Source organism: Bemisia tabaci, chromosome 4, assembly GCF_918797505.1.
Source record: "Bemisia tabaci chromosome 4, PGI_BMITA_v3".
NCBI lineage: Eukaryota > Metazoa > Arthropoda > Insecta > Hemiptera > Aleyrodidae > Bemisia > Bemisia tabaci.
The window spans coordinates 61415744-61559922 of NC_092796.1; the positions used below are offsets into that span (position 1 = coordinate 61415744).

The 144179-nt window shown below is 39.9% G+C and overlaps 2 protein-coding genes across 7 annotated transcripts; one reads left to right on the forward strand and one right to left on the reverse strand.

The window, feature by feature from the left end:
* Positions 1 to 4237: 4237 nt before the first annotated feature.
* On the forward strand, positions 4238 to 120214 carry LOC109031788 (carbonic anhydrase-related protein 10). Its single transcript, XM_019043540.2, has 11 exons — positions 4238 to 4407; positions 10990 to 11833; positions 34622 to 34681; positions 70667 to 70803; positions 71162 to 71353; positions 85837 to 85932; positions 89866 to 89932; positions 90624 to 90778; positions 110292 to 110423; positions 118402 to 118456; positions 118947 to 120214. Exons 2-11 carry the CDS (start codon positions 11770 to 11772, stop codon positions 119006 to 119008), a joined length of 1020 nt encoding a protein of 339 aa, XP_018899085.1. The 5' UTR covers positions 4238 to 4407; positions 10990 to 11769; the 3' UTR covers positions 119009 to 120214.
* Positions 120215 to 132505: 12291 nt separating this feature from the next.
* Positions 132506 to 143279, reverse strand: LOC109031764 (uncharacterized). Of its 6 annotated transcripts, none has more exons than XM_072300215.1 (3): positions 142981 to 143159; positions 139836 to 140757; positions 132506 to 132969 (listed from the first exon to the last, which is right to left on the reverse strand). In XM_072300215.1, exons 2-3 carry the CDS (start codon positions 140688 to 140690, stop codon positions 132919 to 132921), a joined length of 906 nt encoding a protein of 301 aa, XP_072156316.1. In that variant the 5' UTR covers positions 140691 to 140757; positions 142981 to 143159; the 3' UTR covers positions 132506 to 132918. The 6 variants fall into 6 exon arrangements, with proteins under 6 accessions (XP_072156316.1, XP_072156317.1, XP_072156319.1 ...); XM_072300216.1 differs by having other exon boundaries at positions 139836 to 140781; XM_072300218.1 differs by having other exon boundaries at positions 143018 to 143157.
* Between the last annotated feature and the right edge of the window lie 900 nt (positions 143280 to 144179).

Consider the following 144179-nt stretch of genomic DNA (forward strand, 5'->3'; position numbering starts at 1 on the left):
CCTATAAAGTTGGCTTGTTTTTCTTCGAAAAAATAAATTGGAGCGGAAATTGATACTCCACCAGGGAAATACATGGTTTCACACTTGAGTCAAAGATATATCGATTTTTGATTTCTTGTCGTGTCGAAATGTTTCAACAACCGAGCCACCGCTGGAGAACAAAAAATAAGCCAAGAGAAAGTTGATAAACCAGTGAAAATTTGCAACGCCTAAGTTTTGGTCATAGTTAAGTTAGAAGTCTAGCCATAGTCGAGAGATGAGGGGATCGATGGGTCAAGGCGTAGGAAGAAGCGGGGAAGAGGGAGAAAGGACGAGTTGCTGGATAAATTGTGAAAGTTATCGGGGGCAGGAGAGCAGAGGTGGGTGAAATTAAAATCGGCTGACCCGTTCTATTTACAGCTAACGCCGAGTATCGGAGGGGGAAAAAAGAAAACATATTTTCGATATTTTCATCGGTGCTCACTGCTCCCCCATTTCCCCATTTCCCGAAGGACATCAAACTCCCGGTTCCCGGGAACGTCTCTTCAAAAAGCTTCTCACTCACCGCGCAGCACTTAACGAGTTTGACTTTTGCTCATCACCAGCACCTGTTGCCAAACGCAAACAGGAACATGGATCTGTGTCCAAAGCGTGGACCCTCTGAAATTACAGAGAAAAGAAAAGTCGTGCTTTCGTGTGTTGACCTGGTTTATAAAATGGACCGCGTTTAGCAAAAAATGACCAAGCCACATCAGCTGTTGCAAAATTTAACTGGGCTATTCTATTTTTTACAAGAGAGCGTTTGCGCGGATTCCTTTGAAAATTTTAAGGAATTTGCATTGTTCTTTGCAGAAAATTCACCGAAATTTGCACACAAATCCGCACAACCGTTTTCCTGCAAAAATTTAATTGCCCAATTACATTTGGCAAGAGCGAATATGGCTTGGTTCCTTTCCACTTAACGCGGTCCAAGTAATCACTCCTGCCTCATTACTTGTAACTTTAAGTTAAGTGTTCGCTTTTGCATTTCATGAGAGACTTAGTTCATCCTTTACCATAGACTAATTTAGTGACTGCGTCATTCGATATAATATCGAACTCATGGTTCAAATCGAAACAAACTAACATAACCCTTTGTGCAAATTCTTCATGAGTTAATTGTGGTAATTCATTAAAATTTAATTATTGAACGGTCATAAATCAATTAAAGACTCATTAATTACAGAAATTTTCGATTGTAAGAAACTTTTGGACGCATTTTACCACCATGGTGCAAAGGGCGCGAATGGCACGAATCAGAAACAATGTTCTGTGTTTGTTTACTTTTGAACCAAGGGTTCGATATTATATCGAATGACGTAGCCATTAAATCAGTCTATTCGTCGCCCCCGCCCCTGTGGCGTAAGAACGTAGGTATCTCAATTTCCACCCGAACCCTGTTTCATTGTATTTCACCCTTAAATTCGTGCTCTCTGGGACTCAAGCGGAAATCGAAAAACGTCGTCTCGTTAAAGGAGCGACGAATTGTATGATTATCTTAAAAGTTCAACCTAGTGACACCTCCGATACGATTCACATCGAAGGGCTAGAAAACCAACCTTTTTCAGGAATCGTACGAATACATGTTGAAAAAGTTATGAAAGAAAAGTATGTCAGCATACAAATATTTTCACTAAATAATAAGATGATTAACCAAAAGTAGAACAAAGTTTCTTAATCACAATATTAATCAATTTTTATTATTGTTCCGAATTGCCTCATTTTGATTTCGGTAGGTGTCGCACTCAAATAAAAGTAAATTCTCACTCAAAATTGTTATATGAATTACTTGGGTTTAACTTCAAAGATTTTGAGAGTACCAAGAGCGGACCATATCGCAACGGTGTTCCATTTCGCTGTACACCTGATGCCGCTAACTTCAATACTTGATACGGACTGCAAAATCACTACATATCAGTTCAAAGTGGTGAATTATTAATTCACGGTTCTGCAGTACGAATCGATGTTACTTTTGATCCTCAGAGAATTACTATGAACATTGCAGGATGTCTACAGGTCCTGAAAGTCCCGAAAAAGTTTGTAATTTTTATGACCGGTCCCGAAGTCACTAATAAGTTCGCAAATTTCACTCGAAATCCCAAATAATTGAACTATTTTCGGTTTTTGAGAGTCATTTTTAACTGATGAAACCACCGCATCTAGTTAGGGTGCGACGTTTTTGTAAAACTCGAACTTTAAACAGTATGATTTTCCTTCATTTTCAAGTGATACCACATACCTACTCGGAGTTCGAATAGTTGCGCACTTGATTTCCACATTTAACGATATGGCATATTCCTTGCATTCATGAACTTCCGTAATTTGAGAAACGGAAGAAGGTAAGATTTGCCACAAATTTACATTACCACCGCGGCTAAAATACGAGACCGAGCCTGCATTTTTGCGACTGTGTGTGCGTGCCAGGTGTTCCTTTGACGAACCGAAGAATGCTAACGCCACAACCGTTTGCAAGATTGTTTGTTTACTTAGGTGAGGTCACTCTTCGGGCAAACCTGACTGCCAGCCACCAAGAAAAACTGCCCGCATACGCGGTAAATTTGAAAAAGCGTGATCCAAACTACGCAGATTGCGCGCCAAGAAGTGGAATTGCAGACTTTTTTGATGTGCCCAGCGTGATTTCGAGCGAATATTCTCTTGAAAAGTGTATTCAGTTGGTTGTGTCAGTTGCTTACAACATACCCATTTGTTTAATCGTTAATTTCGTTCAATTATTATCTTAATCCCGATTAATTACTCGATATCTACTTTATATCCCCGCGCAAACCTCTCGCCGTAACGTGAGTGCCCCGTCCCACGGAGACGGTATCTGCGAAATATCCCCGAACTTTCATTCCCGCGATTCGAGCCTCGGTCAAATCTTACGAAAACGTCCCGTGGCCGGCCAGGTTGGCCTAGGGAACGCAGCGCGGCTGACTCTAGGTCAATAGGTTTCGGGTTCGAATCCCGGTAGTGGCGTCAAATTTTCACCGTACTGACGAGTAGATCTGCGGAAACAGATTCTACTCGGCCCTAATACCCTGAAAATTTGAAAAGTCTGGACCATGGATGTTCCGAAATCCCTCGATGTCTACGGACAATAGATCGTATTCGATACATCAAACAGGTGAGATTGTATCGATATCGATTGGTTCAACATGTAAACATAGCCTCAAAAGTCAATTTAGAAAGCTGAAACGGGTCTTTTGTGATTGAATTTTTATTCTTTCGAGTACCAAATGGCCATGAAAAGTGAAATTGGTAAGAATTTTCTCATTTCTAGCTTTTCCGACTTGAATCCTAAAATTTTTGTTGGAGGTTCAGCCGGCCAGGTTGGCCTAGCGGTCAGCGCGTCTGACGTTAGACCAATGGGCCCCGGGTTCGAATTCCAGTGGTGGCGACTAATTTTCACGGAACTGACGAGTGGGCCTGCAGAAACAGAATCTACCCGGCCTTAATCCCTGAAAATTTGAAAGCCCAAGCGCGTGGATGTGCCAAATTCCCTCTAAAGTCTACTGACATTAAAAAATAATCTCTACGTTAAACTCTTGTCTGTAGATGGCTGTAGATTCCTAAACTGGAATACAAGCCAAATAACCTGCAAAAATAAAGAAAAAAATAAAAATTGTTTGAGGTAAAGTTTGATTGTTTTGAGCCAAACGATACATCGAACCACTGTCAAAGACGATCTATGAACACACTCTAAAAGTTTGCTGAAGGTGCTGGACACAAAGCCATAAAACCAGCAGGAAAAAAAAATTATCCGTGGAGATAAGACGAAAGCGTGAGGATAAAGACCTGGTTAAATGGAAAACACGGTAATGGACTACAAGGCGCGAAATGATTTTGTGGAGGCCTCGAGAGAAGGCGAATTCCTTCGCGAGCGTAAGAGGTCGCGGGCCGAGCAAGGCGTGAACAAATTAAATTGTTTACATGCTAATCGTGAGACCCGTCTGAGGAGATGTCTTGAAGAGATATAATTAACCCGGATCCCTTTTCTCTCCCCCTCTCCTGCGGTTTCTCCCTCTCAATCTCACCGGAGAGAGCGGGAAAAGCGCGGACGTGCTCGATATAAGCGTTGGGGGTTAAGCGGTTCTTGTTCGACGGGGGAGAGAGGTCGGGATTTGGGGGTGGACGCAGGCGTGCGTCCCCCGGAGGGCGGTCTCAAGATTGCGCGCGCAAACCCGGCAAAAATCCTACACCCGCGTGGCCGCGTGGCTCCGTTTACGCGAGCCAGCTTTCATTCAGCCAGCAAACGCCGGCTGCGCCCGACTTGGAGGCCCGTGTCGTGTCACGATTCGGATACAGTTCGCGATCTTTTCTCGACCGCGGCTCCGAAATCCCATCGCAACAAAATTTCAACCCTACTCCACCGTTAATAATTAATTTTAGGTAATTTTCTTTCCTCATTTGGTTTGCCCAGTTTTTATTTTGGGCGCTGTTTTGTCATTTCCGGAGTCTCCTTCGATGTACGTGTTTTTGCGGCACAGGAAAATTGATAGGGAAGTCGATTAGGTCTTCAAGAGAATTTGACGATTAGGCACATAACTCGAGTTGTTACAATGGTCCCTTAACATTTCGAGATTTTTTTTTTTTATTTACTTTTTTTTTAGACAGTATGTTGGAATTTTTTAGCCATAACGTGCGCTAAAAATTCAGCGTTCTGAATGGTCGTCATTAGTGTTACACCAAACAGCGTATTTCTTTGAGGGAAAATTTTGCTTGTGTGTGAGCTTTTCCCCTCTGTATTGAGATATCAGCTTTATGCTGAATTTTTAACGCTCGTCGACTAAAAAATTCCAACATACTGTCTTACAACCCGTGCGTCCTTCGCAATCAGTTTGTGTACTTTTTTTTGGTCCTTAAAAACTGTGTAAATTTGGGAGAATTCCATTCCATGCCTGAGATACCGCTGCTTTGTTTTTGCAAATGTCCGTGCTAATTTTTTTTTGTAGCTCCCTCCCTGACAAAAATTTAGTGCGCTCACTCTGTTGCTCCTTACTAACAATCTTTGTTCAGGAAAAATATGCAATCGCGAACATTTACTATATTCAAAATTCACGTCCTACCCTCATAATCTCCGCATAAGAACAATAATTTTTAACCTCGTTTTCTCCTTGAATATTAGGAACTTCAATTAAGTAAATATTTCTCGGTACATACATTATTTGAATTGTTCGATTTATTATTTCTTTCTTTTTCTTTTTTCTTTTTTAAAAATCTTACGCAAGAACCGATGTTCCTGTGTTCCGAAGAAGAATCATTTTAAACAAGTTAAAGGGAAAGTGAGCTCTCAAATCTGAATCCTCGAATGATTTCTGAAGTAATTTATTTTTTTTTATTTATTTATTCGTGGTTTATTGTTTATTCAAGTATCAGTTTTTTTTAAAACTCATTCCATCAAACTTTGAAACCCCTAAAAAATTGAAAAATACTCACCTTTAGCAAAACAACTCAGGAAATGTGACATTCAATAATTTTTCTAGTTCCACTGAGCCAAGTATTTCACGTTTCTTCAAAATTTTTCTTGTGAAGTTTTGTCGTTAGGCATAAAGTTTCTACGAGTCTGGGCTCCTTGGAAATTTTAAAACCACTCAGTATGACACCAAAAAACAAAAACAAAAAAAACAACAAACAAAAAAACAAACAAACAAACAAACAAAACAATTACCGCAGTACTAATTGTCTCTGTTGGATAAATACCGCATATTTCACACGGTGTGAAATAAAAATCAATGATCAAGAGCATAGAATACTAACAAATTTTTAGGATTAATTTTTTTACCAACGCCAATTCCTTCAATGCAAACTCTTACCTAAGTATCTTCCCATTTCGCTTCCTACCAATTGGAAAACTGAACTTCTTGAAAATGAATCATTGTATAGATTCAGACTCATAGGATGAACTTTGACTCCATTTTAAAAACAACACCAACGATGCGGCATCGAAAAAAAAGCACCCGTAATAGATAAAGGACGGAGACAGTGCCGGCACTGTTGAGAGAAGCGGAGGTAAGCAAATTAATTAGTCAAGGCGTTGATGAGGGTGTGTCGCAGGGAAAAAGAAACAGGGTGAGCATCAAGGGGAGGAAATTAAGCACTCTGTAACAAGCATGAATTAAGAAGTGGTTGCTTAATGAAACAGAGTAATTGGTCTGTAAAAGCACCGGGATCAGGGCAGCAAAAAACGCCACAGCAAGAGACTCATAATGAGCTAGGCTCAGAGGAAACTTTCACTCGGTGCTTATTCATAAGTCACACTTAAAAAAATAGAGCATGGATGAATAAAGGGATAAATAAATCAAAGAGGAAGATTTCTGCCCAGTTTGCGTGTACCTATATCTTTTTAGTGATCCCCGTCGGACTCATTTTATGAATAGTATATTTCCAATCAAGATCCTCCTCATTTGGAAGAAAAACCCCTGGAGAAAACTCAAAGCTGTAAATCTGTCGTTCGTGTGCTCACGCGGTAAATAGCAAATCCGTTTAAAATATCGGAAATAATATTTTTTCCAAGAAATGCAGGCAAGTGTGTAAAAAATCTGAAATTTCAATCGTTCCAATTTGGAACTTTAGAACTCCCCGCTCATCCCCCTAATAAAAACAAATGCACTTGATTTATTGTACTCATGCAACTTTAATTCCAAGAATTTCCCTCATTTACGGCTTTAAAATATTATCAATTCCACTATTAGCACAGTTTGGTCCTCAAAACCACATCTTTCTATCGATGAATAGCGTCACAATTTTCAGCCGAAAATATAATAATGGCGTAAAGGACCCATTTACTGCAAACGAGATGCAAAATTTCAGTGTCAAAGTGCCTTAACGTTTGTGTAAAAGTCAAAATTTCTTGTCTATTTTTGGACTTCCAGTTGCACCGCTTCTCATCAGAGTGTTTTGGGATTGCCAGTCACTGGACTCGTTCCAGATGGATAAATATCGATTTTTTACTTGTGTATTTTCATTTATACGGGTTTAAAACTTCGAATGAAAAAAATGATGCAATTTTAAAACTAAGAATGATACAATTTTAAAGTTAAAAATAACAAATTTCAAAATTAAAAATGATACAGTTTCAAAGTTAAAAATGATACAATTTCAAATAATATAATAGAACAAATTAAAATTACCAGCAATTTTTCGCTTCTCGATGTACGTTATTTTCCCTCGATAAATGTAGATGAAAAAGTTCAAGTTATGAATGAGTTGATAAACTTGCATTTGAGCTTTATTTTGTGTATCATTTCATCCTCGCAATTAACCTTTAAAATTACTCAAGTTCCTCGTACTTTAATTTCATGTGGCTACATAATCACATTTATGGATTTGCTCCAATCCGACACCCAGAGATACGCAAAATACCCACACCATTTAAAAAAAAAAACTACTCACGGGAAGTAGTTTAGTTCGTAGAAGAGGATCATTAGATTAAACTAATTGAATGAAATAAAATAAATAAATCTCAAAATTGAAATGAATCAAATAAACGATAGGTCGTCGAATTAATGATAATAATTATTGTCTGCGTTAGACGCACGGGTCGTAAGACAGTAAGCTGGAATTTTTTAGCAACCATGCGTTGAAAATCAGCATCATAATCATTTTTTTCAATCAATGGGCGCCATCTTTCCTTTCTATCAATAAGCTGTTGGTATCTCAATGTCTCAACGGCCCAATATTAATGCAAAAACTTCCCTCGTTGAGAATTATGATTTTTAAGTGGATGTCATGCAATCGTGCTGTTTTTTGACGCACAATCACGGATAGCGACTCATTGTACACTTCATCGATTAAATCTCTGAGATAAACGGTTTGTAAAATTACAGTGCAGAAGCTCAGATACGTAATTAGCTGATTGGTGCAATTGTTGGCCGCGTTGGGTTTATCGTTTTTACGTTGTTTGCAACTTGACTAGCATTTTTGTTCTATTGTAGAGGCGGATGAAATGATCTTGCGGACAATTTTATGCAAAATGTTGAATTTTTTTGTAGGAATGAATGTTAAAGTTCTTTTATCACTCGCAAAATATCTCTACAGAAAATCCGTTTGAAACAGCGTAACGGGAAGCAAATATCCCTGCTTTACAATGTGCTTTAACGAAGTTTCCCCGATAAAATGTTTTTGTAGTCTGTTATTCTTACGCGTGTAATTTTGACCGTTAGAAAATATGACCTATGGATCTATGTTTTATATCTTCAGCTTTGAAATCAGTAATTGTTCACAACACCTTGGCATTATATTTTTACAATCAAATCCCTTCAATAATTTTTCAGCGGATATATAACCCGTAATATAACGTAATTTATAATAACCCGTAATATTTAACCCGTGTGGCAAACAAACTCTATCAAAAATTCAAAACCATAATGAAATTATAGTAGTTTAGTTCGTAGATTTCATGAATCTACATGATGTCATGATGTGACGGTTAGTGATGAGATAAAGTGAATGTTCTCATATGTATATGGGATTAAACAACGGCGAATTTTCCTAGACTTCGTTATCTTCAATTCTAAATAGTGCGATCGAAGATATGTGCAAAATTGTATGTTTGGTAGAAAATGCTTTTTTCATAAATCCACAATTTGAAATATTCTTTAATAAAATTGTTTTCGTTGCTTTGAAGTCGGAAAAGTTTTGTGCAGCACTACTACCATAAGATTGATGGGCTGATTACTTATTTTAAATTTCTCTTCCTTAACTGCAAAAGTAACAAAAGAGTATTGAACAAAAAATTGAAATGTGCATGAATGAGTATGTGTATCAACTTGTATTCAAAGGTTAGAAAAACTTCAATTCATCTCAAATAATTTGGAAACTGCTTGTCTTTTTAATTTACTATGGTGCCTAGACTACCAAACGACCAACATACAACCGACGCACAAAGTGAGTATCCTAGCAAAAGGTTTGAAGCACAAATAAGGATCCTTATGTGTCTGTTAGCGCTGTCTATAAAAATCGCAGGACAGTTTTTTTCCACAAACATCCATCATCAGCAAAATGAAAGAAAAAAAAACAATTGTCAATTTGAGTGAAAAATTACAAATTTTGTTGAATAGGTATGTATAGTGTTCAAATTTTGGAAAACGGGGTTTCATCAAAAACCCTTTAAATTTTGGAAAATGTATTTTCACCAAAAATCAGGCGGATCATTGTTTTTCATAAATTCCTGTTTAGTTCGTGCTAAAGAAATGCGTCGTGACCATATACTATGTACGCCTTTCTCAAAATAGCTATCCGTTGCTAAAGGAAATAAATGAAAAATTAATAATACCAATTAGTGAAAGGCTAATACCAGTGATTATTTTTTATACTTATTACTGTCAAAAATAAACTTGATGCAAAATCCATCGAGTCTTCCAGTACTTTTGCAAAATTAAAATGCCGATTCATTACACGCGAAACAACATTATCCACTGAAATTAAAGCACTCTGCAGAATGTGCCGCAAGTTCATGAGTGCTAAAAACAAGTAAGGATTCTTAGAATCAGCGCTGAGAATAAGCAGCAATTACAATTTTAGTATATACATTGAACGTTAAATTAATACATTTAACGTCGAATTGAGCTAAACTTACACAATTGAAATGTTCCGTTTTCATGGCTACTTTGAGACATGTTTTCCGGTCAGACCAACGACGAGGACTTGGTTGATCTACCAAATTTTTGGTTAAATCGATCGAGACCATAGGTTACTCTCAATCATCTGGGGATGAATGAAGTAATAAAGTATGTCCCGCTGAACGAATGTATACTCTTGTTTCTCTCAATGACCCTCAGCGGTTGCGACCTAAGATTGGCTATAGCACATTGGACCATCACCAATGCAATCCAGGTCCTGTTATGGTGACTCACGCTTCATTTTCAACAATGCTGCACATTTTCAACCAAAAGATTTGACCAATGTAACTCAAAGAATAACGGACTAAAAACATTGACCGCGCGTCGAGGGTACTTTGTGTCCTTATCCCCTCACTAACACAAATGGACTGTGTTAGGCAGAAGGAACCGAGCCACATCAGTTATTGCCAAATGTAATTGGGCAATTTAATTTTTACATGCAAACGGTTGTGTGGATTCTCGTGCGAAAATACGTAAATTATGACAGATTTTGAAGCATGTTGTTTCTATGTTTTTGAACGTAAGAAATGTTTTTTACGTCTTCCCTATCTTTGGCTGTGTTGCTCACGTAACACTTGAAACACCACCACAAATAAGACGAATAGAGCCAACACAATATGGAAATAGAATAAGGAACAAGATGCGCGTCGATGACGGCGCAGAGATACAACTATTCGTACTCGATGGATGTCCGCGTTGCGTCTGCAGAATTGAAGGCGAGATGGCGCGAGGCGTGAACTTGCAATGCGTCGCTCTGCCGCCAATGAGTTGTCGCCTGGATTTGCTTTTCTTAACTTTAGCCAAAGTTTACTATAGATCTATTTGACCCCGTGAAGTAGAAGGTTACTAAGCCACATAAGCTATTGCCAATATTTGGACAATTTAATGTTTCACATGAAATCGGTCGTATGGATTTTTATGCAAATTTCAGTGAATTTTCTGCTTAGTACGAAACAAATTCCCCGACATTTTCAAAAGAATCCGCACAAACTTTCCCTTGTAAAAAACGGAATTGCCCCGTTAAATTTTGCAATTGCTGATATGGCTTGGTTCTTTTCTGCTAAACGCAGTCCAAATGGATTACATTTTGCAATAAGGAACTACAATCTCTGACTCTTCCATAAAAGCACCTCCAGCATAGGGAAACCAATGATTAACATGTTGTTCCTAAAATGAGCCAGAAATAGCAGTCCCTAATTGCAAAATGTGGTCCGAATGTTGGTTACTTTCTCCTACTTTGTACTAAATGTCTCAAGGATCAGGGAATATAGTTGCGGTGGTGAGTAAGATTTTGTTATACAACCAATATTTATTTCCTTTTCTTTTTCTAACGCTCGATGTTCGTTTGCAGGAGCGGGTGGAGCTAGATCAGAGGATCGGGCCGGTTTCAAAGTCAAGGAGCCGGTGAAATCAAAAGGACGGAAAAGCGAGAGGTCTGCCAATGGAACATTTGCCGGTCTCCAACGGGAAGAAATCATATTTTATTCCTGGGCCGGGACTCCTGCCTCTCGTCAACTCGTCAATGCGAAGAATGGACCGGGCGGGTGCCACGCTCCCAGACGGGGACACATCAATAGTTAATGAAATGAAATTTTGAGTTTCCGCTTTCGGGCGAGGCTCCGCGGGGGAGCACGTAAAAAGTTTTCGGTGGCTTTCCTTTTTTGTGCGTGATTGCGGGAACCGCGGCCAGATTGCAAGTGACTATCGGAGACTCGGACGGATCAAATATTAAACTCGACGAAAAATTCAAATGAAGCGGATCGCCGCCGGCAAGTTTCCAACCGCGCTCGACTTGCCCGTTTCTGCGTCTTCTCCACGGTTCCGTTTCTGCCCTGAAATCGCTACCCGATTTTCCGATGGATTCCCACACCAGATTTTGTGAACAATATTCCGCTTACCCGCATTCCAGGAAATGTGACTGTAAAGTACGACTCTTTTGCCGATTAAGAATTTTTTGTGACTGATCCGTGGAGAATAAATTAGATTTTCCTACGTAATCGGGATTCATCATGGTGCTCATTCAACTTTCCACGTATCTCTCAGTGTAAAGTACGACTATTTTCCCGAATAAGAGTTTTCGTGACTGATCAGCGTAGATAACTTAGATTTTCCTTCATACTCGGGATTCATCATGGTGCTCATTCAACTCTCCACATATCTCTTAGTTTTTCTCCTCACTTTGCTCCACTCTTCAGGTAACGAAACATTTATCATCTTTTTTCAAAACATTCAGTTACCTAATCTAATGGAACGATACCCGAAACGTTTTGGTGGTATTACGTGAAAATTAGCCTTGTTACCCGTTGTTTAATTTGTTATTATTGTGTATATTGTCACGGACTGCGGATTATCAAACATATCTCATAAATGGATATAGTGGCCCGATCGCTCTGTAAGGAGGCAGGGATAGTTTTGAGCTGAACTGCCGTGCTGACAATGAGGAAGAACGCCGTATGAACACTTGGAAATTCGTAATAGCGCCTACAAGACTGCCTGGATACTTCATGCATTGCGCGTACAGCGTACACTGACTGCGGTGATACTACCCGCATTGCGCGTACCACACCCTCACGGCACGGTGCGTACGCGCAATGCGTGAAGTATCCATGCAGTCTTGTAGGCGCTAATCAGCGTGTCGCTCAGGCCGCACTGAGATAGGCGCTGATATTCTTACTTGCGGAGTCAGCGTTCGCACTCATGGTAACGAAATGTTTGCACCCTTGATTGTCATTTAAAATAATAGAAAAATCATGTTTTAAAGGAAAATGTAATGTGTGTTTTGCAAATACATATGAAGGTGGCTCCTTGCCAAAAATGGTTGTCAAAAAACTAATACCTTTTTAAATTCAGTATTTCAATCAGTATCCAGACAGTCTTGTAGGCGCGATTACGAACTTCCAAGTGTTCATACGGCGTTCTTCCTCAGCACGGCATTTTAGCTCAGAACTACCCCTACTTTCTTACAGAGCGATCGGGCCACTATATCCGTTCATGAGATATGTTTGATGATCCGATAATTATCTTTGCTAAAGCACAGCCTCGCTTCACAGGAGAAAATAACGTTACTTTGTAACAATATTGTGAGTTCCACCCAACAATTTAATTTTATGTAAAAATATGAGAGTGCAATTCCTCACCAATATTTTGTTGATTTTTGCGCGTAATAAGTAAACGAATCAATAAAATTCGCAGCCATGAAAGCGCGACATTAGTAAAAATGGAATTTTCAAGTGGAAATTTAACATAGATCTTGTACATTTTCAATCAGTCCCGTTCTTTCATCTATGAAATGAGGAAAATTAATTCATGGACCTTCAAAATTAGGATTATTAATTGATTTGACCTTCAACTATATTGCACCAAGATCAGGTAGGATAAGAAAATAACCACTATAATACACGTGTTCTCGTCAGAATTCAATATGTAACACGATGGAAAAATTGATGAATATTGCCAAGTTCAACTTATTATACGAAGAACAAATTTTATGCGTTCCTTTCATTCAAACTTTCCGGTCTTAAAAAAAAGTACTCCCTTGAGTCGAATCGGGTGTCAAATTAAAATTAGCACAGTTTTTTTTCTTTGACAAGTTCGTGCATTCCGTGTATTGCATGCAGTGGGTTTTTTTTTTTTTTTTTTTTTTTTTTTTTTTTTTTTTGTGCTATGATAAGCACCGTAAAGTTGATAATGTCATAGATTCTTTTTCAATTTCCGATCCACCCTACCTTGATTTTTGTATTTCTCGGGAGCGAAAAATTTAAATCTACCAAATCTAATATAAACCACAAAAAATAATTTTGTTCTTGCATGAGCTGATTTTCAAAGTTCTTAATTTGTTCGCGTAAAATCGTGATAAAGAAACATGGCTTAGAGTACTTCAATTTCTCCCTTGTCTTAAGGTTTATTTTGATCAGTGATCCGGCAGAATACCGCCCTTAGTCCACAGAAGTACAAATTTTAGTAGAGTAATATTTGTCTAGTGGCCTCTAGAAAAATCGGATTTTGGATTTCAAAGAGAAGCTCCCTCTTGCATTCTGAGTAAAACGTCATGGGCAATTTCCTTCATTTTTGTGCCAAGACAGTGAATAAAGGCTCATTATAACCAGACAATTTTGTATATTGGACACGTCAGACATGCTTGACCTCTTAATCGATCTGCACTGAAGGAAAAAAACCACGCCCATTGGGTTTCATTTTTTTGCAATAAAATAATTTATGTATCTAGGCGAAATAAATCAAAATTAAGGCTTGAACACACCAAAATTGTCCATTCTTTTAATCGGCTCCATCAAAGCACGCACATTTTTTGAAGAGATAACTATTCGTGCTCTGCTGTAGGTATGTTGCCTAGCCGGCCAAATTGGAGGCGAATTGAAGAAGGGTGATATCCGCGAATAGGTTAAAACATCGCGGGGGTACGCTCCCGGACCACTTCGCGGTCCAACTCCCCGAAGCGCTTCGCGCCTCAGGTGGTATGCTTTAGGCGTTACTCTTATGATTTCTTGTACTGTAGACGGATGGTTTTCAAGAAAATACTTAATAAATATTCATAATCCCTGGTTTGCTTTTAGCCTATTTGGTGAAATAAAAGGCAACCTTGAAATGGCTGGTATTTAAGACAAGATTTACTAATCATCGATTGGATCAATCGAAGTATGGGACAAATAAACACACGTTTTTTAACAGATAGACCGTTTCTCTCAATTGGTGGAATAATTGTTGTTTACCCAGCAATACTGAATACCACTTTATTAGTGGACAGAATCTCGCAATAAGACCCAGACGGTATTAGCTTTGTCACTTAAGCATGAAGCGGCATGATACCTACTTAAATTCAGCATGATAACCTAACTTTTACTTTGGTAACTAATCATGCTCCTCGGTTCGATTTTTGCCTATGCAGGAGCATTGAATGGGCCTGTTGCAAACTTTTGCTAGAGCAAAAATAAGAGTTGTTTCTTATAGATAATGCCTCAAAAATCACGATGAGCGCATCGGCAAAGTCTGAAATGCACTCATAACTTCACAATCTGCGTAAGAAATTTGCGTTTTTTTAAGCTTCCCCGCTTCAAAAACGATACTACGGCACAAGTGAACATTTTGTCAGAGGAGTCGCTCCATCGTCGGCGATATTCATCATGGCCGACGGTTGCGCGCAGTTCCGCGCGTAATTCGAGGAGAGTTCAAAGTCAATCAATTCGGGCGTGGAAAACATGAACGTTAAAACACGCCGATTGTTATCTGGTCTAATCCAGTTCAGGTATTATCTCGTCCCATCACACGTGTTTTGGCGGATTGGCGTCGGCCATGATGAGTATTGCCGACGATGGAACGACTCCTCTTACAAAATGTTCACCTGTGCCGTAGTATCGCTTTTGAAGCGGGAAGCTCAAAAAACCGCAAATTTCTTACGCAGACTGTGAAGTTATGAGTGCATTTCAGACTTTGCCATCGTGATTTTTGAGGCATTATCTAGAAGAAACAAGTCTTATTTTTGCTCTAGCAAAAGTTTGCAACAGGCCCATTCAAAGTTCTTACTGCTAAAAATCATGAATTACACTTTCTCCACAGCACGAGAGCTGGAACAAATTTTCTCCGGTTGGGGCTCACCTTAAAATGTTTGCACTTTACCTGCAGTTTTTGAAGAATAAATAACGAGTCTACGCATCATCATTTGACATCCCCCTAGATCCACTGTATTTCACTTTAATTTCATCCGCGATGTTCGTGAAACGACCACAGCAAAAATTGCCTCGATAATCGAATGATAATATCGAGTTGAAAAATCGGTCATTCTTGGCCCTCCTGTTCTTACTCCCCTATTTTTCCAATGTAATAAATTATCGATACTATACCTTTTCACGGGTATCGCTCATCTTAAATTCGCCTTTAATTTTGCCAGCTAGGCAATATACCTACAGCAGAGTACGAATAGTTATCTCTTTTTTACGTTTATGCTTCATGTTTTGATTGAGCCAATTAAAAGAATGGACAATTTTGGTGTGTTCAAGCCTTAATTTTGAGAGCAAACTTAATTTTTGTGGTTGCATATAGAGTAAGATATTGTCGTGCCTGATCACCTACTCTATGTAGATCTCGATTAAATACAAAAAAATACTCAAGTAACGATAATTTTAAGGCTGTCAGAATGACTAAAATCCCAAGGTGTATTCTATCGAAATATTTGACAACCCTGCCTCCGCGGTCCCTTGAAGGGAGGAGATTTTTGTAATTATGCAAAACAAATGAATATTGATTCGTAAGGAAGATCGCCGAAGAATGGAGATACCGATTTAATCCCAGATTGGCGCCTCCCGGACCCTCGGCGTCGGTTGAAGGTGTCTCAAATGAGTCGTGAATGTTCTAGTCATTAGGGATCGTGAATCGGTCAAGGGTCGGTCTTCATTGTTTTCATCTTGTGTTTTTGACCCTCTCCTCGAGAGCATCCCATGTTTTTGCCCCTAACTCAACTTCCAGCAGGGTGGTTGTCTACTTGTACATCAAGCCCCGAAAATTCAACCGAATAATCGCACAAACAGTTCCGCCTCGGTTGTAAGATGGCAACGCGGTGTCTCATTTTCAATTAAGGTCCCTCGACCACCAATTTGGAGCTCGTAAAAACAATTGTCAATGAAATTACGCTAACTCCCCTCTCCTCTGAGTGACGATAGTTCGCTCTGGGAAGGGTTGTAGCCTGCACTCAGTTTGAAGCCGTAAATCTTTAAACCGTCGATTTTCGCGATTCACAAGTACGGTCACTGAATTTCCGAAGTTGTTGAGGTATAAAATTTTGGCTGTAGGACTTCGTAAATTCTTAGTTTTCTGGTAGCCAGTGTTATGAAAGTAATTAAGTCAGAATTTACGTGGAAAATAGTTTATTCTTCACACAGTAGAAGCTTCATCGACTATTACCATCGTCAGGAATTTATCAGAAAAAATAATACACAAATAGCATTTTATAGGGACTACAGAGGTACAGGGAAATAGATTTATTGTAAATAATCAACTTTCGTACGCAAGTTTCGACGTAATTATTTTCATGGCTGCCCTTAAAACCGCAAGAGTCTCTGAAGCTGATTTGGGAACCTTAGCCTCCCTTTTTACATTAAGGTGTCTCAGGATTAAATGATCAGACTGCTGTAGCATGTTCTGAGTCGATATAAGATTTTGTTTTCTTTAAATTTTTTTTTCCAAGCATGTCTTAAATCAAAGCTCCCGTCAATCAAATTTTTAGGAAATGCATAATTTTTCTCAACACGGAAAAACCGAGTTTAGGGCTGGTACCTGCGCGGAAGGTCCCAGCCCTTTAACCGGGTAGGTAAAATTGCTTTACCTCATACCCCATACGGGCAGGTCCGGCGCGGGTAGAGCCCAAAACTACCTACTTCAGGCTAAGGTCAGCCCTACTTGGTAAGGGCTGGACCCTGTCCAGGTAGGGCTGGGCACTACTCGCGCAGGGCCTGTACTGCCCCTGTGGGGTATAAGGTGAAGCAATTTTAGAGCCCAGCCCTAATCTCATTTTTTCCGTGAATGTTGGTTATAGACGGCTTTGGACTGAGCCTCATGAAAAATAGCATCTTCTTGTAATTTTTAGAGCTGAATTTATCCATGATCCCGTACGAATTTAGAACCCCCCCCCCCCCCCCCCCAGTGAAACCTGCGGTTTTTACTGACTCCAATGAAGGACTGCGGCCTTTCTCGTGTACTCATCGCCCGGCTGACAAGAGGGCGTAACTACACATTGAGATGAGCTCGGAAAAGCATAGAATTTTACGGACAACAGGGTTCATTGCAGAGTGTAGATACGCCTGTATATGAGGGAGGCGACGTATTAATGACTCCGATAGCTCGTCGTATTTCCGGTTGAGAATTAAAAATTTAACTCCCTCGATAGATATTCCGTTAGGTATCTCTTGCAAAGGTGTCAGCTATATTCTGTAGCTGGAAGACTCGTAAAAAGTCGGGCAAGGAAGTTTGGAGGGTGGCGTGAGAGAGAAATAGAGAGGACGAGAAGAGTAGGGAAAAGAAGGGACACCGGACTCGGATGGAGAAGGAAGGAGTGTGCGCTGAATCTATTTGTATACCCCAACCTGACTTTTGTGGTAGTTGCCTCTTTTTCAGAATGAGGTGTAGCCACATTCTTCAGATTTATTTCATGCCTTTTTTTACACACCAATACATGCATCATAGGACGTTTTCTTCTCCGAAAAATGTTTTAAAATGGACCCAATTGGATAGTCTTAATCTTGAACTTTTTATTAGGAAATCGGTGTTCAAAGTGAAAAAATTCAAATCGATGGCCAAAGTGCGAAACCACGTATCTCTGTTTGCGACGTTGTAGACTTCTTGTCACACTTTATTTTTTTTTGTGGGGGGGGGGGGAACCACTCGATGTAATTTCTTGAAGACTTCCTCAATCTTCCTTCTCTGTCGGCGAAATATTCTGTATACATCACAAGCTGTAAAGTTGGCTTGTTTCTTCTCGAGAAAATAAAATAGTAGCGGAAATTTTGAGACACCGCAATGGAAATGAAAGGTTTCGCATTTTGGTCATCGATATACCTCCATGCCTTCGTTCCGAAAACTCCCATACGAAGAAACATTTTCTGGAGAACCTATAGGAACGTCCTGTTCATAATTTCATCTGCAGACTTCTATGTTAGACAACCGGAATTCCTGTTGTCCCGATGGAATTCCGATTGTTGTAACCAGAATCCCTTCGGGACAACGGAAATATCAGATGTCTCAAATAGAGTCTGATGGTGATCACCATATCACTGCCCATATCATTGTCACTGGCACCGTACCATTATCACTGTCTCTCAAACCATACTTTTTTTGCTCAGTGAAGACACGAAACCAAGCATTGGTATCTTCCTTAGCTGTGAAATTGTTTCAGCAATTGTGATATCTCCCGGTCGGGAATGAGCCCCAGCGTGACAAAATATTCCGAGATTCGGAGGCGATAAATTCGACGGAGGCCAAGTTTGCATGCGGCAACGCGGATTCTATGTAAACTTTCCTCTCGTTCGTCTCGGTCTTTGATAGAAAGGGCGGGTGATGCATTGCTCTGATCGTTTTCACGGGTCCCCGAAGACCAGTAACTTGCCGCCATGTTTTATTCTCGCCTTTCCGCCTGAGATCCGCGCGGGGTTACGACATCCCATCCCTTGGGTTACGACACCCCCCCCACCCCCCCCGCACCGTGGTTCCTTCCGAGGACCCGGACCCGACCAAACCTGGAACGAACATTTTTATCAACTGGCCTAATAGAGACAAAGTGAAAGTCCCGACCTCTGTCGACTTCCTGGAGGACAGCTCGGAAGATGAATCATCGTGTGTAGTCGGAGGAACTACCGTGGATTTATCTGCGAGATTCGCACACGGATTATTGAAAAGCTACCGCTGGGTTCTTGCATCTCCCTTTTTTTTCTGGAACTTTTGTTTCACAACTTTGCTTGATTGGAAGTGCTGAAAGGTTTGAAACGCGACGACCAGTGTACTGCCGCGCTAAGGAAGAACGTCGTATGAAAATTCAAATGTTGCCTAATTTCTCTCGATAAAAAATTTATTTTGGAAGAAAAATGTGCATATTTTGTCCTTGAAATTTTCTAAAAATTGCGAACATGGGTGTCTTAAAAACTGGAATTAACATATTCGCAAATTTCTCAGAAAATTCGTGTTTCATCCCAGGCGGATTGGCCACGTCTGAAGGTTCATGCGGCGTTCTTCTTTGGCAGTGCAGGAACCCTTTCACGTCAACACAGTTTGAAATGTTAGTGTTTGCGGTTAATTTCCAAACTGATTTGGCTGCTCAACACAATTTTTGGTTAAATCAATCGAAACCCTAGGTTACTCTGAAACATCCGGTGAAAAAAGCGTTTTGCTAATTTTAAGTTTCTCAGGAGTTGTGTTTAGGTCTTTCCAGAAGAGATCGGGTCCGCAATGAAAGAGTGTGTCAGATCATGGAAAACAAAAGTGATATCGTTTCCGACAAACAGCTCGTCTGGTATGGTCATGTTAACGGGATGACCGGAGAAAGGCTGTCGAAGAAGATGCTTGATTGGGTTCCTCCTGGGAGGAGACGTAGGGGTCGCCTAGTGAAAGGTTGGCGATCAGGAGAGGGGGGTGTTTAGAGGAAACGAGGGAGTGCCAACTCCCTGAAGGACTTTGAGAGGTTAGGGGAATTTGGCGGATAGGTGTCGCAAAGCGCCAGAGAGCGCTACAAAATCAGCTTTTAGGTGTGTATGATTGGGACGGAATGTGTTTTCCTGACTCTAATTCTTGCACAAGATGAGTTTTTTCATCCATTATCTTAAGAATCAATGATTTGCTACACTGCACAGAAAAAACTTTTTAGCGCTCATGCCCATAGAGGTAGGTTCAATGGCCTCATCTGGATTATAAATAAGAACCAGTTCTGGAATCGCAGGACCCAGGCATTAATCCAAGTATAACTGCCGGTACCTGGCTAGCTGGTGTTGCAATGATACTACATCAAGTTTATAGTAAAATTCAAGCAACTCTGTCGTGACCACCTAAAGTATGAAGCGAACCCCATGGACTCGTTGTTTTAAAATGGACCCTCGGCCGTCATTTAGTTTTGCCTCTTGACAGTGGGCGATACATGAATTCGATTTCAGAGGAAAATAAGGTTAAGGTGATTCCCACACAGACGGAGGAAAAATACGCGCGCAGTTCAGATAACTAAAAAAACATACAGCCGAACAGCTAAGCTGACGAAACGATACCAGTCGCACATACTGCAGAACATCGCAAGATTTCAATTTTTATTGAATAACCGGATTTGATCTTTTCGTTTCTGAGCGGAAGATGTTGATTACATCGACAAAATATGAAAAAATACAGCCGCGGGCAACGCATCCGAGACGGGGAATAGGAATTTTTTTCGCAAGGTTGCCAGATCTTTCAAAAAATCCACGTAACTCAGCCAAACCGCAGACTACAAACACCGTAGCTCTGTTTGGCAGCACCCCTTTGATAACGCAAGAGCGGGAAACAAAATGGTTTAGTTTCTATACGTGAGCGGTAACATTTCAACCGCTCGGTTGTCAAGTTTGCCGTGCCGAATCGGGGTCCTATGGAAATTTAGGGAAAATATAGCGTCCATACAGGGTGTTAGAAAAGTCCCCCCCCCCTCATCTAACTTTTTACCATAAAACCGAAATCGTCAAAATGGCGGCTGGTTGAAGTTCACAATGGCCGAACATTGGCATCTCGACTATTTGCCTATGGATTTGCCTGAAACTTGGAACCTAGGGGTATTTTGGCATGAGATTAACAAATTTGAAATTAGATTTCTAAAGAAAGAAAGAAAAAAAAATCGGCCATTTTGAACTTCAATTAGCCGTCATTTTGACAATATGTTTTTTTTTTTTTTTTTTTTTTTTTTTTTTAAATCTATATCAAATTCGTTTTTCTTGTGTTGAAATACATGCCGTACCGAGTTTCAGACAAATCCATCGACAAAAAACCTAGGTGTTAATTTTCGGCCATCTTGAACTTTAACCGGCCGCCATTTTGAAAAGATTTGAGATATTAACTTCAGGTTTGCGCGAAAAGTTTTCTTTTTTATGTTCTTTCGAATGAGGTATCAGAAGAGGGGTCTCTCCATTTGAAAATAAAAAGTTGGGGTCCGTTACCCTCCCAAGGGGGCCCCACTGAAAATTTTAGGGGAGTCAAAAACCTAGCCCTTTGACCTAGAAACGTCCTCCAAGTTTCAAATCTCTACCTCAATTAGGTAAAAAGTAAGTTGGGGGGGATTTTCCAACACCCTGTATAATGTAATGACATTTCTTTTCGTTCGACGATAAGCCAAACAATAAGAGAAAGACTTCGGAGGCAACCTTGGAGCCCGCGTGCAATCTGTTCGTGTGTCTTGTGTGGAATCTATCATCTCTCCGCAGTCGCGGGGCTCATAAACGTTTACCTGTGGTGTTGTAGACTTATTGCTTTTCTCTTGATTTCTTTCGGGATCCTCTCCTATTTTTTAACCACTCCTCTGCACCATTTTCTCCGTGACCTCCTACATGATCTTCTCACAATTCCTATCCAATGTTTTTCTCTGTGAAGATGTATCATTCCCTCGTCGTCACTTATCGTAACTCCGTTTTTGAGTCATAAGTCACATATCTGAAAGTGAATGTATGTCTGTAAATCTACTTGTAAGTAGGAAACTAGCTCAAAGGGGAGATGGACCGACGTTGTCTAGACCGGAACATTTTGCACAATATAGTCATCAAAGTAGTTTTTTTTTTTTTTTTTTTTTTTTTTTTTTTAAAAAAGGGAAAAATTAGTTTATCATCAATGATCTACAGATTATTTGGAATTGACTGCATTAAATTACAAAATTCAGAACATGGTGTACTTACAAAACCATCGCTTTTACGACGGCGCAGAGATACAACTATTCGTGCTTGATGGATGTCCGTGTTGCGTCTCAGCAAAATTGAAGGCGCGACGGCGCGAGGCGTGAACTCGCAATGCTCCACCTCGTGCTGCCAATGAGGTGTCGCTCAGATTTGGCAGACAGGTTGAGCAACGAGTCCAAATTACTTCTTTTAACCTATCTTCGGCTGTGTTGCATATGTAGCCCTTGAAGCACAATTACAAATAAGACACATGAAACTAACATAACATGAAAATAGAGCAAAGGACATGACGCATGTTGATAACGGCGCAGAGATACCACTATTTTTGCTTAATGAATGTCCGCGTTCCATATCTGCAAAATCGAAGGCGTGATGGCGCTAAGCGTGAACTCGCTATGTTCCGTTCTATGCTGACAATGAGGTGTCGCTCGGATTGGGCAGAAAAGTTAAAATATGAAGTCTGATTACGTCTTTTATTTCCTATCTTCGGCTGTGTTGACACTCGATTTTTTTCTTCCTCTTTTTCAATTCAATGTCAGATTCACTATTTAGAATGTATTTGAAAACCTATATCTGAAACTCGTATGTACCGGCCCCATGCAACCCGCGGTGCACGTGTTTTTAGCATGTCTCAGGTCAATTTGACCCGGCCTGGGCATTTAAGGGTTATGCAGAAATTTGATGATCAGACTAGTTTTATTATTCTTCTATTTTAAACTGTGGAATTAAGACTGATGAATGTACGGTTACGGGGCCAATTCGGCAACAGTCGTCGCGGGAGTCCTAATCCGGCATGCCATTTGTCCGAACGCGTCGTGTCGGCCAATTGGAGGGGAGCATTAGGTCCCGAAACGACACCGGGAAACGTTGTTTTTATTAATACCGGCACTGTGTCAAATTGATCTGGGAACGTTTACAAGATGACGGTGGCTTATAATTTAAAAGAGGGGTCGTTGCTGAATGATGGCACCTCGCCGAAAACACTCGCCGAACCATTACCGCTCTCGCGCCGGAAAAACACCCGGTCGGCCCACCCGCGCCCGTGGAAATTGTTTCCAACGCACCTCATTGAACCCTCAACAACGTTCAAACACCACCAGTTAGAACGGAACATGGAAGAAGGGGTTGAGTAAACTTCCTGAAATTGTTTCCAACATGTTGTAATGTCTCCGTACTCAAGGAGGAGACCGAAAGAATGAATCATGTAAATTATGCGATCTCACACTTGAATTTTTCTCGCTAACTACTAAGCAATGCGTTGGGTGCAGGAAGGCCATTTCTTGGTTGCGGTGTTTCAGAATTTCCACTGTTAATTTACATTTTAGAGAGAAAACTATTCGGTGAATTTTTCTGAAATTATCCTATTCAGCATTGTAAAATTATGAAGAAAATTCAATAAAAGTTTCAACGAATTCCACACAGCTTTCGTTATAATGGATGAAACGTTAGCAAAGATTCTGAGACACCTCAACCAAGAAATGCCCTTTTTGCACCCAGCGCTTCAATTTCCATCAAATACTAAACCAAAGGAGCTAAGCAGAGAGCGGGAGCCCTCAACTCACGTTTTGGAAAAACTCAAGTTGAGCGTATTTTTAGTTGTAGGTTCAACTGGTCTCTTGTTTTGTTTTTAATAACGTAAACAATTCAAAATCGAGAAAGAACGTTAAGTTCGTGGGAAAAGGGTCAAAATAAATTTTATTTTAAACCTGATGGAGGGATGAAACTTCAAACGATGGGGCTTGGAGGATAGGGTGCATAAGTGCAGGTTTTGAAAAAATTGAGATATTAATGATTTCAAGTAAAACTAGTCGTAATGCATTTTGTGAGAAAAATTCGCTCCCAAATTCCAGTTTTCAAGCATTAAAAAAGTCAGTTTGGACTTTCTTTCCACCGTAAGGATCCTTGTAATTTCGGAAATTCAAACATGTATTTCTCGAAATAGCCAAAATCGGCGCTCATGCGCCATGTCCTCCAAGCCCCTTAATTCTCTCTTATACCATTTCAATTTGATAAGAGTTAACCTCTCTCCGATGAGCCTGGTTTAAGAGGGGAAAGGAAACAATAAAGAATTAGCTAAGAATTATAGGTACCTATTCTTCGAAAAAACAAAGCTCATTCTAAGAGCCAGTAATCGTCACCTTCCTGCGAATCTCAGGAGTTGGAGCCCGTAAGATTTTTTATTTTTTCCCCTTCCAAATATCCCAAGAGGGTAAAGAGATCTTTCCTTGTCTTGTAAGTTCCTGTGTATTGTAAGTTTTTTGACTTATCAGTTCAAGCTTGATCCTGTTTCAAAATTCAAAAGACTCTATACTAACGAAGTCAGTTCCAACCATTCATTTCAAATGCAGGTTTTTTTGTGTGAAGTGAAATTATTAAAGCTTTTTTATTGTAGCTAGACGGCTGTTACGGCCAATTTAAAATTGAGCTGCTTATTAATAAGTTAAAGGAAAATGCTGGGAGCAATAATTTTAGGTAGATTAATTTCACAGCCCTTACTGTAACTACCCTCATTCACCACTTCCCCCGATTCCTCACTCCGTAAGAGCCTCGGCAAAATTTACCGTTGTAATCGGAGTCACTACGTGAAAAAAGAAACGTGCATTTAATTCATCCCCCAAAGTGCCTAAACCGTACGTGGTAACAATCCGTCGTCGTTTCCATCACGAAAGGACGTAAATCCATTGCAGTGTTGCCAAATCTCCTCTCGCAAATTGCACATGAACTAACAGAGTCTTAGGTACTTCTAACTGGATAATCTGATTTTTCCTCAGCTTTCATGCAAGAATGAGAACAGTTTTGGATAAAAAAAAAAGCGCAGGTATATTGTTGTATAATACACTAATTATTTGAGTCAATTTGGCAACCTTGTAATGGAGTTATGTTCTTTCGCCCAGGAGACGACGAATCTCCTTAAAAAGCCGGACAAGCTCTTTTTTTATCAGATAAATGACGCTTGCATCGTGGCTATATCGTATTATGTCCGCGCTATTCACCGCCTATCTACCGTCTATTACTTTGTCCATCAATTTCAAAATTCAGCCCGCAGCATGCGGAACGGTTGTTTGATCAGGTTGGAATTCATCATATTGATTGATACAATTGAAAAACTTCAAAAAAACGGTTTGAAACTAATAATTGCCTGCCGGCTGATTATTATATAGATAGACTGGAATATACAACAAAGGCGACCGAAAAATGGAGCGGTCCTTTTGGTTGTTGATATAGACTGAGGGGGGTAATGATGGACTAACTGCAGGGTCTCTCGAGGGTTGCCGTTAGTTAGTCCATGACTTACCTCCTTCCTCGATTGGAACCACCGTTTTTCAACAATAGGATTGCTGCATTTTCCCTTTGTCTTTTTTGTCCATCGCTTTGTCTATCAATTTCAACGATCAGGTCCCTGACTGATATTATCAAGTACGGTTCCTCCGGACGGTTTGATTAGGAATGCGGACGACGGAGTGAAGCTAGTTGAGACGCCACGGAGAAAGTGATGAAAGTCTATTAGACCCTCGAGAGATCGCTATTTAATTAGCACTTAGTTTCCTTTAGATTAAGTCGGAGGAGCGTCCGAGAATTTACTCGGGCGAAATTCAGGTCCGCCATAAATCAGGGTGCGTGAGAACGTGAACGGACTTAGGACGCCCCGAGCGGAAACCGAACCGACCGAGCGAAAGACCGGCGAAAGCGCGAGGGCGTCGGCTCTGGGGCGCCCAGCCAGGATGAGCCGCCAGATGTTTTTCTCACTCTGTTGTCGAGCTTAAAGGAGTAGGTAGTTTTCTTTCCATGTTTCAACCCTAGTCTGACAGACTGGACTATGACAGACAGCACGGACACCTTGAAATATGGCGCTCCTAGGGCCCGAAAGGGCAGCCAACCTTCTAACACGAAAAACATAAGAGAAATGCAGCGTCCGATCTTCAGATTCCAATGTCAAACCAAGATGCCAAGAATGTTCATGAATGTGTGTCTTTCCGCAAAAATGAGTAAATTTAGACAAAAACTGAGTCAATTGCTTGCTTTAAAAACAACGGGTCATAAAAATTGTAATAATAAATTATTATGGACAATTTAATTGCATAGGTTGGGTGCCCATTTGGGGTCTAAAAGCTCTATGGCCCAGCCTTCAACATTACCGACGTGTCCTTACCTTCCCCATATAGGTACTAGACATAGACAGACTATATCAGATGAGGACGCTTTGTAATGGAAGAGAACGGAGCATAAAGCCGGGAGAAAAGAGGAAAAAAGGAAGAGGGAAGAGGGAGGATAGGAAGAAGGAGAAGAACACGATTACTATGGGTTACTGTAAGTTATTTTTTTTTTTTGCGGACAAATCAACCAAAAAGACTCGATTCTTCGACAAATTTTTTCTTAAATTGTCAATAGGTTTCTCTGTGACATTTGGGGATGGTGTAAGTGTCCCACCGAAATAATGTACTCTTGTTCCTCGTGATGTCATACTCAAAGGTTGCGACTTGAGTTTTGTGTATCAATAGGGGGCAACACTCCCCGCTTCGCGTTTTAGGTGTTAGACGCATTACTTTTATGATTTTATATCATAGGGTATGATGAGATTGTCATTTCAATAGTATTCCTCAAATTAGCGTTCGATGATAATTTTTTCGACAGAATATACTTGACAAAAATTTTGAAATATTCTGAAAAAACCGGTTGTATACTCCTTTTTTAAATGGGGGGGGGGGGGAGGGCTTAGAAGGAAGCTCCCTTCAATTACTCTGCCACGCGGCAACGCCAAGGGAGGGACGGCGCGGCGCGGACGGGGCTTGGTTTTATGAAGTGAAGTCACGCGCTTCGTTTACCGAAAAATGATCACTCCGTGGTCGGGAGGCGGGCAGGGAAGCAGGGATGGCCAGGGAAGCAGGGATGGCCAGGGAAGCAGGGATGGCAAGCGGCAGGCGCATAGGGCTCGCGGGAATTTAAGAATTAAAACTAGCTTCTAATTTATGGAGCGCCTCCGCCACGGAGCTACCCTCAGCCTTAATTTTATTATACTTCCCGGGCATCGCTCAGGCCGCAGAAAAGTTTTCTTGGTCAACCGCGGATTCAAGATATCCTCGACGTCCTTTTAAAGGCAAAGGAAATCACACACCACATCCACGTGGATCTCATCACTCGCACCCCTCAAGTTTCAATTTTTAGCATAGTTGGATTGCATTTTGCAAAAAGGAACCACTAGCATTGCAATGTTGCTAAGATTGTGCAACTTCTTTTGTCTTGGAGGAAAAACCCGATTATCCATTAATAGTTTCTATTTTACTCGCTAAAAACTGTAAATTTAAGACAAAAATTACCATCTAAATTTCATAGTTTTTCACGATTCCGCAATTTTATTGCAAAAGATGAAGTTGCACAATCTTAGCATCATTGCAATGCTAGTGGTTCCTTTTTGCAAAATGCAATCCAGTTATATCGTCACCTTCCGTCTTAGGTATCACAAGCACCATGCGACGTTTAAATATTTCCGTCGCTATTTTACTTTTTTACAGAGAGATCGTTGGTTGAATCTGTTAAAAAATTTCACTGAATTTTATTGGCAGTGCAAAGAAAATTCAGTGAAAGTTTTGGACAGCCTCATTGAACGATTGCTTTGTAAACTAAAAAAAATGGCGGAAATTTTAAACGTCGCATGGCGCTTGTCATCCTTTGGCCGGAAGGTGACGATATGGAGGAGTGGAAATTTTTCTAGTAGTTGACTTACAGATTTTTCGTCATACGTGATTTGTTTTCCTCGTGGAAGTTGGAAGGAGAACCATGTGGCGTTGTGTTTTAATTCATACCTACTTTGTCTAGAAGCCCATTTTTCAGTCGCAATTTTCTGCAGCGCGCCAGGTTTTCGCAAAGAGGTCAACATAACGAGCTAACCAAATTTTTTTTAAACTTTTGGATATTTTTTGAATAAGTGCTAACGTCGCATTATTGCATGCACAAGAGTTGATAATCTGAAAACCTAAAAAAACAAAAAAAAAAAAACAAGAAATATCTGTCAGCTTCCAAAATTTTTAGGGCACCTCCACAATAGGAATTGGTTCTGTATTTAACATGCTTACAAATAGGGTCGACTAGAACTCTTTTTCTAGCAATACATTGTCGGTTAATCAAACCTTCAATTCATATATCTCTGCAAGTTCTATTACTTCTTTGATGAAGAAGAAGAAGAAGAAGAAAAAAAGAAGTTTATTTTGCCACCAGATGAATCTGCTTGTTAGACGAGAAGAGAGCATTTTTGCAGTCGCGAGCCGGGCGCGGGCTCGGGTTAAACTTAATTAAAAGAGCGAGAGAATGAGGAACTTGCATTCTTGGTTATACCACTTTCCGGAGGAGTTAAAAAATGAGGAGAGGAAGGAGGCAGGAATATAAGTGAGAGTGAGGTGAGAGGAGGGGGGTGGTAATATGTTAGTTATAAGATTGGGGGAAAGCAAGAATGAACTTTACATAAACCGTGGCCCTTGAAGCGGACGAGGGGGAGGGGAGGGGCTTCAAGGTGGAGCATTTTTCAGCGGATCGGCTACGATAAATGATGCATTCCAATTTGGCCGCGAGACACTCCAACATCCGAGGTTGCCAGTTTCACCACCTCATATATAATTATCTTAGATCCATACGTGTCATAAAATAAGCCAGTCATATGAATCAAGGTCTTACAAAGACGCTCAATGACGGAAAAACAATTACACAACTTTTGGTTTTATGCCTATTTTTCCGTATAGAAGTGAATCAAGCCTTATGATTTGGTATTTAATTCATCAGATGCCATAGATTCTCATCAGGAAAGAATTTGAAGTTTGTATTGACGACACTAAAAACAACACTAACACCAAGACAAAATCGAGTACACGAAGTTTATTCGAATGACGTAGGCCTCCTATATTTTGCGAGAACTGGCAACGGTTTAACTAACAGGAGGACAGAAAGCGTTTGTATGTAAAATTGCATTTTCCCCCATCCCACTTTTCTTTTCTCTAGTCTACCTTGAAAAAATAAGGAAATCTTTTTCCCCCTTCCTTCCACCTCTATCATTTCTTATTTCTTAGCTGTATCCATTATTTACAGGCAACCATGCATATCCTACACACTCTTGATTTTTCGTAAGAGCATTTTTTAATGTCACCCACCCTCGACTCGACGCCCTTCCTTCTCAACGCACTTTTGCTTTTCAAAAAGCAAATAAATCTAAAAAAAGAAATCAAACATCTCATTAATGTAGTATGGTGACTTATTAAGCCACAAGTCTGTCCATTATTTGATTTTTGTTCTCATTTTGAAAAATGCAGCATTCTAGAGTTTAGAAGAAGAAGAGAAGACGTAAGCTGTTAAAATTGCAAAATGGGAATGAATATGCATAAATTTGTATCATTGATAAAAAAATCAAGTCTTCGACCAGATTCCTGGCCCAGTTGCAACCTCAAATGGACCACATTGTGCGATAAGGAACTGCCCTTTCGAGCTCATTTATTGAAACACCTGTATTGACGGTGAAGCTCCCAAACCACGTATTTCGTTTGCTGTATCCTTTAAAGGAGGAAAAATACAAGCTATTCCTTAAAGTTTTGACCGAATTTTCCTCACACAACCAAGAGGAATTACGGCAGTTTTCAAGAATAGTCGTGGCTCGTGGAGTGGTTTTCCGTCTGAAAAGTAAAGTATTACAGTCAGTCTGCAACGTCGCAAATTGAGATATGTGCTTTGGGAGATTTGGTATATGTGTCTACATAATGAAACTAATGGTACACATTTTGTTTTTGAAATAGGCCTGAAATGGAAGTTCCTTTTTGCAAAATGTAGTCTTCTTCTTCTTAGTCAATCTTACTTTCTACGTTTGAAAGTCAATGATGAAAGTCTGGTCCTTGGACGCAGTATCCCTCATCTTACTAAAATTAAATATACGTGGCTTCTTTTCTAATTATCTAAAATTGAGACAGTTTGAATTTAGCTCGATGCGGATGTTTTTTCTTCTTTTTGTCTCGCTAGAACGGCATGAAATTGATGCACATATTCCACGATGTATATTTCTTCAATACTTTAGTGCGATAGCCTCATTTCGGTCCATCAACAAGAATGGTCAAATTCCTCCTTCTATTCTCAGGTGGACCGAGAAAACTTTGGGACAATGAAAACCACATTCCTTGAGATCAGATTCTGCCTCCTCCTATACTCAACAGTCGCCGCATTCAAATTTAATCTGAGAAAAAAGATTGACGTGGGTAGTCAATGGATCACCCCGTGTGTACACACGGAGGAAAGACGGATTTATTGATCTACCTTCAGAAGTATTTTTTTGGCATAGAACCGAAACGCCCGACGGATGAAACTTCAAATGAAAGGAAATAGAGCTACTGAATAACTAATCAAAATTCGGTCTGACACGAATTTTCCATTTAATATCATATTTTTTTCATCATTCTTGGCTCCCCACGTTCCATTTCCTCTCTCTGTCCGACTTTACTTCTCTTGTCTCAGTTTTACTTCCTCATTGATTTTTCATACAGGAGATTGTCCGGTTCTTTTCTTGACCACGCAAGTAATCGTCCCACTAATATCAGAAAAAAGCTCACAAACCTCGAATTTTGGGTTGTACATTAAAAACAGACAAAACGCTTGCTTTCATAATGAAACATTCCTCACCATGAATCATCTGCAGAAGTTTACATCTGTTAAAGATTTAATAACTGCCTTCAATCTCAAATATTTGTGTTTTTACGTCATACCTCTTATGCTACTTTTATGTATCTCTGTTATAATAAAAAATTACTGGAGATTTCCATGCACGTATATAAAAACTACATAAAACGGAGCTCTCTTTTCAATGAAAGCAATTGTTTTAAAAATAATTACTAAAAATGTTTAATAATTCGATGAGGAAAAATAATCGAAAAATACTTAAATTCGACCCCTAATTGAATGGGCTAAATGTATTTCCCTCAATCTGGAAAAATTTTGATTATATTTGATGCAAAGTCATTTTGCCAAAACGAGTATAAAAATTTCGAATTTCGTGTTATAAGTGTACAAACACTTTCCGAATGCATAAATTCATACTTTTGGCCCTCCATGGTCTAAGAAACAGCGATGATCCTTCCTGTTCTAATGTGCGTGGGATAGAAAGTCCCGCCCTTAATCAACTTAAATTGCTCATTCGTCAACGGGCACGACCACTAGTTAGCTTAATTTATTTAATGCCAGGAGTTTTTATTAAATTCTACAAAAAAGACCACTGAACCTGTGCACGTATTTTGCGTTGATCATTCATTTTCTTTAATCACTAAATGATGAAAAGAAATGGTCAACCTCCATACATAAGTCCCAAATCCTTGATTAATGTTCTTGCATTTTTCCAGAAGAAAAAAAAATCAACCGAGTGAAATCGTCATTCGAGCGTTTATTTAGGTTTTTTTAGGCTTCATGCGTCAAAATGGCGAAACAAATAAATTTCGCCCTCTCAAAAACTGAATCTCCTATAATTTTTTCTTTTTTTCTTTCTTTTATTTCTTGGCGGAATATAATGTGATCCTTGAAATGTAAGCTTTTCTAGCTCTCACGAGAAATATTGTCAAAAGTAATTATGATCTAAGGCTGGACTGACCGCTAAATCCAGGTGGACCTAGCAAATCGTAGCAGGGCACATTTGTATCAATGACGGTGAAGAACAGTTAGTGGTTGGACGAATCTCATGGACGAGGGAACTTTAATCTTACTTATATGAGATTTTATCTTTTCTCTCATCATAATTCGTCGATACTATATAAGCTCCCTCTGTTTGGATGAACTTCATGTATCTTCAAAAAGTCCTCTATCTGCGCTTTCCATCTTCATCTACCACGGTCACTTCCTTTTACTAACTCGTCGACAAACTGGAGCCTATCAACAAGAAAGAACAACAAAAGCATTTTCAGTCAGTATTTTGGTCAAAGTGTGCCAGAATGCTCCGTTTAGAAGTTAAGACGTAATGCAACTATTCGTACTCAAGGGATGTCTGTGTCGCATACGCAAATAATTGAAGGCGCTTTACAGTTTGAGCTCACGGTTCTGTCGTGACGGACATGCGGGCACCGTTTCAGGTTTCACATTTCCAACACTCTTCAGCACTCTTTCTCCCTTGCTTGCTCTGAACTTAAGAGGAAACTAGTGCTCTTTCACTTTTTATATTCATTGCTTGTGTCCTGTCAGTTTCAAACTGTTTTGAAAAATCTAGATTCTTGAAGTTTGTCTTTATGTTTGAAAGGCGTGTACATTCTACGTTTGAATCTATGATCGCTATATTTCGTAGTTGCAGACACGGATTTTGAAATATGCGAGTGGTAATTACCGCTTTCCTCAATATTGCATTGCAAATTAAATTTCCATCCGAATGAAAATCTCTTACATTCACTCGAGCGAAAGGGGGAAAAAGTACGGATAGATGTTGTTTTGAACTGGTGAGTGAACTAAAAAGCGGCAGATCAGACATTTAAATAGCACTGTTGGACTCGATTGCCCATTTGTATGAGCTTGCAAACAAAAACTAAACTGCTCAATACTCTCTAGAGACCGCTTGGCCATCGTCTAAAAGTTATCGGTCCTTCCTGGTCGAAACGGCCGGCCGGCTAGTGAGAAATAATTCAAACGAAAGTAAATGTCGTTGATGTCGGACGGTAATTTTTTTTTTTTGGAAACAATCGGAATCATTAATATCAACAACAAACCTTTACGTACGTATTTTAAGTCACCGTTTCAAATAAGCGTATTTAGTTAACTGGACGGATTTCGGCCACGAAGTTTCCAGAACCTTGCTTTGGTACCAAATAATTTTCAGTCAGGTCCCTAAGCTGTTTCGAACAAGGAATCGCTGAGTTTGAATTGCATAATACAGCTATGCCTGTTCAGGTAGTAGTCTCAGGTGCATCAATTTTTTGTCATTATACAAGTATAATTACCTTGCGAATATGCGTGAAGTATCCTCAATTTTTGAAGGCACGTGAAAATCCCCGGTGCTCCGAAGAGGTAGGTCCCGCTGTAAAATATACTCTTCAAATGAGTCTGAGTATTACGGGTAAGTATGAACCAAAACTTTAGGCCCAGAGTGTTTTTGGTCATCTTATTATATTTCTCGTTCAAACTCGTGTCTCATCTCACAAACACGGTTCTAGAATTTTTTTTTTAGAATTTCTGTCCACCTTTCCTCCAAAATTAAACATATCTGGTTGTATGGCCAATTTTCCCCTATTTTTCGTATTTTCCCATGCCTCAAAGTAATGCTACTCTTCTTCAACATCGATTAGTGCTAGCGGGCTGAAAAATCACGACGATTTGCCCACAACTTTTCTTCGTTTTCTGTAACTATCGAGCTTGAGGTGTTGCTTCACGAATTTGCATTTTTATCAAAACTATTCTCCACGTAACCAAGAACTGAGTATATATCGGTTGAGTAGAAGCAAGGCGCAGCCGAAATGAAGAAATTGAGCCTTAACCTTTCCCTTACATGAGCGCTAAAAAAACCTCTCCGCGTCCAGTCCTGAAGAATAATATCAGCGTCCCGTTTCTCTGTTGTGGAAATCGTTGGCGTCGGGTCCATTGTTGAAAAGCGACTTGCACAGCGCGGCGCGGCGCAAATTGTCGTCCAATTGTGGAACAGATGTACTTTTGGCCACGGATCCGGAGCGCCTTACGTTCCTAAATCAATTCCATACATCTTGAAGTAATAAGAAAATCAAATTGGAAAAAAGTTAATAAAAAGGAGAAGAAAAAAGTTTCCCTCCCCGTTAGCGAAAAAAAAGGACGGGGCGTCTATAGATATAGAAAGTAAAGAGTTAACCACTTTGGAAACTTTTTGTCGGTTGGCTTGATTGTAAAACGTGCGACCGAGAAGGGTCTCCGAGGGGGTGATCAAGCGAGGAGGGGGAAGGGGGGGCAGCGAAGGTGAGGAGTGTTGCGGGGGCGAGTGGAGTTAGCAACTCCCAAAAGGACACGACTTCCGCCGTCATGCTGCCACAAACAAACTCTTCTCATTTCACGGCTGTCGCTTTTTATGTGAACCTTGACACCCCACCTTCAACCCTCAACGACAACCCCCAGTCCCCCAACCAAGCTCAATCTGGCCCCCGGTTCCCCCCCCCCTCCTCGACTCCCTATAATCCGTCTAAAACTACTCTTGATTTTTTTACCATAAATTGATTGCAGCCGGTGAAATATATCGATTTCCATCATCTCCGTCGGGTCGTCTCTTCATCCTCCACTCTTCACTTATCAATGAGGTGTTTTGCATTTCAAACTAATTCTCCGATTGGGTCCCTTCAACTTCGCTCTTACTCGAAATGCTTTGCAGCGATACTGAAAGTACAGCCAAGGCAATAGGAGTTGAGGAGAAGTATTTTTTTATTTTTTTTTTTTTTTTTTTTTTTTTTTTGAAATTGCCAAACGCCGTCTGAACTAAGGAACTTAATTTACTCACCATAGTGGAAAAAAAGCTAGACGAGGATTAAATAAAATTGAGAGAAAATACATTTTTATTACATGTAGTGTTTTCACCTTTCTTTTTTTCATGCAGAATTTCCTCCGATTAATCAGTAATAGTTTGTTCTCTGTTTTTTTCAGTGCTGTACGGTCAACCTAAAAAAAGTTGGGACGGCTGGTGGAATTATCAAGGAATTTCAGGTTGGTTCAATTTCAACTATTACATCTCACTAATAAACGAGCTAATCTGAATAAATTGGCGGAATTTATGATGATTCGTGTTTGTGTGTAAGAACGCGGAAGATTACAACTGTTCAATCATAGTCACGAAGTGACAAAATCATTTCATGTCTCTCTTTGGTGACGGTTCCTATCTTCCTAGGCTATCTTTTCATTATATTTAAGAAAAATGTTTAAAACGCGTTAAAATCCTCACGCATCTCAAACATTTTACCACATACGGATGGAAGCCTATTTTAGATTTTCTCGAAGGCGTCTAACCCCATCTCACAGGAAAAAAGATTTAAATGTAGCCACGGAAGGGAAGGGGCGTGAAAAAATACCGGAGCGAAGATTATGGGCATTTTTTGAGAGACACCATGAAAACAAGAAGAATGCAGACTACTTTATAGTGCGAGGGGAAGATGTTATTTTTAGTGCGGTGCTAAGAACTCGCAACTCGGCTCGTATAATAAGAATTTACCGGCTGAATAAATGAAGGACATTGAATTACGGGATTCGGCCGCTCGGAGGGCGGGGGCGGCACTAGTCCGGTGAGGGATGGGGTGGCGCGCGGAGAATTATCACTCCTTTTCACTGGGAACTGGGAAGCCGCCGCCCCGTAAAAATATTTCTTATGGAAGCACCAAAAACGTGCCCCGCGCCGAGCCAAGCCGCGTTAAGGATCCAGAGAAGAGCTCCCGTCCTAAGGAAAAACGCCGTATGAGCCTTCAGGCGTTGCCAAATTTCCTTAATAAATCACGAATTTTCGGGAAAATTTGTGAAAATTTTCCTCCAATTTTTCCGTTAATTTTGTCCGTAATTTCACCGAAATTGCCTGAAAACTCATAGGAAAAATATCCATAACTTTCTTCAAAAATAAACATTTTATCGAAGGGAATTTGGCAACTCTTGAATGTTCATACGGCGTTCTGCCTTAGCACGGCAGAGAGCAAGTCCCATCTCCAGCGCCGAGCTTATATTTACGTGAGAGAGCCGAGGCTTTGCATGCTGAAAACAAGGGTGGTTATAGCCTCAAAGAGAACGGAATTAGATTTATTTGTGTGTTGCATTTTTATAGGTTGAGATCATGCATCGCAGCTTTTATAACCTCATCACTTTCAACGTAGGCATCCTCGCAATACACATACATGTTACTCTCCCGCCTCTTACTCTCGAGCCGCACAATTACAAAGGTCCACATGAGCCCTGCTTTACATACGAATCCATGCTTTCTTGGGCTTATGCGGAAATCGAGATACGCCCTTACGTCAGAGGAGCAACGAATTACAAAGTTCCTCTTGTCTCTGCCGAGGGCGGGGGACATCTTAGGAAAACTCTGCCGTGCTAAGGAAAAACGTCGTATGAGCCCTAAGCGTTGCAAAACTGCATTTTATAAAACACGGATTTTCAGGGTTAATTGTTAATATTTGTCCTCTAATTTTTCTGAGGATTTTATTCGCAATTTAATCTGAAGTATCTGAAAATTTCAAGGAGAGATACTTGTAAATTTCCTCGAAAATAAATATTTTATCACGAGAAATCTGGCATCCGTTGAATGTGTGTAAGGCGTTTTTCCTCAGCACGGCAGGAAAGGGTTGCTTGCGTCATCGAGACCTGCATCGAATATAAATGTGACGAATTTCCCATCGGCTTCCACCTGATTTGAATTTTTTTTACAAATTTATCGGGCGAATCAGCCGCGCTCAGCTTTCTGATATCGTCAACAGTAATGAGTGTCGCTGCAATAAAAGCTCATGGTTTCGCGAAACACGCCGAACGCGAAAGAGCCTCAACTTTTATGGGGCGAAAAGATCAAACCGAACCGTGACTCGGGATAAAACTGTGCACATTATGTCTTTTCTTTTCAGACACTTCATGCTGAAAATCCTAGACTGGTTTATTTCTCACCCGCGGGTTAACAGTTTTCACCCTGTTCTTGTATTTCTACGCCTCCCTAAATCTGCTTTGTTGAGATTCTACAGCTACTGCTGAGTACTAGCTTCCAATCTACGGAGTACTTTTAAATGGACGTGCTTGTAGGCGGTAATATGTGTTTTAAGCCGACCGAGCCGACCGTACTGCATTTGGAGCAATGCGTGAAGTATTCACACGATCTTGTAGGCGCTAATATGTGTATGCATTCCACTCCGACCGAGCCGAACGTACTGTGCTTCGCGCAATTCGTGAAGTATTCACACGATCTTGTAGGCGCTAATACGCGTGCCATGCCGACCGCACTGTGTATTGAGTAGTTCTCATCTTGCTTGGTCATTTGTGCCGATGCACGAAGGCCAAAGCCCCATCCCAAGGCAAAAAATAAAAAGAACATCTTACGAAGATGGAGTTTTTACGCATTTGAATAGATTATTGCCATTTAAAACGTGCTACATAAAATTCAACTAATTTTCTTCCCTTGATTCACATGTGTATCGATAGTCTTAAGTAGAGAGCATTAAAAGTGCATTGCCTCACTGGCACAGAAATTTCGAGGAAAGTCCGGCGCTAAGGCCGATATATGTCGCTACAGAACTACTAATTTCAGCCCATATTAGAAGTAACGTTTGCTCTATTAGTTTCCGTGTGTACATATTTGCTTTTATTGATGAGCCAGAAATAGTGGTCCCTTATTGCAAAAAGTAATCCAATTCGTCTGCAATTAATATTTGCTATTTTCATTATCCCTACTTATCCACAAAATACCAGAAACGATTTTCACACCGGTCGAGGGACAGAGCATCGAAATTATCGATCATAATAATTGCTCCGCTCACGGAATTATTCCAGACTCCCTCCATTTTAACCCCTGTGACACACGAGTACTTGTCGTTGCCGAACTATTTTCGTCCGCTCCAAATTTTGCACAAATAGTGACGGAAGAACGCCGCAGGAGTCTTCAGACGCTGCCAAATTTCCTCTAACAAAACCCAGATTCCTCAGGAAACTTATCGATATTTTTCTGCAAACTTCTCAAAAAATTGTGTTCGCAACATGATCTTAAAGATCTGAAAATTGTCAAGACAACTACTCGTTACTGTCCTCAATAATTAATGTTTTATCCGCGGAAATTTGAAAACCATCGAATGTTCATGCGGGGTTTCCCTTAGCATGGCAGAATACCATGTGAACGCATTTCAAGCAAAAGGAACCATATTATGAGCCCTGTTATGCATGTATTCGTACGGGTCTCAGGACTTCCATCAGAATGGATAAATCTCCTTTCGATATGAATACGTCTATGTAATGACCGATCGGCGCAGCAACCTCGCCACCGACATTCGCCCCCGAAAGCTCGACGACTTTTACGGACACGGCATAAAACAAGCCCCTCGAACCAGGGTTGCCAAACTTAGGGATCATCACCCGATCCCAATTAATCCGAGCGGGAAAGACACGCGGTTTCCAGTGGCGTGGCGTGCTTTGCGATATATCGATTGATCTGCCGGTTAAACGTATGAAAAAAGATCGATGTACAGGGTGTTCACAACGGACACCTTAATAATCGATTCTTTACCATAGCTTCAGGCGGGGTGTTATCGATAATCGATCATTCACGCCTCGCGACTGGAGGTCTCGACAACCGGGCGCGAATTCCGCATGACTAATAGCGGCGTATCTGCGGCTGTCATTCATTGTTTCCCGAACACTAGACCACGACGAGTCGTCGCGGCGCACCATGAGAAGGGGATGGGGGTGGGGGGGGGGGGGGGGCAATGAGGGCCTCTCGAGGAAGGGATCCGCCGCTTGAGCTCTCGGATGCTGAGGGATAACTTATTGCGAATGCAGACGGGCGACCCGAAGCGAAGCGGGGACCCGGACATAAAGCAAAGGGCCCGAGCCTGCCGCTGCCTATCTCTTTCTTTCATAAGTCGGCTCACCATCAATTATCCGAGGCATCCGAAATCCGAACCGCGGCCCTGGACCCAGTCTCCTGACACCCAATCTTTGATTAAATCCCGCTGTACACGACTTCAGGGTCGCGGTCTTGAGATTTGCCTGTTTTGGGGGGTAGAAGGGAGAGGAAGGGGGAGTTTTGTGAGGAGGACCCAAGTGCATTCCAGTTTCCCCTGAAAATTTGAAAAGCCTGGAGCATGGATGTGCCAATCCCTCGATGTCTACGGACAATAAAATGTAGTCTAAAATTGGCTGAAGGTGCTAGACACGAAGCCATTAAACCAGCAGAGAGAAGCAAGAAAAAAGAGAAAAAAAGAGCATTCTAGTGTGCGAAGAGTCCAGCGTAGTGTAATAAAGAAACTACCAGAGGATTTACTTGCCCTTCTTTTGGAAGAGCTCGATGAGGTGAATGTATCGGTGGACACATATCGATTAACGCTTTCTGATAGCTTAGCCAAAACACGTAGAAATCGATTCGTGCGACGATAATTACTGAATTCAACTCCTAACTGGACGTATATTTATACCAAAAGGAACTATGTCACACGTGATCCCTATGCACATAGGTCATTTTAGCATAAATACGTTCAACTGAGATATTAATAATGCATTCTCATACGAGTTGCTTAGCCGAAATTTCACGTAGAAATCGATTCGTGGGACGATAATTACTGAATTCAACTCCTAACTAGAGGTATATTTATACCAAAAGGAACTATGTCACACGCAATACCTATGCGCATAGATCCTTGTAGCATAAATTCGTTCAACTAAGATACTAACGCATTTAGTTTATGTTGGTGACGGGAATTTTGAATTCCTCGCTCAGGATAAAAACAATACTCTACGTGAGACGATCCTCGTGGATATGTTTAAATTATCGAAAAAGATTCACGGAAATCTTCAAAAAAGAAGGTTGGTTGGTTTTCTTTTATAAGAAAAAAAGCCTTTGTTGGATTTACGCAATTTATTACTTCAGTCTTTCATATAGAATACTATACACTACTTTCCTCGTTGGCGATGACCCAAAGCAAACGTCAACGTACGATTCACACAGGCCCATCGAGAAGCGAGTGTGAAATGTGTTGAATCCATCTCACCCGAAATACTCCCGTCTTGTTTGTTTGTTATTCATTTAGATCTTGACGCGATGCGTGTGAGTATAAATTAATTACCGGGATAAATAAGCCAAGGGATGATGCCCCTCCCTCCGCGACCGCACCCCCAGTGAACATCAACGGCAAATATGAAAGTTGTCGGGCAAAACACGCGTACCCAAGGCAAGCCACAAGAGCAATGTTTGTCTTTATGAGTTATCTTGTTGTGTAAATAGCTTGTTCACTCCGGTGACATCCTCGAATTCTTTCCTGTCACTTCAACATCCCTCACCACCCTCACCGTCCTCATCCTCACACCAGGGCTCCTCTTCTTTTGCCAAATCTACTTCCTGTCTTTGGCCAAATAGTCCGCCCCCCCCCCTTCGAAAATCTTCTACCGATTGAAAAATGTTAAAACTATGAAAAAGGAGTAATTTTTTAAATACTTTTTCAAGTAATTTTCACCAAGAGTTAACCCTCTGTAGCATGCTACAGAGGGTTAACTCTACTCTCTCTCTCTCTCTACTCTAACTCTACTCATAACTTCTCTAAGAGCGTGTAGCAGAGCGTTACGAATTCGTAACAACGTATTTTAGGGGTTTTTGAAAATCTAATCTTGCCCCTCGATCATGATTTTACAGAATAGTTTTTTCCTTTTTTTTTTTGAAAATCGATTCCCTTTAAATTTAACATTTTGAAAACAAATTTGGTTCTCTATTTTTTTTATGCAAGCTACAAAAAAGATTAGGGCCCCTAATTTCTGAGATCCAAAATTAATTCAAGCCAAAAAGGGTTAAATTTTACTTTACAAAAAGTCAAAACGGGTTCCCTAGAACGTATATTCTTACAGTTTATTTAGGAGTAATTGAAATATATTTATTAAAATTCATTGCTACCAAGGATGCATCAAGAAATGAAAAGAGATCGAGAATATCTCCCTTAAAATTCTCAGTTAATAGCATTATAAAACATTTTTCTCACACAAGAACGTCTGCTTATGCGCAGTCGCTGTTCAACTTAGGTCCAAAAAGTGTAAATGTCGCCCAAGCAGAATTTCTTAATGGAACTGTTTCCTTGGTCACAAGCGCAAACGGTGCTTACCACAAAGTGGGGTTATTAAGAATCGTGAGACTAAACTCGAGTTGATGGAAAGAACTCCATTTAAAATCTGAATACGAGACGAGGCCAAAATAAGTGCGAGAACTGTGGTTTTATTGGAGAGGGCCAAAACGTTAGTGCGACTGCCATGTTAAGGGAAAACGCCGTAAGAACATCCCAGAGTTGCCGAATTTCCTCCTAGGAAATAATCACTATTGAAGAAAGTTATTAATATGACATGCCCTCCTCAGATCAAATGATGAACAAAATCCTGTGGAAAATGGAGGAAAAATACTGTCAAATTTCCCGAAAATTCGTGATCTATCTAAGGAAATTTGGCAAGGCCTGAAGTTTCATACGACTTTTTTACTTAGGAGGGTAGCATGCAAGACGGGAGGGGCCGACCCAGGGCAAAGGGCGGAGGGTGATTGGGTGGGTGGCGGGGGGGGGCGGGGGGCACCTGGCCTCGACGCCCCTCGTGCATTATACGGCCCGAACCAAACTCGAGCGCGATTTCTGATCCGTGTCGCGAATATGTAAGTAGAATCCGGAGCCAACACATGATTGATGTTAACAAAGTGAAGGATTTGCTCCGCGATGGGAATCCGTTTTATTGGTGCCGTCCCGAGCTCCTGCATTGACAAAGAACGAAAAACTTACGCAGGTTTTACGGCGGAGCTCCGAGTCTCGTTGCGTCGCCGTCAACACGTCGAGTGACGTCGAGTGAGCCGTTACTCCCGTCAAACCTCGCGTCTCATCGCCCGCAACGGCCCACCTTGACTTTCGCACGCAGATTTCGACCGCGTTAAGCAAAAAGGAACCAAGCCACATCGGCCATTGCCAAATTCAACTGGGCAAGTTAATTTTTTACAAGAGGACCATTATGCGCATTCCTTTGACAATTTTAAGGAATTTGCTTCTTACTACGCAGAAAATTCTCTGAAATTTCCACAAAATTCCGCACAACTGTTTTCATGTAAAAAAAAATTAAACTGCCCAATAGAATTTGGCAACAGCTGATGTGGCTTGGTTCCTTTCTGCTTAACGCGGTCCATTTCTAAAGTTCCTTGTTGAACCATGCCATGGGCGTATTTCGGCTAGACGGAACTAAGCGGCATAGGGGAAGAAGGAAAGAGGGGTGGTTGGATCGGCGCACAGTGGATCGAATCAATGGATAAGGTCGGACAAAATTTGGAAACTTTAAAAGCTCATAACTCCGTTGAATCAAAAAGGACTACGTGCAAAACGGGCCATTTGGGGCTCGGGGCGGATACCTTTGAGACTTGTCCTATTCATTCACCTAACAATGCCCCATCTTTTCCCAAAGTTTCAAGCCCCTCAAAAATTTTGAGGAGACGCGGCGGGGGGTCAAAGTTAAAAACCGGCAAAATTTTCGCGAATTTTTTACTCGAAAACCAAGAAGTTTTGGAAAACGCGGTTTAAACGAGCGTATTCAGCGTGACGAGAGCTTTCAGAAAATGTATAACATCACAGGGTTTTGTCAACTTCAGCTCGAGTTATCGCCTCCGAAGCGCCGGAACGCTCAAAAAAGACCCCTTATTTTTTCACGTTTGGGCCGATTTAAAAAAAAGCCATTTTTTTATCTTGATGAAAAACTGATATGTTGTTCCTGACTCTCTGTAGCCCCTCTAGCTCTTTACCGCATGCTGGGGAAATGTTTTGGTCGCGAGTTATAAGAGCGGAAAGGAGCGAAGGTCGGGAAAATCGGCTATTTTAAACTGCGCGCGCGGCGTTGATCGGAGGGAAAACGTCCCCTCCCACTTCAGGTCGGCGAATCACACTCCTCTGCCGACCTCGCATTGTTGCCACATGTCTCCTGATCCGTCGCCGCGCGCAGTTTAAAATAGCCGATTTTCCCGACCTTCGCTCCTTTCCGCTCTTATAACTCGCGACCAAAACATTTCCCCAGCATGCGGTAAAGATCCAGAGGGGCTACAGAGAGTCAGGAACAACATATCAGTTTTTCATCAAAATAAAAAAATGGCTTTTTTTAAATCGGCCCAAACGTGAAAAAATAAGGGGTCTTTTTTTAGCGTTCCGGCGCTTCGGAGGCGATAACTCAAGCTGAAGTTGACAAAACCCTGTGATGTTATACATTTTCTGAAAGCTCTCGTCACGCTGAATACGCTCGTTTAAACCGCGTTTTCCAAAACTTCTTGGTTTTCGAGTAAAAAATTCGCGAAAATTTTGCCGGTTTTTAACTTTGACCCCCCGCCGCGTCTCCCCAAAATTTTTGAGGGGCTTGAAACTTTGGGAAAAGATGGGGCATTGTTAGGTGAATGAATAGGACAAGTCTCAAAGGTATCCGCCCCGAGCCCCAAATGGCCCGTTTTGCACGTAGTCCTTTGAGATTTTAAAAATGGTTCCATTGGTTCCCACGTGAAATTTGCTACTTAAATCACCCCAAAAATTTTAAAATGTGACGAATGAAACATCAAAATTTGCAGTTTCGGTCAAAAATTTGAATGTTCAACCTCTCCGATTGACTCGATCCACTGTGCGGCGGTTGCTGCCGGGCGAAGACTTCCGGCTATGCCGTGCTTCCGTCATATCCTCAAAATTCTTTTCCATTGCGCTTAGTTCTGTTTGACCGAAAGCGCTGTATCCGGCATTCCAAAATCCGCCAAAGGAACTCAAGTTGGCGCTAAGCTCCGTTCAGCAGAGATACGTCCAAATGAAGGACGATTCGGGAAAAAGCGGGTTCATCTGCAAGTGTTGCTAGTTGATGACTGAATTGAAAAATGCGTATTTCCTTTCTGCCCCGCTAAGGAAGAACGCCGTATGAATTTTCAGACGATGCCATATTTCTTAAAATCAGTCGGTGGAACACACGCTCAAAGCACTAGATTTGAAGAGACATCGACCTTTCTATTGATCATAGAGATTGCACAGCATTAGAGAAAATGACCCGTTAATTGAAAAAAAAAAATGACTAGTGGTTCACCAAATCAATCACCTTTTCTCCCTTCGGGTACAGAGATGAAATGACGTCCACACTGTGACTTGAAACCTCGCACAAGAGCATTCCAATGTCGCTAACCTTGCAAACATAAACGATCATCTAAACTAGTTTCACCTCTACTCCCAATAAACTATGAATTCAAGACGAAAATTACCGTCGCAAAGTTTACTTTTTGCAAAGAATGTACCTAAGTTGCACAATCCTAGCAACATTGAAATGCTCTTAGTTTCTTTTTGCAAAATGCGATCCAATTGGTTGTTGCTGCAAAAAATAGTTTCCCACAACCTGCTATACAATGCTCCAGTGACCATGTAAGTTGGCCCGAGCACTAACTTTTCGGGAAGAAAGCCTTTCCCCTACCTGGTTTCTCACTTAATATCCGCCCGAGTTTCGCATATCTTCCGTTTCTCCTCATCGCAGCTTCCATCAAACCGCAATTGCCCGGAAACTAGGACCGCACATCTTATCTGATAAAATCGTTCGCCCTTTAGACCGATTCTTGGGGGTTAGGCTAGACTAGTCGATGAGTCAACTGTTGATCTAATTTCATTACGTGAACGTAGAAGAAAAACGGGGTAAAAAATCACTAATGTGTGATCAATTTTCAAGGACAATTCTGTAATTTCTCCTACGATTTTAAATAGATTAAAACGCGTAATATCAAAAATCTAAGCTCAGATTCGGATTCCTCGTGAAAAATTGATGAGATTTCATGTATCATATGTTAGAATAGCGTGAAGGAAAGATGTTTAATGACGTAAAAAAACACTAATGAGTGATCAATTTTCAAGGACAATTCTGTAAATTCTCTTACGATTGTAATTAAATTAAAACGCGTAATATCGAAAATCTAAGCTCAGATTCGGATTCCTCGTGAAAAATTGATGAGATTTCATGTATCATATTTTAGAATATCGTGAAAGAAAGATGTTTAATAACGTAAAAAAACACTAATGAGTGATCAATTTTCAAGGACAATTCTGTAAATTCTCTCACGATTTTAATTAGATTAAAACGCGTAGTATCCAAAATTTAAGCTCAGATTCGGATTTCTCGTGAAAAATTGATGAGATTTCATGTATGATATGTTAAAATAGCGTGAAGGAAAAAGGTTTAACGACGCGTATAGATTCTGTCGTACTACCCGTTTGAACTACGCCGCCGCGACCGGTCGCCCGAGATGCGACCGAACGGTGAGGCGCCGCCGGCTTAGCGCCAGTGTTCGGTTTCGTCCCGAGGAATTTCTCACGATAAATTCTTATTCTTCCTCCTCCGCTGACCCACTGAGCACTACCCATGTTGCCACGTTGGATTCATATGCGCGAATCAGTACGTCTACGTTACGTCTGTGAGGAGATGCGAAAGTTTCCATAGTCAGGATCGGTCATGATCGGAAATGACCGGTCAAGTTCGCTGGATGACGATTGCAGCGTCGAATCAGAGCGGCCAGGGAGTGCGCACGCGCAGAGGAGAGGAAAGCGCGAGAGAGCTTCAGAGCAGAGCGCGAGGAGTCCCGGAGATCAGTATTGTTACGGATGCCACTTGGTGCGTGGACCTTGGTGCCACGCTCAAACCCAAGTACCTAGAGTCGTCAATACCTATTCAATGATTTTTTCTTACCGTCAGATGCTGTTGGTCAATAATTGTTCAACGTGCTGATCTTATGCGGAATATCACGTCTAGTTAAAAACGAGTAATCTCTTTCTTTGCCCCCTCGTTTTATCCCTTTTTTCTTCTTCCATCTGGATCTCGCAAGGAGGTTTGATCCGAGGGATATATCCCTCGCTATCGCCACCTTTTCCGAGGTCCTCCCCCCTTTGCTCTCGCGTCGGAGGTTTGATCCGAGGGATATATCCCTCGCCATCGCCTCCTTCCTCGAGGGCCTTCCCCCTTCTCCTTTACAGGATATCTTCGGAGCTGCCGCATCATTACATGGTGGAGGCTTAGGTCGTCACGGTACCTGAACGAGAATTTTGAGCATCTTTTAAAGTTGGGAATCAATGTCATACAACGATGATCATAGTTAAGGTTTTCGCTAGTGACACGTTGTTAGATCGGCACTGTTGAGCCGGCACGTGTAGTGCCTTGATAGTCGGTGCGAAGTTCTATCGCATCGATCGAGGATTACGCAACAAGGAAAAATCCATCTTTCCAGTTTATCGCCGCGATAGATTTCGGTGACCAATATCTCGTGGGAGAGATTTATATCTCGTCGCCACGATAGATTTGCAATCACTGATATTTCGTGGGAATAAATTCCTCTTTACTAGGTTGCCGTCACTTATTTAGAAATATGGAAAAAAAGAATGTATGCTTTTCCTTTTCTAAAGGAAGCCGTGTTGAAATTGATGCAACACATTTTTTTCCGTTGTTAAAGCAAGAATTTCCGGCTTTCGCATTTTTGGCGAAAGACATGCATGATATGATCCCAAAGATCCACGAAGTAAGTACGACGAAAATTATAGATTTTGTGCAGGAACAATTAGGTTTAGATGTACCCTCAGGTGAAAAGGTCTCAATCGAGATAATTGAAGCAAATTCACCCCGATTAGAAGACTTCTGGGAAGACGAATTTAACGAAATTAATGCAGAAATTGTGCCTGCTGTTTCTAAAGAAAAGCACATAAGCAAACTTACCAAGTCCGAACTAGAGGTAGAATTTAAGAAGCTAGGACTCCCGTATGTGTATAGCTCGACAAAAGATGCGGCAAGAGCCCTTATTGGAATTAAAGAAGGGAAAATTCCCATACCATCTGAGGGATCATCGGTTCAACGCCGAGAATCGAGATATGAAGTACGGAATGATCGGAATAGCGAGAAGCCATGTCAAACATTACACTCAGGAAAATTAGACAGCTTTGAAACTCCTTTAGAATTTGAACAGCGCATGGCAACTTTAGGTTTAATGATGAGCGAAACTCGGCAGGAGATAAATGAAACCCGCCAAAATATAGACATTATACGCGACTCATTAAACCAATTTGAAAACCCAAGTCAATTTTCTACACGGGAGGAACGTAAAGAAAATCTTGATCGTAGAAAGAGCGTTCAAGGGACCAACGATTGCGGAAGTTTTCACCAAGTTTCCAGTCAACCGCAAGGGAACCAATCGAGCCAATCACAAGGAAACCAATCGAGTCAACTGCAATGGAACCAACCGAGTCAACCGCAAGGGAACCAATTGAGTCTACCGCGAGGGAACCAACCGAGTCAACCGCAAGGGAACCAATCGAGTCAACCGCAATGGAACCAATCGAGTCAACTGCAATGGAACCAATCTAATCAACCGACAATGTACAACCAATCAACCAATGAACCAATCACCACAATGGAACACAATACCAAGTCAATCAACCGCAATGGAACCAATCAAGTCAAGCCCCATGGAACCATTTTCAGTGGAACCAACAAAATCAACCGCAATGGTGCCAACCATGGACCCAACCGCCATGGAACCAACCGCCATGGAACCAACCTCCATGGAACCAACCGCCATGGAATCAACCTCAATGGAGTCAACCATGGACTCAAGCCCCACGGAATCAACTTCAGTGGAATCAACCGCAACAGAATCAACCCCAGCTTGATCAACGGTACGAGCAACCTCAAGAAGTTAGGATTTCAACGTCAAACCAGAATTCAAATCAAGGCAATCAAGCACAAGAACATAATCGTCAGGGTTGGAACAGTAACATGCAAGGCGACGATAGAAATGTCACAGACATGTTGCGCCCACCTAAACTTGCGTTACCAAAATTCGAGAAAGAAAAAGCTATGGACTGGTTGGACAGTTTTGAAATCCTAATGGCTCAATACTCCGATAATGTGAAAATAAGTCATTTGATAGCATGCATGGCAAAGGATGACAGCAAATGGCTTCAAAACCACGCAGAAGACATCAGGTCAGGAAATTGGGAAAATGTCCGAAAAATATTTACTTTTTATGAAGACAATCGGAAAGATCATTTTGAGGAGCAAAGAAAATTTGACACAACAACTCAAGACAAGTCAGAAACAGGATTAGACTATGTCGAAAAGAAAATAAGGATGGCAAAGAAACTCCAACACCCACCCCCAAATGAAGAAATAATAAAAAGCGTGATAAAAGGCCTCGAATCAACACTGAAAATTCCTGTGTATAATCAACACCCAAAAACGTTCACGGAGCTGCGACTAGCAGTGAAAAGGGCTCAGGACGATTCTCATATCATTAAGTCATCGGATAGCCTAATGCAACACCTCAGTAATGGCCCTGACAAAGAAACACTAAGTGCAGAGATAGATGAATTACTGGCAGAAAAGCTGAAAAAACTAGGTGTGGATGGGAGCAAACAAATCAATCAAGTTACGTTTGCTGAAAATGAACGCTCCAGACACCGTTATTCGAGGAGGGACGCCTATGAAAGGGCCAAGGAAACACGGAATTTAAGTCGAGATCGGTCAGCGCCAAGACCGCCTTACAGGGATTATAGCAGAGACAAATACTATAATAACTACAGAAATAGACGCCACAGCCGAGACCGGGATAGGTCCTACGATGCTGGACGGTTCTATAGGACGGACAGAAGTTACAGCCGAGAAAGGAGCCTGGAGAGACCACATTACAGCCGAGAAAGGAGCCTGGAGAGGCCACGTTACAGCCGAGAAAGGAGCCTGGAGAGACGACACTACAGCCGCGACAGGGGTTCACGTAGGGATGATGGAAGACGGAATTCGTACAGCGAAAGTGGCAGGAATAGGAGCCACAGTAGAGAACGGAGCATGGACAAATACAAATCTGATGAAAAGTATCAAAAATATCGCCCAAATTTTTCAGATCATAGAAGACGGCGCAGTTCTGAGGAAAGGAAGGAGTCAAAAAACTAGAAAATTCTCGCTTGATAGTGGGTCAACAAGTGAGAACGAATGAAGTTCAGACCCAAAATTTGAACAAACTAAGGGTTCAGAAGAACAAAAAGAAATTTTCCGGCATAAGCTCAGGTCTAACTTTTACGGGCAGAGTTAACAAAAAGTACATCGACATATTGAACGACACAGGCTCTAGCATTACACTGATAGATAAGAGCTTGGCACAAGACATAAAACCTCTTAGAAATAAAATCACGGTACAAGGAGCAACGGAGAAGAAAATCAAAATTCTAGGCAAGACTAGAATCAACGTGTGGATAGGAAAAGGCGTCGTGATAGCAATCATAGGACTAGTAGTCGAAAACCTGCATCATCCGATTCTATTGGGAAATGATTTCAACGTGAGATACGCGACGAAACTCAACATTCAAGAAAACTCCATGGAACTGTGGGTCAGAGGCAGGAACGTCAAAATTCAAACAAAATTGAAAGAAAAAAAGAACATCGAGTCGGTTACAGCGAAAAATCTGACAACTACTGCTCCATTAATGGGTCATGCAGTAGTTAATAACATCAAGACTAAGATTTGTTATGACACTGGCAGCTGCGCGCTCTTGGTCAGCAAGGATTATGTAGACCCCGAAAAAATAAAACCCATTGAACAAATAGAGCTAAAAACGGCAGATGCTTCACAATTAAAATTATTGGGTCAGACAGAGTTGGAGCTCATAATCGAAAACCAAAAACTCGTCACCACAGCCCTGGTCTCTGAGAACATGGTAAATTCAGTGCTTACAGGCAACTCATTCCACAAACAGTTCGTAAAATCAATCGATTTTGGGCGCCAATCCATCGATTTAAAAATTCCTAACTCCCGAAAGACCATTACAACGAACGTTTCAGCATTTGTGCAATATGCTGATACGCAAAACCATCATCGATCATCAAACAAAGTCGAAATTTCGAAGGACTGCAAAAATGAAGTCATCAATAGTACTCAGAAAAACGATGCTGAACCGCCGAAAATTTGTAGAAGTACAAACTTTAAAGGCGAATCAAATAAGGATCCTCAACCATCGAAAAGTGAAGGAGCAAAAACAACAACATCAGACGAGTGGCTGAGAAAAAACGCAGAAGCGCTGGAAATATTAAACATATCGACTGATATCTACTCCGACGAATTGCCAAGCCTGGAGGTTGAAGTACTCTCAAACCAAATAATTCCACCACTTTCCTTCAAGGCGATAAAATGTCAAATTAAAAATTATCAAGATTTTGAATTTGGAATTTTAAACTTGAAGGAAGGAGCAATCAAGTCAAAAAATCTATTCAGCCCCGAAATAGTGGTCGATATTCAAAAATTTGTGAGGATCAAAGTGAGAAACAACAAAAAAGTTCCAGTAAAACTCTTCAAAAAATACATAATTGCGGAGATAAATCCAATCGAATTTCAATACGAAGCCTCAGGAAGTGAAGAAAACGAAGAAACCGCAGCTATGACGAATACGGTAGAAGAAGGACCCACGAGAGCCAAAAACTCAGATGAAGCTAATTCAAAATCAAGCTCAGAAAAATCTCGCCTCTCTGAAATCGAATGTAATAAGGAACTAAGTAAGATACAAAAAGACCAACTGGAAAACCTCATTCTGAAATATCAAGATGTTTTTGCCTGGTCCGATACACAATTTATCGGAGGACAAGCAAACTTTGAACCTCAAAAATTAATTTTGAAAGATTCGACGCCGGTCCACAAACCTCCTTTTAGAACCGGGAAACAACAACGCGTTTTGATTAAGGAATACATAGACGAAATGCTACGTGCGCAAATCATCCGCCCGTCAACCTCAGCATATGCTTCACCGCTTATGCTGGTTTCAAAAAGAGAGGTCGGGAAATATAGACCGGTGGTTGATTTGCGTAAACTGAACGAGAAAATTCACGCGGAAACTTTCCCTCTGGTACGGGTAGATGATGTATTAAGCTGCCTAAATGGGGCACAATACATCAGCTGCTTCGATCTGGAGCAAGGATACTCCCAAATTAAACTCGATAAGGAGTCATCATCTTATTGCGCGTTCAGCACCTTTGACAATCACTATGAATTTTGCGTCCTACCACAGGGTCTATCCATCTCTCCGCTTCGATTCAGCCAGCTAATGGCGAAAGCCTTCAGTCCGATGTTATACAGGGGTGTTTTGAATTACATGGACGACTTTTACGTCTACAACACCGAAGGAGGCTTTGCAGGGCACCTTCAAAAATTGGAGGAATTTTTCAAACTTTGTAGACAAGCCAAACTCTTACTAAAACCAAAAAAGAGTCGCCTGGCCATGACAGAATGTGACGCACTCGGATTCCACATTAGTCAAAACGGAATATCTGTTTCAAAGGAGAAGACCCTGGCAATAGCAAATGCTCCACCTCCGAAAGACGTGAAAGGAGTTCGATCATTTCTGGCCGCCGCAAGCTATTATCGAACTCATATTCCTAAAATGGCTTTTTATGCAGAACCTTTAGTACAACTAACGCGGAAAAATGCTAAGTTTCATTGGGACGCCGAAAAACAAACAGCCTTTGACAATATAAAACAAGCTTTAATTTCATCTGAAGTGTTGGCTTTTTACGACCCAGAAAATACGACCCTGGAGCTCCACGCGGACGCATCACAAGTAGCAATAGGAAGTTGCCTAAATCAACGTTACGCAGATGGATCGGTGCGACCTTTAGGATATTTCTCGCGAGTGCTATCAAACAACGAATCACACTGGGGAAGCCACGAGAGAGAAATTCTGGCAATCACTTTCGGGATTGAGAAAAATAAACATTATCTGTGGAATACGCCGTTCAAAATAGTCACGGACAATCAAGCTCTGGTATACGTCAAAAATATGGAAACTCCATCGGCACGCATGCTAAAACTAATTCTCAAACTATCAGAATACAATTACACCATTAAATGGAAGAAAGGCTCGAAAAACGTAATGCCAGACTATCTGTCTCGCTACCCTCCCAATACCGAAACCATTGCTCAAGTACATGCTGTAACACGGTCAAAAGCTCAAGAAGAGACTGGAAAAATGGAACCAAAACGACTAAAAGCAGAACAGAAAAAGGATTATAAACTAAACACCCTGTATGAAGCTATCAAAAAGCCCAAAAATACAGATGCAAAAACAAAAAAGGAAGCGGAAGCATTTTACATCGAAGAAGGCATTCTGTGGAAAAAATGCTACATCAATAGTAAAGTGGCTGTGATTCCATCACACATGAAAAAAGAAGTGCTCCAAAGTATTCACGACGATCCTTTCTCAGGCCACTCCGGCATATTTAAGACCATTGAACGCGCCAGGAAAAGATTCTATTGGAAAGGAATGCATGCCGATATTAGAAAGTATGTACTATCTTGCAAAAAATGCCAGTTCGCGAAAAAACTTCAGAACCACGAAAAATATGGGAAAATCAAATCACACAAGATTCCAAATAGTGTGATGACAAAACTTGGCATCGATGCATGGGGTCCGGTCACGAAGGGATTTGACGCAGAAGGCAACGAGAAAAGATATATAATCGGCATCTGTGACTATTTTTCCAAATTTCTATGGCTGAAAAGTGTCAAAAACATAACAGCAAAATCGCTGGAAGCAGTTTTGACCGAATTTTTTGGACTTTTTGGCATACCAGTAGAGCTGGTGATGGATAATGGTAAAAATTTTGCATCGGACCTAAATAATGAATTCCTTGACCAATATGGAGTAAAAAAATCATTTACACTACCCTATTCTCCAAGAGCCAACGGATTAATAGAAAACACTTGGAAAAGTGTTGGAAATTACTTGAGAAGTTTCACACAGGAAAATCAGCAAAGTTGGCCAGAATATTTACCTGCCATCGCCGCTGCGCACAACTCGAGCACACACAAAACAACTGGTCAGAGCCCTTTTTTCCTTCTCACGGGCCAAGAATTCCAGTTACCCATCGACGCAAAAATACGCCCACACTGCGAAAATACTGAATTATTAAAGCGCCTAAGAAAACTGGATGAAATACGAGATGAAACTCTCAAAAAACTCCCAGACATCCTACAAAATCAACGTGATCAATCAAACAAAAACAGATTGGAGCCACCATTTGGAGTCGGAGACCTAGTTCTAGTTTACATGCCAGCACGGACAAAGGAATTATCGGAAAAACTGCGTATTAAATATGATGGTCCGTATGAAGTTGTTGAAAAAATATCGCGCAGCAGCTATAAATTAGACACCAAAAAGAGAGGTAAAAACAGATATTTAATTATCCAAGCGGATCGACTTAAAAAGTTCACACCGCGGTGAGTTTAGCAGCATCTCCATTTTTTTTTAAATTTTTCATCTTTGGTCCGTTTTTCTTTTTTTTTCTTCTCCTCTTGCCTCTAATCGTATCGGATTTCTTCTTAAAAAGTCTGACAACATCTCAACTGATTCTAATTAGCAATTCCTTTTTCCTGTTTATTCATCAATTGTCGATAGTGATAAGATTAGTTAGATAAAAATCAAGTTTTTTATCTATTAGGATGGGCACAGGACCGGTTAAGGCGTCACGTCGAAATGGCACGCAAAACCGGGAAAAGGACACCAACAGCGGAAGAGAGCGAGGCAACAACAGAAGAAAGACGAGGATAGAATGAAACAGAACGGAGAGTGGCTGTAAGGTTGAGATTCGGAGAACGTTTGTTAATATTTTTTAAGTAACTATTGTTACAGCTAACGGGAAAAAAAAATCATAGTTAATTTTTTTTTCAAATTTAATCTCCTTCAAAAATTGTTTTTTGGCCCCTCTCGCTCTGGTCCATTTTTAATCTCATTTTTTTTTTTTTTTGTTTTTTTTTTCTTCTCTCTTTTTCCTTTCTTTCTAAACTTCTAATTATTAACTTAGAGATGAATGCTCTCATTCGATTCTTTGCGAAATTTTTCAACTTCAATTTATTTTTTCTCTCCCTACTTCCTTTTAATCTTATTTTTTTTTCCTTCTCTCTCTCATTTTTTTTTAATTCCGATTTTATTTTCTTCTACTTTCTTGATTTTTTATCGATCTATTTTTTTTTCTTTTTCTCTTTTGTTCTTTTTTCTACTTAATCTAGGTTTTCTCGTGTTTTCCTCTATATTTCATTGATTGTTAACCGGCTGCGCGCGCGCGCGTCCTGTCTAATTTTGTTGTTGTTTAGACGCCTGTGGTTGTTTCCAGCGGAACTGTCCCTGATCGTGGAGGCATGTTAGCTTTCTTTTCGCCTTCTCGCTTCGGATTAAAATACAATCTTGTTCAAGATTGTATTTTTCCCCGGAGAGAGGAATGTGAGGAGATGCGAAAGTTTCCATAGTCAGGATCGGTCATGATCGGAAATGACCGGTCAAGTTCGCTGGATGACGATTGCAGCGTCGAATCAGAGCGGCCGGGGAGTGCGCACGCGCAGAGGAGAGGAAAGCGCGAGAGAGCTTCAGAGCAGAGCGCGAGGAGGCCCGGAGATCAGTATTGTTACGGATGCCACTTGGTGCGTGGACCTTGGTGCCACGCTCAAACCCAAGTACCTAGAGTCGTCAATACCTATTCAATGATTTTTTTCTTACCGTCAGATGCTGTTGGTCAATAATTGTTCAATGTGCTGATCTTATGCGGAATATCACGTCTAGTTAAAAACGAGTAATCTCTTTCTTTGCCCCCTCGTTTTATCCCTTTTTTTCTTCTTCCATCTGGATCTCGCAAGGAGGTTTGATCCGAGGGATATATCCCTCGCTATCGCCACCTTTTCCGAGGTCCTCCCCCCTTTGCTCTCGCGTCGGAGGTTTGATCCGAGGGATATATCCCTCGCCATCGCCTCCTTCCTCGAGGGCCTTCCCCCTTCTCCTTTACAGGATATCTTCGGAGCTGCCGCATCATTACACGTCTCTTTCCTTCACGCTATGCTCGGGTATGATACATGAAATTGTATCAATTTTTAACGAGGAATCCGAATCTGAACTTCGATTTTGGCTATCACGCGTTTTAAGTCAAATTTTCCAAATTCGAAAATCTGAAATGACTGACGTGGCTTAAAATGCCATCTCGGCTCCTGTTCGATGGATTTTCCTGAAATTCGGTGTCAGGGTATGATACATGAAATCGCATCGATTTTTTACGAGGAATCCGAATCTGAACTTCGATTTTGGGTATCACGCGTTTTAAGTAAAATTTTTCAACTTCAAAAATCCGAAATGACTGAAGTGGCTTAAAATGCCATCTCGGCTCCTGTTTGATGGATTCTCCTGAAATTCGGTGTCAGGGTATGATACATGAAATCGCATCGATTTTTTACGAGGAATCCGAATCTGAGCTTCGATTTTGGGGATCACGCGTTTTAAATCAAAATCTGTCAAAATTCAAAAAATTCAAAATTCGAAAATCCGAAATGGCTTAAAATGCTATCTCGGCCCCTGTTCGATGGATTTTTCTGAAATTCGGTGTCAGGAGGTATTTTTCGACAGGAAACTCGAATTTTTAGTCCATTTTTTAAAATTCTCAAATTCAAGATGGCGGACGTGGGCTAAAATGCTATCTTGGTTTCTGTTTGTTCGAGTCTTGTGAAACGCGGTATCACACGGTAATCTTCAACGGAAAACTCGAATTTTTAGTCAACTTTTTAAAATTCTCAACTCCAAAATGTTGGATGTGGCCTAAAATGAGCCCCGGTTCTAGCCTCAGTTTCTGTTCGTTAAAGCTTTGTGAACCGCGACATCAGGGGTACTTTTCGACGGGAAACTCGAATTTTTAGTCGATTTTTGAAAATTCTCAAATCCAAGATGGCGGACGTGGCCTAAAATGCTATGTCGGCTCCTGTTCGATGGATCTTTTTGAAACTCGGTGTCTGAGGGTATTTTTCGACCGGAAACTCGAATTTTTACTATGTTTAAAAATTCTCAAATCCAAGATGGCGGACGTGGCCTAAAATGCTATGTCGGCTCCTGTTCGATGGATTTATGGCGCCCCCTTACTACATGCCTACTCTTGTATTTCTGTACAGCCGCAAATTTAGGGTCAAGGGGCGCCTGACCGTCTATGGACCAGGTGGAGTTTTTGTCCTGAAAATTTACCTTTAGACGGCAATTCTCTTTATATTTTGTCTATGGTTTTTATGCCCACCCCCTTTCTCGCGGACTCTCTTTTCACTTTTCTTGCCTCCTTTTTCCTTCCATTTCCCCCCTTCTTCCTTGCTTTCGCTGCCCAACCTTGTTTCCTTTTCCTTTTTTCCCCTTGTCCTTTCTTCCCTTTTTTTCCTTTTCCTTTTCCCCCCTTTTTTCCCTCTCTTCTTCTTTCGTGGCGCCCCCCAAAGGCTGGCGCCCGTGTGCGCCGCACGCCCTGCACACGCCCTAAGTCCGGGCCTGCAAGAAGGTCACAGAGTTTAAGCACCAGACACTGACCTTTTTAATTTATTTTGAGTGTGCACAGAGTGAAAGGGGGTGGCCCATCGATTCAAAAGAAAATGATCAGTAGTTCACCGTATATAACCTCAAAAATAAATGAAAAAGTTGGTGTACCTCCTACTTTGGTGCTTCAACTCTGTGATCTAGTGACTATTAGTGTATTTACCGAAGGAAATACACTATTGCATTTTTTAAGTTATCTTGTGAAAGTCATTTGCCTTTCAGTGATCAATTCCTTTTCTATATCAGGGGCGCATTATAGGGTTCGTCAAAAAATGAAATATTTAAATGCTACTGTCTCTTAGCGACAGTTATGGGAAAGAATAATTTTCGCCAAAATTTGGGCTAATTTCATCAATTTTGAATGGTGCCGAAGATGATTCTAATGATGAAATTGCAATTCTCAAGTTTAGCCCTCGATTTTGCACAAAAACCCACTTATAACAACGAAACCGTGCGTTTACGTGAAAAATGCTAAATAACTAAAGTTGTGGATGGTAAGATTTTGCTCTTTTCAATCATCATTGTCAAAGATAAGAATCAAATCAAACTGAAAAATTCGCCGCAGTATTTCGTGGAAAATAAGTCCTTTATAATGGTATTTTGGAAAGCCTCAGAAATTTCGAGGACCCCAAGAAGAAAAAAATACTGCGATGAATTATCTAGATTTATTTTATTTTTTTATTTTTGACAGTGGTGTTTATCTTGAGCAAAATCATACCCACTAAAAATTTTGTCATGCGGCATTTTTCATGTAAACACGCGGTTTCGTTGTTATAGCAGGTTTTTTTTACGAAACGGAGGTGCAAACGTATAAATCATAATTTCATCGTAGAATTTACCCTGATCGATTTGCCGATGCATCGATTGCCGCCTGGGGATAAGGACTTATCAACTTTTCAATTTTTTATCGTGCCCCATGGCACACCTGTAACTTAAGAGCTTCCAATTAAAACAAGGATTAGATAGTAGAAAACTCAGGTGAATGAAAAACTCAGAGCCAATAAAAAATTAAATCCAACGATTCAATTGCTAGATTAAATATACATTAAAAAAGCTCGCTATAAAGAAGATGCCAGATTGTAATCGTCGGGAACATCTTTGACTCTTTTATATTGCTTTTTGTTTTGAAAGACTTAATCTATTGTCATGTCCTTTTATTATGAGCGTGAGTACTTGATGGAGTCAACTTCTGATTTTTTTTTCTTCAGAGATCGTTATCGTTCCAGATTTATCGAGTGAATAAAAAGTATCTGTAATAGGTAATAATATTTCTAAGTAGATCAATTCATTCTTCTCAATTATCTCAAGCTCTCTCTCTTTGATATTCCTTGACAGAATGCGGTTCGTGATTTGGGAAGGAATATATCCCCTTTTCGTGGTTCCACAATTTTGAAGAACTCCTATTCTCACATCCAGACATTTTCCATACAAGATTTAACGGGGAAACGTATTAGCGTCGCGACGAAACTGAGAGTCCTGCTTTTAAATTCTAAATGAATACCAGAGTCAGTGTTGCCGAATCAAAATTAACTCTAGTCTAAAAACCAACCATGAAGATTTAACAATGTCACATGAACAGAGAAAAGAAGGTGATTTCCCTCAGATATTTTTAGATGTGATAGTGTATATTTTGCTGTACATTAATGCTTTTAATTTATTTTTGGGGGCATCAAATTCCGTTTTTAGCCAACATGTGTCATTCTACTAGAATCTGGACATGTACGGGGCCAACTACGAATAGCTTCATCGGATAGTGACCAGTCTTACCTCCGCAAATCAGTCAGATCTATTTTGAATTTCCGGAACAGGAATTTGTCGAAGAAAAATACGTCACAGCAAACTTGGTTATTTCTTTTTTTAAAAATTATGACGTGATGGACTAATTTGAAAAAAATGAAGAAAAAAAACTACTACCATGTCTTGTTTAATTGAAAAAACAGTCGGGAGAAATTGCCTCATTACAAAGGTTTAAATTGGTTTTGCCACTTCGCGATTAGTTTTTATTCCGAGGAACAGTCGTACCTAATTGCTCATTTAGCTGTATGTAAGTTATCTTTGAAGATTAATGAAATGGAATTTTCATAGTCACTCATGTATGTCTGTAGAGTTCTCGAATAATATTAAGATTCGTGAATGCATGGGCTAAGGGAGCGTGAATAAATTCCGTATCGCACATTTTTGACATTTTTGATTTCCCCCTCCCCCGTTGTAACGCTATGTAACGCCACCCTGGACCTACCTCCCTTAATAATCACGTGGCGTTTGACCACCCCCCCCCCCCCGCCCACTAAGAGCCCAAAAATTGTGGAGGACTGTTTAATGTATAGCTGGATAAAATTTAAAGTATTTTTAATGACGGTTTGGAAACTATCGTCAAAGAAATGAGGATGATCGATCTTGAATTTTGTGCGTTTTTTTTACGAAAAGAGAGAGAGTTACGTGATACTAGCGCTGCCCTCTTTCTTGTAACGCATGCTTACATCCTCTCCTCCCTCATAGAGCGTTATTCAATTCATAAACACTCTCTACTGGTGTGATTTTTGGCAACGCATGTAGGGGCGAATAAAGTGAGTGGCGTGGAGGGTGTCGAAATATATTTCTATTATCGCAGCCGGCGTGGCGCGACGCGACGCGTAGTCCAAGAAAATTATTTGATTGCGGTGCAATCAATACGGCGGGCATTGTCTCCTACATTATTAAATTCAATCATAACACAGTTAATTTTTAACAAATTTCGCTTTCTTCGTACACTCGCTCCCGCGCTCCGTAGCATGCAAAATGGCATTTGTTCTCGTCGCATGAAAGAGTTCCCCAGAAATGAAAATCTCACCGTACTCTTTGCTTTGCCACTGAATATCCTAGTTTAAAAGCCACGCACATACTCCGCCTTATTTTTCACTCTTAGTAAGCTAATCATAATGAAAATAATGAGCTTTATGATTTTGCACACGTCATTTTTGCGTACTTTATTGCTAGCTATTCAATTACAGAATATCGAGATTAATGTCTTTTTCGTTATAAAAAGGAGAAAATGCGTGTTCTTTATCCTTATGATGCTCGGCGCATGAGAGAGGATAGCGAATGTACTAGTGCAATTCTTTTTCATCATATTTTAAAGTAAAATGTAACTATATACTTGTTTTAGATACTTAAATGCATTGATTTCCTGACCGAAAATTAGGAAATTAGAGGTTAATCGTTTTCAACCGTTGACGTTCGATGGTAAAAATATTGCCTCAAAAGCTTTTTTTACGTTCAAAACAGATCAGATGACTGATTAAATGACTTCTATCACCAATTTCTTGACAGAAGTTTCAGTTTTTTCTGTAAAATTATGCTTATGATTTACAATTGTTTGTATGCTATTCCCTCACTGAAAAATACGGTATCAGAAGTGAGATGAAAGCAATTACTTGATGGATTACTCTGCAATTATTTAGATTATTTAACAACATAGATACGACTTTATACAAAAATTTCTTTCAAAAAGCATTGAAACGGTGCTTTCCCAGCGTACATGCAGAAATCGTAACTGGTTTACTATACAGAATGAAATTTTCCTCAGTAAAAAACGATGAATTCTTTTGATGCATTTCATCATAAGCACTTTCTCCAAAAGAATGATCAAAATCTCGAAAGGGTCTGTGTCAACTGTCTCGAATAGAGTGTTAGTGACCAATCGTTCGAAAAGGAAAAACGTCATGTGAACCTTCAGGCGTTGCCAAATTCCCTTCAACAAATACAAATTGGCGGGGAAATTTGACAATATCTTTCCCCTGGTTTTTTTAAAAGAATTTTGTTCTCAATTTGATCTAAAGTTTCTGAAAATTTCAAGGCAAAATATTATAAATTTCTTAAAAAACCAATATTTTCTCAGAGGAAATTTGGCAACATGCAGAAGGCTAATACGACGTTTATCCGTAGCGCAGCAGAATGGTCCGAGCAAAATGCCGGGAAAAAGAAGTCTGTCTCGACCGGCCCCGACTATCATTCTTCTATTATTCGGAGAGAGTCGCGCTTGAGCCCCCGTAGTCTGATCTTTCTGAATAAGCGTAATCGTGCATCGAAGTTCAGGGGCTTAGGGTCCTATTTGAATAAAATGATCCAGTCCAAAAGAGTCCTGATAAAAGGATACTTTAGAAAGTTCGCGCAAAGGGCGTTGATCAAAAGTGATGAAAAACGAGCGAAATCTTGTCTCGTGTTTGCTACGTGGAGCGTTGCCGTATAATGGTCAAATAGTAGTTTAAACGCCCGAGCCCTAATTCGACAACATTTCTACGTATGATTGAATTAAAGGACAATGTAACGATTACGTGCGTTAATGTTTTTACACCAACATTTCAAAAACACGTTTCAAGCGTGAGATGAAAGAGTTCAGATTCTTATCATCATCGAATTATAACAGGGCTCTCTTTTATTGTGAATAACTCGGCGGAGTGCCATTAATAATCATCTCTAACCTTGGAGGGCATTCCTGATTTTTATCAAAGAATATTCGGAGCAATCTATGTCTGCCTCGAAATGTTTGCCTAAGTTTTTGCAGATACCGAGCACTCACTTAAATTGAAATTATCGAGGCTTTTAATGTAGGGAGGTAACTACTAATGGATTATACCCACTGATCGAAAAATTATGAGAATTAATTGGAAAATCTCTACAGCAAGTTTTTCTTAAAAAAATGTTAAGCCTTGATTCCATTTTAATACAACATGACGTCAATTGCATCAATAACCTTACATCTCGATGGACACTCTTGAACTCTGAACTCCAGAGACTCTCATAAAATTTTTCCGCTTTTTTATCTTAAAAGGGTAACAAAAGGCTGACAGTTTTCCTCCAAGTCAGTTTTAAGACAAATCAAGAATAATCAAAATTGCTGGAGATTACTGACGGTGACACTCAGAAAGCGGATGAGAAATCACCGAAAATCTTTCCGTAACGCTTTTCTTATACCACTAAGTATCCCATCCCTTGTTAAGTTGCGTAATGCTGCAGAAAATCCTCACGCAGCCCCTACGAGCGTCCATGATTTCATAGATTCAAAACTTTAAAAAAATGTTACGTTCAGCTTTTTTGCCCCTCTCAATTTGACAAGTATGCATTTGAAGTCTGATCCTTTGAAAACCTTGAATGAGGAGGATAACGACGCGACGCGGGAAGAGTTCTCTCTCTCGAATAACTTCACCTGTTGAAGATCAACATCATTTCCTTGCCGATCCCCCCCCCCCCCCCCCACCCATGAATCGGTTGGGATCCTGTGCCACTAAGCTTGGCTCCTGTCCCTCCTTCGACCGCGGTTTTTCTCTCCCCCCCCTACCCCACCACACACACACCCTCACTCACTCGAAGGGTGCTCAAAAGGTTCGTTTTTATAATTCAAAATGTATCTGATGATAGAGCTGCGCAAGATTTCATCTATGACAGTTTCATTTTGGAATGGTTGCCTACAGTAATCTCTCAGAGGATTTTCAGTTTGACTTTCATTGATTTTACCCAAGAGAGAGAGGGAAAAAGAAGAAGAAGAAGAAGAAAAAGAAAATAAGAGCAGGATAACGCATTTTGAAAATGAAAAAGAAAAGTAAACGCCTCGAAAAAACCGTTGCCCTCCTGACATATGGGCTTAATTGCACTCTGCAATGAGCCCTGCGCGGATCCGTTTTTTTCCTCCGTTCAAAGTGTGGGAAAATTGTTGAGCCATAATCCGAATTTAAATGACAATCCTCTCATGTTCATTTTTCCGACCTCCGAGATTTAGAATGTGCGGCCAGCGCGAAGCGCGCATTGGCGCCTACAAACCTAAAGGGATACTTCAAGCATTGCGCAATGCGTGAAGTATCCGTGTAGGTTTGTAGGCGCCAGTGCGCGTTTCGCGCCGGCAGCACGCCGCGCCGCTCCGAATTCTCCGGGCTCATCTCAACGTGTGTAGTTACGCTCTTTTGTCGGCTAGACAACGAAATCATACAAAACACGATTTTACGGAGTAAACTCGTGAAGCTGTAATACCGAGGCTTGAACAGTAACTCCTGGAAAGAGTGGAATTCCAACGCGTCGGATTTATGATTACGTAACTCACGCGGATTTTCAAATATTATTGCTTCATTCCATTCATTCCGAATTTTGTTACTCGCATGTATCATTGTATCACCTCTAAAATTTTCTGGAGCACAGTGCACGATTTCAAGAGAGGAACGGAAATACGAAACACCCGACCGGTGTGGAAAGGAAGAAGGATCGGGATGAGGGAGGGGGGGGGGGTCGAGGGAATAAAACAGGACGTGAAAACGAGTCGGCCGACGTTGACATATCGGTATAATACATCATAAGTTTCGTCCAGATAATTACGAGCTTACAGGTACGCCGCGGGATTCGCTCGCGGGTAAAGAGAGCCCGTGAGCGGGTTTCAATTAATTAGTCTAAAATAATCGGGCCTTGAGACGCGGAGCCGGCGAGACGCAATAACGCGACGCGACGAGACCCCCAACGGGGGGACTTTTTTACGCTCCCCCATCGGTGGTAAACTACACGACCTCATTGCGAAATTGCATCGAAAAACAGGATGGAAACTTAAGTCCGTCTCTCCTTACTGTGGGCTAATTAGTGTGATAGATAGACAAAGCCATAGACAAAGAGGATTGAGTGGAATTGGAGTGATTCTATCGGTTGTAACTGGTGGTTGTTTTAGACTAAAGGGATTTCCCCACACTGAACAAAAACTCCGGCCGTGGAAGCCGTATTTACGGGCGTAGGTCCCGGAGAAATCGAAGCTACGGCTCTAGCACCCAAACCGTAATTTGTCTTTTTAGTGCATGAGAAATTTCAACGAAAAGAGGATAAAAACTTAAGAAGGTTTTCCGCAACTCCGTGCTGGTTAGTGAAATTGAAAGATTTTGAGCGATAGAATACGAGGACCAAAGAAAAATGGAGCGATTCTATTGGTCGACTGGTGGTTGTCATGGACTAAGGGGATTTCTCCGCAACAAAATTGCACCAAAAAACAAGATGAAAACTCGGTTTTCCGCGGCTGCGGGCTGATTTTTGAAATGGATAGACAGAGTGATAGACCAAGAGGGCCAAGGAAAAATGGAGCGGTTCTATTATTGGTTGCAACTGCTGGTTGTCGCAGACTAGAAGCGGCAATGATGAACTAACTATAAGGTCTCTCGCGGGTTGCCGTTTATCATAGTCTATTACTCACCTTCTTCCATCGCGGGACAAGCTACCACCAGTAGGATCACTCCATTTTCTCTTCGACTATCATGCTCCCTGTCTATCAATGTCAGTAATCAGCCCGCTGGCACGCAGTTAAAAATTTACGTGATTTTGATTACTTTGGGTTGACTTTCCTTTGGTTGGATCAACCAAAACGATATGGTTCATCAACCGCATTTTTTGGTTATATCAACCGAAATCCTAGAATACTCGTGCTCCCACATATCGGGATCTTACAGAGAGAAATCTTACACTAAAATGTCATGAGCTGTGGCCGTCCATAAGTATACAGTAAACTTTTGAAAAGAAAACATGTAAAGTTATTTTCTAGGTCATACCTTGTCTAGTGGCCCGTTGGGAATAGATCATTGGCAGCAAATATCTCCAAATTAATCAGGTGAGAACACCTTACATCGACGATAGTAATAATTGTCCTGGCATCGATCGCTGGTACCCCTTGTTTCATCAATCTGAACGATACCCCTCTTTTTGAAAATCGGTTTAAGCTTCACCGTATAAGTTAGAGGAATGGAATTTACAAGGTACCGGGCTGCAAACATCTTCATCAACCCCCTTGACACGAAAACAGATTATCCGTCGTTGAGCGGTGCAGCCATGGAGCCGATGCTGATGAGACCCGGAGGGGGGGGGGGGGGAGAAGGGGGCTTGGTTCACGGCTCAGTGCGCTTAGGGAGCTATCCATAAAATCATGACGTGGATCCACGAGTGCGCCACTACGCTCGAAATATGAGAATCGATCCGGTTCATGGAAAAACGAGCACAGTCTTCCGAAAAAGCTCACTCACTCTCTTCGTTTGAAAGTAAAAAAAAATTTACCTCGTTTTCATTCATGCGAATACCTCCGGAGGTGGAGAGTTTATTTTTTATTTTTTGTCTTTTTTTAAAGAAAAAAGTCGGATTTGTCCGTTTCCGCGAAATTTTTGACATACATTTAAATAAATAATAATATTAAAAAACCCCGTTTCTCCGCTCACTTATTTTGATCATGATCATCTACTTTGCAGTTTTTCCTAAAAGAGTTTGCATTTTCTCTCCTGTGACTGTAAACTAAACGCTCTACATCACGCAGTTCTTTATTTTCTTGAATAACGCACGTATCCAGCAAAGACAACAACATCAATATTATTACTCTTTTAAGCTTAAAAAACAGGCACATGTAAAATTTTACTAGTCGTGGGGCCCCCTTTACTTAGCAATATTTTTAAGCTCATATTTAATGCACAATATTTTCGACTGACCGATGTAAACCATTTTATGTTTTAAGATTCAAGCACCATTCAAGGGGAATTATATTTTTCATTCGTGCACAGAGAAATAATTTTTATAAAAATGAGAAAATAAAAAACGGTAAGTAAAGTTTTATCTCGTATCTGCGAATTTTACTCAAAGAACAAGAAAAGGAGAATGCTAGGTGGGATTTTCGGAGCTGCTGGTTGTTTATTCATGAGAGAGGGTTGAAGCAGTATACAGCGGAGTGATGGTAAACAAAGACCAACGGTAGGAGTGAAAATCAACACAAAATTGTATGAATAACTCTTTGACAACACATGGAGAGTGCTAAATTGCCGGAGCTTAAACAAATACGATGAAGCGAACATCGATTGTCCTCACCTTTGAGCCGATGGAGCTCGCCTCTCCTCGTCCAAAAGGATTCACCAATCGAATTCAAGCGCAGTGCGACAACTCAATTAAGGCTGTTTGTTTTCTTAACCTATATCACGGTTAATCAACCAAAGTCAACTCGGCATTTAACGACGAATGAAAAAAAGCCATTATATAGCACTTCTTTCTTTTGAATCTCCATCCACAGACATTACACATTTTTCTCGCGAGGAGAAATGTGCCAATGATACGTAGTATAATTTGTGTTGGATTGTAGGTATATTATTTTAGGCGCCTTAACAATACAAAGCCGTTAATATCTTAAAAAATAGAGATCAATACAGGAAGAGGATAATCAAAAGTGAAAAAAGGGGGGAAAAGGAATAAGAAAATAGAAAATACGATATTTGCAAACCATAAATATAAAATAAGACGAGAAAAGAATGAATTAAATTTGGAGATTATTTATTTAAAAAAGAAAGAGACAGATGAAAAAAATGTCGTAAGCATAGTACTAAAATCAGGAAAAGGAGGGAAAAGTTTTGATCTGAATTGTTGGTAATCAGGAGATGAACATGAGAAAGTATGACAAAAATTTTAAGGATGATTACTTAATCGGTGATTTCAGAATTTGATAACATTCATTTTTAAAGTGGAGTCTCCTCCACTAGCATGGTAATCGTAACATCGCCTTTAACGTAAGACATTTGATGTCCTCTTTGCTTTTCTTTTTATACCGTGAATGCATATTAAAACGCGTTTGTTCACGTTGCAAGACGAGGATTATTAAAGGTAGAAAAATATGAAGACCATTAGTGGACTTGGGTTGAGTTTTTCCACTTTGAAACACTACGCTCAGTTATAAAAGTTGTGCACTTGCAGACCCTCGCTCCTCTCCAGTTAAACAGTGTTGACAGACTGGTAAAAAAAATGAAGAAATATTTTTGGAATGGTTTTGTCACCGATAATTTGAAAACATTTTCTGGGCTGAGAAATTGATACTGAATAGCATTGTAACTCACGTGGCGAATGACTGAGGGTCCAGGGGGCGCAGCCCCTTGGCCAGCCGTGACAGACGCGCTAGCGCGTCCAGGACGGCTAGTATTGAATAAATTTAACATTTAACAAAGAAAAAGTACATGGAGTTTTGCCAAGAAACGGCAAGCGTTGCTACCTGTGGTTGGCTAATTGGATAATCTTACCTCTCTGATATTACAGGCATTGACAATTTTTGCTTGTTTTCTGCGTATCGACCGCACGTTTACTTGCATCATCGGTACTCTCGTATCAGGAAGTTATATTTGAAATAAATTCAATGGACCATTATTTTTTTTTATTTTTGTCTTTTTATGCCAATTAATACAACGCCAATTACTTGAACAGCAAAGACATTTCCGAAAAATTTACCTGATGTTATTTCCTTTAATCTGTGAAATAGCATTTCGTCTTGCCTTTAAAATCAAGTTAATCATTTCGACGGGGGAGTGTACATAAGTCATCAAATGTAAAACATAAAACAGTTTTATTCCTATAGAGGCAAAGCAAAGGTCATTCCTGAATAATCTAACCCTACAGGATGTGGGTAATTTGTTTAAATTCAGCAGCGGGGCTTTGGGCTGATTTTCTGTGGCGTGCTTAAACGAAGTTACCTGACGTCATTACTATATGCTCTGTGACCCCCCAAACTCTCATTTTATGTCACAGTTTTTTCTAACATTCTAATGAACCGATCATTTGTATTCGTTCTGAAGATCTTTCGGGCCGATTTTCATGATTTTACAGCCATCGATTTCCGGAACTCTTCAGATAAACCCAATTCAGCGTGACTCACGAGGCCGCCAAGCGCTTCCTGAGGGTTGGGCCGCTTAACCGCCATGGAACGTACCCCTAGTATTGAATAAGCCCAAGAATTTGGAGATCAGGCTGTTTAGGTGAGAGTGCGAAAAGGTGAGGAAAAATCAACAAAGAGGAGTGACGCCCTCTTTTAAGTGGATTATAATAATAGGCCACTCGAGGTGGAGAAACTAATAACATTCAAATTTTGAGAATCCGGTCTACGCGGCGCGGCGCAGCGATAACGGCACACTTACTCACGACCCACTCAGCCCTCATTCGCCGAGTGATATAATAACACCTTCTGATTTATCTCTTCATGAGTATTACTTTGTGCCCCGCACTTTCTTTTGCGCTGGCTTTCGTTTTCTTCTTCCTCTGTTTTTATTGACAGATAGCGTGACCGAGGCGAATCCGTTAGGGGCTTTTTTCGTCGGTGTTAGGGTAGACATCCATGGGTGTGGTACATTCTCGCGGGTATTTATAATACAGGGCTGTGGCTCCCAGCCCGGACTTAACAACGTATATTCTGTTGGACAAATCGTTGTCTGGGCCTAATTCCTCGGCCTGTCACGCATACTCATCTTTCTCGCTCTCTATTTTCTCTTTGTCTTTCCGCGTTGCTTTTAACGAGGCCAAATTTGGAGCTCTCTCTACGCTTTGCTTTGGCTCCCAGGAATATCGACGCTGTAAGTCGGCAATCACATAACTCGGTTTGCGACGTCTCAGACCTTCTGTCATACTTGATTTTTTAAACGGAAAACTACTCAACGGCAATCCTTTAAAACTGTCGTGATTTTTCTTCTGTAAGCGAAACAAATGCGAAATGGAATGATGTCAATTTGCCTTCTTCTAAAACAATAACGTAGAGGCGGAAATTTTTAGGCACCGCAAACGAGATATGTGATTGCGGACTTACGCCGTCGATATGCTATCACCGCAATATTTTAGAGGGTATAATTTCGATCGACATAAATTTATCAAAAAATGAAACGTGAACCGATCTACAGCCACTCGATCGACAACTAATTAAAACCCCTATTGTCGCATCGATTGACCTTAATCGATCGAAAAATAAAAAAGTAAATTGATCAAAAGCGACTTAAGAGACACCTATTTCATGGGAAAACTTCAAGCAATTAATGGTGTTGTCGATTAATTCATAGGTTTGTCTATCGATTCATGGGTTTATCGATTGATTTGTGGGTTTGTCGATTGATTCACGGATTTTCACTTTAACCTTAACTTTCTCAAACTTCAATTATAAGAGACACCTCAACGCTTGTTGATGACGGCGCAGAGCTACGACTATTCGTACTTAATGGATGTCCGCGTTGCGTCTCTGCAAAATTGAAGGCGCTACGGCGCAACGCGTGGACTCGCTATGCTCCGCTCTAAGCTGCCAATGAGTGTCGCTCAGATTTGGCACAGTATAGTTAAAAAACGAGGCCCGATTACGTCCCTCCTATCTCAAGCTGTGTTGACACTAGTTTTTTTTATTCTTATTTTTTTCAATTTGATGTCTGATTCTTTTTTGCGATGTATTTGTAGACCTAAATATACAGCGTGTAAGTATGAAAACTTGAAAATCCACGATAGAAAATTATTTTGAGTAATAACGTCGAAGTACAAATTCACAGGGTGGATTTCAGTCCTTTTTAACGCGTTCATCGTTATTTTTTGGAGGGTTTTATCTTTTAAATGGCTATTCATCTATGTGTACCTTTTGTGTACAACAGATTCATCTGACAAGATTTCATGTCATTTCATGATACGCATTTAATAGAATTTAATGAAATTTCATATCTCTAAAACATACCGACTGAAGCCAGAAATTCCATGAACGGCTTACTCTCTGACCGTTGAAGTCAATACGTATGCCCTTGCTTTTGCGGTGAAGGCGGGTATCAGGGCAAGCCGCGGGCCCGTTGCCAATTTTCCCCACTGCAAGAGACTCTTTCATCAAGAGAAATTTCGATTTGACAAAGATATAAACACTGAAAAAATAGGATATGCAGTTACGGAACGTACAAAAGAATGGATTAATTGTTCGTAGAGGATAATATCTAAAGCAAAAATCTTTAATTTTTTAAAAGCCGATCTCCCATAGCATTAAGCGGCTAACGTTCATACTTGATTTAGAGCGGATTTTTATTTCGTGGCTTAGTGTGAGGGCTGGTGATATCAACAATAATGTTCGACTGAAAATAACTATTATTAACTTGTTTTTAATGACAAGATGTAGCAAAATTTCACAATGCGTCGCTCCTTCTAACAAGGGCGTATCTCTATTGCCGGGTGAGCGCTGAAAAGCATGGAGATATATGGAGAACAAGGCTCACGTGGATATTGAGATACGCCCTTATGTCAGAGGACGACGAATTGGTCTCCATAAAAATTGTGAGTCTGGTTGCGTAACAAAACACAATACATCCCGTTTTACATGGGTACAAGGGTACATTTGCCCTATTAAAAATGTGTCAAAGTCGGTGTGTGTGTTAAATTATTTTCCCAATTATACTTCCGAGAAATTTCAAAGTTTCTCAAAAATCCTCATCGTTGACACCATTTGTCTTGAGTTTCTTGAATTGGCGTCACAAATCTCTACTTCAGTGTTCAGCTTCTCGTCTCATTGATTTCACAATCGTCACACATATTCACTCTGACACCATTCAAATCTTAATCTATAGCTCTTCTATAATCCATAATCATAATCATATCATAATCAATCATCATAAGTCATCATCATCTATTCATAATCAATCATCATAAGTCATCATCATCTATAATCATATCCGTAACACGTAATGCATAACGTCTGGCGCGCGAAGCGCTTAAGCGGTCAGGGGGCATAGCCCCATAGTTATAATTTAAAACGAACTGATCTCCACTTGAATTACCTGAAAAGCTTGAGCAATGCTTTTAAAAAAACTTTTTTGTGTCCAGCCTGACTGGATACGCGAAGAAAGACACTATCGTAGCCTCGGTTTATTTCCCCCTTATTTATTTTTTGTCGTCTTGCTCATTATTTTTTTAACTTACAGTGTGTGGATTGTAAATTAGAACTTAAGAGTTCACAGTCCGGCAGCATTTAATGCTCAGAAAGTTTGTTTCGAATTTGAAACTAAGGCTTGATGATTTCAACAGAAGGTAACACGTCATTAGCTCTGCTCGGCACAGTGCCTTTCCCACTGAAGTCGATTTCGGATGAAGTCTTTTCTTTGAGCTCCACACCTCATGTTACGCAGCCTGACATTTAAGTGGCGCATTTCTCAAACTTATTTGAAAGCCGGAGAAATTATAAGTATGGGCCTTTAAAATTCACTGAAGTTTCAGAATCCCAGCCGAAAACAGAAAAGCCTGCGTTTTTCAGAGCTTTCAAAATTAGCTTTTGAGAACAATAATTTTGATGAATGGGATACAGGATACACCTACATTGACATGTATGTGACCGTTTTTTTGCTTGGCTCGTTGTTGAAAAAGTTTGTATTCTGTTCATTTGTCACCTTCTTTTGATAAATCAGGTCTTGCAGTCAAATTTTGACGGTGAAACTCCCAAACCATGTATCTCGGTGTGCGACGTTGCCTGCTTTCAGACGTATTTTATTTTTTGAGCAGAAAAACTGTTCAACGGCAATCTTGAAAAACCATTTTTAAAAACCACCATGATTTTTCTTCTCTATGCGTAGAAATTTCTGTGAAAACTTCAAGGAATGATATTGATTCGTTCACCTGTTTAAAAATAAAATTGGAGCGGGAAATTCAAAATCACCGCAAACGAGATACATGGTCTGATGGTCGGATATGTTTACTAATTAGGGCTCAGCATTTTAATTAGGAAGAGGAACACTGAATATTTATTTATAACAATTTAAATTTCTTCGAATAATTGTAACCCTTTTAATAGTTTAATTTTGATTATTGATCGAGTTTTCCTTCGTTGTTTTAGGTCCTGATTGGTGGGGTCGTTTCAACCCAAACTGGAACCTATGTTTCAAAGGAGCAAGGCAGTCACCGATCAATTTAGATCCGAAGAAATTGCTTTTTGATCCTAATCTAGGTCAAATTTATGTAGATACTCACCGGGTAAGTCACTGTGATATTATTATCTCTGATCCACTTAAAGTATCAGATTCATATATACTATACCATATAGCCTATACGGTAGAAGAAGAGCTCAATGAACCCAAAATATCACAGTAATTTCTTAACAATGATCTCTATCCAAAATAATAGTGTGGGCTCAGCACTAATCTACCAACCTATCATCATGTATTTATACTGAAAAGAATGGTGATATATTAAAGAAATGTTTGCACTTAAGTGCACTCTAGTTTAATTTTGAATTCTTTTCCATTCTTTGACTCTCATTTGAATTGTTTTCTTGAAAGGTTGGTGTGAACAATTCATATAATATAGATGTTTGAATTTAAATATTTTTCAGATTGATGGAAAAATGATCAATACTGGTCATAGCATTATTTTTCAAGCTGGTAATGATTCCCACGTGGCTGTGAACATAACCGGAGGACCCCTCTCCTATAGATATCGCTTCCATGAAATTCATATTCACTATGGAATGAAAGACGACAAAGGCTCAGAGCATGCTATAAATGGCTACGTCTTTCCGGCTGAGGTAAATTTCAATCTCTTTTCTCTTTTTGAGTAATTTTCTTTTGTTTCATCCAAACAATCGACAAGATTTATGTCTCGCTTTCTCCGCTCTCACACTCTTTCTTTCTCTACCCCTGCCCCAGGCAGATTTTATCCGGAGTTATCAAACTAATAACCAAATTATAGTTAGAAAGTCTTGTAGGTGCTCATCTATATAATAAATGGAATTATTGCGGCCAGAGATTTGTGAGCACTGATGTTTTGTAAGTAAGATAAAATTGAAGACGTACAGAATCCGGAAGAGAAAATTATATGATTTGGCAAACCGTAAAGTAGATACCCTGAAAAAAAGTTACGAGCTGTATAGACATACCGTCCGTTCCTGGCTCAAAGGCCAAAAGTTCCGAGTGCTGGAGACGTAGCTTCAACTGGTCCGGGTGCTACGCCCGGAACTTTCGGGCTCTGAGCCCGGAACGCGGACGGTATGTCTACATAACCCGTAAGTACGGCTTCCACAGCGGGAGTTGTTTTTTCAGTGTACGAACTTACCTTAAAATTTACAAAACTGGTTGTATATTTTCTTTTGTATTCCGTATTTTTTGTACTCGGGAATATTTGAAATCCCTTTCAAGGATCCAATTCCAAAGTTATACTGCTGAATTTTACTAAAGGTTTACAAAACTCGCCAATTTGATGCTATTCCGAGGACTTCCTTAAACCTCCCTTAATCACATGGTAACCCAAGTGGAGCCTCCTGAGGAAAGAAGCTGTTTTAGAACGACCATGAGTCCGACCCCGAGGGAGGGCGTGAGGATTTTTTACCCAAAACGCAGGAAACCTCCTCTGCCGTGCTAAGGAAGAACGCCGTATGAGCCTTCAGACGTTGCCAAGTTTCCTCCGATGAAAACCAAATTAACTGGGAAAATTGCAAAGATTATTTTTAAATTTTTTAAACGATTTTCTACGCAATTTAATCTAAAATATCCGAAAACATTAAGGAAAAATTTGTATGAATGTTGTCAAAAATACATAGTTCATCACGGGAAATTTGGCAACTCTCGAATGTTCATACGGCGTCCTTCCTTAACACGCCAGTCTCATGCTCACACATGCAGAGGTAGATTCACACACGACGGGTGAATCTTTGAAAAATGGCAACAGCGGCCGAGTAATAAACGGCCCGGTAACGGCTCGTCCCGGCGCGGTAGTTGGAGGGAGGCCGAGACCTTGAGCCCGGGTCCGGGGGCGCGAAGACACGAGGACCGAAAATAAGAAGACCTTTGGATTTAATTACGAATTAAAGTTAATTTCGTCGAGTTTCGGGCTAAATAATGAAGTTGAGGGCCGTAAATCAGACCGGAGCCGGGAAGCTCCTGCCCCGCGCACGACGATCCCACGGTCGCGGTTAAGTTAACACCGAGCTACCGGCTGATTCCACACTACATACTTCACCCCTTCCCGCCCCCACCCCCACCCCCGGTCATCCCCCATTCTTCGCCTTCCGCAACACTCGCATTCACACTCATTAAGTATGAATCTAAATTCTAGGCCAAGCTAACGACGCTCTCCTCGGCCGAAGCTCATAAATAAGAGCAATCACAGCCTGGAAATTAAACGATTACTTAGGGCGAGTTTCGCGGAAAATATGTCTATGTGTTGGCTCTAATTGCGGCCCCGAGGGAACTGCCTCGTGTCCGATCGAAATGTGTGCTGCATTCGACATTTACTCTTAGTTCAGTATCGTATATACGCGCTCCGCTGATTTGAGGAAATTTTTGAGGGGGAAAAAGGTCGAACTCAAGTAACTTTTTCAACGCAATAGACAGGGATTTAGCTAGGAAGAAAAACACTCAAATACTTGAATCTGAGGTCGCATAACTTACGGTCAACGTCTGTGTCCATCACCTCTGTAACTCACCTCGAAAAACATGAGAAAGGAAGACAAAAGAAAAGAAAGCAAAATAGCTAAAGTTCTCAATGCTTTTTAGCATAACTTTCATGGATCAAACTGAATTTCACGCCAAATAAGTTTAAACACCTTTAGAATACGACAGAAGGTCTGACATCCTGATTCTTGCATTTACTTCTTATGCTAAAATGACGTCAGATGATCTTCTGTCGCAGTCTGAAATGGGTGCGTAAATTTCTTTGGCGTGGACTCAAACCAGACAATATTAACCACGTGTTCATATAAGGATCCAAAGGCGGGGGGGGGGGGGATCGGAGGCCCCCCACCGTCTGCCCGAAAAAAGGAGGGAGAAAAAGGAAAGAAAGGAAGGAGAAAGCGACTGAGGAAAAAAGGAGGAAGGACGCTTTAATTTGGGAAATATTCATGGCGAAATTGACTCCAACTCGCATTAAATGGTCTAAAATTTCGGAAATTTCCTTGCATGCGGAAGCCCCCCAGTCCCTACTTCCACGCGTTTGAAGAGTCTAAATTTGCATATGTGTGCGCTTGGGATAGTTTGTAATCTAGTTCCCTATCAACAAAAATATCAGTTACTTTTTCTTACCACGTAAGATTCAATCACTAAACGCTATCAAAATTGCTAATGTGCAGCGTTTTTAGTCCTTCTCTTTCATTCAATTTTACCGGAAAACTTTGAAGCGCCGCGCCTCGAGGCGACTGGGTGGTTCGCAAAATCACCTGTCAAATACCGTGGCAAGCAGTCGGTTCTCTGCTTTTTCCAGCAAAACCTTGGGCACACGGTTCAACTTTTCAAGGACTAATTACGCGTTCCTCCCGAACACGCACCAACTTCCAAGTAAAAATGGCCACCTCCCGATCTCCGATCACACGCTGCTAGACGCTTTAGACCCGGCCACAGCTCAAGAATGAAGGCTCTTCAAACTTCGCTCAAGTTATGACGCTTCAGAGCGCGCCAATTTCCAATTTAAGTTTCTCATCTCGAGAGCTGCGGCTACGATTTGGGAATGAAATTTTCCCCTTATTTTCACCTCCACTCACACGGATCGTTCAATGTGAAAACCGAACATGTCCATTATTTGAAAAGCCCCTGAGTATAGGAATTCTCATTAGAAAAAGGATATGCTGGGCTTTAGCATTGATCGAATCTTATGTTGATGTCACGAATATAGTCTAACACGGACCACAAGGGAGTGAGTCGGAAGTCTGCTTAAAAGTCATTTGCCGAGCGATCATTGAACTTTTGTCGATAAAGCAGGCTAAGACTGGGCTGAGATGGAGGTGTGAGATTGGTCGATTTCCTGGCCGTGCCTTCATTGGGTCGATTAATAGATTATTGGTCGATCACCGTGGGAAGTGACATTAACTTATAGCTTTTTCCTCTTTCGATATGGGCATCAGCATCACTGAATTTTGTTAACACAACAGCTGATCACGTAAATCTATTTCAGTTTTAATTATTTCGCGTCTTATCAACAAAGATGAATTTTCAAATTTTTGAAAATGAATAAAATACCCAAATTTAAATGTTTGTACTTGTACTCACCCTTCCTATTTTCTGTGAAGATATCTTCAGCCTTAGTTGCCAAATATCTCTCATAAAAATTAACTAACTAACTGAAGTAGATCTAGATAAAACTGAACTGCTCCAAGCTGCACATTATGGAGAACTAATAATCTAATGTATTTCATAAAAGAGCCTGAATTCACAAATGATCTAAAATTGATTGACACTTACTTTCTTTTTCGCCCGATGAATTTTTCGGTTGTCACTCTTAAACGATGGCCATTTCGACTTCTGTAGAAGTCATCATCAGGTACTTAAAACTAACAACGAAAATAAAAATAAAACCGAAGCTAAAAGCTGACGTTAAAATTCCACGTATTGTCGCCATCGTTTAAGAGTGACAACCGAAAATTCATCGGGCGAAAAAGAAAGTAAGTGTCAATCACGTAGTTCCGATAAAGAAACAAAGGATTAGTAGTGATTTAAAATTGTTTGAATTGTGTGAGTACGCACTGCACTGTGAAAAGAGGGTTACAAAATAATGTAGCGCGTAAGTTGGCTCCTCAGTGCTCATCGCTACCAATTCTTCATAGCAATTTACCATGTGCACTTCGTTGTGAGAATGAAGAAAGCTGAGGCGCCTTCAATGTCGTGCATATGCAACGCGGACAACCTTCGAGCTGGAATAGTTGTATCCTAACGCCGTCTTCATCCAAATGACAAATCGTCTGAGGGGGGCAGCGCAGTGATCGAGAGCAGAACTGCCGTTCCAAGGGAAAAACTCTCTATGAACATTCGAAAGTTGCCAAATTTTTTCCGATAATATGTATTTTTTTATTATTATTATTATGAGGAAAGACATGAATATTTTCTCTTCAATTTTTAGATAGTTTAGATATGGTCGAGAATAAAATTCTCTGAAAATTGGATGAAAAATATTTACAGGTTTCCTTGGAAATTTATATTATATCGAAGGAAACTTAGCGATGTCTGAAGGCGCAAACTGTGTTTTTCCTTAGCACGAATGGCAGAGACCGTAAGATGCCCCGTCATTTTTCTACTTTTTGCAAACAATACAGAACTGTAGTTTTTTTATTAACTGTGCAAATTTTCAACAGATAAATCATGATTTTTTTTTGTGTAAAAGAAGTAATTGAATTATAAATTTGATCGACCAAGGTATTATCTCCCCCCCCCCCCAAAAAAAAAAACAAAAAAAACTAGCAAATACTCAAACAAAAAAATCAAAACGAAAAATCCACTCATTATTCTGAGTTTTTATTGCCTTACGAAGTTCTGGTTCAATGAAAGATTGTGAGTAATCAGGAATCGTTTGTTCTCGTTCACTTGCGGAAACAGAGACGTTTAAGAAATAAAATATCGAGAAACGTTCCGGTAAAATTTCGTAGGACTAATCGTTTGACAGAGCGAAGCGTGAGAGACGGGTAATTTGTCCCGACGGTGCTCCGCTCTGCGGGTGGAAGTTATTCCGGAATTGTGCGCGGAGTAATTATTTCGTCAATTAAGTGACGCTTCGTCATAATCCCGGTATTTGTCTCTCAAGTCGGACGCTCACAAAACATCGCGATGGCGACAGCTTTCATCCTTTAATTCACCTTCGAAACGCTTCCTTTTGCGGGTGTAATTGCACATCTCGCCCACGAACTGGACCTCTTGCTGAGTTATAGCAAAGTAGAATGATCGCCTCAAGTCTTGAACAACATTTATTAAGTCTCCATATGACTACAGTTGGACGTATTTATGCGAAAAGGAGATATGTGGAAGTGGAAAGATGGGGTGTGCTCGTTAGTGGTCGGGCCATAAGAATGAATGGGGAATATAAAGCGCCAGTGACGTCAGCGGCAATGAAAACGCGGAGGCACGACGGGGGATCGTCGTCGTTGGTCATTAACTCATGAGCCCTGTCCACAACGCTCTCTTGCCATGCCCGCGGCTGATGAGTTAGCATATTTTGGCGCTTAGCTCCTTTTGATTTAATGTCAAATCCCGCTTATCAATTTTCTCAAAAGGAACTATATCCACTTTTACATTGATTCTTATGACCCAACTAACGAGCACACCCCATCTTTCCACTTGCACATATCTCCTTTTCGCATAAATACGTCCAGTTACAATACAAAGCTCTTTTCCTAAGGCTACTATGCCACAGATCTCGCCAAATCCAGTTCAAATGACAGCGGATGTAACAAATGGATCGAAAAAATGCTTCATCGGTCACAAAACTGTGCAGGTGGTCTGTTATAGTAATTCTACGCATACATACATAATTTTACTGTTGATCCTACTGTGGATCCTTTTGAATTTTTCAAAGTCAATTCATTCAAAATAAATAACAAAATAATTCAAACTTAAATTAATCAGGAAACACTTTATTTTAGCTTTTAATTTTAAACGGTAATTTTAAGACTTTCTAAGCGGTGTCTTTTTTAAAAATATTCCCGCGACTTGAGCCACTAGCAGTATAATACCTTCAAGCTCGCTTTATCGTCGGAGGGTGAATTCGAAAGCCATTTCATCATGGGCACCCTAAACTGAAAATTCAATGATTATGAGATGTTTCAATTTTTTCACACAATTTGCCAGATAGTCAGTTAATTATAGATTACACCCCACAAAGTAAGCAATCGTGATCTCATCTAAAAAATTGTTCGGGGACTAGACAAGTCAAATGATAAAATGGATGAAATTCTTCTGCGTACTTATTTGCACATAGGTTTAGTATTGAGGGACGCGTACCGGAGTAATTACACCGAACGACGCACAGTGGATCGAGTCAATAAGAGAGCTTGGTCAAAATTTGGAAACTTTAAACGCTTATAACTCCGTTTATACAAACATTTTAGGTTCTAAAAGTGGTTTTCCATTGGTTTTCCCATAGAAATTTTCTTCTACAATTTATTTTTCACATTAAAAATATGACGAAATAAACATCAAAAATAGCAGTTGCAGTTTGCAGTTGTAGTCAAAAATTTCATGTCTGTCAAAAAAAAAAGAAAGAAGAAAGAAGAAAGATAAACCATTTTGTGCACACAGAATGCAATTTCAGTTTGCTCATCGTTTTACGAATGGTGACCGCGAAATTGACCAAAGACTGTCGGGAAGAAAGAAAACAGGCTTTCTTCCCTGCATGCTCAGGCTTTATTCCAGAGTGATGAAATATATTCACACGAAACTAAACCAATATTCCAGTTTGGCTGAAGTATTGGAGCCCAGAGAAAAAATATTATCGCTCAAGATGGACAAACTTTGAAAATGACAGATGCGAGTAACGAGTTGGCCACTGCAAGCTGCAATTGGCAAATGCCAGCAGTGGCGAGGCGGGAACGATCGATTGTCGATATTTCCCCATTTGAAGCTGTGATAAATAATCGATTATCGCAAACACCCCGTGTATCGATCATTTTCCATAGGTTTAAATGACAGATTAATCAATATATCGCAAAGCACGCCACAGGACTGAATGCCAGATATTGCAGAACTAGGGTCTCGAATTTCCGTAAACTTATGCAATAATAGTAAACTTTAGCCAAGGAACCTGCAATAACTCGAGCATTGTTCATTTTTCATAAGGAATGATAATATAAACTTTGTGCTGCTGGTGTTGTATCGTGGAATTGTCGTCCGTCGCGAACATTGTTCGTTCGCGGGTCGCATTCGCTCATTCCTGTTCCTCGGCCTTAATAACTTTTTCCCCCTCACACTGACGAGGTTTCAACTTTACATCACTTAGCCACTGAGTTTCCAGTCCCCAGAAATTTCAATAAAAGAGAAGCAACTATTTGATCAATCACTTTTTCTTTTGGTCTGGACGTCGCGAACCGTGGAGAGGAAATAATAAGTAAGGCAGCAGGCAAATTCATATTGGAGATACATCGCGGACACTATTATTAACTTGCCCTACTTCCTCCTATTCCTGCACAATATTAAAAAAACAAATTATTTTGCTGTGTGATGAGTACATTTTCATCGTTTCTCAAAAACCTTTAATCGCGTTATTTTCTTCCACGAAATTAACGTATCCATGGCCGCAGTGCTGAAGCTTGTACTTCCGTTTGCAACGATGCAGACTTTAAGTCATTCTTCAGTTTTTCTTCAGAAAGTAAGTAAACGTAAATCTTTGAAAACTGCCTTGATTTTTCTTCTCTACCAGCAGAATTTTCTGTATAAATGTCAAGTTACAAATTTGGTTTCTCTCTCTCTTCGCAAAAGAAAGTAGGAGCAAAAATTTTGAACCGCCACAATAGAGATACGTGGACTCGCTTTTCGGACATCGACAAGCCTTTGAATATTAAGGGTAATAGACAAAAATAGCTAACTCTGCAGTAACCTAACCGTGTTACTTGCGATCGATATAACTTGTGTCCATATCCAATATTTCTGATAGGTTCGGAATACTCACAATCAATTTCTTATCGCAACAGTAAATTCCTAAGCAATTAAATCACACGAAGCATTAATCTATTTACAAACTGATTGCAGTAGACGCACAAGTCATTTAGACAGAAAAAGTTGGTGACATAGCCAGCGTGCTTTAAAAATCAGCATAAAGCTGAAAATCTCAATATGGAAAAAGCTCATATGAGCACTATTTTCCCTCAGAAAGATGTGCTGTTTGGTGCAACACTAGTTACGGGTCCAATCAGACCCGAGACCCGAAACGCGTCTGCAGTTGCCTTCTCGGTAGTCGTAACTAGTGTTGCACCAAACAGCACATCTTTCTGAGGGAAAATTGTGCTCATATGAGCTTTTTCCCCCTGTATTGAGATTTCCAGCTTTATGCTGATTTTTAACGCTTGTTGGCTACGTTACCAACTTTTCCTGTATTAATCTATTTTAATCACTGCCACCAAAAGTTTTATCGTGAAACTAAAAAAGAAACCTCTAATGGCATCACAATCTTTTCCAAAACTATATCGCATCCTATTGAAGATTTGCAAATGCGAGAAGATTCTGCAGCGTTTCTCTTTATTTATATTGTCTTTCAGGATATTATTCAGTGGCTTTCTCAGATTACTTTCTTTGAAGGGAAGCGTGGGAAAAGCCACATTGTCCCGCTTCGTGGTGATTAAAACGCGAAAAAAAATTAACGCAGACGGAATCGAGGAGTGATATTTAAAAATTCAAAGAGAAAGGGTCTGTCACGAATGGCGATAAGCCAATTCTCGTCACTTGACTTCATTCTTTCCCCGCCCGTGTATATATATAGACAGTCCTCTGATTCAATCTTTCCTTCTCTGAACTCCTTAAAACCTCATTTTCTCGTTTAAATGCACCTTAAAGCTACGAATGATTATTCCGGACCGTTGAGTAATCTCCCACCGAGTGTTTTCACAGAGCTCGGTTGATCTCGGAAGTTGGTACTTGGAAGGTTTTATAGTTAGCACGTTCAAGCCTAGAATTATGATCTATATTAATACTTATACGAAGTATAGTACGAAGTATAGTAGTTTCAATAACAGATTATAAATCAGAATAAATTTTGCCCGAATAAAAATCCGCCGGTGCTTTCGAACCCCTCATAATTTCAAGTAAGTTTCTTTGGAGTCAAATGCGTCGGAATTTTTCGTCTAAATTTATTTGCTATTTTTTTAACTCGCCCTTTTTTCAAAAAAAAAAAAAAAAAAAAAAAAGCTCTATGATGAAAAATCTGTCATATTTCAAGAGATAGGAGCACTACTTTTCTACATTTTTGCTTTTCAATAACAGATTATCTCTCATATCAGATTAAATTTTGCTCGCATAAAAAACCGCCGCCAGCTTTCGGACCCCTCTTAATTTCAAGCATGTTTCTTTGAAATCAAGTGCGTTAAAGTTTTTCGTATTAATATTTTTGCTATCATTTATCTCTTATTTTGGCTAACTAGAGTGAACCATTACATCGGTATCAACCCTGTATATACGGTAGCAGTGCTGTACTTACTTTTTAAAGAAAGTAGCTCAAAGATGCGCTAAAATTTTACGCAGATTGTGAAGTTAGGAGTGAATTTCAGACTATCCTGATATATTTATCGTAATGAGATCATTTTCCTCAAACCTTTAGATGCCCAATACTTTTTTCGAGCGCAAAGTCCTAGGTCGGGTCTATAATTCACCCGTATTTTAAATACGTCGATTATGACAGATTGTGAAGCATGTTGTTTCTATGTTTTTGAACGTAAGACATGTTTTTTTACGCCTTCCCTATCTTTGGCTGTGTTGCTCACGTAACACTTGAAACACCACTACAAATAAGACGAATAGAACCAACACAATATGGAAGGAAATAGAGTAAGGAATAGGATGCGCGTCGATGACGGCGCAGAGATACAACTATTCGTACTCGATGGATGTCCGCGTTGCGTCTGCAGAATTGAAGGCGAGATGGCGCGAGGCGTGAACTTGCAATGCGTCGCTCTGCCGCTAATGAGTTGTCGCCTGGATTTGCTTTTCTTAACTTTAGCCAAAGTTTACAATAGATCTATTGGACCCCGTGAAGTAGAAACAAACCAAGCCACATAAGCTATTGCCAATAATTGGACAATTTAATGTTTCACATTAAAACGGCCGTATGGATTTTTATGCAAATTTCAGTGAATTTTCAGCGTAGTACGAAGCAAATTCCTGAAACGTTTCAAGGAACCCGCACAAACGTTCTCTTGTAAAGAATTAAATTGCCTAATCTAATTCGGCAAAAGCTGATGTGGCTTGGTTCATTTCTGCTAAACGCGGTCCTATTGTGAAACATCGTAATCCTCATTTTAAGTGAGCTTATGCAAGAATGTCTTATTTTGCAACCGACACACTGCTTAAAAAGCAAGTTCACCTGCTTTTTCAAGTTCGAGAAGGGAAAAAATCGTTCCTGAAACAAAGGTTGCGGCCTGATTCCCAGATTCATTATCGCTTTTCCGAAACTTCCACAAGTTAACATTGTTGCCAAACCACAGTCATCCGTCGGATTTTTCCCGTGCCTAACCTACACGGCGAGAGTGTATTTGATGTAAATTTCGGTAACAGTGGCTTTGAACTCGAGTACTCAGGAATGTATTCGTTTATCCTTTGCGGCGGGTAGTGGCTCTATTCCCTCGGCTCAGATAATAGCCTGCTGGGCGAATTCCATCAAACACCAAGACTAACGAGTCTCAACAGAGAGAACTTTAAGTTGGATGCCCAAGTTTCGCTCATCGTTGGGAAAATAATTCACTCGGGTCCGGCGTGGCGGGGAGGAAGGTGCCGGATTAGAAGACGGGCCCGGCGGAAGATCGCGATAATAAACAACAGCGATGCTATCTCGGCTGCCCTCGGATGAGGGTCAGTCGATGAAGAGAAGAAACGAAACATACCTAATTAATGTCCGGGTAGCACGGAAGCTAGACCCGCGAGGTGGTCGGTCTTGAGAACGCTTCAAGATCAGTCTCTTACATCGGGGCTCTGACGGCGAGATATTTCTTTCTGCTCGAGGAACATTCACTATCCGAACCTCGCCGTAGTTCCGTTAAAATTTTCACCTCGGATCGTTCTACTCACTTTTTCATCCCCTTCTGCCAGTTTTCCTCCCTAAAGTAATTTCTTTAAGCTTCAGGCACTTTACTCGCTCAAAGCTTTTGGCCCCCTTCAGTTTTTCCTATCGGCGGAGTGATTATTGACATTGATAGACAAAGCGATAGACAGAGGAGACAAAATCAAAACGCAGCGATCCCCTTGGTGGAACGGGTGGTTACAATGGACAAAGGAGCTAAGTAATAGATTAACTAACGGCAACCCACGAGGGGCCCATTAGTTAGCCCATCATTTTCCCCCATAGTCTGTAACAACAACTCGTGTCAACCAATAGGATCGCTCCATTTTCCCTTGGTCTACTTTGTCCATCGCTTTGCTTTTAACTTCAGCTATAGCTTTACCTATAACTTTGTCCTTAGCTTAGTCTATAACTGTCAATAGCTTTGTCTATAACTTTGCCAATCACTTTGTCAATAGTTTTGTCTATCAATTTGAGCAATCAGCAGCTCTGGTCATTGATTCTTCACCCATATATGAAAGCACTGATCAAATATTCATATACTGAAACGGAAAACTTTTGACGTTCTTATTTGGGGACCACAGAGCTCATGAAACGTCTCGTCTGTTATTCGTCTTTATTGGAGCGCTTTGCTTTCTCTCTCTCTCATTCTATCATCATGCAGTTTTCTCAATTTTGATACACAAAAAATAATATTACAACAGCAAACCAATCCGGAGTCACTCTTCGTGTCTTAGCCAATAATACTGTAGATTTAACTTTTGCCGTATTTCCTTGTTGTTTACACCGTGTCTCCTTTAAGGTCAGAGTTCCATAATGCCTTTTTTAAATTTTTAGATCCAGCAAAGATTAGGTGTTCTAATTATTTCATTTAATTTCTTTGAGGGCCTCTTTGGTCGTAATTTTCATGACTCTGATTGAATTCTCGTCGTTGAATCGTTATTCTATTGTAGTCGGTAGCTGCCCACTTAAAGTTTAAAATAAAAGCTTGGTTTCTGGTATCAAAGTGGTAGTCTTGGAGATCTTCTATCTCCTTGTTTACGTGTTCCCATAATCATATATTAATTATATTTATATGCATGTCACATGGGCGAATTTGAGGAAAACTTAATAATGAAGAGAAAAATGTGGTCCAACACTGAGAATGTTTTTTGCATGCAAGGTTCCTGGTGCAAAAGAATAATAACGTTGAGTTTTTTTTGGAAAAGTTAGTGAATTCGCTGCAAGCATCGCGCGGGAGGTAATCCTTGAAAGTAGGAGCAACGCGAAATCCGACCAAAGCTCAGTTTCCGCGGTAGTGTATTATTCTTGCTCCCTCCTCGGGTGACCACGGCTAGACACGCGGGAGAGATGTTTTGAGAAGTTGATAAATAGTTTTTACCACTCGGTAATCGTTTGGAGCAGGTAAAAAAGTAACTTTCTTGCACGCTTTTTAAGGATCTGTTTGTCTCGACTCCACGCCTCGGAGCGTCTTTAATTCCGATCACGTTCTGAGAAGTTCCGCAAACGGAATTTACAAGGCAAACCGGGAAGACATTTTTAAAACCTCAGTCGGTCTCTTGTGAGCTGTTTTCGGGACGGTCGACCGGGGACGGTAGAGAACCTACAATTTTATGTCTCTCGCGTTTTACAGGTGTACCACGATAATCCTCGTAATCCAAGATCTGTCTTGGATAAATTGTACAATTAAACATCTCCTACCGTATAATTTGATTTTGTATCAGTATGGACGTCATAAGTACTAGAGGCAGATTTCGATTTTTCGAGTTATGGAATTTAAAAAACGTCGTCGAAATTTTGGTCATAAATGTTTTAAAGATCTCAAACTTTATGATCCTAGAATCCACTGTCTATAACAGCAGCCAAAATGTCAAGTTGTCATATCTTAAAGGGAAAATGTCATATGTTTAGTGAAAGTAATTTTATATTACATTTTTGCATTTCTCCTTTTTTCTTGCAAACCGTTGATTGAACTAAGCTCAGATTCTCTTTTTATCCTGCTGTGATAAGAAAGAATGCCGCATGAGCCTCCAAATGTCGCCAAATTTCCCCTTAGAATATATTCATCTCCAAAGAAATAAGTAATGAATATTTCTCCTTGAAATTTTCAGGAACTTTAGATCATATTACGAACAAAATTCTTTGTAAAGTCGGAATAAAAATACTGTCAAATTTTATGATATAAATTCATGATTTATGAAAGTAAATTTGGCAACGTCTTAAGGTTTATTTGGCGCTCTTCCTTATTACGGCACTACAGTTGGAGGCTTAATCATGTTCTGATACGCGGTATACCAATAGTTCAATTCAAAGAGAAAGAAAAATGATTAAGCCACATGAGTAGAATGGTACTTCACATGACTAACGAAAAATTTCCTTTTCCTGTGTTTTTATCTGGATTATGGATTTTTCAAAATGAATACGAAGTGGGATTAACTGAGGATGAGTCGAACGAAAACAAGAGTAAACACCAGGGAGGAAAGACAGGAAATGTGAGCAAGGAAATACTTATAACAAAAGTACAAAATATTTTAAACGCTGCATAAAGAGCAGACAGATTACCTGAAAAAATGTACAAGAAAACACAAGTAAGAGGCAAGAGAGGGGGACGCGAAGAGAGATAGAGAAAATTGAGCGGGCGTCGAGTTCCAAGTTCCTCTTCCTTTTAAATTCACGCCGTAATAGATGGTATTCTCATCACCTCGGTTGTTACATCAAAGCATGTCATCCGCCAACTTTTCTAACCTCGACTTTTTAAATTTGCATGCATTAAAAGTTTTTTTTTTTTTTTTCGAACTGCATACGTTGAAATTCACCTTTAGAAGAAAGTTGAGATTGTTTTTACATGTATATCTTGTTAAAATATGAGTGATCGGATAACTTGAACCCCGGACCATCTTTGTGAGACAGACGAGAGGAGGAATTTCATCCTCCACCCTTCCGCCTTTTTCGTCCATCCTCGGAGTAAGGCTCATCGAATATCAGATCTCTCTTAGCTTGTAATCCTGTGCTATCCTGTGGAAAACTTACTATCATCCATTGTCGATCTTCTAAAATTTTTCAAGAGGATCTGAGTTTTGGGAATATCTCATTAGCCCCCCCCCCCCTTTCTCTCCAATGAGGTTAGAAAATATTTGTATGACACACATTATCAGAAACGTCTTGAAAGCATCATTCGTCAAGAGTGTCGTGATCACATAATTCTCCCGCAGATATGACAGAGGCAAAAACTGAAAGTCAGCCCTTTGAACTTTACCTCAAGAGCGCGATTTACTTGGCTCGATTAATTCGCGAGCGACATTGAGATAGGCATGCGTTATGGAGGTCTTGAATGCAAAAGAAATTATCTATTTTGTCATCGCTCATTGACTTGGTGCATGTGAGAGCCTTATTCCGTCGCAACAGCATTTTTTGATGTCGTCAAGCAGTTATAATCCGAAGAATCTTTACTTAGCATTTTTCCTATCTCCCAAAAGATTTAATTACTTAAATTATACTCATCATTGCTCATTAATGTCATTGCCGCAGAGATTATTTACTGTTATTTGTTCACAGATCCAGGTATTTGGCTATAACTCTCAGCTGTATTCAAATTTTTCCGAGGCGTCGTACAAAGCTCAAGGAATAGCTGCAATTTCGCTTTTATTACAAGTAAGTATACGTTCTCTCACTTACTTACAAAACAACTCCTCAGAAAGACAACCAACCGGAACTTTTTAATATATGACCAGACATAAAATTTATTCGGATTAGCAGAAAATTTTCAAAACTGAAGCTAGAACAAATGCTCATTTTAAAACGCTTTAATTTGTACCTTATTGTCTAGTTGGATTGCATTTTACAAAAAGGAACCACAAGCATTTCACTGTAGCTAGGAGTGTGCAACTTACATTCTTTGCAAAAAATAACTGAAAACAAGTATAACATTTATCATAAAATTAAATTTAAAAGGCAATTTTCGTCTCGAATTTATAGTTTATTGAGAGATAAAACTTGTTTAGTTGATCAGTTTACATTTGCAAGGTAAAAAAGTTACACAGTCATAGCGACAGTGAAATGCTCTCGGTTCCTTTTTACAAAATCCAATCCATGCAGCAGTTGGTGCGGTCTATTATTTTTTGCCTTGAAACTGCTGGTTACTCCAGGATTTAAGATGCCAAAGGTCCATTTTTCAAAAAACATGCTCTCCTATTTTTCTCGTACCGATTGCGTTTCCAAGACGGCTGGAAAACTACCACGCGTGAAAAATGACTTTTTTCATTGAATGCACGAATACTCAAAAGCGTGGAACCGTGCCAAGTAAAAATAAACGGCCCAAGAATATGGACGCGAAGCCAGACGGAGTACGAGAAGAAGAATTAAAATTCAGCATTTATACAAAATATAAACTATTGTTATTGCGATTCGTTTGGGGGCACTGATTTGTATGCGAAAGGTAGCCTGGGGTCGTTCGAGGAGCGCGCCGCCAGTTTCAATGAAGGATCGCATCAATCATTTTCCGTCCTTCGACCGCTTTTCTCGCGTGCTCCCCCACAGACGTTGCCTAATTTCTCGATAAATTGTCGAGTTCTCTCGAATTCTCATGCACAATACTGCCGTGCTATGGAAGAGCGCCGTATGAAAATTCGAAGGTTGCCAAATTTCCCGGGATAAAACATGTATTTTTGACGAAATTTATGAATATTTTTCCTTGAAATTTTCAGATATTCTATATGAAATTGCGAACAAAATAGTCTGAAAAATTGGAAGAAAAATAGTTTAAATTTCCCCAATAAATTCGTATTTTATCAGAGGAAATTTGGCAACGCCCAAAGGTTCATACGGCGCTTTTCCTTAGCATGGAAGAATCAAGGAGTTGGCGGCGATTTGGAGACGCTGCTTCGCGGGCAAGCTGCTCTTGAACTGATGCAATCTTGGCAGCATTTGTTCTTTATACACTCGGTCCCGTATCAAATCGGCTTGATCGAATCCACTTTGTATCCACTCATCCGGGTATTCATCTTACATTTACATACGACCCCCTTTTATTGGTTCACCTATGGAGTTCGCACGAATACCAACTCAAGGCTGAGCATGCTAACATAATGTGCTATCTAATAGCCCATGTTGGAAGTTCACGTGAAAGAATGGATTTTCGCTCGGATCCTGGGCCAGATCCAAAATCACTCCGTTTATTGTATGACCAACGCAAGTAGCTGTGGTCGCGATTAAGGTGCGATTTGATCGGAAAATGTATCGCGACCTTATCGACGTCGATTTATCGCAATATTATCGGATACAAAATTGCGATAAATTGCGATTTCATTGCATATTGCGATAGGATTTCGATTTTGTCGACGGTGATTTATCGCGATATAATCAAACAAAAAATCGTGATAAACTGAGATAAAATTTCGATTTTATCGAACGCGATATTGATTACTCCAATTTGCATATAGCTGATCAATGATTGGGTTGGAAAAAGCATCGATGGGCCCCCTTCAAGCCCCCAGCTTGGGCGGGGAAAGGGGGTCTCGATTTTTAATTGAGGTCGGTCGAAATATCGGATTTTGTTATTTCGATGGAGAGCTCTCTCTTTTTGGATAAAGCTCAGGGACGCAAAGTGAAATTTCATTTTTCGAGAAATTTCAATCATATTTTAGGGGCTGCGTATGCAATCCAATAAAGTATCCGAGAATTCGATACAAAACTTCCAATTCGACTCATGATTTCCTTCCTGAAAATGCCAAAAATTAAGATTTATTTTGTCTATACGCTTCAAAGCATACTAAGTACATTTCAGAAAATTCAAAAACTTTCACGGAATTTCATTAAAATTTTATAAAATTTCATTTTTTAAAATTTCTTGAAATGCATCTCTGCACGGAGAAAAAAGCTTCGTGCGTGGGACCTGAAGTTGTGGTCATATGGATCTCTGAAGTTTTCGGATCACGTATCTAAAAAGTTGAGGTCCAGCTGCCGAAGTTCGGGTCAGACATCTGAAGTACTTCGATATATACCGAAGGGTTCGGGTCACACATTTGATGAAGTACTCCGGTACATACCGAAGTGCCTCGATGCCTGACCCGAACTTCGGCAGCTCGACCTCAAGTTTTCGGATGCGTGATCAGAAAACTTCAGAGATCCATATGACCTCAACTTCGGGTCCCATGCACGAAATTTTTTTCTTTGTGTGAATTGGACGTATTTCTGCCCAATGGAACCATGTGTATCAAGACATGAGCCCTGAGACCCATGAGAATATATGCATAGCAGGGCTTATGTCATAATGCACATAGTTCCGCTTGGCAGAAATACGTCCAATTGAAGCTCCCTTTTCCTGCAGACGGTCCCATTTCTCGACTTGTTTCCGTTTACGAAGAGGGTGACAGCACAAGCCGCCCGAACACTTTGCCAATAATTTTACCCATAGTTTTTCGCCAAAGCAACCCCTTTGTTGAGCCTCTGGGTGAATCGCGGGCGAATTTTTCAGGGACTCAACGCGGGACATATTTGCCGAGAGTGGGGCGAAGAGTCCGGCCACGGTTGATTCGTCAAACTGCAGCGGCGGCCCCTTGTTTGTCTAATGAATTACTTTGTTTGCTGTCGAACGTCAAATAGTGGCTCGGCGCTTCGGCCCAACCGGGGACCCAAACCCACCTTCACAGTTCACACCGGGCTTTTATCCCATGTTGGTGTTTACCAAACTGGGCAATTAAAATTTCCCAGCCGCGTTTTTCACCGGACCCCCGCCCCCCCCCCCGCCCCCCGCGACGTGACGTGTTTCGGCTTCATGCGGTCGCCGGGCCCTCATCCTCCTCCCAGGATGTTTACTTACATATGCCAGTCGTGCCTCAACCTAAAATGCCGCATTTCGCCCGCTGCGAAATTTCGGGAGGCTGATTGCAAGGTCCAGAGGAGCGGAGGGTTCCACACTGTGGAACCCGATGCTCGTAGTGAAAAATGGATTGCATTTTGCAGAAAGGAACCAAGATCATTCCAATGTTGCTAGGATTGTGCAACTTACATTCTTCGCAATGAAATTAGTGAAGTCATGCAAAAAATTAAAAAATTAAATTTAGAAAGGTTATTTTCCTCTTGAATTCATAGTTTATTGGAAGTGAAGATAAAACTAGTTTAGATGATCAGTTTATATTTTCAAGGTAAAAAAAAGTGCACCATCTCAGCGACATTGTGAAACTCTTGGTTCCTTTTCGCAAAATGCAATCCAAACGTCCGTGCTTATGGTTATTTTTGGTTACGTTGAGTTACTTTTTTGGTCCGATCAAGCAAGTCCCACATTTCTGGTTTAACCGACTAAAATCACAGGTTACTCTGAGATAACTGGGGATGAAGAGAGTTTCCTGCTGAACTGACGTTTCCTTTTTTCTCTCGACGGCTTTCATAGGTTGCGTCTCCTGAGTGGCTGTAGCCCATTGGACTATTATCAATGCGATCCAGGTTCGATCCTGGCGACTTGTGCTCAATTTTAACGAGGTTGCCAACTTTTATCCCAAAGAAAAACATTAGAGCAAAGAAGTATAGTTCGTTTAAAAACGTTTCATACTATCTATGTTGATTATTAATCTTATTTAATTCTTTCAGCTAGGAGATTCTTCTCATCCTGAATTAAGAAGGCTGACTGAACAAATAGGAAACATCACATTTAGAGGTAAGCATGTAATTAGACTTTGCAAAATTTACTGAAAGAGAAGAATCGGCTTAAAATTATAACCGCTCACTGCTTGTAAATTTTTATTTTCCCGAGCGACACGTGGTTATAGTTTTCCAGCTGTATCTTTATCGAAATCATTCCGTTTCGATATTTAAGAACTCTTAAATATACATATAGTATTTACTAATTTCTTTTAACTCCGTATGACCCACTTAAAACTAAGCTCTTCAAACATTTAAACAAAACCCTTTACAAACCTCAAAACCCTCATTGAAAACATGTATGCATGCGCCCATTAGAAGGAAAATTAAGACCGCAATGATTATCAACCCGATTCTTTGAATTCTTCGATTTCTTCGCGCCATGGTTTTTGGTCGCTCTATAATCTATATACAGGACCTAAGTCATGATGTGATAATATTGTATTTGTATATTAAAGAATTAATCACAAACTTAGGTAATATATTATTATTACTAAATTTTCGCCCAGAGATGAGGCTTTGGCCTTAGTGCATCGGCGCACAAACAGCTACAAACTTAAGTAATAAGGTGACTCACTTAACCATTCTGGGAATCTAGCCTGCTTCCATTCTCACATTTCCTCTTTAATGCAGAATTGAATCTGTGGTATTTAAAGTCATTTCCGGTATCCTACAACTCCTGTAAAAATGTCCTCTTTCCGTTACAGGTGATGAAGTAGATGTAAAACAAGTATCAATAGCAGGTCTTTTACCAAAAACAAATTACTACATAACGTATGATGGCTCCATTACGATACCAGCGTGCTTTGAAACCGTCACCTGGCTTGTTTTAAACAAACCCATTTACGTCACCAAACAACAGGTAAATAAGTTAAAAACCTCTAAGTATCTCTTTTCATAATCTCATTCTTTTTCAACTGATTTTTAATTCTTGTATACAACGCCACGCACAATCAATTCATGAAGGGCTACAAAAGAGTTCTTGAAAGTGTCAGAGATTAGCGATTTAATTTCTTATTCTTTCGTTAAATTTTACGAGAAACATGACGGTACCACTGGTTTTCTCTGAAACGAACTCTAAAGCTCAAAGAAAGCTCTCAAAGTTGAGGCCATAGTGGAGGGGATTCCTCACATTACGTTATGAGTCTACCTCTTTATTTAGTTAAACTCTCCATGCTCGCAATCAGTTAGGGAGCAAGTACATCAGCAGGGTTGCCACTTTATTTAGAGACTCAATAGCTGGAAGCACGGCAACCCTGCTGTGTATTCGCTCTCTTTCTGTGCATGAAGAATTTGACTAGCCGTAGAGGTGAACTCTTGACGCAGCGTGGTAGATCCCCTTCATTTCGATTTCAACGTTGAGAGTTATTTTTTGAACCAGAGTTCGTTTCAAAGAAAACCAATGGCATCATCATGTTTCTCCCGAAATTTTACAGAAGAGAAAATACTAAACTCGCAAATCCTTGACACACGCAAGAATTCAATTTAAAGGCAACGAGAATCCATAAACCGCTCAAAATTTGTCACTATGAATGAATGCTGAACACGACCGAATTTACGCGCATTTTTTTCTCATCTCGAGTTCCTTCTCTTCCGCGTGGACTGCCATTCAAACTGTGGCTAAAATGACTACACGGAAGACGCGAACCCTCAAATGGACGTATTTCTGCCAAACGGAACTATGTGCATTAAGACATGAGCCCTGAGACCCACGAGAATATATGCATTTCAGGGCTCACGTCACAATGCACATAGTTCCGTTCAGGCAGAAATACGTCCAAATGACGCACGAGTCAGCCACAAAAGTTGGACTCGGAGCAAAGGTCCGCGGGTTTTAACAATGATCGAGAGCTGTTAGTCTCACTCCTCGACGCGTTATAAAAAAAGAAGAAGAAAAAATAAATAAATAAGTAAGACGTTGGTAAAGTTTGAGCGGCGGTGGCGAGGGAGCGGCGGTTGACGGGAAGGGCGGAGGGGCCAAGGCGAGGGATGGAAAGGGAAGCGGAAGACAGGGCGGAGGGGAAGGAAGGAAGCGAAACGTTGTCATTGTTGGTAGCGGAGAGGAGGGCACTGGCCACACATCAGCCCCAAGTTGGGAGCTTCCGCCAAAACCCGGCCGCCGTCCCGAGGAAAAACGCCCTATCAACATTCCAACATTGCCAAATCTCCCTTGATAAAACAGGTACATTTGAGAAAGGTCATGCATAATTTTCCCTGAAATTTTCACGTATTTTAGATTGAATTACGAACCAAATTGTCCGAAAAACTGGACGAAAAATATACGCGACTTTTCCATTAAATTTGTATACATTTGAAGGAAATTTGGCAACGTTGGAAGGTGCATACGGCGTTTCTTCTCGGACCCGGGTTCAGCGTGCCCCGGGGCCCTTTTTTCCGTATTCAAACATGCAAAGAGGAAGCCCGGGAGTTCTCACAATTCAACACGCTATAACTGAATTTACGAGGCCGGCGTCGGACGTAAATCATGGGCCCGACTTAATACTACACTTACCAGCTAGCGCCGGTAATTATCCGAAAACTTAGCGCCGCCGACGACGGTCGCTCCGCGCCGCGCGCCGCTTCCAGTGTGTGTTCAATCCTAATTTGCTTATGAACGAATCCCGAATTTCACGTCATAAACCTCCCTCGCAAACCTGTTACAACTTGCCCGGAGACATTAGCACTTGTTTTAATGAATACCCCGCCCCCCGCCCCATCGCCGCGACATCCTGCCCACCCTCCCGACGAGTGTCGTTTCCCGCCCTTCGGGACCTCTTGCCATTGAGTCATTAGCCCCCGCACTGGTGACACCAAGAACGGCGATTGGGAGTGGAACGAGAACAAACGTCAGAAATTTCCGTCGATGATAATTCTCGAATCCATGCAGCGTCGCGCCATAAGTTCTTTTGTTCGAAATGCGGAGAGCGCCATGCTCCAGGTTTACTTCTCGTTGGTCGCGGCCGCTCGAAAATCGTCGAGTAAGGCTTATCAATAAGGGCAGCGCGTTTTTGGGCCCTTTCGGAATGTCCTTAATCCCACGATTTTTTGCTCATTCAAGGTGTATTTTTTCAGGAAAACAACCATATTTAGTCATTTTCGGTCTTTTCATGGGTCTTTTACTGGCCTAAACGTGAATCTGAGAAATGTGTTTTTTTATATACGGCGCGTGGTCGTTATGACACAGCGCTGAATGTTGAGAAATCTGCATTTCTTGCCGAAATCGGTTTTCAGCAGGCTGATTATTGAAACTGATAGACAAAACGATAAACAAAGAAGACATGTATGGTTGAAACGGGTGGATGTTACAGACTAAATGGGAGACTGATGAACAAACTATAGGGTCTCTCGCGGGTTATCTACTACTTGCCTTCATTGTCTACTGCAACCATCCGCTTCCACCAATAAGATCGCCCCATTTTCCCTTTGTCCTCTTTGTTTATCGCTTTGTCTATCAATCTCAACAATCAGCCCCCAGACCCATCTTAAGGCATCTAATAGACACAGAAAGAGACCGAAAATGACCAAATCATAAGTGTATTTCGTAAAATATAGACCCTCAATGAACAAAAAATAATCGGGTTGAGGAAGTTGAGGGTGAGCCCAAAAACGGTTCTTATCCATAAACCTCCTTCAACCTAAAAATTAGGCAATCAAAGTGCATGCGTATACACAATTTTATCCACGGTTCAAGCTACTCGAAACCTACTTAAGCAACAAAGTTTTGCTCCGTGGGGGAGCATAATGATTGTATTTGAATAGGTCAATGTATCTGCGGATAATGAAACGAATGGAGAAAGGGAACACTCACCACTCAATAATAGAATTTTAAAGAATTGTCAAGAACGAATTTCACGTTCAGGAGGCAATCAAGTATTTTTAAAGTTATCCAGGGGCTCGGAGAAGAGAGCAGGCTTTGCCACTGCTGCTAAAGGATAATAAAAGAGGGTTTTAAAAAATCGACAAAAATGCCGCACTTTATACTTGAACTGCCCGGCCACGGTCCCTCGTGGGTGAGTACGTTAATACTTTTGATCATCAAATAGCACGAATCTCTAATTCTGCGTGGAAAAGCGTTCCCAACTAGAGCGAAAAAAAGTCCAAGTTTGTGGAGCACGTAAAATTGAGATTTCAGAAAATCAGAGAGGGGAATGGCTGTGTGTAATCTTGTGTCAAAAGAAAAACATAGAAAAAGAACAAAACACAGAGGGTTTTTTTATTTTTGATGTGAACGAGGAAGAAAGCGGCGCTTTGCGTATAGGGACGAAAAGGTAGGCAAGCTACGCAGTCAGATCAAACAATAATATTACGTATTATTCGACCTCTCTTCACTTTCACTCTTTCCTTTGCAAATTTTACAGCTATTTCCTTGCAATCAATGTTTAAAAATTTATGAGCCTTATGAATATATCGGTTCCCTGATAATAATACTTGATTTTTCGCGGGCCGAGTCCCCTCCCCTCCCCCCCTCTGGATAAATCGTTTCTAATAAAATTGATAAAAATATACCATATTCAAGCATATTGTACATTCTATCTATCGACTTTTTCATTTTCTTCAAAATAATTTTAAAAACTAATTATGAATATGTCCCGTGAATCACTGTCTACCTCTCATGATTTTCTTCAGTGAAAGAATCTTGAGCAAACTGTCAGAAACTCACTAAAATAGAACCTCAGTGAACCTCTCGTCCCGTAATCATCTCAATTTTATGATAAATTGTCAGATCATTCCAAGATCTTCAGATCATTCAGAATTTAAAGAGAATATCCGCACGCAAAGAAAGCAAAATCAGAGCCATCTTCCCAGTTTTGTCCTTTTTCATATTTTTTATCGTTTTTCACTTTCTTAAAGGATAATTCTTAATGAATCATGTCAATTCGTCATCATACTACTAAAAACAATCATGCTTCAAACATAATTCTTTCAGAGCAAAGTTGAAATATTTAGTAATCTGAGATAATTCTCCTGAGGTACATGCAAGAGAAGACACAGCAGGGACCGATTTCAGGAATAATATTTAATTTGATCGATTTTTTGGGAGAAAAACATTCAGAATTTTCCCAGAGTTATTAAAGAAAATACGGCAACGCCTGAAGGCTCAGACGGCGTTTTTCCTTAGCACGGCAGCGTAGAGAGCTGATCAGACCAAATGGAAAGTGGCCTCGCTGAAGAAGGTGCAGAAATGTTGACAACAGGGGAGAACCAACTCGAGGGATTGAAGATGATGAAATGCAGAGTTTATAACACCCATGCCGTTCCTTTTCGCCGAGAACCGAGAAAAGCCCGGCTCCTTCTCTCCCCCCCCCCCCCCCCATTCACCTCTTCGCGTAGAATAATACTATGCCGACCGAAATTCAGATATAGGTGGGGGTTCCGTAAGCTCAGTTCAATCTGCGGTTGGAAACTGTATAACTTCATAGATCCTATCGAAATTTCTCGACTCGCAATATTCGAGTTGAGTGAGGTACAATTACGCCAACTGATTTTATCTATTCTAATGAGTTAGTGAGTACATGCATATTTTTTTTTTTTTTTTTTTTTTTTTTTTTTTTTTTTTTTTTTTTTTTTTGGCAACACCCTTTGGATTTTGGAAGGTCATCGTGTTGTCCAATGCATGAACCGTCCACGTCCACATCGTACATCTAACTTTGAATTGGATGTGGCGATCTTTTTCGAAAGAACGGTGTTTAGCAAAATAGACGTCAGAAAATATCTCAGCCAATGGACGCAACCCAGCGGCGATAGTAACACATTGATACAACTATTCATGCTTTGAAGCTGTCTGTGTTGCGTTTGTGAAAATGAAGGCGCGCGGCCTGATTTTGTATGCTCGCACGGGGAAGTTTTCATACGCCGCGCCACCGCATCCTGGATGGAATGCATTTTACAACAAGGAACCACAATTTCTGGCTCATGCATAAAAACACCTATCTACATGTTAAATTTAGTGACACGTGTTGTTTCTAGAATGATCCACAAATTGTAGTTCCTAATTGTATAATGACTGAAGTAGTGATTTAATATCCTCTGAATTATCAACTGAAGTAATTCATCAAGATGCATGTGGGGAAACGTTTAATCAAACTGAAAACATAAACATGTGCTCGATCAAAAGTTTTCCAAAACTTCTTGCATATTGTAATTTTAATATGATTGCACAACATAAATATAAATAATACATTTTCGTGTAAAACAATTGTCAGAGTATATTTTGCGGGGAAGTCAGAGAAAAAAATCCGCTTATAGGCTCAGTGCATAAATAGAAACTAATTATCGTAACTAGAACGCGTAACTTCATGCTGATACTTCGAAATTTGTAGTTCTTTACGTTGTGAAGCGAGAGAAACCAAATCAAATTGAATTATTGATCAAAATGTTCACAGTATAACTTGCCTGCGATGGATAAATTCTGGCATTTTCTTTGAATAGGTCTTTCCTTTTTTTTCTTCTTCGCACACCCGTAATCTGTAACAAGAAGTCGTGGTGCACTCTGAAATTCTCATTCCGTTTTGAATTCACAACTTTGTCAATGTCACAACAAACCTTATGAACAACAGAACTGACGCAGATTTATGAAGAAAATAGCGTCACGTCGGCAACCGAGCCGTTTTGACAGACTCAAAATTGCAAGGTTACCCCTGGTTCATGTAAAATTGGTTACAGCGGCGAGGCGCGAATGATCGACTTTCCATATTTCCCCATTTAAAACTGCGGTAAAGAATCGACTATTAAGATGTTCGTCGCAAACACCTTGTCTATCGATCCTTTTCCGTATATTTAAATGACAGACTAATCGATATATCGCAAAGCACGCCACGCCACTGGTTGGTTAACCGCACCCAATCTGGAAACCCCTTCTCGTGTAGAGATCTTTCATCCTTCAACGGGATTTTGAATTAATCCTTTCGTTCACTACAAAAAGTGAGGGCTGGAACAGGGGAAACGTAACCGCATCCTTGATCTTCGGCCGATATTTTACGTAACATTTATTTTCTTTCATGTTGGTTCACCGGAAAGTGAATACTTTCGCTACACATTAATTAATAAGCTAAAAGAAATGTCACATCCTACATCATTTTGATGGTCTACATACTTGCGGATTTTAGCGTCTAGGGCCAATTTGGGTTCCTTCCCCATCCAAAAAAACTGATATCGTATCAAAGGTAGGTTTTGGTAGTACATGTGTACATAATTTATTATTAATTTGCTTTTTAACCTCAAAATTTTCTTCGTCTTGGACGCAAACTTCCCAGTAAAATTATGTTTGTCAAATTGAGTCGAAACATTGAATTTTGAGTTTTTGATCGAAACTCTCACTGATATCCTAATAATGAATAACTTGCGCTGTATTTAAATCATTTGTGTGTCATTGGGAAGTTTAGAATTGCATTATCCTTCTTTGTGCGCTTCAAGACAGATCAGAACGTTTAAAGGATTTTTCTCTGTAACTTAAAACCGCTATAAAAGTGGTTTCGTCTGACGCTTTTAGGCGTTTTTTGTCCCTTTAAGTTCCTCACAATATCCATCTGTGGTCTGATACCGACAACTTAATTTTTCTATACTATGATCCCTTTGGCCATGGGCCTTTCAATCGCCACAAATGAATAGCGTGTTGTTTGAGAAACGTGGAGGTACTGAAACTAAAAAAAGGTGATATTAGATAACTGCAAGCGCGTTTGACTACATATTTTCAGCCGTAATCAATTCATGATCTCTCTTCATTCTTCCAACTTTTGGTACAAATAAATTGTCAGGTTAATGCATGTTTGACTCAACGCAAGCAGTTTGCATGTTTGTCTCAGTTTGAATGAAACCCACGGCTAGTCCAGCATAACAAAGCCCTCAAGTTGTCTGTTTTCAGCGGTTACGGAGCGGCCAAGAAACTTGCGTGCGTTTTGCATGCACTTACTTGATCCAGTTTGTCTTCGCGAGATTTATGAGCTATGCTTAACCTGTCATTAAGTTTCTTGAATCATTCATTACACCCTAGCTTAGGTCTAGATACTGTCAGTTTCATTGTCTCAATGTCCATTATTTCGCCTTCATTCCTATATTCATAGCTTTTCTGTCTCACATTGCACTTCCCTCCATAGTTATTTATTTATTCCTCATGGTCCGAAAGCCTACCTTCCTCTATGTTTTTTATCATCCCTTTTTTATTTGTCTCCTTCTCTAAATTCATTTGCTAGATTTAACCTTTATTTTACTTTACCTCTATCTCAGATTTTCCTTTAAGAGGATACCTAGTCATCGGTCAATTTATTTCATATCCGGATTCTAGGAGAAGGTTCCTTGTTCCTTACATTCTTACATTCTAAGAAGTTTCTCAAATGTTTTAAAAATTTTCAAAAATTGCAAACCTGCCTCGCCCCCTCCATTTTATACTAATTTTTATCAATTGTTTATGATTTGAAGTTCAATTTTGAATGACTAACATGATAACTCACACCAATGAGCAACATTGATTTCAGAGAATTCACTCATCCCAAAATGTTTAAGTCTCATGAATAAATATTCAATGATCTCGGTGCAGAGCGGCATTCTTAATGAAACGTAGAAGCAACTGTCGCCTCCAATCCGATTTAGAATGTCCGTGTCTGGTAAATCTTTCGTGGTTAGAAATTAAATCTATTTTCTTTAGTATATGTGGACATGACTCAATACAGAATGTCACTTTAAATTTTTGACTGAAACTTTTAAACCACTATTTTATTTGAAAAAATTAGGAATGGACGTATTTATATGAATAGGACTATTCACCACGCAAATCCTATAAATGCATACATAGCTCCTTTTGATTTGATTTATTCTCACATGGATCCTTTCAGCATACATATATCCAAATTAGATTTCTACTTTTTAGTCATGAATCATTGTAAAAAAGGCCCCTTGTAAGTGTCTTGTAATTGTATTTTGATGGTTGTCATAAAAGCAGTTACCAAAAATTATCAATTTTGAAAGGTTCAATCAAAATTCTATGACCAGTAATGACGGAAGTACCACGTGCCACGAATGTAATGTAGATGACATCATTCATTGAACTTCATGTTTTTTTCTATCGTTTTCCCATCTTCTTTTTCCTTCAACAATGAATCTGGTATTGCCAAAAATATATCTTTCATCGCTGATTAATAAATTGTTAGGTGGTAATAGTTTGCCCTGCACGGGGAAGATTAAGAGAGGAAAAAGTTAGCTACTGTATAGCTCAAACGGCAAAGTCCTCGTTTTTGTCGGTTGAGAAACTCTATCATTTCAGCACATCTTCAATTTGATTGCGTTTTGCAAAAGGGAACCAAGAGCATTCCAATCTCTCTAACATTTTACAACTTTTTTTACCTTGCAAATATAAAGTGATCATCCAACTAAGTTATATCTTTACTCCCAATAAACTATAAATTCAAGACGAAAAATACCTTCGTAAAGTTAACATTTTGCATGAATCAGTTATTTCATTGCAAAGAATATAATTTGCACAATGCTAGCAACATTGAAATGCTCGTGGCTCCTTCATGCAAAATACAATCTAGTTATTTTTTGCTCTCCATATTTCTTGCTGATGTAGATCCTGCAGCAGTCAACAAATACACTTTTGTCACAGGCACAATTTATCCTTTTAAAGCCTTAAAAATAGAAAAATCCACGGCAGTGTGAATTTTCGTTGGAAACAAAAAAAATTGAAGAGCCTTGATTTTTCTTCATAGGGAACACTTGCCATGAAGAGCAGAAGGAATGGGACCCAGTTTGGGGTTTTGAGAAGAAATTGAATAAGTTATTCTCGCAGAAGCCAAGTCATAAATTGTTTCATTCTCCGAGTCTCTCCATCGATGCTATAAAAGTGAACGAGAATAAGAGCTGAGAAAAAATCAGGAGTGAGGGACGGGCTAAGAGAGTTGATAGCGAACGGGGGAGGGGAGGGGGAAGACATTCAATCTAAATAAATGGGAGCGCGGGAAAGGTATCAAAAAAAGTCGCGGGCCTGAGACGGATATTTCAAAGTTAGCCGCCGGAGTCATCGGATGTGTAACGAAAATCTATGCGATGACAACGTGATTTAAACAAACTGCTCACCAGAGACGAACACAACACTTTATTAGCCCCCTGCTCCCTCGTCAGCGGCGGCGGGGAGGGAGGGGGTGGGGGGGTCGTGAAGGCACCCTGACACCCTCAACCTTAACCACCCCTCGGCTTCTTAATCGTTACGGTCGACGACTTGTGACGTTCACGGTGGGGTCAGTCATCGGACGTCCTCAGAAAAACAACCTAAAAATCCACGGAATGGTCTCGAGCAGGTCGATTTTTGAAATTGATGGACAAAATGATGGAAACATGAGACAAAGGGAAAATGGAGCGATCCTATTGGTTGAAACGGGAGGTTGTTATAGCTTTATGGAACAAATTATGGACTAACTATGAGGGCTCTCGCGGATTGTTGTTTGTTAGTCTCTGACTTACTTCCTTTAACCATCGCAACCACCCGCTCATTTCAACAGGATCGTTCCATTTTCCTTGTGTCTCTTTTGATTATCGCGGCAATCTAGGATTGCGCGAAAGGTCTAGGAAAATATATGAGTGTTGCGCGAATAGAAATCTTAACATCTGCTACAGGAATGCGCGAATTTAAAATAAAGTTAATTTAAGGTAGACGTTTGGCAAAACAGGACACCGTTGGAGAATAAACGCATTTTTATATTAATGCTGGTTTAGGTTAGTTTGTTGACAAGTCGTCGATGTCTTACCTTCTGATGATAAATGAAGTGAAAAGATTGAATAATGGTCGTGGTTATAAAGAACTTTCCTAACTTTTCTCGGGAAAAATATTTAATCGGGAGAAACGAGGCAACGTTGAAATGCTCTTACGGCATCGAAACACAGCATGGGCCTTTTAGGATCTATTATTCGATGATGCTGCAATTATTATAACGCGAGTTCGAATAATCGCGCCAAACACAGTGCGGCCGATGTTAAACGTGTATTGGCGCCTGCAAGACTGTAGGAATACTTCACGCATTGCGCCAAACAGTGCGGTCGGCGAGGCGTTTAGCTAGCCCATATTAGCGCCTACAAGACTGCATGAATACTTCTCGCATTGCGTCAAACGCAGTTCAGTCGGTCGGTTGGCGTGAAACGCATATCCGCGCCCACAAGACTGTAGGAATGCTGCCTCTAGCACTCTAGATTCTTACAATTATTTAATATTTTAATTTTAACTTTTTATTCATGTTTTAATTTTTTTGTTTCCTACTTCTTTTAAGTATTTATCATAAACATTACGTGAACACCTAAGATTTTTTATGCTTTTGAAAATCTGCACATAAGATACGCAGAGCGCCCCAGGGGACTGGACCGCGGAACGGTCAGGGAGAGTAGCCCCTAGTTTAATTGAAAATGGTAATCTCATCGTTTTTTATAATCCGTGACCAGATCAAGTAACGAGCTTCCTCCAAAAACGATCAGCTAGAACTGGCAATTACACGATAGGACTTACTTTCCAAGCAGCCAAGTCTATGCCTCTAATTTCCTCTCCTTCGACGATGAGCCGATCGGTCGGAGACGCCGAGGCGGCAATCTTGCTGACGCCGTAATCTAAATTACGTGCGTTAACCACGTCGATAATCATAGCGCCGCAAGTATTTAATAGCATTCCATCGCGAGGGAACAATTATGGGAATCTTCAAACCAGCCGTGTCAAAGGTTTCAATCTTCACTCGAACGGCGCAACGGCGCGGCGGGCAAGTGCAAGGAGCAAGGGTGTTACCAACAAGTGGTGGCTCACGGCTTAAGACAATATTCCATCTTCGTTTTTGGGGGGCAAGGGAGGGCTCAGTAAGGGGAGGCGGGTTTGCATGCATGACGAAACATTTTAGCAAACCAGAGACTAGCGACTCAGAGGGTTGAGAGGATGAGGGGGGAGAGAGAGTAAGGGCACAGAGAGAGAAGGGACGTTATTCTAGAGGAAGGATAAGAGCATTTTGAGAATCTCAGGTAACCAAAACTAAGGACAGGCTTTAGTTTGGGAGTGCAAAAGAGAGGAAGGCCATAGAGAGAAGGATAGGAAGACTGGAACAGTGAAAAAACGAATGAATTCAGTGGATGGGTTGAGAATAAAATGAACGGAGAGAAGGACAGATTGTGAAATGAAGAAGGGTAAAGAGAGACGGAAACATTTGCAGTGCTGCCATTTCCCGGATCAATTCCTAACTTTGAAACTTTTCAATTTTTTGTCATTCCTCCCGGAATCTTTGGGATTCCCAGAGTCGTTTTTTTTTAAAAATATTTCTGTTATATCTCTTTTTTTTACTATTTTGAGCGATATACCGTTTATTCCATTTCCGAATGCCTGGCTCAGCTCAGATTGATTCCTCCGTGCCGTGTAAATCGATTTCCTATTCAGAAGTAATGTTTCCAGACCCATAGCCTTACCTCGTTGACTTCTCCTGTCATTTTCCGCATTTTTCAGCATCAATTTCCAAATTCCCATGAACAAGAAATGTAAAAATGGTACCGAACCGTGTGAATCATCTTCTCTTTCAAAATATATTCCAGAGGTTTCCCCCTTAATTTACATATTTCTATTCTTTTCATGCCAATTCGACGTGTTTTTACCCCGGAGCTTTTGAAAAAAATCCGAACAAAAAAGTTGGATGATTAAAACAGGGAGAAGAATGATGGTACTATGCATTTATTGTGAGTTTTTTACATGCTTAGAATGGTAACATGCTTTCATGCTGAAACCATTCCAAGCATGTAAAAAACTCGCAATAAATGCATAGTACCATCATTCTTCTCCCTGTTTTAATCATTTAACTACGGTACTACTGTACCAAAAAATGTTTCAAATATAAGTTGGAAATCCGGAATCTTGGACGGAGGGAACCTGGCAGCAGTGCGTTTGACAAAGACTGAGTTGAAATCAAGATGAAGAAAGTGAGACGTGGGCGAGCGGAAGGAGGAGAGGAGAGTTTTTGCAAGGAGGTGCTGCAAGGCCATGTAAGGATTAGAGGTAATTAATCTCCGAGAAGAGAGAATTTGGATCCCTCCCCGTTCGCCCCGATGTATATATATCTTCCCGTAATTATGTCATTATTTAACTCTCCCTTTCTCACCTCCGTTCCCTCCTCAGTTAGGAGCGCGCTCTACTTCCGCCGCACTTTCGTTTAATTGTATTTGAAACTGCAGAAAAACGAATTTTGTCATCATTATGAGGTAGTTGTAACTTATCTGCATCGATGTCTCCGAGACCTGTGCACCGTTGCACCACCGCCTCTCCTGCCTCTCCTGCCTCCCACCCATTAACCCTATTTTCTTAATCGAATTTTCTTGCTCTTCCATCACTTCTGCTTACCCCGCTTTACCTTTCGGCAGACCGTCTTTTGCAGTCGAGTGCATGCCCCCGTCGCAGGGACCAGAGCTCCCGTCCTAAGGAACAACGCCGTATCAACATTCCAGAGTTGCCAAATTTCCTCCGATAAAATGGTTATTTTTTAGGAAAGTTACGAATATTTTCCTTGAAATTTTCAGACATTTATGTTCAAGTCACAAACAAGATCATCTGAGATTTTGGGGAGAAAAGTATTTATAAATATTCCTGAAAATTTGTGATTTGGCGAAGGAAATTTGGCAACGTCTGACGGTTCATACGGCGTTTTTCCTGAGCATGGCAGAGAGTATCAGGGAGCTGGGAGGAGGGGGGTCGGATTGAGGGGGTGGAAGGAAGGGGAGGAGGGGTTCGGATCAGGGGAGCCAGTCAACTAAAGCAGACGTCTTTTCCACTTGCTCGAAACCACTCATTTGAATCTGAAGTTTGCACTTTTAGTGAATGTGTCTAATGACTTCAATTTAATGGTAATGCGGCATAGTTCTGAAAAATCGGCGAATGTGATGTATCACACTAATTGTAAGTCTCTGTCTGATACCTGGACGTATTTCCGCTAAACGGAATCACAGACGAATGGGGAAGATGGGGTGTGCTCTAGAAAGCTGCATAAGAAACAATTTAAAGTGGACGTTTTTCCCTTTGGGGAAATGGAAAAGTAGGATGTTACATTCTATTAAACGGAACTAAGCGCCATCTGAATGTAGCCTTCATGAGCCGTGGGCATGTGACAAGAGCGTTGTGGACAGGGATCATGAGTTGAAGACTCCCGACCGTCATTTGGCGTCTCAGTCGTCGCCGTTGACGTATTTGGCGCTTTATAATTCCCATTCATTCTTACCAGCTCACCCCTTCTTTCCCACATGTCTCTGGTTCCGTTTGGTAGAAATATGTATGCCCGCCTAATTCTTTCGAGATCAAATTTTGTGGCGAATTTTGCTCATCCTCTCGGAATGTCTGATGTCTTCAACATTTTTTTCGTTCTCTGAAAGTGGGACTTGCAAAATTCATGAAAATGAAGCACACGGAAAAAAATAAAAAAAAGAGCAGGGAAAAGAAAATAACTCGTTGTATTTGACTTCATGATGTGCGTAAATTAGCAGCTCATCGTTTTTAAGAGAAAAAAAAATATTCCTGTGATCAGAACTTCCATGCAATTAAAAGGGAAAGAAAGTAAGAAAAACAGGATCAAAGTTTATTCCAAATGGCTAATCGCGACAAGAAAAAGAGGTGAAAGTCGTGCCCTAAACCTTCATTCAATTCATTTTTTAAAAGTATGAAGTAAACTGAGCCTCTAGGAATTCATGCGACGAACTAGGATACAAAATACGAATCGTCATGATTAGCGCCTTCAATCAATTGGTTATGCTTTCAGCATTACCACAGAGTTGAAATAGTTACGTATTTAGCTCCTTCCATTTGAAAACTGGGAGAGAAGGTTAACTACATTCATAACCACAGCTTTAATGTGTCAGTGACACCATTTTTTTTTAAAAAAAAGTTTATGCTCTGAAAGTACGGAGTGAACTATGCTCCTAGGTATTTTTTTAGGTTATTTTTAAACTCTGGCAAACAATCCCTGTTTAGAGAATGCCAAAAATGGGATGCGGCTGGAACGATATTTTTGGTGGGCTCTGATGACGTAGCCAGGCGGAGGAAACGGCGTTTACCGATTGGCTAAAGTCAGCTTTAGGTTTCGCCTTGCTACGTCAACCTGGCTATCTGCTTTTGATTGGTCAGATTTTGAATAGCTTTTTCCCATTCAATTAGAAATAACTTTTTCAGCTTTTTAGGAAAAAACACGCTAAATCCTTGTAAAAATTCCTTGCCTTTGCCTCATAAAGACTTTCCCTATAGCTTTCAATCCTACATCTAAGTCCATCTCAAGTTTTTGCGTAATCTGCGCGCGTCTCAAAGCTTTCTCAATAGTGTTAGCTCTGGAAGAAATTGGGCTCAGTCGTGGACTAATTTCTCTCATTAGATAATTTTTATTTTAAATTTTACTTTACGTCAGACACCTCTCTTGATTTTTTTGTTGATAAACTCCATAAGCGTAATCACCACTTGCTTAAGCTTGCGCGTGAAAAGGATCGAGCTCTTGAAAACGGCCAAAACTTGAGCGTAAGCTGGTCAGATCGTTGGTCATGACTCTAATAATATAAATTAATCTCTTAATTGAAAATAGGGGCTCTTTCATGGCAATCGAAGCCGAACTCTCGCAGGTCGTGCTCATGTCAAGCTGATTCGTTGGGCGATAAGACCGAAGTAGAACTTGGACAAAACGCCCCGCTCGGTGGAGCGAAACGGGACTCCGTATAAAATCGATGCATTGAAATTTGTTGTGAGTTATCAAAAGTCGAGGGAGTTTTATCATATCCATCAACAGAAAGTGCATTACCGGGCCCCCCGGATTTCCTACAACCACACCCAAACTCTGCCCGCCACACAGTGGATCGGGTCAAAAGGAGGGGTCGGACAAAAGTTGGAAACTTTAAACTCCTAGAATTCAGTTCATACAAAACTTTGAGGTTTTTAAATTGGTTCCATAGGTTTTCGCGTGAAATTTTCTTTTGTAAGCTTTCCTTGAAATTTAAAATGTGACGAAATAAACATCAAAATTTGCAGTTTTAGTCAAACATTTCGTGTCCTCTTTAATTGACTAGATCCACTGTGCGCCACCCCTACCGTTATATTGACGTTCACGACTTCATCGTTTTCTTGATTTCCGAAGTCTACCACCGCTAAATGTACAATTAATCAATCCAGTTTTTCACGTATCCGTCATTTGGTTCTAATGCGATGTTCATCTCTTGAGTAAAATATCAAGAAAAATAGCATTTCATAGTTGACGGGGGTACTAAACGTCATTTACAAACGAAGAATAAACTAAATTTGAAAATTTTAGACTGAAATTGGATTATCCTTGTGCGTGGAGCCTGTGCTTTTTCTGACAATCGCGATAGCTTGAGGCATTTTTTTACCATAGTTACTCAAGAGGAGTTAACTTTCAGTGAATCTCGTCCAAGATATTTGAGAAAGGATGAACATCTCTCTTCTGTGTTCACAATATGTTCATCGGAAGTGTAGTTGTAAAGGTTTTAATCTATTTTGAGCGTTCACCACGTTAGTAGTGTACGCTCTTTCCCGTCGTTTTGCATCGGGTATGTTACTAATGCATCCATTGGTAAAGGCCCGCACTGCTCCATGGGAATCGGCGCCATTTTTCGTGGCGGGAAGCAATACCTATTTTCTCAATTTTTTTTATTTACCATTTCTACCTTTTTTCTCCTATTTTGTCCACTTTATGTTTGAAGCAGCAATGTTAATATTTTTATACGTAGAATTTTCTTAAACTCTCTCGCAAGAACTTAAACTCCTACTATTTTTTTCCTTTTTGCATTGAAATGCAAGACATTCTCATTAAAGAGCAAGTCCCTAGAATAATTTTCGAACTGTATCCAAACCTCTGCTCCTAATTACAGTTGTGGGAAGTGTAGAAGATCCTAACCATTTTCATAGATTAATATAACATTTTTTCTTGGACACGGAATTAAAGCTCAATATTCAGATACGCCTCAATATCAGATGAAGTATTCTGAGACGATATTTTCTTATGATTGAAGTTGTCAAGTTTGAGAAATTTTTCCCCCCAAGATTGTTATGAAATTTCAAAATACTCCCACGACGTGGCAAACTAGATATTCCGGGAGAACCTCGGAATACTTGTCTTATATCGCATTCGCGAGAAGAGACAATTTACCGTAGCTAAATAAATTGGATTTTAATTTAATCCTTGTCTAAATTCCATCTCTCCCCGTTCTCGGAGCAAAAACTGGGACTCAGCTGAATTCAAAACTGATGTATGTAACCAGTTTTTTATTTGATCCTCGGAACAGACTTTCACAATTTAAAGGAATGACATTTTGAAAGTATCCGAAGTTGATAAATTATACTGCGAAGGCGTGTATTTTCTTTGAAAGCTCACTGTTGATTCTCTGTAACGCGTAACAACGTCCATCGTATATACGAGTGACAGAGATTCAGAAAAAGCATACATTTTTATCGAAGTAAAATCCATTTTCGAGGAAATAAGCAGCTTTTGTCATTTTGTGACAAAAAAAATAAGGAGCGCTCCGAAAGTTGTGATATCCATACCATTTTTAAACCTTGCAGCATTGAATGCAAATGAAGCGTGGAATTTTGTTGTTCTGTGTTGATGTGGTTTTTTCGGTAAGCGAAAATTTTTTGAAAATGTAGCTCTTGACTTTTTTCATCAAAAAAAAAGAAAAAAAAAAAACTGGATCCATGAAAAATATACGTGAATGTTTGATATTTTAACAATTTCCTGTACTTTCAATCTGGGTCGTAGCTGTGCTTGATACCATTTATGGCACAGAAACTGATGCCAATTTTAAATCCTACACTATCATCCAATGATCAAAAAACAACATCACAGAGCAAAAGAAACGAAGAATATGCGTGTTCCGATGCCTTTTCAAAACTGCGCGTCTTTATTCCATTTCGACGCCCAAAAATCTCTGACTTTTTTTCATTTTTAAAAAGAGGAACAACTGACCAAAATGATCTTAATATCTTTCGTAGTTATTTGTAAGTAAGTGAAGAAAATTCAGAAAAAAAGTCAACTTAAATCATTTTCTCTCACAAAACTGAAATCTACGCGGTGATTCGCAATGTTGCAATCGCAGGTATGGTATTTTCCGACTCAAGTCGGTGCATACCGTGGCATGTTACTGTTGTCCGTACATCAAACAATGTGCTGATTCATGACTGTTTATGAAATTTTAAGTTTTCGTTTTTGCCGTGAGAAGAAATATAATATCGATAAAATTTGAGCGCCAAGAGCCAAACATTTACGGAGATGGAAAGAGGGCAAAACACTTTTCACTTCTCACCGGGTCACAAAAAAATATGAAGCTGATACCAACAATCACGTGCCTCTCTCGTTTTCAAAAGTTATGCATCGATTTAGAGATCTGAGCAGTAGACAAAGGACAATCAGGTAGCATTCATTCATGTGATCAATCCATTACCAAGTTTTTATGTCGAACTTTTAAATGGTGAGCAGAGACCCATATCTAATGATTTAACCCTCGGCTTGGTACGTTATGGAAGCAGGGTTAATTTGTGACTGTTTTCAAACGCATATCACCCTTCACCCCCTCTGGCCATTCCCTCTCTTTTACTCTCAAACCGTGCGCGGCGGCCTTTATGCATGTTGTTTATAAATCTATCGCAGGCTAATAGACAAATCAAGCATTTGACAAAGTAGTCGAATAAGTGATTAGTCAAATGTTGACAACATACCAATTCTGTAGGAATTTACAAATATGTTTGAATGCTATATAACTTTGATGGGGAGATTTTACAAAAGTACCAATTTTTCTAAGATTATATAGTTATTGTTTAGACTCAAACTGCTTTTTTATTTATTTATTTATTTTTATTATTATTATTTGTCGCAGATTTTATACATCCGCACAAAGTCTCCTTACAGTAGGAAGAGGGTTATGAAAAGGACGGCAGAGACATTGTGAGGAACTTTGCACACAGAAGAAAAGGGGCTGTTTGAGAAAGCCAATATCAGAAGTATTATATCAGTATCTCAAGAGAATTTCGTAACAACACCGGAAACGCCTGTTGGCATCCATCGGATTTTTAGCCTCAAACTTTACATTATATCTATTCAGCAATTTTTGATAGATGTTCGACTGGTTCTGGAAATTATCATGAAATTACCGAAAATTTAATTGAGTATTCGTAACCCGCAAATTTGAAAATTTTTTATTCAAAAATCAGGAATAATCAGCGATTCAGATCTGAGATATAATTAACCGAATGTTAGACAACGTAATTGACTATCCGCCGTATTGTTTACCCATTTTTCATTTTGTTCATATTGTATTTGTACTTTCGGACTACGTTTTGGTGTGCTTTATCGCTATCCACTTGGTATACCATAAAGCAAAATACCCAATTTGATCATTAGCTTGCGACGTGTTAATAGTGAATTTACTACGCCCCGTTAGCATCGGCTCGCAACGTTGCCAATTGTCTGTCTTATTTTTATTTTACTTCTTCCTCCTCTTCCTCTCTTCATTTTTTTCTCATTCTTTCCTTCTTTTTGATTTTTTCATCCCGTTTCACGGCTTGATGCTGCATTGTTACCGAAGAACTGTTACCAAAACCGAGAAGATAAACGAAGTTCAAAAACCAAAGATTTAACTTTGCAATGGTTTACAACTAGCGTGGACCCAGAAAAACTTTGCACTTTTGTTCCTCCGAAGAGGAAAATTTATCCCGGTCTGTTCTTCCACCTCCTTTCTGTTTGGAAGCAAAGTCCTCTCACGATTAAAAGCAGAGCGCACGTTAACTGGGCACCAATCATGACTAATTGACCAGTGAATGAAGGAACGTGAGCTGGTGTTAAATGCGGCTGTTGAACACTGAGTCCGCCTCGGGCATCGTTTATTTGCACTTTCATTTCCATTTAAATCCTCCAAAAAATTGCTCTAGCGCTTTTCCAAAGAAGTTTCAACACTGAAAAAAAATCTCCGGCCGTGAAAACCGCTTTTACGGGGTATATAGACACATCGTCCAGAGGCCGAAAGTTCCGGCATAGCACCCGGCGTAGTAGAGGCTATGGCTCCAGGACCCGAAAGTTTCGGCCTCTGAACCCAGAAAAGACGGATTGTCTATACAGCCCGTAATTTTTTCTCTTAGTGTAAAGAAGTCGATTTAGGCCAAGTCTATGTAGACATACCATCCGCGCTCCGAGCTCAGGGGCCGAAAGTTCCGGGCGTAGCACCCGAAACAGTCGAAGCTAATGCTCCAGCACCCGGAACTTTCGGCCTCTGAGCGCGGAATGCGGACGGTATGTCTATATAGGCCGTAACCTTTTTCTTTTCAGTGCGATTTAGGGCAAGTCACCACAGGTTTGGTTAATGAAGTTTTGTTAACGCGAGGTTTTTTGGTCTGTTGACAGCTGCACGCTTTGCGGAACCTGATGCAAGGCTACAAAAGTGACCCTCCGGAGCCGCTGGGCGACAACTTCCGACCCGTCCGCCCGCTCAACGACAGGCCGCTCCGCACCAACATCGACTTCAACCTAAAAGAGGTGAGCACCCTCTTCCGTCCTCTAACCTCCAGTCTCCAAGAATAACAGCCTATGAACCTCCGAATGTCGCCAAATTTCCTCTCGGAAAATATCCATTTGTGAAGACAGTCATGCATGTTTTACCTTGACATTTTCAGAAACTTTCAATGAAACTGCGAAAACAATTCTATGAGAAATCGGAGGGAATGTACTTCAAATTATACAAAAAAGTATCGATTTATACAATGAATTTTGGCAACGCTTGAAAGTTCATAAGATTTTCTTCCTTAGGACGGTAGTAATCGCGTTAGGCCCAGTTCACCACCACGCTGGAATAACTCGGCGGACTCACCCCTCCCTGCGCCCCGCTTGACCCGCACTAAACGAAATTAACAAGGTGCCGCTTCCATATCGCCACCCATCATTTCATTTTCGCTAAGCAAATAAAAAGTTCCTCGTATCATCTATCTTCCCCTTCCATCTCTCGACTTGGAATCAAACAATTTCAGCAAGAAAATAGGGCTAGCCCAAAAATCGAGATCAGTGGAGTTGTCCGTCACGGATCAACACATCGCATTGCGCATTTCTTTGTGCAGCTATGAAAAAAATTCAGATCGTTAATTTATTAATTAGTTAGAAGGCACAAAAAATTGAAAAGGTTTAAAGGAATATAAGTAGAAAGGAACCAAGCCACATCAGCTATTTCAAAATTTAATCGGGCAATTTAATTTGTTACATGAACAATGAACATGGCTGGGCAGATTTTTGTGCAATATCCAGTGAATTATTTGCGTGATTCGAGGTAAATTCCTCAAATTTCACAAAGGAATCCGCACAATCGCTTTCTTGTAAAAAATTAATTTGCCCAATTGAATTCAGCAATTGCTGATGTGACTTGGTTCCTTTCTGCTGAACGCGGTCCAATTAGAGGTCTAAACTCAAAGAGAGTCGGACGAGTAAGACATAAAAAAGAAGTGAAACCAAAAGAGCAATTTTTTAAGGTTAAATTTCCCCAATTTACTTGAATTTTTCCAGAGAAAGTTCATAATCCATTCAATTTCCTCTGTAGACTCCACGAAGTAAACGACCACCTTCCATGGCCAACCATGAAGACCCTCGTAGTTGGTTTCCTTTCAATCGACTGCTGCTGGAATGCCACCCATCCTCATAGGTAGATCCAGGGGGCCGTAGGGGGGCGTGCGCCCCTCCTCCCGTTCGCCTCAAAAAAAGGAGGAAGAAAAAGTGAAGGAAGGGAGGAACATAGGAAAGAAAAAAGACGCTTACATTTGCTAATTATTCAAAACGAAAATGACTCAAACTGCATGATGCTTCAAAAATTCAAAAATTTTCCGAAGGTGGCCCCTAGATCCGAGCCGCCCCCCCCCCCCCTCGTTCGAGGTGTCTTGATCCGCCCACGTCCCTGTAACTTTGGGTACCTGCATTCTACCATTTGTAACTATTCCTTTGGACGGAGCTTATAGGGCAAGTTCCTTGAGGATAGAGCGGTAGCGGGAGTATATAAGTGAAGCCGCGGGAGTAATAAAATTCCTTAATTTATTGTGTAAATATTTGAGCGGTGGCGATGAAAAATCCAAAAGGATTCGCCGAGGAAAGTCGAGCGGGAGGCGGAGGAGTCGGGCGGCTGTAAATCGTGACTTAGCGGCGGCGCTGGAAATAGCGAGGGCCAGCACTCATTGCCGCGTCTCGTGAGAAACCTCCCTTTCCGCGCCGGGGCCCACGGGGATGATAGAAAACGACGCGACTTGACCGCTCCGCCGTGCGCCGCGCCGCGCCCCGCGGAGGGGGTGAATCCAATAATAATAACCGGAGCACACTATTTGCACGCTCGATTAGGCCCAGAAGTGATTAAAAACGAAACCGGACTTCGGAATTGCAACAACAGGAAAGTCCGACTCCCAAACAAAACAACTGAATCTGACCTCTCCGCAGCTTCCTCCCCACCCACCCCCGGTCTCCCCGGTCTCGGAATAGCGAATTCCCCGGCCCCGAAAAGCTCTCGATAATGCACTCTCACAATCAGATCTATCTCAACATAATCGATGTAGCACTATTAGAAATATGTCTCCCCCCCCCCCCACCAGCCTGCTCCTTCAACCATGACCGCACTAACCCGTTTCTTCTGAAGTTCTTATGCGTATCTCATGGCTCTTCTCTTTATTTCTCTCTCTCGCTTACGTTGTTTGTTGGATATCTCTTTCCTCGTCTCCGTTTCTCTTTCTCGTCTGATATTGAATAATCAACTAAGCGAGAGGACGAAAGTTTAAACTGCCACACAGCCACGCTGAAGAAAAACGCCGTATGAGCCTTCAGGCGTTTCCAAATTTCCCTCGGCAAATCCTTAACTTTCAAGAAACTTTGTGAATATTTGTCTTCCTATTTCTTTCATAATTTTGTTTGTAATTCGTTCTAAAGTATGTGAAAATTTATGGAAAAAATATCCTCAACTTTCCTCAATAATGAACATTTTATGTGGGAAAATTGGCAACCTTCAAATGAGGCACTGGATGCGAAAAGGGCCTTTTTTGGCTGCAGTGTTTCAGAGTCTCCTCTAATATTTCAATCATTGTAAAGAAAGCGAATGCATCCATTTGACTAAAAATTTTACTGAAAATTCCTTATGATGCTATACAATTTTCTGTAGAAAGAATTCTGGAAAAACACCCATTAAAGTCTTCTCCAAGGGATTAATTAGCAACAGAGATTCTGAAACACTGCAATCGAGAAGTGCCCTTTTGCGTATCCAGTGTCTCAAATGTTCATACAGCGTTCTTCCTTAGCATGGCAGTATACAGAATAGCTTTCGTCAAAATATAAAAAAATGAAATCGATCAGTCGCTGAAGATGAAAACTAGCATACTTTCGAAACGCATCCGGATTTTTTTTTTTAAATTTATGCAGGTGTGAGTTAAAATTCAAATTGTTTACATTTTGATTTAACTCAAGCAGGACATTCTTGATATTCCCGCGTAAAAAGGAAACAAACACAATGCGGAAATAGAGTAAGGAAAAGAACGCGCGTTGAGACGGCGCAGAGATACAACTATTCGTACCTGATGGATGTCCGTGATGCATCTTCAAAATTGAAGGCGCGATGGCGCGATGCGTGAATCGCGATTCTCCGCTCTGTCCTCACCAATGAAGTGTCGCTCGGATTCGGCAGAAAATTTCAAAAACGATGTTCAACTACGCCTCCTTTATCTTCGGCTGTGTCGACCCTCGATTTTTTTTCTGTTTTGTTCAATTCAGCGCCTGATTCTTTTCCAGGAAGTATTTGTAGATATATATTTAAAGCTCGTATGCACCGGCGTCATAGAACCTGCAGGGCACCTGTTTTTAGCAACAAGGTCCGCGTCAATTTGAACCAGCTTGAGGGAATGAAAAATATTAAATTAAATAAGAAAAAAAACACACTTTTTCATTTTTATTGTTTGAGTGGAATTAAGTGTCATTTATGAAGCAATAGTATCCATTAATTTATTTACGTTGTTAACAATGTGTATTACTTTCGGAAGTTGGGCGATGATCGCTTATCGTCTCTCTCGTTTGTCAAAAATAAAAAATAATTCTCAACATTATTTTTCATGAGCCGGTGCTTTCCAGTGGCTCAAAATGAAGTGGCTCAATGAGGATTAGCGGATTACAACTGAGATCCCGGCGACCGAGCAGTCTGTATAATAACCACTCTGGAATTCCTTTAAAAGCAGCACGTATCATTATCAGAGGCCGGTTCGGCTGCTTTGATGTTGAATTACATTCGATTAAACTGGACTCCCTTTTCCTCCAAAGCTTAGTCACCCCGAAAGCATTAGTGTTTGACTAAAACCGTGTTTAACGCGGTAAATGAGGAGGAATTGTTGCTCACCGCACCAACTCCTCTTTCTCTACCACCCACATGCGTGTCCCACCCGTCTGTATTTGCCCCCTTTACTCTGTCGACGTAGATTTCGGTGGACTGGCACCATGCTACATACTCCCATTATGTCCTCCTCAGTTCATGTCAAAAACTTTGCTAAAATATTTATTGGAATGTAAACAAATGTTTGTAGTAACTTTAGAGACAGAGAGACCCTTCATCGATGTATTTGCTATCAGTGAGGTGACGTGCTTTTTGATCCATCGATTGGTCTGTCTTTTAAACCTATGGGGAAGGATCGATAGGCAAGGTGTTCGCAACGAACACCTTAATAATCAATTCTTTACGATAGCTTCAAATGGGAAAATATCGATAATCGATCTTTGGCGCCACGCCACTGTTTGCTATAGTATAAACTTTTATTTGTACTTTCGGAACTCCAACATTCAACTGTTGTCCTACCTACTAGGTGGATGTTTAACAGCGTGTTGCGTTGTTTGTGCATTTCTTTTTGCAACCAAACCTTCATTCCGAAAGGTGCATTTTTATGGTGTATCGTGCAACCAAGAAATTTCACCAAATCGGAAGCCCCCAACTCTCATGGCTATTAGTATCAAAATTTTAAAAGGCACGAGGAATGATTTTATTTTCAACGGAAGCGTTCGCGATCCAAAAAAGGGGGTGCATTTTCGACGTGTCGCGAAAATGTATTGCCTGGAGGCGGAAATCTGATATCATCGCCGAATTGCATTAGCACATTGCATCGATTCAGTGCATCAAACGAGCACGATTGAATAGGTATCTAGCTTAATCACAGTGTTGTCGGCTGTATTTCCAATAATTCCCCGGCTACTAATAATAATTCGTGGGCAAAGAACATATCGTGCTAGGACTATGAACCTCTCAGCTGAAAACGTTTTTGTTTCCATATGAACAATTCAACGAGTAACAGATAGAGCATGAATATCTGTGCCGGACGTGTACGGCAAAAAAATCTCAAATCATCTACTTTGAAACTAATTTTTCGTTTCATTCCGTTGGATTAAAAACCTATGACACGTTGCGGGGGTTAAAAAGGACTGTCAAACAATAATCTTGAAAAAAAACTGAATTTTTTAAAGTATGTGGCCACAAAAATGACGCAAATTACGACGGTGTCGTTTTGAAAATTACGCCTAAACAAATTAATTTACTTCAATGGTATAATGAAAGATAAAGCTATGAAATTACGCACCCTCATTCTTTATCGGTAAGACCTAGAACCGAAGATAATTAATCATTGCAATAAATCTTCACACTTCCAATGAGTTCCTCAGTATAAGGTTTTAGTTTCGGAAGCAAAGAATGTTTTGTCATTTTATTACAGCATTATTAAAACAGCTCAATCTCTAAATATTTTACTTATTTTCCTCTTTCTCCTCTGAAGAATGAGTAAATAAAATATAATTTCACTCTATAAAAAAATTTCTCGAAATAAAATACCATTTGTTCAAATAATTAAATTCCAACTCTGCGGACACCGACGTTAGCAGCCTCGATCCTTGACTTCATGAACAAACAACTTAAGATAGTGAATAATCTATTCTTCTCCATTCTAATTGTGAATATTTTTCAATGCATTTTGGTTCGTTCGAGTTTATAAAGCTCGGAATTTAAAGTTTTTATTAATTTTGTCAATTTTTCCCGAACGTGTTTCTTTTTCATATTTTCAACCCTCATAAAAATGTGTGCGCTGATATTGGGAGAAAAAACACTCAAAAATTTTATCCACCTCTTATGGTATCCTCTAAATTGTGCCAGCCTTTTCTCTCTTGTTTTCGGTTTGCCTCATTTCCATTCTTCATTTTAGTCTTCTATATTTATTTATTTATTTATTTATTTATTTATTTCGTGATAAAAAGAAAAAATTAAGGGACGTTACTTATGGGTTGGTGATAAAGAGCAATGGTGATGAGCCAATACTAAAATATTGTCAACTCTTCAATCATTTTCCTCCTGCAATGAACTTTGATTTATGAGCGAAGATTATAATTTATAAAACAAACTTGAGACTGATGTATCAACAATTTCTTTTTTCTTTCTTTTTTCATATTGTTTCACTCGTTGTTTCGTTTTGTCTTTGTGAATTGTTCAGTTGGTTTTTTCCACGCGGTCCTTTGAAAATAAAGAGACGGAATAGAAAAAAGCACAGTCTCCATTTTCCGAAGCTCAACTTTCAGATTATTTTAACATAACTATTTTGGCAATCTATCGCTATGCGTGTCTTAATATCAGAGAGTGAAACCAAGTGCGTCGAAACATTGTAACGAACAATCTGAGGAAGTAGTTGTGAGCGTCTAACTGACAACGTCAGTCTGTTAACGCCTCACTCTCCGGTTTAAAAACCAATAAAGCAAATGGCGTTTAAAACGCTTTAAAACGTGGTGCGTATTCGAGGGGTCAACATAATCTGATCGGGAAATAGATGCAAAAATTGACAAATGTAGCTCGTGAAAACTGATAGGTATGCTAATACTTTGGTAACTTATTCAGGGACTTCCCGCCTCTCAAACACCGTCCGACGAAGAGTCGGAAAAACAACTGAAAATATGCAGAGATTTTTCATCATCTCTGGTTATTTTAATTAATGGAAGCTCCAATGCACAGGGTCCTCAAAAATTCAACCTCCAGTCTGTCAACTGTGACGGGCCAGCGCAAAATGACGCTATAAATAACGCTAAATTCGTGGGTTTTTTACATCCTCACTCCACCGTTGGTATAGCCGTCGTATTGTTGATCCACATAATTGAATCAATTTTCTTTCACCAGAAAAAGATTTTGCTGCTTTTGTCCAAATTTTTCGTGGATTTGCGTGTAATCGAAAGAAATTTCAATGAATTTTTTCAGTCAGAAACGTCCATCAGTTTTCCAGGAAAATACAACGCAAGTGAGAATTTTGTAACGTTGAAATAAAATTGCGTTATTTTGTGTTGTAAACATGGCATTAAAAAACTACAACCACTTGAGGAAAGAAAATTTAATTTTATTTCTTATAACAAACAAGGAGCGATCTTGTTAACACTTCCGCAACAACATAATTAAGCAGCACCAAGGAACCTCTGTGTTGCGTGAAACACAACACGCGCTCGCGCTTCCTCGGGGATGAAAATAATAATTTTGCACCGAGCGAAAAATGACGCGCTTTCTACGGTGCTACCGTGCTGTACATTACCTCCCACACACTCACTACGCCTAACGTGCTCCTTCCGGGATTTTTGCTAAGAAGAACCTCAAAGTCTCTAATATTTCAAATGAACCGACATTCTCAAAAAGTCTTAGGCGTCACACATTAGAGTTCGAAAAAAAAATGTGGACTGTTTTTTTCTCGACGCGTTATAAATACTGGATTTCCGGAAAATGAATGCTTGGAAGATAGCGTTTTAAAATCAGATTGTGGTTGTTTCAGATATTTCCTCCAATTTGAACGGAAGATAAACAAGAAAAAAACGAATTGAGGCTGTAATATTTTTAAGATTTAACGGAATTAAATCAACATATTTTCCTCGTTTACGGTCAGCTCTTTTAGTATTTCAAGCCGCAAGGCGCGGTCAGCGGAAGCTTTCTTCTACATAAAATACGATGAGAACTCACTCTCTCTTAATTACTTTACTGGTGGTCGCTTTCAAGTGCAAAAACTTATTAAAACCTTCAAAATCCTTCTTTTTTGAAAAACAGATAAACGAGGTAAGTGTGAGGGATTCAAATCTGATCAAATCAAGGGAAGCGAGTACTACATGGCACTTTCGCGCTTGAGTTTTTTTGAGAATGACTGGTAGTCCAGAAGTGGGGGATCAAAATCATGCGAATAGCGGAAAAAATTGGGATACACGATTTTATCGTTTTAAGTTGTTCATTTTGGTATAAAGAACGCTCACAAAAAAGTCCCCATGAATCCGAGTTGTGCTAATAAACCCAGAGGAGGGGGGGGGGGGGTCCTTTCAGGTGTATTTTAGGCCTTAAAAATCGTTTTTTTTTGCTTATCACTCTGCAAGAAGATGTTTCATACCGAATCAACAAAGACTCAATTTTCGATTTTTTGGCGCTTCATGTCTTTTTGAAAATATCCAATTAAATTGTTTGTTTCAGGGCGATGACAAGTCTAACTGCCGACCAAGCATGTTTAAAGAAGTTTACTATAAAGGTAAATATTTATAAACTTTTACAATATATACCTTGGATCTAGTAGTCCGTGCTTTCTTCCCAGAGCTATTTACTCAGCGAAAAAATGACAAATTACAACTCATGAGCACGACTGAACGACTACCGCATTTAATATAAATTCACTTTCTTCAAACTCATAATTTATAGTTGAGTCTTACAAGATTATATATCTATTTGAATTATTCGGTGATGCAAGACTGAATTTATAGTGTGTCATTGATGCAAAACTTTCCTTTAATATTACCCCGACGGATCTGCTAGATTCTTAAGATTCCTATAAAATATGATGTTGAAACTTTACGTGAGATTAAAATATGACCAGTGTCAATGCAACTATACGGATCCTATCGAAGACATCTAAATTTTTGTTTCTTAAGTAGAGTTGAATAAAAAATTTTCTGTTTTTACTATTTTATGAACATTTTCCTTGCATTTTCTCACAAAATCTATTTTTGTTTTATTTTTTCCAGCAAAAATGTGGACTTCCGAAGAAAACATTCTGAGTAGCCCCAATGACGTCAATTTCAACTAAGCTCCAGAAATGTTTCATCGTTGTTAATTTATCAAAGCGAAGCTCATTCTTATTTTCGTTAAATTAAGTCAATGTGAGAGGATGAAGCTGTATTCCTACCGGTATTTTAAAATGCCCGTGCATTATTTATTTTTTACAAACTAGCCATGGTTATTAGAATCTTCCATGTTTTTTATAGGAGTGATAAATAAAAGCACAGCATGGATGAACATGGTGCAATAATTTTCTTTCACTATCGATGTTAGGCTCAATTCAGCACCTGTAACTTTTTTAGCTTTTTACTGAATGTACCTCGGCAAAACATTAAGGTAGCTCAAATTGAGTGTATATATGTAAATTTAACACGATAAATTTCAAGGCGCGTTGGAAAAAACAGCTTCACGTGACTGAAAAATCATAAGGATATCATTTACAAATATATCAGTCACAATTTTCAGCCACAAAAATCTCCAAATAGACACATACCTCCGAGAACTTATCTGTGTTAGGACTACTGACTTCACTTGCATATCATTTTACTCCTACAATTTCATAATTGCACTCAATGTACAAGGAGCATGCGCAACTGATCCATTGTCGGATTTCTATTTTCGAAACCTGTCCGGTTTTGTGATTGAATTACCGTTTCCTGTTTTTTTCTGCATTCTTAGCTCTCTCGGAGTAATTCTGAAAGTCTAATTTAATCAAATCTCTATTTCTACCAATAAAAACTCGTTTATCTTATTTGAATCCAGTAATTTACATTTCTGTTAAATTTATACCTTAGAAAATTGTTTTCAACCATTCATCTAAGACACGTCAATTTACAAAATGGATAAGAAACCCCTCTCGTTTAGAGGGAGTATGAATATAAAAGTATTAAAAACTGAGTTCTATTTTTTCTCCTGTTTTGTTAGACCTGTCAGGTCAGTCTAGAAAAGACCATACGCCATTTTTACAAACTTCGGAAAATAAAGTTTACATAAGTGGATATTATTTTATAAAACATGTACTAGACTAGCTTGAGATTAAGATGTTGTCCTCACCTTTATCATTATATACATATCGTGTTTTAGAGCTCTTTTTTCAATTCGAGCTCCTATGTTCATCTTGAAGCTTCCGATTCAGGTCGCCATAGTTTACATTTTATTTACAGAATTTTGTAGATCGGCTATAATGGTAGCTGAACCAGCGTCTCAATTTATAAAATAAAATTTTAACCTTCCATCTTTCTTCTTCTCATTGAAACTGCCACCTTCTAACATCCTCAACCTCAATCCTGAATATCCTTCAGAACGCCCCAACTTATAAAACAGTGCTATAAACTGTTTTAAGATATATTTGACACAAGGTTAAATCAGCTGTCATGACAATGTGCTATGCATGCAATAATTTGACTTAAAAAATAAATGATTTCTTTGTAATTTATCGCAAACCAATAAAAGCACGGCCATTGATTTATAGGAAAATATGTCGGAGCCACCTCTTTTAATTTTTTGCACGATCCGCTCTGCTGGCGAAAAATGAGTAGTTTTCCCATTCACGGAATATAATACATTGTGATTTAGGTGCACATCCTAAGATGTTGCAATAAGTACGCAGGAGGTTAATTTAGCCTTTTCTCGATTGACAGGGCGAAACATTCGGTACAATAGTTCATTTTCGCAAGGATGTTAAATGAATACATCTTTTTCTCTGTGAATTTTTTAAGTTAAAGAGTGCTCTGTCCGTATAAACAATTAGAGTTTAGACAAAATTATGGTATGAATGTGCGTACGGATTGTGGAATCTATGTCCAAAAAGAAGAAAAATTAACACTGGCATTTACTGAAATAAAATAAAAGATGTAAAGCAAAAGTTTTTACTACAATTACTAACGACAGGAAAGAATTAGCGTATTCCATGACCGCCCAAATACCCTTACGTGTGAATTATGTCTCGTCGCTGTGATTGCAGACTGCTCAGTGAGTCGAATTCAGTCGAGCCCATAATTCAGCTCCAGTCGTTGGTGGAGGCTGAGACTGGAGTTGAGTCCATTGTTCGAATACCTTGTCGATGAATTAGAGCCACATGGGGTGAGAGCGCATGATTTGCCTTGGTTTTCGTTCACCCGATTAGGGTAGACCCTCAGTTTTTGTACATTCTGGGTATACCATCGATTCATTTCAAATTCTCACCATTAGACGGACAATTTTGAAAAATATTGAAATTTTAGTCCCTGCATGCATTCAGCAGTAGAAATTTTCGTACCAAAAATAATTGTCCAAGTTCTGAAAAGTCAAAAAAGGTACTGCTTCTAATATCAATCATCGCTGTAGATACACTGCGTAATTGGTTGCAAATGGGAAACAGAACTTTGGACTTTACTTTAAGATTTTGGAAGATGGTTTTTGGCACGAACCGAATGTGATTTATTTATTGACCTTGATCTGAAATTTCAATTTTCCCACAATAATCCACCTGAAAGCTTTCATAAATTACTCTCTTACGCTCTCTTGCGTCCATTAATTACGCTCTTTTTCGGCATTTTTGAACCCTTTCCCCCTTCCTTTTATTAAAATCCCTCAATTTGCCCTGATTAAAGATCAACTATGGGAAAGACTGCCCCTGCTCTCCTCCAAAATAATAATCAAAGAGGTTACCCTGCATATTCATTAAAAACTTGATTAAATTCGTACATGTTGTTCGAGTTTCACTACTGGATGGATATCGGGTGAATGCTAAAGATGTTTTCATTCTTGTTTTAATTCCGAAAGTAATTCATGCTTTCAATGAATCGAAACATTTTTTGCTATTGAGATTTTTTCAATTCAAAGCGTCTTCAGTTGAACGATAAATATTCAGCGTGCGGTACTTTTTCGGATATCGAAGAACTAGCTCTTGCCGAAAATAAAATATTAAATCTGAAAGAGAATAGAAGAACACATGACATTTGAGACTCTTCGTTCACTGCATTGAGATATTAGAAAAATAAAAAGGAGCAAGAAGGGGATGGCATAGGTGGCATAGCGGGCGCGATGAAAGAGAGGGGCAAGTTTTTGCATCCCTACCAAATCCTCTCTTGCGGGGTTTCTCCTTTTTACATACTCTTTTTATTTTCTTTTGAGATTAACGCGCTAGAACTTCGAGATCTCCGAAGTTTAATCTTGACGCTGTTGCCAATGCGTCTAGTACGTGAGTAATAACCTAAGCATGCTCCCTCAATCTTGCCACTGAGATGAAGCGGCAAGCACTTTTGATTTTTGGATTACCTCCCTCTTCTTGTGAGCATGTAGTAATGCGCCTCCCCCCCCCCCCCGCCACGTATGTTTTACGTAATACTGACCAGTATACCACCTGTACACTGTCTGAACTTCTTTAAGGTACTGAAATTATCCTTACTTATTTCATTCTGTAGCGTTGTGTCCATTCATCCCTATTCTCTTGCAAGGCACCATAGCTTAAACCCAGATTCTATACAGCCTCCACGAGAGGGGGGGGGGAGAATAGGTGCCCTATTCAGTTCATATGATCTTACTTTCCAGTTCATATCAACGAACTTTCAAATGAAACCAAACTGTGAAGATAGTTGGGAGCCACCGAAGCGAGCCGTTGAAAGAGTTCGGTTGCATGAACCGAGAACACGGTTACTGCGCTCACATGAACCTTATAGTACATCCGACGTGTAGCTTTTGACCGAACTTTTCTTTCTCAGAGCAGAGGTGAAAGATTATGGCATGTCAAAAATTGGGACGATAGAGAATTTGCTTTCTATACAAGTGCTTGACAAGCTAATTTTGCGGTATTTTTCAGGGAGCAAAAAATATTCGAATGTAAGAAAGTTTACCGCTTTGAGACATACAGTGGTATTTTCCATTCAGAATCATGTATTAGATAGCAAGAATTACTGCAAAAGTCGCCTTGGGAGGCTGCACAAGAATACGTCGAATTTTGAAAACTTTCAAAAAAATATCTCACGTGCGAATCAGTTAGCGCAGAAATTGAATCAATTAGTGCGAGTGAATTAATTTTTTCAAATTCAAAATAGCAAATTGGATCAATTTGTTATAACCCTCAAACGATGGTTCAATTCAGAAACCACGGATATTCTCGTGCTCAGTCCTTACAGCAGTTCCAATTTATGAACGAAATCAATCGAATTTTAGACAGCTTTATACTGCCGTGCTAACGAAAAACGCCGTATAAACATTCAAATATTGCCAAATTTCCTCTTGGAAAAGATTAATTTTTATCGAAAGTTTTGAATGCTCTCCCTTGACATTTTCAGACACTTGCGATAAAATTACGGGCAAAATTCTATAAATAATCGGATCGTTAAATATATGCGACAAAATTTCAATTTACTGAAAATTTGAATCTGTTCGAAATGTCACTAAATTTGGCAACGAAAATTCTAAACAGAATTTCTCAAATATCGGCGGTTCGTCGCATGTGATACTTTGCCTGGAAGGTACGTATACATTTCTCGAAAATCGTGATTCGTCATGAAATTTGGCAAGTCTAAAGGCTCTTACGGCGTTCTTCCTGAGCCGGGTAGTGTAGATTTTCCATCGGCAGTTGATTACTTTGAGGATGTGGTAGTCCTCGGAACTAGAGGAAGGAATTATCCCCTCGGTGTTTACTTCAACTACTTTGGCGGGTGCGATTCGATATTCCATCAAAGGACGGAAATACGGGAAGATGGACTGAGATCAAAATAAAAGGTGTGTAATTTAGAGACGAGTGGCTCGGTCGAGGCGACCCACGACCCACGACCAGAGTTGTAGCAGAGCGCGGGATAGTTTTTCTTCGGCGCGCATCATGGAGCAAACGAACTTTTCGGAATTGATGTGAACATTAGTGTGAGACTATTACGGTAAGCACGCCGAAAATGTGTTCGGAAGCAGTTCGCTGGCCGCAGCCACTTTGTTCCCTTTCATACGTCCGAATAAATCTTCCCCTCCCCCATCCCCCGGGCTTTCCCTTCTGTCCCCTCTCACCTGACTTCCCCTTTGTCTACACACGGTCTCCAGCACATTTTTCATCACTTCATCTCCACGAAAAATGACGTAGAAAATCATGGTCTTCAATAAAAAGTAAAGATGGAAAGAAATATGATCTTACCAAGGAAGGATTAACTGTCATGTAAATGTATGCGACGCGCTGAACACGTTTTGGCTAATCACATTTCTGTATCTTAGAAGAAATCTCCAGATAATTAAATTAAAAATAACCCATAAGGAATACTAAATGTGGAAAAAAATAAATATAGAGAAGGCGGAAGTGAGACAAACCTGTAAAATCTACTCTGAATCGGACAGCATGAGGGCCTTTTTCGCGCAGTGAATGTGCATGTCGCGGGCAAATCATCAAATCAATCATTTTGTCAAATGTTTAGGCAAAGTGTCAAACATTCTCACTTGTCAGATTGGAATTCTGACTCTTCTGCTAATTTTAGACGAAAATATCTTTTCTCGCCATGGATAGGAATCATTTCAAAAAATTGCATCATTGTACGATTGCTGCAATTATTTCTGGCCCGTAGAATTCAGCATTCATTTAGGAAGGTACACCATTTTTTTTTTTTTTTTAAAAAAAAACAGAGTTTTTGAAATTTTGATGGTTAAAAGTATACATATGAAAAGCCCTTTGAAAAGGCAAAACAAACACAATTCGCAGTTTGATGAATTTTTAATTTCTGAGAACTGAAGCTTTGGAGATCCTCTTAAACTTTCAAAATGTGAGAGTCTGCCGTGCCTGATTTGGCTATTTCCCTGTGACTTACATATTATAATGCACTAATATTACAGAAATAGAAGCATAATCAGTCAATATAGAAAGATAATGTCGTGCTTGTTGAAGTGAGGGCTAAGGGTAGATAAGTGAATTTCGATGAATATAGGGTGTGCAATCAATTTAAAAGTTACGCACAGAATACTAAACACCCCATCGTCTATACTTTTTATCTCACTCGAACAATTTTTGAGCAGCAAAGTCAAATAATTACCTGCCATGAGCCTAGGAAAGTTAGTTTTTTTTTTTTTTTTAATCTGTAGGGTTGTGAGGCAGAGTCACTATAGTGTCTCATAAAATAAGACTATTCCCTCAAAAAGCCTTCACATGCCAAATTGCCAAACCATCTGCTGTGTTAGTCTGCCACCCCTGTGCCAAGAAGTACCTAATTAATATCACAATTTGCATGACTCGCACGACGAGGAGGCATAAATTACTGTAGAGTGAATATACATTTACACTAGGAGGAGGTGCCTTCTCATGGAAAACGAATGCTACCATTGGATGTTGTAAATTCATATACACAAGAGCATTTTGGAAAAAGATAGTTTCCGTGTTTAAAAGTTTCCTATTGTCATATATTTTTAATCAGAGTTAACCACGAGTGAATAGCATCGCCCCGCGCGACGCGGTGGAGGCAAGTTTCCTTTCAACGCTTCTGATACAACTATTCGTGCTTAACGGATGTCCGGATTGCATACTCAAAAGATGAAGGCGCTTTGGTTGCTCTCGTGTTACAGGCGATGCGCATACCATGAGAATGACTGATGCCACGACCACAATGCGCCAGGTACCCTCAAACTATTACGAAATTTGACGATTATTCATATAATCTTCTTTTTATCCTTCTCCTCCTTCCTTTTTTACTTAAACAAATACCCGGCAACAAATGAAATTAAATAATGATACTCATTCTTCTTTCCCACGCACTCCGCACATTTGAACTTCGTCATGCAATGAGAAACTACAGTTTCTGGCTCATTCATAAAAACACTAATTTGCTGAGAGAGACTAATAGCACATATCTTGTCTCTAAAATATGAGCCGTATAGATTGTAGTTCCTAAACGCAAAATGTTGTCCATTGAGTTGAGCATCACAGATACCTCTAGCCTTAACTCCGCGTTTAGCGTGTGAGAAGTTTACAATATTGTTTCCAAAAGTTGCCGCAGGAACAATAGAATGCAATGATCTGTATTCTGTGCACCTAGTTAATTTCTTTTGAATTAATATTTGCGAACTTCACGGATATAGCGCTGTAGGCCTTAGATCAACATGAAACGCATTGTGCTGTAGCTATACGGAGAAATCCATGTTTTCTCTCGTTGGATTTAACGTTACTCGAAAGCCAAAGATATGTCGTGTGTAATAGTTCAGCCTTTCAATTAGCTACGCAACCAGTTAAAACTATCTATCTAACAATGAGTAAATTCTTGCTTAAGTTTTTTACTTTTTAAATTTTACTTTTTTATTTCCTTTTATTGCATATAAATCTATTCAGTAGAAGAAAAATTTTCCCGATTATTGTCACCACTATTTTATTTGAGACTTAGTTGTTATCTTCCCAATGTTTTCCTCTTCGATAAGATCCTTGTGATCCTTCATTTTAAGATGAATAGAATATTCCTCCTCTAAGAATATTTGAAAAAAAATCCTTTTTAACCACATGTCCGTGGTTTGTAACATGATGACACTTGGTGAGATCTAGGCCTGTTCTTTTTGTTCATTCCATCACGTGCGTAAATCCTAACATGCTTGCACTCTTCCAGATTCCTTTAAGGCCTCCACTCATTTTCCATTGATCCCTATTCGTCACTTTCAAGATCCAAAAATAAACTGAAAAACTATATATCTATACTCTCATTTATGCTGCTATTTTGTAGCTTGACAAATTTTATTTCCAAAAAAGGATTCGAGGAATAGGCACAAAAAAGTGTATCAATCGCATAAAATAGAATTATATTTTGAAGGCAGCAATTTACGAAGCAGAGAGATAAATACCTGTAACCATTTTATTTTCCTAGAAACCAACAACAGGTTCTTATTTAAAGGAAAAATAAATAATATCAAATTGTTGAGTAACTGTTGGAAATGAAAATAATTTCCCCGCCCCGAAATATTTTGCAATAACCCGAGGATACAAACTTTGATTTCAAGGTCTTTCCTTTCATAAACGAGAGGGTGAAATTAGCTCCACGTTAACTTCAGGAGAGGTTTGTAAAAAGTAATAATCGTAGTAGCAATTACTGAGTTTTGAGTCGAGAGGTAAGCACTCGAGAAATTATTATTTCCAGAAAAATAAGATGAAGCAAGGCAAAACAATAAAGAAGCGTAGCGACTAATTTTAAGTAATCAATATACCGAGACGCGAGAGTTGGATGACAAAACATGTATACTACCAGTGAAAACGAAATTTTCCACTTGCGCTGAAAAGTAATAAGAAAAAATCAAGGAGCAACCTATTGTATTCCGCCACAAAAAAGACGGCTTTTCAAAATCCAGCACCATAAATACTCTTTATCTTTTGCCCGAGATAAAAGAGATTTGTGCATTACTGCGTTCTTTTCTCACGACCTTACATTCTTTTTATGAGCTGCTACAATCAAAATTGCTTATAAATTTTTATAGGCCTCTCAGCTAAACTTCGACTTGGTGGTAGCTGGTAGCCTCTAAGATTTTCTAACCAGTGTGGTCAATGTGCCACCGTTAAGGACTCTTTTCTGATTTTCTGACACAAAGAACTTGCTAAGATGAAAAAAAAAAATAAAACAGATATAGGGACTGTGTAAAAGAGCAACCCCGACCAAGCCAATCCAGAAAAAATATTTTGAGTGTGAAAACAGACGATGAAATCGGGCGAATTCAATTAAAATCCACGTAACTTCCACATTATGTTGCTTGATGTCCTGTTTCTCGTCCTCTCGAGATTTATATACAGGGTTATTCAAAAGTCACGCACCACTCGCCATGAGGGGGGTGGCCATTTGAAATTTTTGAGTTGCCCCCCGCCCTCTCCCCCCGAGGGGATAAAAAATTGGAAAGTATCTAAACACGTTTCCCCTCGATAGGAGGAAAAACGTCTAAAACCGCAAATCGATATCATAATTAGAACTAAAGTTATGGCCAGTGGAGCGTGACTTTTGAATAACCCTGTTTTAACAGAGACTGGCCAACGTGCGTCTTGAGACTTCCTATGTATTTACTCTAGTCTATAAGGAAAATACTAAAAAAAGGTCCATCGGGAATGTGGTTTACATTCTTTTTTAAAAATATGAAACACAAAAGGAAACTAGACAACGTCTAATTAACGTAGACTGTTTCTTGTTGGATCCTTCCAATGAAGAACTGAAACTTTTTTAAATTTTTTTTCTGATTTAAAAACAATGCATCCACACAATTTTAAGGCTTAATGACGATTAGTTTTCCGCCTAAAAATGAAATACACGAGAGGAAAAGCCTAATTTCTAACATAGTTGGGCTTATTGTACTTATAATCGAAGCAATTATTCCCTCACACTAAGTCTTATTGAGAAATAAAACTTGACGCCTCTTTTTCTCGATTCGAGCTTGATTTAACTTGCTCCAGTGACGAGGCGTGATTGATCGATTATCGACATTTCCCCCTTTAAAGGTGGGGTAAAGAATCGATTATCAGGGTGTTCGTTGCAAACACCCTGTTTATCGATCCTTCCCCAGCGGTTTAAATGGCAGATCAATCGATATATCGCAAAACACACCACGCCACTGCTCGCTTCCTCTCTGCATGTAAAACTCCGTTCTAAAGAAGTGCAGGTTCTTGACGGAAGACTGATCTGCTAAGATTTCAAAATCCTCGAGATTCGGAGAAAAAAGTTGTAAAAAAGTTTGCGGTTGGGACACAAAATAATTTAAGAAAATATTAAAATTAATCCTTTTCACAATTGCCGCCCTAACGAGCCCTACGACGCGACGTAACGTCTATTCCATTTCGCTTCTTTTTCTTTTATTTGCGTTTCCTTCCTCATTTAAGAATACTTGGTACTTTAGTTCTGTAAGTGGGGTAACGAGGTGAGTTTAAAGGTGCGCGTTTGGAGGTCTCCGTTTATGAACCGGAAAAAACCTCATAAATAACGCCCCTCGGTCCCTCGGAGGAAGCAGACGAAGTATCTTGTTCTGAATAGGAACGGGACTAAATAAAAAGGAATTAATTTTCCGATGTCGACATGGGCTCTAAATGCTTCCTTAAGGGATTTCGCGGCCGAAGGAATGAAATATGTTGGACCGCAGCCGCCGCACAAGCCCTCGCCGCATCCGCTCGTGTACTAAATAATTGCGCCTTTATCGTAGCTCCTCCCCCGTATCTCAATGTCCACATGAGCCGCGTGCTCCGTATACATCTATGCTTTCTGGGGCTCATGTTGAAATATAGGCACGCCCTTAGGTTGGAGGAGCGACGTTAAGACGGCTCGGTGGGATTTCTGTATTTCACGCGCATCATTGGCCAAAAATACGAATAAAAAAATGACCACGGAAAATCCAGGTATTTTCAGGTGTATACTCACCATTCTGCGCGCAAGTGAGCTTTTATAGATCCAGGAGATTGAGGGGGAATGATTTACGGTCCGTTAATGATTTTCTCAGGTACATCATCGTTTGATCAATCTTAACATCTACTAGTTTCAGTTTAAATGAATAAAAATAAGTATTAAAAGATAAAAAAAATAGACGAGCAACAGCAATCATGCAATATGAGCATTATTCCTTTTAATTTCATTAGTTGTATTACATCATATCGATGGTCAAAGTGCAACACCACGTATCTATGCTTACGACGTCACAGGCTTCATGTTATCATTTTTTTCTCTCCGGAAAACTTGTCGACTTAATTTCTTGAAAACTCCCTTGATTTTATAGAGACGGCTTGTTTCTCTCCGAAAAAATGAAATACGAAGAGAATTGTAGAACACCGCACTGGAGATACGTGGTTTCGCACTTTAAACATCGATATTTCGAATTTAGTAAGCTGCTTATTTTGTAATTTTTATATTTGCTGACATTATTAGATCGAGAGGAGCACTTAATATTACTGTCAAGATATAGATATGATGGGTTACAGGCATAGGTCATAATGTGTGCACGACTGTCTACATATTGATCCTCTGCGATACCTATCCCAAATTAAAATTTTAATTTTCGAATGCGTGCTCCGCTCAGAGCAGAATGAAACTTTAAGTTCCTAGGGATGAGGGGACAAAAATAGAGGAGAGTTTGATTATATAAACGAAAGAGCCGATAATTGAGTTGGGCGAAAGGCAAGTTTTCCGAGTGAGATATGTTAAATACTCTCACCGAAAGAAATAAAAGTTAATAAGGCAGAGTTAAGGGGGGAGGAGATAAGTTCTGCGGAAATCGAAATTCACCTATTCCAATTAAAGGAAAGTTTCAGGAAACAAGGGAAAGAATGCGGGAGGAGAAAGTAACCGTGCCACGAGAATGGGGGAGTGAGAAAGATAGAGGGGGTCAAAGGGAGAGAAAAGAGGAAGAAAAATTTCGCCGCACCACATCCTTGATCTAAGATTTCGGATGGTTTCGTTCCCCACCGTCACCGTCTGTTCGAGAGTTACTGGTCCCAGGAGTAAGGACGCAGGAATGCTAAAACCAAATAGGCCAGATCTCTTCTTCAACCCTCTCCAAACTCTCGGAGGCTCCATTCCTGTTTAATTTTTTCCAAAACGGCTTCTTCTCTTTCACTTAGTAATTCTTCACTTTGCATTCCTCGCTCATTATCTCTTACTTTTACGAGTATTGCTTGATTTATTCGTTATTGATTGCCAGTTTCCTCTAACGATATTGCCTTTTGTGCTCTGGGAGAATTTTCGCAGCTCTGAGGGGACCTGCTCTGAGAAGCACTGAAATTGCAACGTCGTGGGAACAACTTTTCTGCGACCACTACACTAAAATAAAATTTTAAAGGTGACTGCGATATCAAGCAGTCGTTTCGAAAAATCCCTCACAATTGTTTAATGGATCCTGCGCCCCCCCCCTTCCAGTTCTGCCAATTAACGTCTCAAATGAAGGAAAACACTAAAAAACAGAATTTAAAAATTTTAACTTTTAAATATTTGAGAAGCATTGGAGGAGAAGGAGCAAGGAGAGTTTTTAGATTTGATGAGTTATGTTTGAACCGCGTTAAGCAGAAAGGAACTAAGCCATATCAGCTATAGTCAAATTTATTTGGGCAATTTAATTTTTTTACGAAAACGGTTGCGCGGATTTTTGTGCAAACAGTGAATTTTCTCCTCAGTATGAAGCAAATTCCTTAAAATTTTCAAAGGAATTTGCTTAAACTTTCTTTTAATAATATAAATTAAATTGCTCCGTTGCATTTGGCAATAGCTGATGTGACTTGATTCCTTTCTGCTAAACGCGGTCCTTTTACAAACTATTGAAAAATCGAGAGCTTTTAGTCTTAAATTTACAAAAATTCGTAACTGTTAAAATATGTCTATCAGTCTAGGCATTTGCGATTGAGAAAGTTTACGGCAAGCAGGAAAATCTCCTCGATCCTTAGCGGACTGCGGGCTCGCGTTGTGCACTGGTTGGATACTGTGTCCACCGCACCGCGGGTGATGGGTCTAACACCGAGAAATTACAACGATTGAAGCGTACAACGCACCGTGCTGAGCACGCAATGCGTGAAGTATTCCTGCAATCTAATATGCGTTTCACGGCAACTGACCGACTACACTGCGTTTCGCGTAATGCGAGAAGTATTCACGCAGTCTTGTAGGCGCTAATACGCCTTCCGCGCTGACCGCACTGTTTGGCGCAATGCGTGAAGTATTCCTACAGTCTTGCAGGCGCGAATGTGCGTTTAACACCGCGCCTCGCCGCGCCGGTAGCACTGTGTTTGGCACGATCATTCAAACTTGCGTTAGAATAATTGCGGCATCAATAATGGGGTTTACAAAGGTCCATGTTGTGTTTTGACGCCGTATAAGTATTTCGACGTTGCCTCGTTTCTTCCGATAACATATTTTTTCCGAGAAAAGTTCGGGAAGTTCTCTATAATGTTCTCTTACTTAGATTGAATGGATCATTAAACAAGGTGTGAATTTAAGCACTCTGATAAGTGATTCTTCGTAGAAATTTTACGTAGGACACGATTCGCGTAACGAAAACTACTGAAATAAACTCATAGCTGAGATATAAACATTTTTTAATTTTTATTGGTTAGGATAAATTTGAATTGCCCGCGGTCACAAAAAAACAATACCCTACGCGAGTCAAATCGCGCACTAAATAAAACATCTGATTTGACCAATTATCTGCAACAGATGTACGTTAAAATAAGATGTCAGACGAAAATGAATACTTTCTTCTAAAAGTCTGGACTTCCCTGAGTAACTTAGAGTCAACACAACAAAAGACTCCTCCGTGCCGTGTATAAAGGCTTGTCTCAATCTCATACCCTTGTCAAGTTTGTCACGTTGGAAGTATCATAAGAATCAATCATTCGACCCTCAACTTCAACAGTTCGTCGCGAACAATAGAATCAACAAGTGATACGTCTGATACAGAAACGGGCCTCGTAATTTTTTTCTTCCTTTTTTCCGAGCTAGGAAAATCACTGCAAACTTTTAGCTGCTTCTCAAAAGACAACGAATGTCTCTAATATTCCTGCTTTTAACACACTAATTTTAATTCCTAAATTCTACACAAGGGCAGGATTTTCTTTTGATCCATTGATTTCATTGGTCAATAAAAGTTTCATTTGCTATCAACTCAACGATTTAATCGATAATAGATAAAAAATATAAAATGGGTACAATTACAGGAAATACGAATACATTGAATTCATACAAAAATTATGTTAAATAAAACGTGAGTAGTACGTAAACCCTACTTCTATGCTTTAATACAGAATTTAATAAGAACTTAATCCAAAATCAAGTTTTCTAGTTCACGTTTGTGAAGCTCAAGTACTGTCTGTAAAATATTATATGTAGAAAAATTGTCAGAATTTCAGAGGCATCATAGACGAAAATCAAATATCCGACAAAATACGAAAAAAACTGAACCATATTTTTGAACCATGCCTAATTTTAAGATCTTCTTTTAATGTAGCGCTGAAACTTAATCATTGGTTTGATATGTTTTCCATCTCCAGCAGAATCGTCATCATCGCAGACTGTGCCATTTTCGTGAGGTATCTTGTCCTTTGAGACTTCCCTGCAAGCATAAACAGAAACAAATATGTTATGTCTCTTCTTTAGCTCTAAACTCAATTTTCCTCAGAGTAATTAACTTTAAATATAGAAGAAATGAAAATAAAAACTCCACATCTATTTTCGACACATGAATGCCTATAAGATAAACTAATAAAGTATGGAGCATTTTTACGATAAAAGTGTGCCGCCGACGCACAGGGTAAATATTAGAGCACCCTAGTATTATGTTCCTTTATCTAAATTTCACGTGTAGAATACGGAATGCACGTTAAAAGTTTCCGAACTTTCCTGAAAGAGAAAAATTCGAGGAGTCTGTGCTCGCCACTTCCAACCCTGAAAAAAATAAGGCTGCTTCGACGATTTCTCCACAATCTTGAGCACATACTTAATCATGAAATTTTAAGTTTATCCATGCTCTGAATCAACAACTTTCAAATGCAACATACAAAAACGAGCACAAAAATATTCATGGAGATGCAAGTATAGAAGTCATTTAAAACCAAACAGTCCGTTTAGAGGGAATTTGATCGGGTAAAAATGTGTATCTCCTGTGTTGCGCGTGCCAACCCACAAATCGAAATTCCTGTACAATCGTTTCGCTCAGTTATTTTTCAGAGGTATGCACCCGACTGCACCACGGACAGTGCATCAGTGATGAGAATTATTTTTATAATCACGATATTTGCGTAGAATGTGGTTATTTAATTTCAGGGACCATGTAAAAATAATGCCTGCTCTTATAATAGTTCTGCCTCCACCAGAGTTACATTTACTCGTGCACCCGCGTGAAAACTACAAATACCTTTTGCGTCCAGAGTTACATAGAAGGTGATTTTAGTCTGATGATGAATGAGATGCATACTGGAATGCATGCATGAGTGAGCTTAATCTTAACAGGTACTTGGTGATCGAAAATTAGCCATGCAAGGTAGCACATTTTTTCTCTCACATGGTTTTTAAATTTTTTTTTAGAGAGCAAATACATCGAAGAAAGCTCCAAATCAAAAAATGCGGCCGCGTTGTTCCAAAGCATCTGTCTAGTAATTGCTTTAGTAATGATTAACTTAAGAGGAGATAGCAAAAGTAGGGTACTAATCCTTGAGGGGGGAAAAGACGTGAAAAGTTGACTCATTTTCTTATTCAAAACTTCAGCATCCTGGCATGTGAACTGACCGCCTCAAAACGAACTCTTGCGAGAACTCAAAATGAGAGCCCTGATCGGTAATATGTCCAGAAAACTATAAAGTTGGATTTTAAACTCGTACACTTTCTTGCACTTGAACATTTCTGTAACTTTTTTTCCTTAACCACCCTATCCTTCAAGAATGATGCGTCCTTGGAATCGAGCTTTGGGTTAAAGTATGATGTAGCCCTTCAAAGCTACACGAATTTTCACGGATCTTTTTCAGCAGACCTATGCACTCGACAGTTCTACGACAAGACGCGCCATTAGTTGCCAGTGCTCGAACCCGGAACCGGGCCCTGCGCGCCAACCTATACAGCAATTGTGTAAAACTCTCATTTGGTTCCACATTAGCTGCTCCTGAGAATTCAATGTATACCCCTTTTAGCTTTAGAAAAAGAATATTTTTGTTGCGCTGTAGTGATTAGCCTTCCAATCGACACCGGAAAAAAACCAAAGGAAATATCGTCTAATTTATTTAATTACGAGTATAATTTAAATCACCCGACTTAAAAACGAGCAATCCTGTCCCATACAGCTCAATTAAAAATGCATCGGGCATGCAATCGAATAACGAAAAAACTTGCCTTCTACGGGGGCGTCCAGGAAACAGAATCTTAGAAGTGATAATGTAGACGTATCTGTCTTATAATTGTACATCATAGTACAAACAGACTGCCAAATATTATGCATAGGCGTGAGCACGTGGGAGAATATGCGTTTCGTGAGTATGCGGGATAACGTGTGTCTCGCGAGCACGCGGGATAACGTGTTGTCCGTGAGGATGTGGGACAACGTGTGTCTCATGAGCACGCGGGATAACATGTTGTCCATTAGGATGTGTGATAACGTGTGTCTCATGAGCACGCGGGATAACGTGTTGTCCGTGAGGATGTGGGATAACGTGCACTTCGTGGTGATGATGAACAGTACGCGGCAGAGCAGGCTGGTGATGGGGCATTGGATACATTCCGCCATGAGGAGTAAGTTGACGATGGTGTTGTTCTATTTGAGAGAGAGTCTTCTGCTGACGGTGATTGTGTTTTATTTGAAGAATATTCCCCAAAATATTCATTCCATATGCTGCATACCTCAGATACCGAGAGAAAGCACTCTCCGTATTAACTGGAGGCGCTGGCACGTGTTGAGGTTGCACAGCAGGCGGAACATACTGTGGATGTCCTATTGCTGAATACTGTGGATATCCAGCTGCTGGGTATTGTGGATTGGGCGCCATTGCTGAATTTTGCGGGTACGGTGCCATAGCTGGATACTGTGGATTGGGCGCCATTGCTGGATTTTCCGGGTACGGTGCCATAGCTGGATACCGTGGATTGGGCGCCATTGCTGGATTTTGCGGGTACGGCGCCATCGCTGGATATTGTGAGTTTGGCGCCATCGCTGAATATTGTGGGTTTGGTGCCATCGCTGGATATTGTGGGTTTGGCGCCATCGCTGGGTATTGTGGGTTTGGCGCCATCGCTGGATACTGTGGATACCGTTGCCCTGATGATGAAAAAGGTGCATACTGTGAGTTAGGTGGATATAGATTCGGGGTCTGTGGGATCTGCCCATACGTTGGCTCTTGGTTTGGTACCGCTGGTGCATAATGAGGGTTCGGTTGGAGCGGTGAGTTATGGTTCGGTGCGATATGCTGGTTCAGTGGATGAGCTTGATTTGATTTGGCTGCTCGATGGTTCCTGGCATTTGTGGATTCATAGAATTTTGATGACCAAACCCCGTCATCCTCGAAATACTCTGCCAAAGATAGTCCCAAATATTGCATTCCCCGAACTTTGCAAAATAAAGTAGCAAAATCAGTGTACCTGGGGTTGAGATATGCTTCCTTGTGCATCTGCCGCGGAGCATTATTTGTTTCAGCTTCCTACACCAAAGAACAAATGGAAAACATTTTTCAAGGAGAGAGTAGAATGTCCTCCTCATTCGAGAAGCAATATATATGTGTCAATAGTTTCCCTATGCAGATACGTACTGTTCGTGAATGAGCCAAAAATAGTAGATCCTTATTGTAAAATGTAGTCTAAATGAACACCGTAGAGCAAACCATTCATATGATAAAAAAACCTTGTGGGGGGGGGTTGGAGGAAAGCGTCTCAAAGCGGAGGCTCGGGTGATGGACATCTCTTACAAAAATCACCCAAGCTCTATTGGAATCCATAGCCATTTAGGTATTTTTAATCTTCCTAAGGCTTAGAACCATTAGCTGAATGCAATTCTCGTTTTAACACAAATTAGCAATACGGTATCTTTTACAACTTTTTCAAAGGAAAAACGCTCTATCTGCTCAGGGCCACTGTCGAGTCTATTTCAAATTTAATTTTTTATCGTTTCCAGAGTTTCTTCGATAAAAATATCTCACAACCCAGCCTCCACACGACTACAGTTAACCCAAAGTCTTCTCTAAACTCTTTCCTACGAGTCCAATGTAGGTATGACTGAGGTTTGCTTAACGCTATCCAAATACTCAGTGGAAAATAATTATCTTCTCTACAATCGAAAAATGCTAACCTACGCTTAGCGTCATAACGCTGTAAGAAGACTGAGAGCACACTCATTATTTATAGCACTCGGATAAAAAATAGGAAGGCCAACTGGGACTGAGAAAAATCAATCAATTTGTGGACAAAGTGTTCATTCTGGCGATATGGTAACTTATATACGGTCGGGATTTCGGAAATATGTATTATTATTCTATCGTGGCCAAACCTCGGGGACAGTTGAAACTCTTTCGTCTCTCATCTCACATGAAGATAGAGTTTCATTGCAGTGAAAATTCGATGTAATGATCTCTTTTTATTGGGCTACTGAAAAGAGACAAATTTTCTCATTGAGCTGAACAGCCGCTTGGAGATGCGCAGTTGTATTACCACAATCACTTTTTCTTTCAAGATAAATTCTCAAAAACAATTTTGCAATCAAATCTTTTAAACTTAGTCTGATTGCCCCTTTTATTTTATTTCTCTTCTAAAAAAACGCCTTGAAAAACTTTTTAAGGCTTTGAAAATAGATGAGCGGAACAGTTGAAATGAATGTGTGGACTCCACGGAAGTACAAACCTTTTAAGAGCGTATTTTGGTTCAATGATGTGCTCCCTTATCAGCATAATGGCAATCAGCTTGGACAAAGCATGAATGAATTTTAAGACGCAAACATGGCCAAGTATTCAAGAAATACACGTGTAGTCCATTAAAAATTCTCTTGAACAGAACGAGGTGCCCTAAAGTGTCTCAAAATTTTGAAATTATAACTTCACGTTTTTAAATGCTATTATTCATATTTTCTTCGAAAAAATTGCATGTATCTTGAGGAGGTAAAATAGTAAATAAAAAAATGGATTAATCACCCGAAAAAATATGAACGGATATTTGAATGCAAATGAAACATTTAGTTGAGTCATTTCAGGTGGCACACTCTTATGGAAGTGGATTTCATAATGTGTTAGATTAGAACAGTAAATCATAACGACGCTAGCGCTGCATCTTTGTTACTTTTCCTCGTCGCTGTTTTCGTTACTTTTTTTATATTTTTAAAATGAACATAAAATTATTCGAAAAATATTCATTTGGTAAAAGAAAGGACTTCCGATAATAATATACTCCTCAAAAATAAATTCTTAGGTAAGTGTAGAAAAACTCTCCAAAAAAAGAGAGAGTATTTTAAAATTCCAGTTTTTTTATTTAATGATTTTATTTTATTATCTAACGTTACTCTGTATATTCAATGAAATTAGTTTAGCTTATTTAAACCATGTAAATAGATACAAGAAATATTCTTGTAGTAGTTACGTTGTACTTAAATAAAATGTCTTCCCCCCAAAAAAAACTTTCTAGAGCAAAGGAATTTGACGCAAGTAACAGAGCGGAAAAAGCATCGAACATGCACACTGTGTTAAAAGCTTACATTGGCCTCTAAAAGAAGGGAGACTGAAAGCACCAAGCCGTAAAATTCAAGCACGGAAGAGTTGGGTGACTGAATATTTGACGACACTTGCAATGGTGGAAGCCTCACTTTTTGAGGAGGATTCGTCGTCGTGGGTTGACGCCAATCATGTGAATAATGTATCTTTTCGTATGCGGTTTGATGTCTCTAGACGCACCAGCGCCCTGAGGCTTAAGACTCCATTCAAAGCCTGTGTTTCTTCGCTTCGAGGATTTCAACGGAGAGATACGTAACATGACAGAGGAAAAACCTGTAGCGAGGCCAAAAATGACTGATTCGTCCCTTTTCGTCACTAGATTGAAGATTCAAGTTCAATTGAACCAAGTTATGATTGGACTTCGAGTCTAACAAAACGGATGATTCTCAATACAGGACTGTCTAATTCATCTCATGAGAATATTTGCAATGAGCAAAAACACGACACGCGACGCTTGAGCCTCCATACAGATACAACACGATTTTGTCTCTGGCTCCTGGATGCAACTATTCGCGCTCGGTGGATGAGCGTGTTGCATAGGGAAAGAATTGAGGGCGTTCGGCGCATCTTGTCCTCGGCCCTCGCGGCACCGTCCGAGACGCAAGGCGCTGAGGCCCTCACAAATGACCAGTGATAGACGACTGTATACATGACGTAAGGAGTGAGAGAGATGGACAGACTTGTCTACAGCCACTTTTTGTCTTGACGCTGTATGTGACCTTATGATTTGCACGAACTTTAAAAAAGCTTTGTTGGCAGGTAATTAAGAATGATGAACAAAATACCGTTTTGCAAATTTTTTCAGTGAATTTTTCAGCGCACGGGCGATTGAATCCCTGCTTGCTCTCCTTGTAAAATATTTATGCATCCATATGCAGTATATTAAAGTGAGAGAGACGCAGGGGGAAAAATGAGGAAGAAAATAAATTATAGACTAATGGTAGGTAAAATTTTTAACCACAATAAGGTTTCACCGCAGCATGAAAATAATGGACGGAGTGACGAAGGTGAGAATGCATTATACAGAAAGAAATCATGCAAAGATGACCCCAAGTTGATATGATCATCGTCACTGCATAAAGAAATTACATGAGAAACATTCATCTCATTTCATGCTAAAACTAAAAAAAGTAAAATGTTCAAACTCATCTAACTAAATTAAGAAAATACAATCAAAATTAGTCCATTCCAAAGTAGAATGGGGGAAAAGCATAAAGAATTGACAAGAAGGACCCAAAGGAAAAAGAGAAATTCAATAACCCATTAAAAATTATTGAATTTTGAGTACTACTTCTTTTGAAATGTATTTATCGCCATATAATCACGTATTCAAAGTCAGGAAACGGCAGAAGATAAAGATAGAGACTTGATTTCGCTATAAATAAGATGAAACGAGGGAGAATGTCCAACAGTTTTAAGCAAAATTGAGGAATTTTCTACGTCCTTTTTTTCAGGACAATATGGATTTTTCTACTTTTTTTCCGCAGAGCGCAGACCATACTGGACTGCGCAGACCATATGGGGACTCAGCACCGTTTAAATTTAAATAGATCTAGTCAGATATTTTGTCACAGCCACTGTAATGCAGCTAAGGTGAGGCCTCCTATCATTCCCTCGGTCTCAATTTAGCAAAAAGCGTTCTAAAATCCAATTCAAAACAAAAGTACAAAAGATACTCCACAAGTTGCAAAAAACCAGACAAACCAGCGGTTCATATGCAGAAACATTACAATACGTTAGTAATTACATTGCTGGTGACGGGAAGGCACTTTTGCTCTTTGGCATTCCAACCCTCTCCTGATGGGCAGAACTTCTGATTGTAAGTTGCGGGCTCAATGATGTCGTATTCATCGAGTTGTTTACCGGCGTGAAGTTGATAGTCACCAACCGATCGGCGGCCTCTTCGTCCGAAACGGGGGAAGGATCGTCGAGAACCAAACGGAAGCAAGGGGAAGCTCTTTTGCTTGGACTGAGTCTTGACCGCTGACTCATAAGGCTCATGCCACACGTCTCCCGGGCCTGGATTTATCACCTTCTCTTTTCGCGCTGAAGATGCCGACGCTGAACCTCCAGAAGAGGGACCAGCACCACCGCCACCCCATCCTCCGCCACCTGCGTACCCAGGCTGTCCCATACCCCAACCGCCTCCGTAACCACCGTAACCTCCGTAACCTCCGTAACCTCCGTAACCTCCGTAGCCGCCGTAACCGCCAAGACCAAATCCACTAAAGAGAGAGGATATCAGGTTGTAGTTCCATATGGCGCTGAGGATGGACCAAAAGGACCATCCTGAAGATTGAGGTTGTTGGTTGTATGTATTGTAATTTGTAACATATTGATTATTGCGGTTGGGATCCATAGGATTTGAGTTGTTGTTGGCAATAAGGGACGAGGCATGGTTGGGATCCATAGAATTTGGGTTGTTGTTGGCAATAGGGGACGAGGCATGTTTTGGATCCAGAGGGTCGCTCATTCTTTGCATCTGGTCCGGCGGCTTCCATATGTAATCCCAAAAGCTAGCACTTCCAGGTTGCGGTTGGACTAGGAGAAGAGTTAACCCAACACCTAGCATCTGTGGAGCTGATGGTTTTTCAGATACCATTTTCAGGTCTGCTTATTTCGTGCGGAGTATCGATGAACTTAGAAGATTTTTGGAAGCAGCCGCGCGCCTGAAAAGCATAGAACCAGGAAACCTAGAAACTGTGTTTATTAACTGTCTTATGCTTATTTCAATTTGATAGAGTGAAGCATAACAGTCACGTCTACAACGCGGTGATTCAAGATCTCATCTCCTTTTTTAATTTTTTGGAAGGCAACCAACCGTGCCCACTCGAAAATAGTTGTGATATCTCTTGCCCGTTTAAAAGTTATTTCCACAAAATATAGGAGATGAGATTTTGAAATACCGCGATGCAGATGTAATTGTTATGCTGAACCTCCTCAAATCAGTAAGCTGAGGGTGATAACGTTTTCAACAAAATTGTTAGAAATTTTCTGTTAAAAAATGACTGATCAAAAAATTGCAAGATTTCGCGTGAAAGGTGTGAGTCAGTCCTTTAACATTTCAAGAGCTACACGAAGCGAAAAGGATTGCTGCATTTTTTACAATATCGATGTTTTGGAATGGTTTAATATGTAAATTTGAATAGACTCAAAACTTACAATTATTATATTTTTAATTATATTATTACTCGGATTTGCAAAGGAGAGTGTGCTTATGTTCATTCTATTTGTCAAACTCAATAAATTCATTCACCGCAAAACCGACATTCATAACGCAAGTAGGAGATGCACACTTGTATATTTTTCCTGAGTTTAATTTAGTTTGTCTGATTGACACCCTTAATCAAGTGATTAAAACGATTTTAAGTGAAAGTCATAAAGCTTAGTTCATCGTCTTCAGGAATGGACATTGACAATTTTTCGAAATCCTAAAAAAATTATCGATGCAAAAGATGCAATCACTAAATCTTTATTTTCCTTCATCTAGACACTTTATACGGAGGTGTTCATCTCACGAACGATAAATTTAAAATTTAATAGCCTTCACGAGTGATTTCTTAATCGTTACCCTGGAAACTCAATTATTTATTTTTATTGGTGGATTTAAAATAGCATCAATGGCTACTTAAATCCCTGTATCTCAAGAGGCTATCCATCCATTCACTGTAATAATATCCGTCGATTATACGGATCATCTTTTGATCAGATTATCGTTTCACAAACTATAGTCTGTGAAACGATTATGTTTTACAGATTATATGTTTTAGCATTATTAGTTCGATCTTGAAACTTCCTCTGGAAGAGTGAATTTAAGCACATTTTCCAGGAACATGATTTATACAAGAGATGAGCTGTACAAGTGCGGTCAAGGGTGAGCAAGGTCAGTAGACGCGGTGTTTTAATGAACCATCAAATGAGAGACGATAATTAGGGTCGAATTCCTGCCCGTTCCTGAACCGAAACTGCATAACGGCTTGATTAGCCGCTTGGTTTTATCTTAATTTTAGCCTATCCGATTTTCTCGTAGAATGCAATTAGTGATCGCTTTAAGGGGTGGAATATGTACGGAATAAGCTTCATTGATACTTCAAGGGGGATCCTAAAAACAATAGCTAGCCAAAGTTAACAGCTGTACTTCGCTGCGTTAGTATACAAGTTATGTATTTATTTTTTTATCACTATCTTTGGCTTTTGTGATCCTGATGATCATATTTTTTTCTATATTGCAAGTCATCAGAGCCTGTCCCAGAAAATGTTACCTTTGTTTGAGCGATTCACCAAGTTATGAGCTTATGAAATTCAAAAATATATTGCATTTATCATACTTTAAGTTTTACCATGCCGAGCTCATCTTTGCTTCAAATGCAAAGCTTAGGAATTTCATACGTTGGATGATCAAAACAATGAGAGTACCAACCAAAGACCGAGAAAGAAGTTGAGTCAAAATCATTCATTTCTCTATGGCTATATTTCATGAACTCATTCTTGAGTCACCTCAGTAATTCAAGTTCAGTAACTTTGAATTCCTGTGAGACAGTTGCCTCTCTATTATTTTGTGATTCATTATTTAAACTTATTAAAAGTAATTTGAAATCCTCCGTACAAATAATGTACAAAGCCCTTCGTTAACTAAAATTTTCCACATTTTTACTTTTTTGCTCCCCTTCTTTTATTATTCCGTTATTCTTCATTTGTTCTTACATACAATTTATAATGTAAGACGATTCAGTAGACAAAGGTGCTCAAAATATATTTAAAATGAACTACACATGTTTCTCTCGCGACTGATTCATTTAATTGCTGAGTACTGGGTAAAAGGTTGCTAGGTTAATGTGCCATAGAATGAAATACGGGATACGGGAAATGAAGAAACAAAGACAGTAACAAACCTCCCACGGTTGGAAAACAGAATATAAAGTCACATACTGTCGTTTCAAACGTTTTCGCTGTGTAAGGATCACCAAGAACGTTAAAATTCAGTTGACAGAACCAAAAACACTTCGAAAATACGAACAATAAGAAACAACTGGTATGACTGCAAATACGACTGATGTCGGGCAAAATAAAACGAACAAGGATAGAACAATAATTCGGTAGAGAATTTACTTCATCGGCCAGCTTGGTTATCAAACCTCTCATCTGACCTTCTCACACAAAAAAGGTAGGGTGAAGTAAGGCGTTGTATTCATTGTAATGAATGCTGTAAATTTTATCAAACAATCCTGTTATCAGCTAAGAGTCATTCACTTGATGTCAATGGCAATGGCAATAGCTTCTGTATATAGGCGACAGTGCCTACCCAACGCTCTTCTTTTTGTGAAGTTGAGAGATCCCATAAGTTCGGTTTCACGATTGGGTTCGGATATTTTGGTTGGGAAGAAATATTCAAAAGATGAACAAGTCACCATGAGTGTATGTATGTAAACATTTTCTCAATTAATGAATGTTTTTTGTAAGTTGAACTCTAACTCCAACTCAATTCTTGCACCCTGAGTTTTGCTCGACGGAATTGGTCTTAGGATTTCAGTTTTTGAGACAGCCGTTATTTGCTCCTTTTATTTTAAGTGTATATTTGTGTGTGATCAGTGATGGTGCTACTTGCATTCTCCCACAATGCGAGGGTAGATTACGCTCTCCTTGGGTCGTAATTTTACTCACTTGTCTGAAAGCGAAAGACGAGGATAGTATTTGGTCTACCCTTCCGTCACCTTTGCACCGTACTCTTCGACGTAGACAACATTGTTTAAAATCATTACCTGCCTTTGCATTAGCAGCTTTTTCATATAAGAAGGAGATTATTAAAATTGAAATATTGAGAGGGAAATTTGGGACAAAACATCATTTCACGCAGAACAAACGAGCAATCTCTCAGCTTGTTTATCTCAAAAAAGTTCTGCAAAAAACCTCCAATACCGTCAGGTTTATACAATTAAAGAATTCTAACTATAATTCAACGTGTTGGGTGACCATTGAAGATCAAAAAACTTGAGATGAGATGAAGGGCAACTTTACCATGTATATTCCGCCTTCATTTCAGAGACTAGGCAAAACTAGCCTACCAGGGCAAAACCAGAAGCTGGAATAATGG

Coding starts and splice junctions, on each gene's coding strand:
- LOC109031788 (XM_019043540.2), top strand. CDS start 11,770: ATGGTGCTCATTCAACTCTCCACATATCTCTTAGTTTTTCTCCTCACT. Junction 70,804..71,161: donor TTTATGTAGATACTCACCGG/GTAAGTCACTGT, acceptor AATATTTTTCAG/ATTGATGGAAAAATGATCAA. Junction 89,933..90,623: donor AGGAAACATCACATTTAGAG/GTAAGCATGTAA, acceptor TTTCCGTTACAG/GTGATGAAGTAGATGTAAAA.
- LOC109031764 (XM_072300213.1), bottom strand. CDS start 143,230: ATGAGAGGTTTGATAACCAAGCTGGCCGATGAAGTAAATTCTCTACCG. Junction 136,037..143,017: donor CGAAAACGTTTGAAACGACA/GTATGTGACTTT, acceptor TCTTTGGTGTAG/GAAGCTGAAACAAATAATGC.